This window comes from Acinonyx jubatus, chromosome D3, assembly GCF_027475565.1.
Source record: "Acinonyx jubatus isolate Ajub_Pintada_27869175 chromosome D3, VMU_Ajub_asm_v1.0, whole genome shotgun sequence".
NCBI classification, from domain to species: Eukaryota; Metazoa; Chordata; class Mammalia; order Carnivora; family Felidae; genus Acinonyx; species Acinonyx jubatus.
Genome location: NC_069392.1, coordinates 82,278,352 through 82,422,530, shown reverse-complemented (window position 1 = coordinate 82,422,530; position 144,179 = coordinate 82,278,352). Strand labels below are relative to the sequence as shown.

The following is a 144,179-nucleotide window of genomic DNA, read 5'->3' as shown; positions in this document are numbered from 1 at the left end:
GATCTCAAGTGAACAGCCTAACATTACATCTCGAGGAACTAGAAAATGAAGAACAAATTATGCCTTGATTTAGTAGAAGGAAGCAAATAATAAAGATTTGTATAGAAATAAGTGAGAGAATAGGAAGCAATAGAAAAGGTTAACAATGCTAAGATACTAGTATACTAACACTAATGCTTTCTTTGAAAGATAAACAAAATTGACAAGCCTTTAGCTTAACTTATCAAGAAAAAGGAGAGAGCTTGAGGCACCAGTTTAGCTCAGTCAGGTAAGCATCCAGACTCTTGATCTCAGCTCAGGTCATGATCTTGCAATTGGTGAGATTGAGCCCCTCATTGGGCTCTATGCTGACAGCATGGAGCCTTCTTGGGATTCTCTGTCTCTCCTTTTCTATCCTTCTCTCTAAATAAATAAATAAATAAATAAATAAATAAAATATTTTTAGAAAAAAGAAGGCTCAAATAAATAAAAGCAGATATGAATGAAATCACAATCGATCCCACAGAAACACAAAGGGTTGTAAGAGAGGCTACTGTCAACAATGATATACCAACAACTTGGTCAACCTAGAAAAAGCAGATATATTTCTAAAAATATACAACTTACCTCATGAAGAAAAGTAAAATCTGAATAGACCAATAATAAGTGAGAAGATTGAATTAGTTATCAAAAACCTCCCAATAAGGAAAAGCCTGAGACCAGATGGTTTCACTGGTGAATTCCACCAAAATTTAAAGAATTAACACCAGTCCTTCTCAAGCTCTCCCAAAAAAAGCCAAAGCAAAGCAAACCAAACAAACAAACAAACAAACAAACAAACAAAAAACAGAGAAAGAGGCAACACTCCCAAACTCATTTTACCAGACCAGAATAACCCTGGTACCACAGTCAGATACGGATACTGTAAGAAAACTATAGGCCAATATTATTAATATAGATGCAAAAATTCTCAACAAAGTACTGGCAAACCAAATTCAGCAGCATATTAAAAGGTTCACACACCATGATTGATTGGATTCACCCTTGGGAGACAAGGATGGTCAAATATGCAAAAATCAATAAATTGATACACTACCTTAATAGAATGAATAAAAATCATATGATTACCTCAATAGATGCAAAAAAGCATTTGACAAAATTCAATTTCTTTCATGATAAATGAAAACTCTGAACAAATTAGGTGTAGAAGGAATGTACATCAACTAATCAAGTCTGTAAATGATGAGCCCACAGCCAAGATCAAACTTAGTGGTGAACAATAGAGAGCTTTACTTCCAAGTCCGGGAACAAGACAAGGTTGCTCTTTGTCACCGCTCCTTATTCATCATAGTAGTAGTCAGAAGCAATCAGGCGAAAATAAGTGAAAGGAAGGAGTAAAATTGTCTCTGTTGCAGGTGACATGACCTTACATATAGAAAACCTTAAAGACTCCAGCAAAAACTGTTGGAAATAATCAATGAATTCAGTAAAGTTGCAGGATACAAAATCAACATACAGAAATCCATTGCATTTCTGTACACTATAAAATTTCTGAAAAAGAAATAAAGAAAACAATTCCCTCCCAATAGCATTGGGAATTATAAAATACTTAGGAATAAATTTAACCAAAGAGGTGAAAGATCTGTACACCAAAAACTATAAAACCCTTATGAAAGAAATTGAAGGAGACATACATGAATGGTAAGATTTATCACGTTCATGGTTACTGTTTAATACCGTTAAAATGTCCATGCTACCCAATGTCAGTTATATCTCAATAAATCTGGGGAAAAAATAAAAGCATAAAGTGTAAATTATTAAAAAATGAAAAAGGCAATGAAAGCTTGGAGAAAATAAATATATGACAGAGCATTAGGATAAATCTAGTGAGAATGATCTGATTACTTTGAAATCCTGTCATTATCCTGGGTATCAATGCTTGAGTTCACTTCTGGTAAAAGTCAAGTAAGCCCAGGTTTTATAAACCCATTCACAGATAGTAACTATAAAGCCCAGAAAAAACTAAAAAACTAAATGGTAAGTAAACAAACACACAACTGCTGAAAGACACTAGAAAATGATCCAAAGTTAGCAGACCCTTGATTTCCTCATTGGACGAAGAGAATGGCCCCGTGAGTTGATTGTTCCTACCACTTCTAAACTGAGGGCAGGCCTTGCCTGCACCTCACGTGGCAGATACAAGGCCAAGAGAACACTTCACTGGAAAGCAAACAAGGAAACTGGCAAAAGGGAGTGTAAGAGATTGGGCCACAAATTCTATGCATTAACTCTGCCTAGCTATCTGGTCAACCCTAAACACAAATCTTAAGGACAGAGTCCTAGCAGTATACACAAAGATACAATAGCTGAATAAAGCTGACCTGCTCCTCAAAAGTCTGACTTTTCAATATGAGAACAACTAAATTAATCACCTCCTAAAAACTAAACAAAATAGAAAGTCTCATTGGGGTAACATAACGGGATCCAGGTTCCCACAAAATAGTTTTCCCAGAATGCAGGGCACAATCTAAAATTGCATAATACATGAAGAAATAGGGAGATGGAACCTATATTCAGTATTAAAGACAATTATTTGAGAATGACTATGAGAAGATCCAGGTTTTGGAATTATGAGAGCAGGATTTTAAAGCAGCTATTATAATCATGCTTCGTGACATAAGGAAAAATTATTCTGCAATATCTAAAAAGTAGAAAATTTCAATCAATACATAAAAACAAAAAAGCAGTATTTGAAATTTAAAAAGATCAAACAAAATTGTTTGATGTCATTAAAGCAGAAGAGAGACAGCAAAAGACTGTGAACCTGAAGACAGATATCTAGAAATGACTGGAAAACTAGACAGTGTTAGTGATATTTGGGCGCAATGACATACACTCATTTGGAATCCCAGAGGAAAAGAAAAGATGAATGAGACCAGAAAGATATTAGAAAAATAGTAACTGAAATTTTCTCAAGTTTACTGTAAGTTAAATTTTTATTCAATGACTTTAGCAAACCTCAATCAAGCAGGTTAAGTAGGAAGAAAACTGTGACTAGACCCACCATAGTCAAAACACTGTAAATCCAAAATAAAGAGAAGATGTAAAAGCAGTGAAAGGAGAATGGCACTACATATAAATGGAACAATATTTCAAAGGATTCATGGTTTCAAAAATAATGGATTTTAGAGGATATTGAAGCAAGATCTTTACAGTGGTGAATGAAACACACACACACACATACACACACACCACCCCCCAAAAACCCAAGCTGTCAACCCAGAATTCTATATACCACTTCTAGCCTGAGGGTTGTTTCAGGAGAAAGAAAACAGTTGTCTCAAGAAAAAAGAGACAAAGATACTGTGTTATCAACAAAACCTGAGAAAATATTTATCAACTTATTTGAGCTAAAGAAATTCTAAACGATGCACTTTAGATTGAAAATCAATGAAACAGATGGAAACATATATTTAAGAAGGTATGAGAACCATCAAAAATGTTATTGCCTTTTGCCCCATCTACTGCAAGAATGAAGACCAGTCTCGGCAACCAGACTGTCATTTCAGAAAATGTCAACATCACTCTGCAGGACTCACTGTTACTGTGAAAGGCCCCAAAGGAACTTCGGAGGGACTTCATCACATCAATGTAGAACTCAGTTTCCTTGGAAAGAAAAGAAAGAGGGGTACTTGGATGGCTCAGTCAGTTAAGCCTCCAGCTCTTGATCTCAGCTTGGGTCTTGATCTCAGGGCTGTGAGTTCAAGCCCCACATTGGGCTCCATGCTGAGTGTGGAGTCTACTGAAAAAAAAAAAAAAAAAAAAAAGGGCTCCAAGTTGACAAATGGTGGGAAATAGGAAGGAACTGGCTACTGTTTCCACTATTTGTAGTCATGTACAGAACATGGTCAAGGGCGTTAATCTGGGCTTTTGTTACAAGATGAGGTCCGTGTATGCTGACTTCCCCATCAACGTTGTTATTAAGGAGAATGGTGGTCTTGTTGAAATCTGAAATTTCTTGGGTGAAAAATACACCGGAAGGGTTTGAATGAGGCCAGATGTTGCTTGTTCAGTATCTCAAGCCCAGAACACATTGAACTTGTCTCAAACTTAGCTGCTTTGATCCAGCAAGCCACAACAGTTACCAACAAGGATATCAGAAAATTTGAGGATGGTACGTATGCTTCTGAAAAAGGACCAGTTCGACGGGCTAATGAATAAGATCTAAGTCGTCCTGCTCCAGAAACAGCAAGATGTCAGATGATTTTTCAGACTTATTTGTGATATTTTAAAGATGCGATAAAAGCTGTATTGTACTGGGGCTTTCTTAAAACAAAATATAAAGAAACTGCTATTGCATTTGCCTTCTTGACCTACTGGAATTCGTAATAAAACAAAAATTTTATATACTTAACTGTGTAAAAGCAAAAGATGATAATAATTTCATAGGAAAACCCACCAAAACAAGAGAAAAGGAAAAATGCAAAATGAGAATATAAATCAATATCATTGATAAAGACTAATACCCCACTAATAGGGAACTCCTAAAAGGGTGAGAAAAATGCACAAAAAACCCCCCATAACAATGGATAAACACATAGATAATTTACCAAAAACATGGAAGTAATTTGACAATATGGAAATATGTACAAATCACTCTCAATCAAAAGTTGCACACAAAAACTAGCATATGTATCAGAATGACAAAAATTAAGAACTCTAATAACACTCTCTGCTAGCAGGAGTATAGCAAAATATGAAGTCCTACAATCTAGTAGGACTGCCTCTTGTAAAATCCTTACTGAGGAGAATTTCAAAATTTCTAACCAAACTAGACATACGTTAACCTTTTGATCCAGGAAACCAAACTTCAGGAATTTACCCTTGAGATAAATCTCATGTAGAAAATACCCGTGTGTTTTTTGGGACATCTCGGTGGCTCAGTCGGTTAAACGTCAGACTCTTGATTTGGGCTCCGGTCATGATCTCACGGTTCCTGAGTTCGAGGCCCGTTTTGGTCTCTGTGCCCCCATGCTCGCGCGCTGTCTCTCTCTCTCTCTCTCAACAATAAATAAATTAACATTAAAAGAAATAATTTTCTTTTAGAAATCTCTTTTTCTGAAACTTCACTTTCTCATCTCTGCTTCTACTTACTTTTCCTTATTTTCATACAGTTGTTAATAGGTGATGTGCAGTTTGGAACTCCGGTAAAAGGCACGCATGAGGATTTTACTGGCCTCCATTACAGTGCGTTTGTGTCAGATACGTGTGTGGTTGTCAAGGCCTGGGGCTTCCCAGTTCTTCCCGGGTGTCCAATGAAGCTCTCTGCTTGAGGGTATGTTTGTTTCCCATTTTTATCATCCTGAGACAAGGTTAATCCTGGGTCCCTAGGGGTGGCAGAAAAGACTTCTCCATCGGGTTGGCCGTAAAGTGGTTTGGAGAATGTGTGAACGTTCCCTAAGCAGAAAGGAGAGGGAGTGTCACTTTGAGCCAGGCCGTCTATAAGGAAGGTGTCCCTCAGGCAGTCTGAGGCTGGTTTCGTGTTCACCCCCAGGCCTCCGTGTCCTCTGTTCAGTTCTTTCCCAGCCCTCCCAGCACTTGGGGTGACTAGGCCGGCCGCCCGGGTTCCAGGTGATTTATCTGGGCATGGAGCTTGGGCACCCAGAGGTCACACGTCTCAGACAGGGTCCCCACCACAAAGTGCTGTCCTTAAGGGGGGCACAGCAGAGGTGGCAGGGGCAGGAAGAAGGTGAGCAGAGGAGCCCTGTGGACCTCTCTGAATTTGCTGGCCATCTCTTGGACGTGGAGGTTAACTTAAGGCAATGGAACCATCATATCCTAATAAAGCCAATAATATGGATACAAAAACTAGGTGTGATAATACTATCCACATTTGAAAAATGGGGAAATGGAGGCATGGGAGAAGATTACTTAATTACTTCATTACACCCCAAATTTCTTTAAAGCTCCATAAAATAAGTAAATGTTTTATATATATATATATATATATATATATGTGTGTGTGTGTGTGTGTGTGTGTGTGTGTGTGTGTACGTATATATTCCATAATAAAGCAGATGTCTTAATAGTGATATTATGCATTATTGTTAACATTCACATAGTCATGAGTCATTCCCCTAAAAACAATCAGTTAATGTTAAGAAGCCAAGAAATGTAGTGTGTACATTATGACCTCCTGGGCCGTCCCTTTCTCTTCCAACTCACACTCAGGTGGCTTCAAACCTCCGCGGGTATATTCAGTATTATTTGTTATGTGTGCAGACAGAGAGGGGAAAAGGGAAAAGGTGGAGCACCCGAGAGAAAACTGAACTCCAGTGTGGTGAAGGCCAACTGACCTTCAGTCAAGTCCAGGGGGGAGGTGTGGAAGAGGATTGGGCACAAAGCTGTCACTCTGTCTGTCCTGCTGGAGAGCAGCGTGTCATCTGTGGACCATCACGTTTGCACAGACAGGCAACGGTCTGTGCCCCAAACATGCTGCCCGGCTCTCTCCTCTTTCACCTGCGATCGCATAGCCCTTCTGGACTGGAGGAAGGCCCGGTGAGCGTGTGGGACGCAGCTAGGGCCCCAGGTCATTAGGTTTAGGATCTGGACTAATTGAGAGCTGTTTGTGATGGGAAGAAATCCCCTTTACAGGTGACAAAGGCAAAAATAAAAATATAGTTTGAAATTTTTCTTTGAGCCCGGAAGGCCATGTTAACCCGATTTTGCAAACTGCATGTCTCTGTGTTGGAATTTTCAGGACCTTACGCTGCTTATCGAAATGTACATGTAAGTCCAACTCAATTCTGTAGTAGCAGTTGTTGTTGTTGTTGTTGTTGTTTTCAAGGTTTCCTTTTTATCTGAAATTACACTGCTGAGTTTTCCGAAGTACCAGACTCCCGTTAGATTTCTACAGTTTTGTCTGGGTTCCTACACAGCATACCAGATGGTCAACACCATTTTTTTTCCTCTTAATTTTGTTTCTAATGCTTTAGTTATCACTCCCAGCTTGCTGCCGTCTATAAATCTTAAAGCCATGCCCTTATCTGTCTTCCTTCTGGTCATTAATTAAATTTTTAACAAGACAGGACTCAACGCCAACATACTGTGGGTCTTCGCTGAAAATGACTCCACTCTGTACTTTGGTGTTTATTAACATTCCTTGGGCTTCGAGCTACAATACAACTTGATTTTTTTCTGTGAAAAACTATGAATCTTGCCATGGCTTCTTTTCCTTATCTTTAAAACCGAAGGGATTGTACACTAGTAATTTTCCAGCCGTCTGTGGTTTGGGACAGTTTGCTTTTTAATTGCAAACCATCAGTGGTCTGTGCTTTTGTAAAATACAGTAAAATATGAAATATGAAAACTAAAGTTGCTAGAAAAGGACTTCTAAAAGAGAAACAAAACAATTTTACTATTAGGGCCAACAGACATAAAATCACATTCTGATAATCATATCAAACACACAACAGGAAAAAAAAAAGGATTGCCAAAACTATGCATATTATCCATTGAAGGTATGAGTGAAGGTAATTAGTATTGGAAAGATGATTACAGTTATAACTTTTTGTTGCTCGCCCACCTTGACCAAAGACTCTGAGTCAACTTACAATCCCTATTCGAAACTCCCATGAGCACATTTTAAGTCAGTTTCATGTATATCGATAATATTCTTCATGTTACAGAAGAACTTGCATTTTCTTTGTCAACCCATCTAATTTGGATTGAATAAATGACAATGCCTTGCCTAGAGGTTAATGTCTATCTTAACCTCTGTGTCTTGATTCCATAACACTCATAGTGGAAAATCTGGTCTTAGAGAGGTACCCAGACAAGACTGAAAGAAAAGAAAATAATTTGAAGTAAATTCAAAAACCTTCCAGGATTCATTTTCATCTAACATAAAGTGATTTTTTAGTTTAAAAATTTGTCTTCGGTTCTTCATCAGTAGTGAGTTCCAAATATTAATCTTGTAGACTTAAAATTATACTTGGATGAAAGGAACGGATTTCAAGCTTTCCTGGTGTGGATGGTTGTTGGGAAAATAAAATTCAAAATATTAAATTTGTGTTGGGTGATAATTTTTCACAAGTGGGCAGAATCAAGATTTATTGAAGTAAGTGTGCGTGTGTGTGCATGTGTGGAAATATTAAGGTGATTTTAAAATTGCAAGCATTCTGGGAACAAGCAACACTGTATTTTGGGCCCTGATAAATTGACAATATTGAACAGGGTATTCAAAAGTAAAATGGCATTCCTTACCATATTAACAAATTTGAAAATATGAATACATATTTGCAAGGATTGTCATTGTATTTATATACAGACATTTAAGCCAAATCTCTGACAAACACATCATTAATTTTCTCAGGGTGTTGATTTAGACATCACACTAGGACAAACTACTACACATCTGCTATTAAAAAGTATTCATGTTTCTTGCTTCTGTTGACAGTGCTTGGCAGAGGTTGTTAAATCATAATGTTTATTTAAACATTTTTTTAAAGATGTGCTCAAATTGCTTTTATTGTCATGTAGTTTATTCATAACAACATCCCGTGCAGAAAACCAGAGGCTACATGAGCTGTACAAATTACCCATCTATAAATTGTTGCCACTTGAATTTAAATATTTTAATAGGTCATGAGAAATGGGTCTTATGATAATGGAAAGCATAATAAAATTAAACCCCAATAATTGAAAATTTCTGCTCATGAATGACTTTTGTTTTTGTCAATGTGCATTAAGCATCCAAGCAGAACTGCATACTTCCTTTTCTATGCTTTCATAGAATTTTGATCATACATGTATGTATAAGGTCATTATTGCTGCTGTAACATATGACCATAAACTTGGTGTCCTACAAAACCCCACAAACTTATGATCCTTCAATTATAGAGAGGTTTGAAATGAGTCCCACTGGGCTAAAATAAAGGTGTTAGTAGGCCTCTATTTCTTCCTAGAGGGTCTAGGGGAGAATCTGTTTCCTTGTATTTTTAGAGACCACCCATATTCTTTGGTTCATATCCCCATTAACGCATCTTCAAAGCCGTCAGCGTTGAGTTATGGCTTTCTCATACTGCCATCTCTTTAATTCTCTCATCTCTGTTGGCCTTTTCCACTTTAAAAAAAAATGTTTATTTATTTTTGAAAGAGAGAACATGAGCAGGGGAGGTGTGGAGAGAGAGGGGGACAGAGGATCCAAAGTGGGCCCTGTGCTGACAGCAGAGAGCCCTGTGAGGGTCTTGAACTCACAGACTGCAAGATGGTGACCTGAACAGAAGTCAGATGCTCAACCGACTGAGCTACCCAGGTGCCCCTAGCCTTTTTCACTTTTAAGTATCCTAGTGATTACACTGGGCCCACCCACGTAATCCAGAATAATCCTCCCACTTCAAAGGCAGATCATTAGCAATAGTTCTCATTAGTTCTCCCTTGCTGTGTAGTTTAGCATATTTACAGGTTCTGTAGTTATGCATGGACATCTTAGGTGCGCAGTATCCTGCCTATCACTGTGCATTTCATCTTGCATGCTACACATTACATGATTATTTTTGTTGCTGATTAATTATTAGGTTCTTGATAGTAGGGACTCCTCCATCATTTTGTTCTGACAGCACAACTTGTGGCTTAATAAATGTTTTGAATGTTTCTTATTGTGTGTTTTTAATCTGCATACAAGCACCGGACTGGTAAATTTTGAGGAGGGAAACACATTGTACTTCTACTTCCCTGCTTAAATTCTGATTCTGCTGACAACGAGAGAGAGAGAGACAGAGAGAGAGAGACAGAGAGAGAGAGACAGAGAGAGAGAGATCATGAGAGCAGAAAAAGAAATTGAAATGGAAACTTTATTAGTGAGAACAGCTAGATTGGAGGGGTGTGGCTACAAATGGACTCCCTTATAGTTATAACCAGATATATGCAGATGTCCCTCCCATTCAGTCCCAGGTGGTGCTGGAAATCTCACATGGGAATCTGCCCTTATATTATTCTTGGCATGAAGGCCAAGGATATGGATAGAGTATTTTGAAAGCCAAGAAATGGATAGAGTATTTACTCTTGGAGGCAGTAGAGTGTGGACTAAGCCCAGTTCCCCCTCAGATTCATCACTGGGTAACCTCACCTCCATGGGGAGAAGAGTAGAGCACACGTGATCAGTGCCCCTCCGCACGGAAGCCATCACTATGGGTTGGAAACGTTTCCCTCTGCCGCCCAATGAACCGGTCATTAGACACACAAGTCAGTCAATTTATTAAAAATATTGAAACAGGTTATGAATAAAGACAAACCAGCATTTATGTTTGAATATAAATATGAATTCTTAGAAATCTATTAAAGTCAGTTACAAAACTTGACCATATTATATAGTATTTTAACTATTTTGAACTCTTTCGGAAATGGGGCATATACTAGTACATTGATTTATAATAAGGCATTTTCCAAATAATCTGCTCCACTCCTCGTTCAACAAGCATTTAGTTTCAAACTATTTATTTTGATAAAAGCTGCCTTACATATAAATATAAATATATATAAATATATATATATATTTTTATAAATATATATATGAGAGAAAGAGAGAATAACTAAATAGGACATTGGTCTAAACTATGCAAAATAATGAGAGGAACAATTAAAAATAATTATCTGAATATGTGTATATATATTCTTGTTTTCCTTTATACCAGAATCTATAAATTGCAAAATATGTTGTAAATAAAACATGGCATCTATGTATAAGGTGTGTGTTAGGAAAGATTTCTCGCCTGGAATGACACAGTTTGGGATGGGAATGTGCTAACCTTTGCCGTGCATGTCTCAGGAACTTAGCAAAGGTAAAGAGGTAAATTGAGATAAAGAATAAATGAATATAGGGCACCTGGGTGGCTCAGTTGGTTAAGCGTCTGACTCTTGGTTTCAGCTCAGGTCATAATCTTGCTGCTTCATGGTTTCGAGCCCTGCATTGGGCTCCGCGCTGGCTGTGCGGAGCCTGTTTGGGATTCTCTCTCTCTCCATTTCTCTCTGTCCCTCCCCCACTTGTACTGTCCCTGTCTCTCTCAAAATAAATAAATACACTTAAAAAAAAAAGAATAAATTAATATCTACAGTGGGATAAGCGGGGAGTCATTTCCATCTGGTTGGAGCGCAATTTTCTGAGTTCAAATCCAGCCTCTGCAATGCATGGCTTCGGGCCAGTTACTTAATATCTCTGTACCTCAGTTTTCTCAAGCTGTAAAAGGATTATAATGGCAAGAATCTTCCATGAACTTACCTCAACTCAAATGCCAGTTGAGTTGAATATGTGAAGCTCTTAGAACAGCATCTATCATGCTTTAAACTATTATATATGTTCATAGTAAAAGAGATAGAAGCTCAAAGATTTATTCCATGTTACAAAATTGGAAAAATACAGGACTTGAGCCTAGTATTCATTCTTTACTCTGTGTCTAAAATGCCAGAATTATCTTCAAGATAGATATAGAAATAGATTAGATATAGATATAGATATAGATAGATATATTCCTAGGATTTGAGAATTCCACTTTTTTTATTTATTTATTTGGGGGAGAGGGCAAGGGGGGTAGGACAGACAGAGGGGGACAGAGGATCCAAAGCAGACTGTGCACTGACAAGCTGACAGCAGGGAACCCCGATGTGGGGCTTGAACTCATCAACCATGAGACCATGACCTGAGCCAAAGTCGGATACTCAACCGACTGAGCCACCCAGGCACCCCAAGCATTCCACTTTTAAAGCTCCGTATTTGGGCTTGCATGAGCATGCTCCTATACTGAAGTGTTTTTATGGCATCCAGTTTCTTGGGTTATCTATTTTTTTAAAGAACAAAACCACAATTTAACTACCAAAGACATACAACATCTATGATCTCAGTGATGTCCCAGAATTTCAGGTGATTTCCTCAGGATTTCCACAGGATTCTAATGAATTTGTTTCTGTTTTGGGGTTGTGATATGTCACCTCTCCTGCCTTCTCGTGATAACAGTTGCTGATCTTATCTGCGTGTCTGCAGCTTGATACTTTTTCTGGTTGATTCATCCTACACTCGGACAGAATCTTCCCTCAATTTTCTAGTATATCATTAATGAAAGATCATAATATAATGTAATATTTTCTTCACTTTTTGGGCCTACTTCCAGAGAATTTTAGCATGGTTCAGGTATTAACTAAAAACTTGAAAAAAATTGAATTAGAGATTCTTTTTTTGGCCCCTAGCTGCTATCTCCTTACAGAAAACTTCTTTCTATTTCCTCTCCTCGGGTGTCACAGAACTCAAAATTCTAGTCTCTTCTGAATGTCAAACAGGGGGCAACGTCAGCTAACTTCAGAACTGCCACTTTACATCAAGGTCCACAGAGAAAAAACTTCTAACATCATTTTATATTAATTAATTAAATTAGATATTGGGGCCATGAATATAATCATGATACAAACAGTATCCCCTAGGAAGCAAATATTGAAAGTTATATTATTTTTACTGTTTATGGATTTTTGTAGCTATTGACCATTGATCTATCTAGTTTCTGAATAATATAAAACAGTCAGATCTTCCTAGTGTGATAGGAACACAGATAAAAAGAAACTAATATTGGGGTCCCTGGGTGGCTCAGTCAGTTAAGTGCCCAGCTCTTGATTTTGGCTCAGGTCATGATCTCAAGGTTTGTGAGTTCAAGCCCTGAGTCAGACTCCACACTGACAGCAGAGAGCCTGCATGGGATTTTAACTCTTTCTTTCTCTCTGTCCCCCTCCCCATGCTCATGCTTGCTCTCTCTCTCTCTCTCTCTCAAACTAAATAAGTAAACTTAAAAAAAAAAGAAACTAATATTTGTCAAACTTAGTTTTTCAGCAGTGTGATTTTCCTTCTGAGAAACTTTTATGTACAGAAAAAAACTACCTGAAGTTATTTGAGATATAGATTACCATTCTGTCATTAAAGTGACATCATAAATATGTTTTAATTTTGCTTTAAATTCAACTCAAAACCTCATTCTCTTCATTTCATTTATAATGTAGTAATTATATTCCCTCAAGTACTTTAAATTATATTCTCAGACATAATATATGTAACAATTGCAAGGAATTGTGTGTGGATATAATAGTACCTAGGTGTAGCCAGAAAAAAATTCTTACAGATATTTCATGTAGTCTAAGCAGTTTTTCATGCCTCAGTTCTATTTCTGGCTCTGGATCACAGAGTTAAAGTTGACGCTCGTGGCACAATTATGCGCATGGTGTTTTGTATACATTGGATGATTAAGCTCTGTACATTCAGTAAGGCATATATTTTTATTCCATTTTCAAAAACTAGGAAAGTGTCCCCTCAAATCTAAGCAACTTATACCTCGTCATAAAGCCAATGGATGGGAGGCAGGAATAGAAGCCTGGGTTGATCTGGTGCAAAGCCACAGTCCTCTCCAGGACCACATGGGGATCTGTTCTTTAATAGACACCATTGAAATATTGATTGAGATGCTTTAGCCAAGGCCCAGATTTTCAGGAAGAAAAAGAATCCATTGTCTGGTGGGAACTACATGGATACCGTGGTAGTTATAATGTGATGATGGCGCTCAGTGCAGAAATGCTATGGTTCAGCAGAGGAATCCAAGGAATTCCCATCAGCGTGGGTAATATTTAAGCGGCACCGTGTAGAGGAAAGATCTGGATCTTAGGAGTCGGGCGTTTCTAAAATGTAATAGTTGGTCTATTTATTTGTAAAATGACTTGGGAGAGTTACTTAACTATTTTGAGCCATAGCTTCCTCATCTCTGAAATGAGAATATTAATACCTACTACGCAGTTTTATTGTAAGCATGATTGACACAAAGACACGTTAAATAATGTGGGTGTGTGTTCTCATGTTATAATCTATTTTAATGGAGTCTAAAATTATCTATTTAATGGAGTCTGAAAATTATCTTTTTCAACGTGTGAGTTTTTTTTTCCTTTCTATGCAGTTCAATAAAACAATTGCTACTTTATCTATTTTTATTTTTTTTTTCAACGTTTATTTATTTTTGGGACAGAGAGAGACAGAGCATGAACAGGGGAGGGGCAGAGAGAGAGGGAGACACAGAATCGGAAACAGGGTCCAGGCTCTGAGCCATCAGCCCAGAGCCTGACGCGGGGCTCGAACTCACGGACCACGAGGTCGTGACCTGGCTGAAGTCGGAAGCTTAACCCACTGCGCCATCCAGGCGCCCCTACTTTATCTGTTTTTAAACATGACTTTGCCAGTTCTAGTCCTCTCAGAAAAAAGTGACAGGTTCCCTGTACACACATTTGGGGGAAATTATGAAGCAAGGCCAGTCTAAGTCACTTAGAAAGTAAAAACACAAAATATGTTAAATTAAGCTTAATATTATTAATTTCAAGTACAGAATTCTTACGTCTTTTCAAGACTTCGTTTTATTCAAGGACCAAGTCACTTTTGAACATCCAATATACGCGTTCTCTCTTTCTCTTCCATGAACATTTTTCTTATTGGTTTCCTCATTTCTGCATGTCTAAAAATTTAGTGTAGCTCGTATTCAAGTTCTTGATCAAATGCACATTTAGGTACCACAACACATTCATATTTTGTTTTTTAATGTGTGTTGATTTTTTTCCCCCTCTTCAAGGCAAGGGTTTCAAAGCATGGTGATTTTCCTCTAGAATAATGATGGTTGTGGAGCAAGACAGTTTTGAGTGCCACGCAGAAAGTAACTTCTTTCATGCCAGCTGTATTCGTGTAAACATGCTTTAGAGAAGCTTTTGGTCCACTTTTCCCGCCTAATTCACTCATTGGTCGTGGTTTCCTTTGTCTTCCACACTTCTTTTTATCTATAAAGGAGTACCGTCTGGTAACACACAACAGTAAAATCAAACCCTGCGGAGCACACCCAGAAAACACTCCCTCATACTCCCTCCTCCCAGCCAACATCTGCTTTCCCCTGCTGTTTGGAGTGACATTTTGAAGGGAAAAGTGGAAACCATAGTAGCGATTTGAACTAGGTTAAGCAATTTTGATGCCCGATGAAGGCATCTGTAATGAGGGTTTCAAATCACCAGTATAATCAGTGTTTGCTTATGTTAAAATTCTACATCGTAGGCACTGAATTTATATAGTTCTTGAAAATCATTTTTTTTTGTTTGTTTGTTTTTCACTAGCTCAGTGCCTCTTGTTTACTGGTAGTAACGAGTTAAATTTTGGCTGGCCAAGGTTTGTACTGCGTTACATTTCTGAAGAAGTCGAGTCTTCTGAGCTATTGGAATATATTTGTTTTTTCTGAATAAAAATACTCTTTGGCATGGGTAGTCACATACGTCATCAAGTACCTAGTAGTACATAACCACAAGTGCAAGTGCTGACCTTTTTACAATGAAATAAATACATTGTCATTCTCTTTATTGAACTCTTGTCAGATAACTCTCTTAAAGTTTAACTATTGCTTCTCTGGGTCCTGTAAGGGTTAAATTGTAGTGTAGGGCTAATGCTTAGCTTGAAAAATAACAGCTTTGTGTTGACACTGAAGGTTAAGAGATAACAGCCTTGCTTTGCTCTGGTAAACTACGCCTCATACCCTTGTAAATTAGGCTTCACCAATTAAGGAAACAAAAGTTCAAAGAAAAGAGCGTCAGAGGCAGGGTCAAGGAGATCCACTGGTTGCAACTTAGAGGCAGAAAGTCTAAAGTAAACACCTCATTAGGCAACTGTTTCTAACTCATCTGGAACCTGTTTCTTTGTTCTGTTCCCAGGTGATGATAAAACGATGTGATCGGTTATAAAAACTCTGTACCCCGGCTGTTCGGGGCTGCACTCTTGTCAAGAGTGTTGGTCCCGATCGGTCGGCCTTGCCTCTCATTGTAATAAACTTTGTTGTGACTGTCACTGGTGCCCATAGCATTCTGTTTCAGGAGTCGTGTGGATGCAACAGTTCATCCTTAATTTTTCCACCTTTGGGGTTGAGGGAATCAAATAAAAATCAAACATCATAGAAACAATTCGTGAAGGATGAAAGATTAGATTTTTTTGTAATGGTATATTTTTGAGAATCTAGGACGATTAAAAATCTAGAGCTGGAGGGATGCATATCTGTATATCTGTATCTACTCTAGAGACGTTGAACTTATTTGTAATAGTTTGGGGCTAGTAATATACTATATATATATACACACACACATACACACACACACACACACACACACACATATATATATATATATATATATACACATAATATATTATATATGTATAATTAGTTGGTGGCTAGATATTCACCAATCCTCTTTTCTTTCTCTGATCAGAACACATCTCCCAACATTCCCAACTTCCATGAGAATAAAGTGTGAGCAACGTGACATGTGACTGGGTTTGGACTATGAATTGTGCGGAGAAATAATGACCCGACCCCTAACAAGTGTTATCCTCACGTTTTCTCTCTCTCTTATCCTTGTAACTATGAGTGAAGAACTTCAAAATGGCAGAGCTACAGAATGGACAAAAAACTATGGAGCTGCACACTTGGTATCATCTGCGGCATGAGACGGAAAAAAACACTGATCTGGGGGAGTGCTTGTTACAACAGCCAGTGTGACTTACTCTGTTTAGTATAATAGGCACGTTCTTAGGTTCGGTCTCTCCTAATGTCGAGATAACTGGGTAATTGTTGTTCAATGATTATTATCAGCAAAATGACAGAGAAGATATATCTGCTGATGTGATGAAAATTGACCCCACTCCTTATGACATAATTAATGGCTTTCTAAGGGACTCCTCAGGAGGTTACAACTTAACAAGTAGGCAGGGAACCCTCTTAAATAACTCGGTAACAGTCACGATTAGACAGATTCTTTTTGAATTATAGAAGGAGGTAAAAATCTCTCCCTACAAACACTAGACCCAATATTCCAGAGTTTCAGGTGATTGCAGATAGATTTAACAACACAGTCGTGACATAATCAAAAAGTAAATATGATTAAAATGCTGTTCATCAAATAAAAAGTCAGGCTATCATTAGAGGTTGTCCAAGCCTAAAAGAAGTTGAGTCCCTCCGTGGCAACTAAGTCTTTCAGAGGTAGTTCAATCCTGATAAAGGATGAATTTTTCCATGGCACACATTTTCGACCTTTAAGTCATACTTGGGATTTCCAAGTTGCTTGTTTCTTCATTTTTTCTTCTTGAATTTTGTTAAGAGGATGAGTGTTCCGTCCCCTCTTTTACCACTTGGAGGTTTTCTAATTATCCCCCAAGTCCTAAAGTAACTACACTCTTCTGCGTGAAGCACTCCTGCTTCCTCTAAGCAGCGCTGTGTGCTCTCTTCACTGTGTCATTAAAGCAAATTGTAAGTGCCTTCCCAGCACTTAATACTTGCTGATATGATTTACACCTGCCTTTCAGCCGAAGGTGTCTCCATTTATCCCTGGAACATGGGATATAGAAAGAGGTAAATTTATTTGTTCTATTTATTTGCAGCCCAGTTAGGGGTTTGCTTTTTCCTAGTCCCATGATGGCACAGGATTGCATTTAAGCCAAGTGTATAGAAAGAAAAACTCTCTCTATATATACATTCTTTATATATATATATATATATATATATATATATATAAAGAAAGGTTATCCATATAGAAGATATATATACATATATATACATATATAGTTTTATATAGGTAAAAGAAAAACTATATATATAGTTATATATAGAATATATATATACATATATGGAGAAAAGCTATCCATGTAATAGAAAAACTACACATATATATAGTTTTATATAGGTAAAAGAAAAACCACATATATAGTTATATAGAATATACTATATACATTCTTTATATATATAAAGAAAAGCTATCCATGTAAAAGTATAAAATTACATATATATATATATGTAATCTTTAAACGAAAATTCATATTCTCCCCACCTAAAATTTAAAACTGAAACTTTTGTTATATCCTTTTCTGATTTTTAAGATAAACTTTTACAAAGTACATATCTTTCTTAGACTTTTCACCGGTTTCATTTTCTGACCGACTCTTCTCCAACTTCTGAGAGGCAATTATTACCGTGAATTGATATATCCCTTTTTTGTTCTTTTTTAAGGCAACATTATGTTTCTGATATTCTTTAGGTTCTGGACCCAATTTTCAAGGTGTGTGGAGGAGACTGCCTTCACAAAACCAAGCAGCTCCATTCAACTCAATAATGATACTATTTACTTGAAGGGCTAGTTCCACAAGACTGCTTTCCACTTCTGTCCTCAATCATAAGCCCAGGTTGTTACCTATAGTGATGACAGATTAGCTATAAATCAGAAGTTCCTAAAACAGCCCCCCACTTGGGTTAGATTAATTTTCTAGAGTGGCTCACAGAACTCAGAACACCCACTTACTGGTCAGATTATGGATTTATTATGAAGGGTATTAGAGGATACATATCAACAACCAAATGAAGAGATACATAGTATGAGGTCCTGAATAAAGGAGTTTGTGTCTTCGTAAAGTTTAGGACCTGGCACGGTGGCGTGTGGGAGCATGTTTCCCCAATATTGAAGTTCTCTAAACCCCTCCTTTTGGGTTTTTATGGAGGCTCTACTGCCTGGACATAATGGAGAACACATAGGCCATTGGTGATGGATTCAACCTCCAGGCCTCCTCCCCTTCCCAAAAGGTCCAACCTTCTAGTCACTGCTGATTCCTCTACCCCTTCCACAAGTCCTCTCATTTAACACAAACTCAGTTGTGAAGGAAAGGGGCTTGCTGTGAATAACAAGATACCCATTCCAGCTTTAAAGCTCTGAAGTGTCTTTAGCAAATAAGGACAAGAGACTATTAGGTCAAAATATGTTCCCATTGCTGCTGTGGCCCAGGAAATTCCAAGAGTTTAAGAGCTCTTAGCCAGTCACCCGAGATGAAGACCACATATATGAATCACAACATCAAAGATGTTTATTTATATTGATACCTGAAGACGTAGTTTATTACTAGAGCTCTGTGTATCCGTATTTACCAACTGTATGGTTTTACTTGTCTATACCGTGATTTACCGATACATTTCCATGTTGTTGAGCATGTTAAATATTTCCAGTGTTTTTGTTTGTTTTTGAGGGTCAGTTTCACAATGAAGATACCACAAGGAAACGTGTGTTTATTTATGCATGTGTTTTTTTAAGGTATATACCAGAAATGAAAATGCTAGTTAATGGAATATACTTTAAAAATGCGATATGTGTTTTATATCGAAACGTGTGTAAAATTAATATGTATTATATATTTTAAACCACAAAATAGCAAATATGTGCAGCCACTGCCAGGAATAAAATGTAGAAGATTGCCATATGTTGGAGACCTCATTAACCACCACTCTAAAACACACACATATTGACCTTTAAAGATATAACCATTGGGGTGCCCAGGTGGCTCAGCCGACTTCAGCTCAGGTCATGATCTTGTGGCCTGTGAGTTCGAGCCCCACGTCAGGCTCTGTGCTGGCAGCTCAGAGCCTGGAGCCTGTTTCAGATTCTGTGTCTCCCTCTCTCTGACCCTCCCCCGTTCATGCTCTCTCTCTGTCTCAAAAATAAATAAACGTTAAAAAAAAATAAAGATATAACCATTATCTTCATTTGTGTTAATGTTTTCTTTTATTTTCCTTCATTATTTTATTTTCCTTTATCTCATTTTATTTTTCTGCATTTCTCATACATGCATGTGTGCTTATTTATTTTTTTAAAGATTATTTATTTATATTGAGAGATACAGAGATGGCACAAGTTGGGGAGGGGCAGAGAAAGAGGGAGACAGAGAATCTCAAGCAGGCTCTGCACTGTCAGTGCGGAGCCCGACGAGGGTCTCAAACTCAAGTCGTGAGATCATGACCTGAGCCTAAGCCAAGATGTCAGATGTTAAACTGAGGCACCCGGCCACCATGATTAATTAACGAGGACTATATCACTTGCTATTTCATTAGATTACTTTGAGGACCACATGACCATTACCATGCACTTAAAATTAGGTTCCACATATATAAGCCTCATACAAGTAGTATTTGTGACTTTGTTGTGGTTGTTGATCTTATTATTACTATTATTTAGCACGTCTCCCTGTGCACTGTGTAGAGTTACTCTAGGCATATATATAGGCATAGAATATCCGGACTGTAGGACATTCAAACGCATTCAACTTTACCATCTAATACAAAACTGCTTACCCAAAGTACTTGTGCTAAGTGCAAGTGTGTATTAAAAAAAAAACAAAAAAACACGTCTTGTTCTGTTTCCTCATAATACTTGATATTGCCAGACTTTTTCGTATTGGCCACACTGAAAGGTATTAAAGTACCTTTCTCTATGTGTTTAATTTGGACTTGCCTGATGAGATGTTCATGGGTGGTTTGTTTTTTCTCTTTTGTGAAGAACCTCTTTAAGACTTTGGACAATTTTGTTGCCGTATTGTAGCGTGGAAATGCCTTATGTATTGTGTATATAAATTTTGTGCCAGTTCGTGTATATAAATCTTGTGTCAGTTTAAGGGTTGCAAGTAACTTATCTGAGTTTTTGTCTAGCGTTGTCCTACTCTTTATGGTGATATTTCATAAATACAAAATTTTAAATTTCGGTACATTTGAATTGTCGTTCTTGTTTGTACTTTCTGTGTTTTGTATAAAAAATACTAACCTATCGTATTTCAATATCTTAGAAACCGATACAAACAGAAGGGGGGGAATCAGAAGAGAAAATTAATGATATAATACAATAACTAATATATTTTAATAGCCATAATCACACATAATTTAAATGCATAAACGTTTGAATTATTATTTTATTGGATTTTCTTATAGGAGAGTACACTATTCCAATGGATCACAGTAACTGCCACACAGAGATACATTGTTCTAGCATATTTTCATCCTAATATTGCAAACAAAGGTAAGAAATGGGAAATTCTGGTGGTGAGGGAAGTGTTGCCGATAAGAAAAATGTCTGTTTTTACAAAGCAATTTTTTTTTAACATTTATTTATTTTTGAGACAGAGAGAGACAGAGCATGAACAGGGGAGGGGCAGAGAGAGAGGGAGACACAGAATCTGAAACAGGCTCCAGGCTCTGAGCTGTCAGCACAGACCCCGACGCAGGACTCGAACTCACAGACTGTGAGATCATGACCTGAGCTGAAGTCGGACACTTAACCAACCAAGCCACCCAGGCGCCCCTTTTACAAAGCAATTTTTGTTAAGGTTTCAACAGTTTTTCTAATGCATCTTATTTAGTAGACAGTTCGGGTCAACAAAACCTGTCAGCTAATTAAAAATAAACTCAACTCAACTGGCCATGTAAGTGTGGAGTTATTTCTGGGCTCTCTTTCCTCTTCCATAGATCCTTGTGCAACCTGGATATCAAGACATAACTGTTGTGCGTGCTCTCTTATGAGAGCTTTGGGAGTTAACTTTCACCTGGAGTTTTATAAATCCTCAATGTTAAGAGATTTGACCTATATCTGATTTCCTCTTTGGATTTTCAGCCAAGGCTGGATGCCTAAAATGACAAAATACTACAAGGAAAGAGTCTTGTTATTTGCTGGCAGTTGCCCAGAAGATAATACAGGAAGTAAGACTCAAAAGTACATTCTGTGAGGAGTCACTGAAGTGATCATTTTTCACATGCTTCTAAATGACCTTAAAGACATGATGTAGGCTCAGAAGAAAGGAAAAAAAGAAAAATACTCATGTGCATCCAGGGAGTAACTTGCCGAGTGGTGCATTCTTTTGGGAACACGGCAGGAAAAAAAAATGGATTCAATCTGTGGAACTCTAAGAGAACTAGAGGTCAGTTAGTACAAGCATTTCCTTTTAGTCTCCTGTTATCAAATATTATAAAAAGCTCAAAATGCATTTTACTAACACAAATATATTCTTATATGTTACAGACACATTCCATGTAGCATACAATTAATATTCAGGCTTGTATACTGTATTACGTTTTTAACTTACATGACAGGGTCAATTTTTCCCCTCCAACTTCGGAATTTATGTCAAGCCTTACTCTGAATTATTAGCAGCTTTGAAATTGTATATTTCTTTTGGTTTCATTTTTCACAGAGTTCCAGTATAAATTTGATTATATTAGGAAACCTCCTTCTACTTACTGGGAATTGCTAACTTCGTACTGCTTCACGATGTCTGCCTTGAACTTTAAGTGCAAATAACCTGATATAATGTCACTTCTGTCACTCTGTTTAAGGCATGTCTCATAAGGGTCTCATGATCCAGGGTTTTGTTGGACCCCATCAGAGTTAGAGTTTCTTCTTTGTTTCTTTGCTTGTTGTTTGATTAGAAGGTTTATGGTTTTTGCAACCATTATCATAGCTGGAACTTTTGTCACAGTTCTGTCCCCTACCATTTCTTTTTTTTTATGTTTCCTTTGTTTTTGTCTTTGGATGTGGACACTTTCTTTCCATTACTCCTTTCCCCCCAATGTTTGGAGGGTGTATATTCTGCTTTAAATTCTACTGTGGTTATCTTTTACTTTTTCAAAGTGATTCTTTTTTATTTGTTTAGCAACTCTCTGATTCAAAAGTGAGGTTATAGTTCCAGCCATCTGTGATAAATAGTAGAGCGGGTATGTAACTTCTGCAAATTTCTTCAAAAGCAACATTCTTCTCATCTCTCCGTCCTGTAATTATAATTTCAAATATGAAATCCCTATTATTGTTTTTGAATTATTTGAATAGTGTGTGTTTTTACAGAAAGAAAAAATTGAAACGTTATCACCTTTAGAAATCCTATTTTCCTGGAGATATTTTCAATTAAACCTATTTTAATTGATTTCAAAGGTCACCATACATCCATTTGATAAGAACACATTTTTCAGTATTTTATAAAGGATGATGAGCACTTTGATGGTGTATTTTGTGATTATTTTAAATCCTTAAAATCATAAAACCTGTCATTCACTTTCACATAAGAATGATTTATTGGCTGCTTAAAATTTTTCTTAGGTCATATTTTTTATGCAAACTCAAGAGTTTTCTTAATTTAATATGAACCAACTGATTTCTTGTGTGCTAACTTCTTACCCAACATCTATTGACTTCTTTTTCCCGAAATTTATTGAGACAGTTTTGTATTCAAAATTATTTGCGTTTCCCATATATTGGCCTGGGTTTCTGCAGGAAACAAGTATCCCTTACCCAAGGAATAACTGGAGAAATAAAGGAACTGTTTACAAAGGTTTTAGGGAAACTGATGAGAGAAGCCAAAGGGGACAAGAAGAGATAGTGATTGCCACAAATGTCCGTGAGACCTAAAGCTGTAGGAGAAAGCCACCTGACATGAGCTGTGGCCTTTGCAGGCAGGATTCAGCACTGCCAGACTGGGGCACACCCAGGAGAGTCAGGGAAATGAGTGCTCCAAAGAGTCTCAGTCTCCTGTGGTTCTTGCCATTACCTAATCTGACACATGCCAAGAAACAAGGGAGCTTGTCAATATGGTCATTGTGGTCACAGAGGTCAGCAGTCAATGGTCAGGTGATATAGCCCTAATGAATGAAGGAGAAATCTAAGGAGAAAATCAGGGGGAAGAAAAATGTGTAATTATTTTCCTTTCTTGATAAATGGTACCAATGCTCCTTGTTCCAAACTCTTTCCCCTTCCCTCTTCTTCCTGTTTCGAGAGCAGTTGGGAACCAAGGTTCCTGGCAGGAACAACCAGCCCCAGGTTGACTACATTTGAAATTTTTATATGACAAAATACAAACTGGAACTTTATATTTAGTATTTCCGTCTATTCTTCATCTCCAATGTATGATGATTCTCCTAACTCAATGTTTTCAATCTTGGCAATGGCTTTTCTCATTTCCACTGCTGTGTGACTTTAAATTTTTACTCTGGATAATCAGTTATTAACCAAACCTTTTTTTTGTACTCTCTATTTTAAACTGTCTTGGCTATGGATTAAGTTAATCTTTCTGAAACGCCATTTCCACCATAATATCCCCCTGACAAAAATCTCAGTAATTATCCTTGTCCTGTAGCATTAATTACAATGCGCTCTAAGGACTTACGTTACTTGATTCTGACCTACCTGGTAGATCTTATCTCTTCACAGTCCCTGTGGGCATTTGATATTCTGACCCAGACATTTTAATACCAAGCACATTTCGACATATTCAGTTTGCTGTTGCTATTATCATGAAGAGATAATTTGGTTTTGCCAGAGAATAAATAACTATATTTATATTCCTTTCTATCCCTTTAAGTTACCAGGAGCAAAAGACACATTGTCACTGTCCTCAAATACACCCTGAACCTTATACACTATCCTACCCCCTTTAGGGATGCACCGGATAAACAGTTAGTTACCATTGACATGGCTCTTTTCACTGTTAAAGTGCTGAAATAAATCGATGCCTATGGTTAAAAACAATAGCATTAACCTGTAGTAAGCAGAAAAATTAATGAAATAAACTCTCAGATGAACACAAATTTTATGGTAACAGATGTGAATCCTATAGGAGCCCCATCAAAGTTCTCTGTCATAGCTACATCACATTGTGAGCTCTGCTCTACAGCACAAGAGATTTTGGGGGGGCACTATGGGCAGTGTCATTTGGTGCTCATTCTTTATGAACATTGCTTTAGGGGAACTCTCAGTGTAGTGCTATTCACAAAAAAGTTCACCGTTCCCACTTCCAAATTGTTGAAATTTTATTTTTTTCTGATACAATGAGGTACTTCTTATATAAATACAACTTCTGCATCATTGTGAATGTATAAATTCAAGAATTCTAATAAAGGATTAAAAACTAAAACACAGAAGGGGAATGCCTGGGTGACTCCCGGTCAAGCCTCTAACTCTTGGTTTTAGTTCAGGTCATGATCTCGTGGTTTCATGAGTTCAAGCCCCACATCAGGCTCGGTGCTGACAGTGTAGAGTCTGCTAGGGATTCTCTCTCTCCTTCTCTGCCCATCCCCCTTGCATGCTGTCTCTGTCTCTCTCAAAAATAAATAAATAAATTTTAAAAATTAAAAAAAAAGAAAAAAGTAATTTCTAAAAAAACCCCAAAAACACAGAGTAAAAAGATATTGAAGTTTGGATAAGATTATTAGCATTTCTTTAAAGCATCATAAAAATTAATCTTTTGAATCTATGGAAGAACAGAAACTGTATTTATTTTTATTTAATTCCTGTGCTCACAAAAGAATAACCAAAATAATATGTGAAACCATATTGTTAGTACTGGAGAGAAATGTTCCAACATGAAATATTCATGTAAAACCCTTATTACATTCTTATCGATTGTGTTGATATAATGAGAGAAGAAAGTTTCTAGTATTAGCCAACATTTTAGGGAAAAAATGGATCTTTTAGTTTGGCATGAATTCCTATACCATGATCAATTATGGATGATTCAGTAAAAGATGTAAATCAAAAAAATTACAGAAAACCCTACCATGAAAAATTTGTACAGTTTTTGATGACACATCAAGTAAATATCAGAGATTATTAAATAATAAATCTAAAGAGCTGAGAATTGAACTGACAAATTTGAAGATTATTTATATCTCAAATAGAGTTATGTAATGAAGAGATGCCAAAACAGTTTAAAAACATTCTCTTACCTTATATTTTAATAGAAAATGAGAAATCAGAGTAATAAACTAGGCAGAAATATTTGCATATATATTATAAATACATATATATGGTTAAGAGTTTAATATCTAATATCATATATAAAATGTTATATATAAACAACTGTCACTCAAAAAAAGTCAGTTATATATTGTATTTAAAAAAGTTATGTTTCAGTTATTCAAAATCAGTTTGACCCAATAAGTGATTGGTTATATATATAACTAATTTAAAAAAACGGAAGTTGTGAAAATGGGGTCATAAGATATGCTTGGAGAAAAACAAAAGCAAAACAGTTTTGACCAAAAAAGCTATTAGATTAGCTCATGATATGTCAATATTAGATTGGCTAATTTGTTTTGAGAGAGTATGCGTGCTTTCTCTCTCTCAAAATGAATAAATAAACATTTAAAAAATTATGACAATTATTCACAAAAGACTCTCACAAATGTGATTTTTGTGACTTAGTAAATGATAGAGATATTAAATACTCAAGTATATTTACACACAGTATACACATTGTGTGTTTTTGCTTTTATTTCAACCAAATCAAGGGGCAGACTCCGCTCTTAAAAATATAATAAAATACAATAATTTACATAATAAGTAATTCCATAATAATGTAGGTATCTTATATGTGTATAAGATATATTTTATTATAGAATATGTAATAATTCTATAATGAAAATATAATATCACAGATGGTGAGGAAATTGTCCTATGCATTAAGACTTTATGTTTTCTAATCATTATAAATGCAATGAGAAAGTCTTTGGAAAAATTTCATGTGCCGTCCTACACCAGCCTATACCTCAGGACCATATTTTTCTAGCGACAGCCATGTCATTCAAAAGATTGCATTCACAATTTTTAAAAAAGTTACTAAATGACTTAAGAGTTAATGATAGACAATTTGCCTTATAACTTACCACTTAGTAAGAAGCTTAATGGTACATGTGGTATATTTTAAAAATCTTTTTGTAAGATATATATATATATATAATATATATATTATGCATGTATAATACATAAAATGTATATAGTATTTATATAAATATATATTATTTATTTATTTATAAATACATTATATATATGTATAGTATTCATTTACAGACCTATGAGATATCTATTGAATATTACCAAAAATATGAACTACAGATGAGTTAGGAAAAGGTCACCTATGGGATGCAGATGACAGGCTAAGCAGTGTGAGGAGATTTGGTGATATCTGTCAGGTAATCAGACGCAATCATGACTTACCTGCTTATTCTAACTGATTATCTAAAAAAGAAATGCTCCTTCTCTGAGCATGTGAATGTTTTGAATAACCCATATTTTCTGATCTGTTGCTTTGCTGTAATCTGCTATGCTAATGCTCTCTTAATTAATAATTCATGTGGTAGATTAGTAATGGAATTTAGGTGAAAGAGGAATGAAAAACTTCATAACTGAGCCTTTTGTCATCATAAAAGTAACATCCTCATAAAAGCAAAAAGATTAAAATGTCTTTTGTGGGAAGCAAAAGTCTAGTATAATGTGAGAAGCCAGTGTGAAGTAAGGATCGGAATATCTTTTTCATACATTATTGTGCATTAAACCCCTGAATGATTTCATTTTGGCAGGGTCTGTTTGAGCCAACTGTGTCCAAATAGCAGCATAAACAGGCCTGGGGCAAAAGTCTGGGCTCTGCCCTAGGCGGCGCATTGACCCAGTCTAAGCTAAGGGTCCCTGTGCCCTGGTCTGAACACCTCTCCCTTTGTTGCCCAGTATGTCCGGTCCAGTTTGTGCATTTTCCTTATTGTCCTACCTTAACCACTTACTTAATCAGCCTCTGAGGAAATAATACCACTTATACTCTATACCATTGATACTTGCATTTAATTCTGTAATACATTTGATATTTTAAGCTGATCTATATGTTTATGTTAGAAGGTAAACTGAGGCATATAAAATGTTTGAATAGCTTCTTAGCAAGCATTGGATCAGGCTGCACCAAAAGGAAAATGATGAGGGCTTCCAGAGGCTGGAAGTAGGGGAGAGGTTTCCAGAGGCTGGAGGTAGGGGAGAGGAAAACAAGGGCGTTACCTGATTGGCTGGAGCTTAAGCATTTGCCTCATTTTGGAAAAACTAGTTGGCTGTTTGTGACCAGTTATGCTTAATTTTTACTTTCTTTTCCCTAGAGCATTGACTCTGGCTTAGGTTCTGGTTTGCTTACGGAGTCTACAGAGGCACTGGAGCCGTGCCAGGCTAATGGCTTCCTTGTTTTATTACTTTAACTTATATATTGTATCTTCCCAAATACATTCCAAAATCCTTGAAGGTCCTAAAATAAATAGATAGATAGATAGATAGATAGATAAACAAATCCTTGAGGGTCTTTAAAGTGTCCATAGCTCTTAACAATTCAGGTCATTCCAATTTTTAATTTAGCATTTTTTTTTAGTGTTTATTTACTTATTTTGAGAGAGAGAGAGAGAGAGAGAGAGAGAGAGAGAGAGAGAGAATCCCAAGCAGTCTCCACGCTATCCATGCAGAGCCTGTGGGACTTGATCTCACAGGTCATGAGCCAAGACCAAGAGTTGAATGCTTAACTGACTGAGCACCCCTTAATTAGTATTTTTGTGTTTACTGAATTGAATAATCTTTGAGGAACAATTTATTTGTAGCTTATTTTTACAAAGCAATACACATCCATAGAGATAATAAATGATTCACACACACACACATATAAAGTATAATCGATTCTGTACTTGTAATTCATGCATGCACAATGCACTTATATTTGTATTTTTCATATTATAGAATGTTGATCCCACTTAAAATGAGTCATAATATACTACATCATATGCTATAGATACGTTGATGTGCTTGATTACAGGGAGGGACCTTAGACAGTCCTGGGGTTGTAACAAAATAACAATATTTGCATTGGATTACTTTCCTGAAGATGAAACATATGCACTTCTGCAAAGTATTTGGACAAGGATTGTAAACCTGTATCCATTTTTTTTAGTGCAAGTATAGTAACTGTTGATCTCATTTGTATGACTTTCTGTGCTGCTTTTAAAAGAAGTCTTTTCAGGGCACCCGATGGCTCAGTCGGTTAAGAATCCAACTCCTGGTTTCTGCTCAGGTCATGATCTCATGGTTTGTGAGTTCCAGAGGTGAGTTTGAGCCCCATGTGGGGCTAGCACCGACAGTGGAGAGCTTACTTGGGATCTCTCTCTCTCCCTGTCTCTCTGTCCAGAACCTCCTCCCCTTGCATGCTCTCTCTCTCTCTCTCTCTCTCAAAATAAATTTATTTTTTTCAAAATAAATAAATTAAAAACAATGAAAATAAAAATAAAAGAGGTCTTCTATTTCTTCTACTCTCTCTTCTTTCCCTCCTCTATGTCTGTCTCGAAGGATTCTGTTGTGCAAAGGAGAAAGTAATACATGAGCAGATATTAGATTGCAGAGCAAACTCAATTAGAAAAGTTTGACATTCAAACATTGTGTATAAGATTAGGATGACAGCATAAGGAACCTGGTGGCCAAAAATACTTGAACTTATAAATAATTCAACAAATATAGGTATCTATATCTACTTATACAAAGTGCTACCTGATATCATTTGAACAGGTGGTAATGAGTAAGGGGTAATGAAAGGTTGGAAGATGACTCTTTAAAACATACTTGAGGACATTATTTCTTTTGTGGGAAAAATTCCAAAGACATTACGTATTAAAACATTAGATTCTGTTAAAGTGGAAATAAATGGAATTCATTGCCCATTCTACACATATGTAGAGAACACCTACTATGTGTGAGAAGTTGTAAGTGCTTGGAATATATTAGTAATCAGACAAAGATTTCTGCCTTCATTTCAGAGGATTGGGAAATTAGCAATAGATCAAGTAAGCAAATTGTGTTGTATGTTAGTAGGTGATAAAAAAACAAGGTCAGAGCGTTTGAAAATAAAGGTATGGGATTTGCTTTAAGTTTAAATAAAGAGTGACCTGCCAAGGTCATTCAGTGACAGCACCAATGGTTTCCACATACATTAATATCACCCATAAGAAAAGAAGAAAATGAGGTAAAAGTTTTTTTATCTCCACTGCATTCAATATTCATGAATAAGGAAAACTTAATTTCAAATTTAAATCTCTCTAAACTAAGCTGAGTACTACATGGCATTACGTCAAGAGTGAATTCTGTCATAAAGAAGATTTAAGTTAGGATGAACCTTAAAGACATCATCATTTTCTAAGTGAACCCAGCAAATGCCAGACTGACATTCAGGGGAGGTTTAAACTCCTCTCTTTCACTAATATTTTCATATTACCTAATCACACAAGGCCAAACAATCCCTCTCATGAGTTGTAGACATGTAGAAGAATTAAGAGTAATATTATCTCAGCTGAAAGAGATCTTTAAAAGGACTAATCCAGACCTAGAAGATGAAATCGGTTGTCAGCTATCACTTCTCAGGCTCACACTCTCTGAACAATACTTGCCCAGAAAGAACTGAGTGAGGAGAAAAGAGATGCTCCCTTCTCCTCCTTCTTGTGTTTCCTCTGTCCATTTCCTTCTTTGTTTTGACTCAGTCTCATTTCTCCCTCTTTGTCTGCCCATCTCATCCTCATTCTTTGCTCCCCAAATATTCTCTCTTCTAATACTTTTCAAATTTAGCATTTTATATTTGCCACCTCTTTGCTTTACTTCATCCTCAAAAATTAAAGATGTAAAAGAATGAGAGAAAAGAGGAAACCAGACATAATTTAATGTTCATGTTCTAGAATGGGGCAAGGCCATGGATTTCAGATGTTCAACATATTAATTTTAAAAACAAAATAAAGGAAGGAGGGAGGGAGGAAGAGAGGGAGATGGAGACAGAGAAGGCAGAAAGAAAAAAAAAGAGACAAAGAAGAAAGAGAAAGAAAGAAAGAAAGAAAGAAAGAAAGAAAGAAAGAAAGAAAAGAGGCTGTGTGTAGACTAATATTGATAGTTTGTCATAAAACAAGAATCATCATTAATAATATGCATTCAATGTTATTTGTAAGAAGGAAGGAGAAAAAGAAAGATGAGGTGGAGGAAGAAACCAGTCTGCTGAAATACCAGAGTAATTTTACCTTAAGAAAAAGACAGTGACAACATTAAGGATATTGAGTGATCAATAAGAATTTTGAAGTTCAATCGGAAATTCATCAGGATTAGAACTAAAGATGTCTGAATGACCTAGCTTGAAAGATTTTACTGTTTTCTCACATTGGTATGCAAATCTAGTGGGCAATTACCAGAAGTAGCTATGGAGTTTCACAAAGCGGTAGAATATATCTGAAAGGCTTTCAAAATCTTTTTGCCAACTGAATCAAAGAGCTTTAATCATTTTGCTTAACTACAATACGGAACAAATCATTAGGTCAAATGAAATGACTCTCCCACCATTTGCGTTTAATTGTGTGGCATAGGCCAAGTAAACCGGACTTACTGAAGTCTTGTTTTTAGTGTTTTGTTTTGTTTTGTTTTGTTTTTAATAAAAAATGTTAGTAGTTGCATTAGCCATCAATGAATTTAATATATTATTAAACTTATTCCAAATTATCCAAGTATTTTGTGTCTTGGCAATCATGTTCAGAATCTCCATCAAGGAATCATGTTCACCAGAGGATACAAGTTGAAATAATATCTCCCTGTTTATTTTGTACCATTTATCATCAGCAGTTTAGTGTAGAACCTTATAGATTACAGGTGATATATCTCATTTTTAATTGTCTAATTTCAAAATACAAGTATTTTAATATCCCTTAGGCTTTGGAGCTTATACTAAGTTTCCTACATAAAGCTTTTGATCATCTCCAAAATTTTTTTTCTGATTTTCTTTTATTGTGTCAATAATAAGAACTAATATGTGTTAAGTTCATCAGGTATCCACTGGCCTCAAGAAAGTTGAAATGGTTGCACTTAGCAGTCCGATTAAGGACAGAAATTTGTACTTCTATTTTGTAGAGAAACTATTATGTATTTTTTTAACTTTATGTATTTTGTTTAAACATATTTTATTATTTTACTATTTTAATTTCAGAAGGGAATGTGTTAAGAAGTCTATAAAAACATTATGAATCCAAGAGTGGCGAAACCATGGTGACCTGATCATTTGAACCAAGGAGAAGAAAGACAAATTATTGTGTCTGGAGCCTCCCACAATCAAGAAGAGAAGCACACGATTTGATAGGTTTCTCTGAGTTCTGGAGATGTCATGTTTCACATTTATTTTGATGTGTACCCTGATCTACATGGCGGGTAAGGTGAAAGGCAGTCAGTTTTCAGTGGAAGAAGATCCAGAAGTAGTCCAAGCAGGTTTGCATGACAGCTTGGACCATATGGTGGACTCCATGTTATTAACGTTATCAATGATGGGCCTGGAAAGAATCAGAGATTTTGGGCCCTGTGACATACTCTAAATTTTAAAATATATTTCTGAGTGTCATTAAAGGATAACAAAAATTGCAAACATATCAAAGATACTTAAAGGCATTTTCCATAGTAGAGAAAGAGACACAATTTCTCTTACATTTCTTTAACCTTTATTTTATAGATAATCATGATGCATTCAATGGTTTCTGAGCCCTTATATCCAATCTGCTCATATTTCCATGAAGCTCTACAGTGAATGTCACAATTCAATTTTTAACACACATTGATGGTCATGAATGTATAATTGATACCATTGAAATGGTGACCGTTCTGTTCCTCCTAAGCTCTTTCTCGTTATAAAACATGTAAAAGGACGTTATAGTTTATTGGCAATCATATCCCACTTTAAAAGTTTAACACTGTCAAGAGGAAATTTCATGTAAAACTAGTAACAATGAAATCCTTCCTCAAGGATAGCTAAATTTTCTTTCATTATAATTGTCTTTTTTCCACACATAAAAATAATGATCAGCAAACTATACCAGGAAAAAAAAAAGTTTAGAATACTTTAAAATAGTATCTGCTATTTAAGTATTTAAACTATCAAATTTTATAGGAAGTAATTATGCAATTTTCTTTTCCCAGTGACATTCTGACTCTGTAAAACTAAAACTTACTGGTTTTTACTCGTGATGACTTCATTTTTTTTCCCCACAAAAACAAATCCTTAAAGTCTAATGCAAAGCCAGAGGCAAGGTTTCAATTGGTAAATTGGGAGCCCACCTGGGTATTACAAAAAGAAAATGAAAAATCCATTTTAGGGCCCATGATTGGCTTTGAAGAGTCCTGTGTTAACCAAGCAGGTTCCAGGGCAAAGCCAGTTGCTCTGATGATTAAAAAGATCCCATAGGTAATTGGAAGTCAAGGGACGTCCATTTACCAAAAATACAGTCTCTGATATGCAGCATTTCTATAAGCCCTCCAGAATCAGATCAGGTCCAAAGAGCACTGGATCTATGAGTCTTAATTTCCTCAAAACTTTTAGAGAAACAAGTTCTTTCTTCTCATCCTCAGAGATGGTTCTAGATGTAAAAGGTTTCAGTTTTGTACTCGTTCCATACTCTCTTTTCCTTTTAAATGTTTGATGTCCCATGTCATTACTATGGACGCAATTGATATCCTTAGAATCTTTTCCACCAATTGTTATTCATTTCACCAAAAAAGGTTTTATCCCTTCGGTTTCCTTGTGAGGGTGGTGGAGTGTTTCTTGCTACTAGCTCCCCGAAGCACATTTTCTTAACCCTGAGTTGGCACTGAAGAACTTCATCTCCCACGTAGGTAATCCAGAAGCCCTAAAAGCCACGCAGTTAACTTTAGGAGCTGTAATATATATGGTTTCTTAATGTCATCATGACAGCCGCTGCTACAGTCCAAGAATCAGTGTGTTCCCTTTGTGTAAAGCAAGAATGTTTCTTCGTGTGTTAACTGAAAAAGGAAAAAAAATCATTATTTGTAAAGTTAGTGAAACATAACTTTATATTATGTTTACTATTGGTGTCTACCAATTGCTTGGGAAAGTGAAATTAGTGTAGTGATTTTCTCTAATACTTTCCTTAGGAAGGAAATTTTAAGTGCATAGCAAATAAGGATGTGACATAGAGGAGAATAATTTCCCAAATGGTCTTTGGCCAGAGCCCTATGTGGTGTTTGTATGCATCCTCCCAATGGCTTGTGTTAGTAGTTCATCTCTATGCACGGACTACTTCTGAAAGCTCTCCAAACAAGGTTCAGAAGTGTAGTAGGTCCCATTTCCAATTCTTGTTGGATGTCTGGTCATTTTAGTTGAGAAATAGGTATCCAAGGAGTTATTTCTCATTATTTAACTACTATATTTGAGAGAAGAGCCTTTGATGAGGTCTTTTCCAGCAAGTTTGAAGGTAATCTCTTTTTAGTCCCTTCACTAGGATATTAGTTCATCTGCTCTTAGGTCATAGGAGGGGCTGGGTAGGTGGCTTCTGAGGAAAGGCAACCTATACCTGTGAATAGTAAGACTAATTATTTTTGATTATCCCTCTACAGTAATTAACTAGATAAACACGTAAGTTGATGGGATCCAATGTGAGTGGCAATATTTCTATTGCAGGGGACTGCTTCTAACTGATTCACAAAGAGACAATCTATGAATACCTGAGAGGCAAGACCACAGGGCCATGTGCTCTAAGGGTAGTACTCCAAGCCATGGAAATTCAACGGTGTCCGATTCACTCATTTTAGTGTAAATGTTTATTTTTTCCACTTTTGCAGAGTATTTAGAGTGATTGGACAATACAGTTTTTGAGGAAGCGACATATCTTTGTATACCTCATGGGCAGTTGTCCCAATAAAATATATTCCACAGAAAATGGTCCACCCAACCCAGATAATAAAGCTATCATTAGGATATTGCCATAACCTCAGAGAAAAGGAATTATATAAAATAAACAGTAAGTAAATACTGTGAAATATAACTTTTCTAGAAGAGCAGAGCACAGGAATTCATGACTTTACTGTGACTGATATAATTCAGGAAAGAGTAAGGGTGAGACTGTATTGGAACCATGCCCTAAAGGATCCTTTGAACCTCTTAAAAGAGATTTTATATAATTTTGTTCTTAAATAAACGTTTAAGCTAAAATTAGCAAATCAATCAGACACCATTGAATTTCTTTCTTTAGGTCTTGACTTACTGAGTTACTGCTCTAAGAGCATGATTAAAACCTCCTCACTTTCATACAAAAGTAAAGGTTTACCTTAATCTAAGAAGAATAAGCCTGGATTCTTATGGGTTTTTGTTCCAATTATTCTATCAATGCCCCATTAGTTTTTTCTCCTTAGGGATTCTGGGATCTTGAGTAAGTTTTTGTTCTTTTTTTTTTTGTCTCATGCATCATACAAGTTTTCTAATTCCTAGATCAGCTATAATCTCATTATATGCAGATAAATTAGAGGAAGTTCTAATATATTTTATCTGGCAGTTCTATTTGCAGAGTAAATCCTGAATCTTAATTTTTTACAGGTTATATCAAAAAGAAGAAAGAAATATTCTTTTTATAATAGTCCTCAAATTAAAGATCCAAATTAGAAATTGGAAAGAATTTAGGATTGTTAGAAACTTCCATTACTTGAGTGGTTCTAGTCAAACCAGAGAAAATCAAGTTAGTTTCTACAGGTTAATTCCGCACCCCCCCCCCCCCCGCTTTCTACACACAAAAATTTGTCACTTGCTGTTTTTCTATATTTTCTAGTACAAACAGACGTTTTACTTTAAAACAAATTTACCCATTTTTCTTTTTTTATATGTATTACAATTTGTCTTCATTCTTAGTTTTTTCAAACAATCATAACCTTTTCTCTAAAAATACACTGTTCTATGAAACTCATTAATTGTGGGCAGCATGAACTCTAAATTTATGAGTATATTGCCACCTATATATTTTAGACAATGCCATTTGGAAGTTAAGAAAAATGATGAGTTCCTTGAGTACAAACTTTTTCCTCAGAGACATAAGGGAATAGCTTTTTGTGGTTCTTCTAGTGTTTCCTACCAATATCATAAACTGTGTCTTCTAATAGCCCCTTGCTTGCAACAAACTTACGTGTATCCTCATCTGTTGGCTCTTAATTATGAATGGACAGAGGAAATTTGGTCTTAACATTTTTTCAGGAGCTGGTTGCTTTCGCCAGAGTTGTTTACTTTTTAATAAGGATCTCTAAAATGTTTGTTCTTTTCCAAAATGTGCATTTCGTATTTCAATTTACATTTTTTGGACACAATTTATTTTTTCACACTTGAGTCCATTTGTGAAAAGAGAGTACACGTTTCCTTTTATTTAAGCTGTTGAATCTGCCTGAGCTTTGAGTCTCCCAGAAGTCAATTTTTTAATCTTTATTTAGTTTATTTTTGAATCATTGATTAGTATTTGCAAAACAAACAAACAAACAAAAAACACTACTTAAATTGCATCATACAGTGACTTTTTGCCCTTTATAGGGAATAATTTTACACAATTAAATTACTTAAATCTTATTTCTACCATTTTTCCTAAGTCTTTTTACTAGACCAGTTGCTACACATTTGTAATGCAAATTATACAGATCCGATAAAATCCTGAGTTCTGCAACACAATTCTTTATTTCATCTTGTAGTTTAGGAAAAATTTGTAATTATAGTCCTTAATTTGACTCCATGCCCTGATTTCCAGCTGCCATTTTATATGAGGGGATAATGTTTGGTTTGTGAGACAAACGCTGAAGAAAGCAGAGGAGAAAAAAAGAAGACTCCTTGGTTAATGACTTCACAGCGTTCCCTGCAAGGCCAGCCTTTAACCAATTACCAATTACCAACGACTCCCTTTACATGAAAGAATCAACGTGATTTCTGAATTCGCTCTAATTTGGGCCCATTCACTAGCCATTGGATCTGAATTCCAACTAATACAAAACTTTATGGTAAACATAGAAAACATAAAGTAAATATATGCAAGAATGGCAGGTTAATAAATGGCAGGTCAAGGGGTTTAAAATAAAACAAAGCAGCTCCAACAACAAAACGGAAATACTTTGGGCAGTATGCATGAAAAAGAAGAGAAAAATTGTTCTGGTTGTTTCATGTCCAGTGGTGGAATTGCACGAGGGAGTGAGGAAAGATCCGCCCTAACAAAATACATAGAAAGAGTCTGAATTTGGAAATATTTCAGTGTTGCTCCTCTCTCTGTGGGCGACAGCGTTGTTCCAGAGTATAAATAGAAGCGAAGACATACAGTCTCTTCTTTCCTTAATGAAGTAAGAACCTCTTCTTTTTTTAAAGGAAGTGTTTTTTTTTCTTTTTTCTTCTTTTTAAGATTATGAATGGAATATATCTGAATATTTTTGAAAATCTTTGTTCAGTGTTATAGTGTGGTTGACAACTTAGGAGAACTTCACAAACTTTGCTCTGTGATGTATGGCACAACAGCGACTGATGAAAATCACAGTCGTCTCTGCTTTTCTTCCTGCTCCTTGTCCCTCATTCCTATTACTAAGATGCTTATTTTCGTTCTGTGATTTCCTCCTTTTGGGCTCCTCACTGCTTAGCTGTAAATCACAGATTTGGAGAAATTGATCTCTGTGAACTCGACTAGTTCTGACATATTATAATTTTATGCTCTGTATCTCTCATTGTGAGAAAATATGATAATATTATCAGAAGTGATAATTAGGGAAAAAAAACTTTAAAATGTATAAGGTATCATGGGAATTGAAACCCCTCCTCCTATGCATTCCGAATTTAGGACAAGTTGCGTAAAGATACTTTTTCAGAGGGAGCAAGTTCTTTTTTAGACGTGTTGCCATCAATCTAATTTAAACAGATTTGTGGGGTTTTTTAAACGTTTTACTTTTTTATTTTTCTTTATTATTATTTATTTTTTAGAAAGACAGAGAGAATGTGAGCAGGGGAGGGGCAGAGAGAGAGGGAGAATTTCAAGCAGGCTCTGCACTGTCAGCACAGAGCCCGATGTGGGGCTCAAACCCGTGAAACTGAGAGCATGACCTGAGCCAAAATCAAGAGTCAGATGCTTAACCAACTGAGCCACGTAGGCACTCCTTAAATAGATTTGTTTTAAGTAAAATCACTTGGCATGCTTTTTAAATAATCTATGTATACTATTATATAAAATATTTTTAACTATTAAATATAGGCTATATGGTATTGTGTAATATGTTGTATATATATGACATATATACACTGTGCATTATGTATAATTTAGTATATATCTATATATTTAGTATATATTTAGTAATAATTTATTCATTCATTAACTAATATAAATTAAACACTTCCTGAACCCTAGACACTGTTGTATACATATTAGCAAGTTCTGTGGAAAAGAACATTTTATGACATCTAGATAATTTCATAATAGTTCTTGCAAAGCTTTCTGGAATTTTCTCTAGCTGGAAAGGCATTGAAAGCCTCCAGTCTATGTTCTCACTTCCTTGTACTTTCTGGACAGGTAACTGTACTTCTCTGTGCCCAGACATATAAATCTCTGTGACCTCTTATCCACTTTCTGAGACAATTCCTCCCCTCCTGTTCAGGTGAAGAACACATCTCCTATTCTATAAGCAAATAATTTAGTCTGTTAAGAATAATCTTAAATGGTCCCACCCACATCTCTTGATAACCTTAGGTGAAGAGTCTTAGTGGTCTGTTCAGTTACTTTTACTTTAATCATCATGGCCACATCATGGCCACATATACAGCCCTTTCATTAAGTCAATCTTATACCATGAGACAAAAGGGCAAAGTCTTGACACATCCTGGTTACATATTTAGTATTTTTAAGGAAATTCATTTTACCAAAAATTAAAATCTTTACCCTGTTTAAATTTGTTTTTGAAAGTGTTTCTTCTTAGTCCTATTTCCTGAACAAAATACACAGATGAAAAAGGAATGATGTCTGGGTTGGAGTGTGTGTGTGTGTGTGTGTGTGTGTGTGTGCGCGCGTGTGCACATTTGTGTGAAAGTTGTTATGTTTTTGTTTTCTTTACATTTTTCTACACACAGACTTTACCATTCTCCTGAGATATACACACTTTTTCAGGGAGTTTCCGCAATTCTTGGCTTTTGAGATCTTAGGAAAGAAGAAAAAGAATACTTTAAAAGTGGCTTATTTATTTATTAGATAGCTTTTTGATACCCATCTAAGTTCTATGATCACATTTTTTTTGCTACATTATAAAGTTTCATAATTTATTCATTTCAAAGTTCTAGGATTTAAGTAGTATTTTTGTCAAAGTAGGAAGAATTATGAGAGTGCATATCCATTAACAGTGGAACTCTTTCTAGAACATCCATCTATCATTTGCATAGATTTCTACATAACTTCCTAACCTTGTTTTTTTTTTTAATAGTAGGCTACCAAACTGCTAAAACTCACCAAAGTGACATACATAAAATTTTAATGAATTCTACATTTATACTGCTATAATGTCTTTTTATTTCACAAAGTCGACTTCAAGATACTACTTTCTAAGGGGAACCCATTAAGCTTTGGACTGAACTTGTGGTTTTCTGCACTATTATAGATTGGTATTCATAAGTACTTAGGCTTTACTAGTCTCCAGGAACTAAGAAGTTCAATTAAAATTAATGAGCAGATTGCACTGGATGACTGCAATTTTCAAGGTTCTCCTCACTAGGACTTCCAGGAATCCAATCTGAGCCTTAGAATTGAAGTGCATGATTCCCTCCTGCCGCCAGTCTACTGTTAATTCCCCATCCCAGACTCTTCCTCGATTCTACAGTTCTGAACAAAATATATAACATATAAGTTCAGATCCCTGAAAATCGTGATGCCTACCAAGGCTTTCGATGCTAAGACTGACCAGAGTGATGGTAAATTGAGCAGGAGAATAATTGTCCTTCTTTTGTGTCTTCCTACTGAAAGGGTACTTGGTGTCATTCATTTTAGTGAGTCACTGCTTTCAGATTTGCCTTCCCCTGTTCTTCCCAAGACACGTACACCCTTTTGAGGTGATACTGCTGGACAAGTTCAAACAGCAGTAGCTAGGTTGTCAAAATATCAGCCTGGCCTGTGTTTCACAAGTTTTACTGCTGTATCTTGCTTCATTTTGGCCAATTTCTTGCTTTGTAATAGAATTTTTTTAAAACCTGGCTTCTGTCACTCTGTTCCTCTGTTTTCCCAAGTGTTTCCCAGTGACAGCTCTGGCCTTACATGGCTCATTTTGTTCATTTGTCTGTTCCTCTGGGGAATGTGTGTGGTATGTGTGTGTTTACTTATTACAATTTTTGTAGGGCCAGAAGAATTAAAGCCAATGTCATAGCCAAGAGGTCATAAGTGACCTCTTTTGTGTATGCAAGTATGTATTTACATACTATTATAAAAATATATGTGTGAGAGAAAGACAATAAGATGATTTTAGGTGCCAGTTTGCATATCCGTGTGTGTGTGTGTGTGTGGGTGTGTGTGTGTGTGTGTATTTCTGTGTGTGTGTGTACATATGTCTGTTCTGTGTGTGTGCGTATGCCTGTGTATGTTCTGTTATTCTATTCAGAGAAAACAGGTTTCTGTAAATGAAATCAATAATAATTAAATATAGTAGTTTCACAAATTAGCTGCTTTTAGTATCTTTTTATTAAAACATTATTTTTGGTTTACTTATGTTTGGATTGAATTTCAAGAGAAATTTAGAGTTCACATAATATGGTTATAGTGTTTGGATCTCAGTTCCTAATTATAGCTCCCAAAAGTAAAAGTATCTTCCTTACTTTGGAAAAAAACCTCATTATTATTCTCGTGAAAATTAGGCACAAATTTTCATTTTTTAATGTAAACTCTACCCCAGATGTGGGGCTCCAACTCACGACTCCGAGATCAAGAGTCTCATGTACTACTCACTGAACCAACCAGGCACCACAAGTTTTAACTTAAAAAAAAATCTCTTCCAACAGCAGATCCTTAAATAAATGTTGGAGCGCCTGGGTGGCTCAAAGTGTCCAGCTTGAGCTCAGGTCATGATCTCGCGGTTTGTGAGTTCTAGCCCCAGGTTGGGCTCTGTGCTGACAGCTCAGAGCCTGGAGCCTGCTTCACATTCTGTGTCTCTCCCTCTCTCTGCCCCTCCCCTGTTCTTTCTCTGTCTCTCAATAATAAATAAATGTTTAAAAAAATTTAAATGTTAAGGATATTGTGTGTATTCTAGTTTAAAGCCACGGAAACCAAAATAAATGAAAGGAAATAAAGTATTTTTTATTACTATTTCTTCTTCTCCTTACTCCACTCCCCACCCCCTTTCTTCTTCTCCTTCTTCTCCTTCTCCCCCTCCCCCTCCTCCTCCTTCTTCTTCCTTTTCTTCTTCTTCTTCTTCTTCTTCTTCTTCTTCTTCTTTCTTCTTTTCATTCTCCTTCTTCCTTTTCTTCTTCTTCTTTTGTAGAAACAGTATTTCCATTAAAAACATTTATTTCTACCAACAAATACCTCATTAGATTTTGAGTCTCTGTGTTAAGATTAGTTACTTACCAATTTGAATGCAAAAAAATAGTAAAAGATTTTGATTGAGTTTGATTCTTCGTGGTGAATCACATGGGTAGAGACTCTCAGTTTATAGCCTAAAAATTTCACTCTGGAACAGCTAAGAATCCTCACACAAAAGAACAAAAAAACCTCCCCATATCAATTTGGAAGACCTGTTATCTGGTAATCAGAGGTTATTCACAGCTTTGAGAGCACATCAAATTTATCTCCTGACACCAATTCATAGTCAGGTGAAGTGTCCTTGAATACAGTCCTGCTTCTAGCACCGATTCCAGCAGGCGCACTTTAAAGGCAAAAGAAACTTTCTCCGTAGATTTTTTATTTCATTGCCTTTTGGTACTGAAATTTCCTTTTATCTATCCCTGGAAAGCATACCCGCAGTATTTAGATGTAAAACATATATCATATTCCCTGAATGATTAAAAAAAAACTTATGAGGAGTAGAGAAATAACATGAATATACAACTTCTTTGCTATCCTGTACTCAAAATATTGTATGATCTCATTGTAATTAGTATCTAGAATCTCTAAACTTAAGATATTCATGCAAAACAAATCAGATAAAGCATATTATATTTCCAGCTTCATTGAGATATGACACATAACACTGTATAGATTTAAGGTGTACAACATGTTAATTTGATACTTAGATATTGCAATATACTTACCACCTTAGCATTAACTAACATTGTCTTCACCTTACATCACTATTATTCCTTTTTTTGTGGTAAGAATAGTTAAGATTTTCTCTCTTTGAAACTTTCAAGCACAGAATACACTGTTCTTATCTATAATCCCAACGCTGCGCATTAGATTCCCGAGAAGTTTTTCATCTTCTAACTGGAAGTTTATACTCTTTGACCAACATCTCCCCATTTTCACCTCCCAGCAGTGCTTGGCAACCACTTTTCTACTCTTTGTTTTTATGAGTTAGACTTCAGTTTTTTTAAAGTTTTCATGTATATGTGATATTACACAGTATTTGTCTTTCTCTGACTGACCTAATTCACTTAGCATAATTCCCTAAATTCTGTTTATATTGTTGCAAATGGTAGAATTGTGTTCTTTCTCATGACTTAATACCATTCCACTGTGTGTGTGTATGTATGTATGTGTGTGTGTGTGTGTGTACATTAAAATAGTACAAATACAGTTCTAAGAATTGGAAGTAACATTTAATATATTATTGGGGTGCCTGAGTGGCTCAGTTGGTTAAGCATCTGAGTTTGGATTTCCGCTCAGGTCATGATCTCATGGTTTGTGAATTCGAGCCTCACGTCAGGCTCTATGCTCACAGTATGGAGCCTGCTTGGGATTCCCTCTCTCTCTCTCTCTCTCTCTCTGTCCTTCCCTTGCTCATGCACTCTCTCTCTCTCTCTCTCAAAATAAATAAATAAACACTTAAATAGTACAAATACACGTCTAAGAATTGGAAGCAACATTTAATATATTACCAGTTATCGCTGCTTGAAATGATTAAAATGTACTTTTAGATCTCTCCATCACCCTAGAGCTATTTTTCTGTTTAATATATGGAATTTCATTGAAGAGAGCTGGGAGAGGGGCTTTATTCTCTGGTTAAAAAATTGTTCAATTTTATGACTCTCTTTTTAATGTAGTAAGAGGCAATTTCAGGAAAAAAAATTAAACAACTCTGACAGAGTGGAAGAGACTTCCAAATTAGTGGAAATATTTCAAAATCTCTGGAGCTGTGAATTTGAAAAAGGCAGAGAGCCATTTGCATAATAAACTTTATGTGTGTTGATTTATTTAAAAAAATGCAAATACATAGAAAACAATGTTTGATGTTCAAAAGTAATCAACCTAAGGTGGGGAAAGATAAAGCCAGTGATGGCTGACTTTATCGTCATCTTTTCTTCCACTGGGTTAAATACACGAAGCTCATGATCTAAGGATAATTGAGTCTATGGGAACACAGGTTTCCCACACAGTCATCTTCTTTTGACTTCTCTGGAAATTTGATCACAGATTGACTTAAACTTGTTTATGATGCCTTTGGACAGTCTGATTGTTCCTTTAGTATAGCTCAAATCTTGTTCCCCTTAGTTCTTCCTAATATTGACCGAATCGGACACCAGAATCCATACAGTGAAGACAAATATATATGTAATTTTTGGTGTTGAGGGCTTTGAGTCGTTGGTGTTCTTTTTTGAAGGGCATATTGTAAAGTGAAAGCTCTTCCTTAGCTCTCCCTAATCAGAAAAATACATATATGTCCGCCATGTATCTGTGCTGGAGGATGAGCATATCAGACTCCAAGTCAGCTACTTCTGAATCACTTTTCCACAGTAGCATAGGCATGATTAAGAATGAGCCTGCCTTCATTCCCTGTACCGTACACGAAAGGATGCGACTTTATGAAGATCATTCTTTGAATTATTGAGCTGTAAATTCCAAGAGTAATTGGCAGTTGAAAATAACTCCCCACTCTCACAAATCCATTGATCCATCTTTGGTCATAATGAGGGTGGCATTCAGACAAGGGCCTTTGATAAGGAAATGGAGTGATACAGGGGAGTAATATGTTTAATCAGAGAAAAAAATTAAATTAACCAACTTCAAAATTAGATTAATATACTAATGGTAAGTTTTACTTATACACAAGTGTCAGAACATGCTCTTATGCTATGGGGCATATGATGAAACTTCTTAGATAACAAGAGGTTATCTCTAATATCTCTAAGACTAATAACAAGGTCTTATAGTAGAGAAACCGTCGGGGGTTCATTTCCTTATTATTTTCACTGAGATAGTTTGAAAAATATATAAAGAAGGAAAAAAATACGATGTTGCTGACCTTCATCAAGTCATTCAATATTTTTTATTTAATAAAATTTTTCAAGAATGTCCTATTTTATACTTTACTGGTATTGCATTATGGTACCCCTCTGAAGCATTTCAAAGCGCATATTCTCTTCTATGGTTTTGTTCTTTTTACTCACTGGCTTTAAAAGACTGATTTCATATTATGAAACTCACCCAAGACTTGAAAATCCTTAAAGAAGACTCTATGCATGCATTGTATACTTCTTTGAAGTTGAATTTTGCCTTTGAAGACTTTTGCATCTTTGAACATAGCCCTTGCTAATATATTTGTAATCAAAAGAGATTGAAAGTGTTGGTTGTCTTTCATCACTGGAGACTTTGCACTAAAAATCAGTTTTATTGAGACTATACACAATTTATAGCTTAAATTTTTCATTAGTAGCCTGGATTCTTTTTTAAAAAGTATCCCCCCCCCCCACCGCCACACACACACCATGGAGAATGCAAGTTTATATATTGCATTCTCCTCCACTTTCCAAGTATTAATCCATCACTCATTTTTAAATTAACTTGTTTAGGGGTGCCTGGATGGCTCAGACATCCGATTTCGGCTCAGGCCATGATCTCACTGTTGGTGAGTTCAAGCCATGCATTGGGCTCGGGCTCAGGCTCTGTGTGGACAGCTCGGAGCCTGGAGCCTGCTTCGGATTCTATGTCTCCCTCTCTCTCTGCCCCTGTTCCGCTCACACTCTGTCTCTCAATATCTTTAAAATAAATAAACATTAAAAAATAAAGTCACTTGTTTAAAATATTAATAGGACCACTTAGTGTCAGGGTTTTAAATTAAAATAAGGGAGACAGATATAAGTGGTAGTGTCAGCTAACAAAGCCAAAGAAACAGAAACTCACAACACAGTGCCTAAGGTTTACTGGACTGCAACACAGTGCATGATGCTATATGAATGGAGAAGAGGGGCATACTTTCAAGACTGGAGAAGTTTGGAGAAATGAATCCTGGGAGATCATTCTCCGTGGGCGTGTTAAGTTTCTGTACTCTTGCAAAGACTGCCTTTGTTCCGGATTACCATTTCAAGGACACTTGTAAAGCAAACATCCTTGGAAATTTGAAGTGGTGACTCCTTCTGGAGTAAAGGGCAGGCTGTTTGATGTCCAATATCATAAAGATACTACTTTTCTCCAGGTTAAAAGCCAGGCATGCTTACTACTGATTATGTAAAATTTGGGTACGCTAAACTCAGGGATCCTGTCCTGTAGCACAACCCACTAGGTGAGGCATCATCTAGTTCTATTTGTTTCATTTTATTGCAAGTGATCTTCTGCTGTGGGTATTATACTGTCTTTCATCTCTAATCCTGTGATCTCATGTCCTCTGCCAGCATCCATGGGCCTGAGGCAGTCTAACATGTTACTTTTCAAGCAGGACAACACATGTAACCCTTCACAGCTTTTGTCAATGGGCCAGAGATGATTGAATCCCGATATTCTTTCTTTTTTTTTCTGATATTCTTGAATTTGGATGTCAATAATGCTTGCTGAATCCCATCTACTATCATTAGCATTGATTATACACTTCAAATAGAAATAAATTGAATATGCATAAATTTCTCTTTTTTTCTCACCTGAAATTCATGACTTAATTTAACATATTTACAAAGGGAGTATGATTAAACATTGAGATTTAATCCTTAAGATTTAAAACACCACTATTTTAAAAAGTTTTTTTTTAAATCACATTGGGATTCATGTAACAAAATGTTAAAGCATTGAGTCTCGCTAAGCAGCAGGAAATTATGTTAATTTTCAATCGCATATTGGCTAACACCTGAGTTTTTCTTTAATAAATACTTTTTTTTCACATTGCTTTTAATTTTGGTAGAAATATTAATCATATTGTTTTTCTAGAATTTATATTATCAGTGTAACGATTCAAGACCCCAAACTAATTCATTTGCATGTTGCCATCCTGAAGGAATTAATTATCTATTGTTCTTTAGAAATTGTTCCTTATGCCCAATCTAGAATAATTCCATTATTCCTGGCCTTTCTGTTATCTACCGGTCAGGTTTCTCTTTTCAGTAAGATAACTCTATTTTTATTCCACTAAATACTAGCTGCCCCCCTCCCCCCCCACACTTTTTTTTCTTTAAGTTGACTACATTGATTTTAAATTGCTTTTAACCAAAAATTCATGAGTGACAAATTGGGAATTTCATAAAGTTGTTTGTGTTATCTTACTATGATAAATAGTAAAAGAAGAATAAATTAGAAACTGAACATGAATTTCAATTATGATAGGAAAGATATAGTTAAAGCTCAATACAAATTATTTAGAAGCTAAGAACAAATAGTTTTGCTCTCAATGTTATTAAAGTTCATCCCCTCTAGGGTACACAACACTGTTGAGCCCAATTAGTGTCATGTTTCTAAGATGAGGAATTTAGGAGGAAATAAGTCAGTGAGAATTTATATACCTGTTTCCATCATAAAACTACTTGAAGATATAACAGCAAGGTTCATAGGTGCTTCCAAAAATAGAATTGGGTTAGGGGAGGGGGATGATATCATATGTGGATGGAACTCTTATGACATAGAGTGACGTTTGCTGCTATAAACACACTGCTTGTTGGTATGAGACTGACAACCAACTAAACTATTTATCTTTTCCATTTTGAATGACCACCAAAGCCTTGGTCCTGAAGATGCCATGAGTGTTTTATCAAGTACTTAAAGGATAACACCTGAGACTGGAATGAAGGGAATCAATTAAATGTTTGGGTACTTGGTGCCACTGATTCCTTCCTTGTGCTTTTTTTTATAAGACATTTTTTTTTCTTTTTAAAATCTTGGGAACAAAAATGTTCACTTCAATTACTATATAGATTGGTTGAGGAAAAATATATACACACCTACATATATTTCTTCCCTGATGATACTGTCTCCAGCCAAATCAGAGATAAGTGGCACACCTGGGACACACGTCCTGTATCTTCAGATGCCCTGTGGGATAGCTCTTAAACCTATTTATATTAGTTACACGTTGACCTTTCCAATGGCTCTGGGGACTGTGTGGTGGCATGTGATTGTACTTGTATAGAAACAAATATTCCAGAAATTGTATGAAATTCTTAAAGTTTTATATGTCCTAGTATAATGTTATCATCCTAATTCCAGTTATTTTACAATGTTAAGTATCACAGAAATAACCCAAGTTCTTTGTCAATTCCATTATAATGAACTCTCATCGAATCTTTAATGATAGACTTTTTTAAAAAAGCCTTTTTGTCATTTATGGATAGTGATCTTTTTCTCAATTTTATTTTATGTTTTTGCAAAAAATATTCCCGCAAAAGTGTTCCTTCAATAAAATTTACGGAAAAGACACTGGAAAATACAATCTTTCAAGATCATAAAAAAAGTGGGTAAGAATCTCTAGAACTAATGGGAAAAACTTGTGTCAAGCAGAACAAGAATTAAATATGGGATTGGATGAACTGAAGAGTAAGATAGAAGTTTTGCAACTTCTTGTTTGAAACATCGCTGATCTTTAACATTTTGTTTCCCCAGATGTCAGGAAACCATTTCTCTTAAGCTATGTATGACTTACAACAATTTAGTAAGTGTACCTGTGTAAACAAAGAGGAAACATTTGCTGTTTCTCCCTACCTGATCTCTCCACAATTCAGAGACTCTTGAGTATTCTTTTTTGCCAAAATAGTTATTTACATAGGTTCATTGAGAATCTATTCTCCATGTAACAGGACACAGTTGGAAACTGATTATATGACCAAGACTTTGCCTGGAATATTATATTTGAGAGACATGCATAGACTCACATATAACCAGGCAGTTTTAAAAAACTAAGGTTGACTTTATGGAGACAATAAAGTCCCTTGGAAAAAATCGACCTGGTACATTGCTTACAAAGTTCTAGCAAACGAGTCTTTAAAAAAAGATTATATGGCCAATCACTGTTCTTGTTGTATTTACATAAATAATCAGGACAAATTTAATTCAAAACAAATTAGTTTTACTGTGATTACCTTTGGGAAAAGATGAGGAAAGCCATAGAGAGAAATATTGTATGTACACATTTGTAAATACTAGATTCTAATCCTGTTAATTGCTCTTGAGGTTTTGTAATATGCCTGTGAACTGAAGTTGATCTTGAGTCCTTCAAGTTCCCTCAAGTGTTTGGTTACCATCTCCAAACTAATGTTTCCAATTTTCTGCCACTCTTCTGATTTGAAATCACTAAGAACAAAGACTACCCTTACATCTTAAAAAAAGATGATATCAGGTTTTCTCACTACCCAGATGGCAGCCCAACGTGAGGGACTAGAACCTCAAATACATATTTTACAGCAGAAGGTGGCCTCACCTGGCATCTGGTCCTCTGCAAACACCGGAGACCTTCAAATCAAATGGACGAGGATGAGAAGTAGCTGACATCAGTGTTGACTGCTTCCTCCACGACACTGAATCAAGACTATACTTCAAACTTGAGACCATTCCTTAGTCTATTTCTTTTCATTACACTGCCATTGACCGGAAAGATATCACCATGATCTGTATGTCCGGACCATCATGAAGAGGGACAACCTTTTAGAGTACTGGATTTTTCCTCAAAAATGCTGATCTGTCCATCATGCTAGAGACCCCCTTATTCCATCTCCCTGTCTCTGTCAACAGCTCTAAACCTGGGGAGATTTGCATCCAGGCTCTGTACAAAGAAAGGAACATAGGCAAAGGTAACCAGCATAGAACTTCTTGTGTGGTTTAGACACCCTTACATTTTACTGGCCTCCATGGTTGTCATCTTTCCAGCCCTGAGTCACAGATTCAAACAGGAAGTACCAGGAGGCATTCACGATTCAAAAGTAGTTTCCTTTGGTAGATCACTGCTCCCCTGGTGAGGAGTAAATGTAAATGAGGCCATGATCGGGAGCCTCTCCTTAACTTTTGAAAGCATTACGGAAACTGCTGACCAAACAATAGATGTTCAACAAAAATGCTTAGACTCTCTGGCCAAGGCTGTTCTTGGTAATAAAACAACCCATAATTGTCTTTCAGCCAAGCAAGAAGCTCTCTGTGCTGTAGCCAATAGAACCTGCTGGCCCCGGATTAACACTTGTGGGGAAGTTGAAAGTCAGTTACCTGAGAACTCTGAGCAAACCACTTGGATTCAAAAGGTAACTCCTTTCACGGGGTTTTTCTTCGACTTATTTAATTGAGACTGATTTGGGTCTTGGCACTATGACTCCAAAGTACCCTCTAAACACTGAGAAGTATCCTGCTTATAATAATCGTGTTAGTCTCCCTGGCATGCTGTGTTCTCTCAAAAGCTTTAAATGCATGTCTGCAGCTGCTAACAACCAAGCAAATGATCTCCCCAAGACTGTCATCTCGCAAAAGGAGCAAAGAAAATGACCAATTTAAAATCGTGATCCTAAAGCCTTGGCCTGTGAAGATTACAAAGATGAAGCAAAACTCATTATGATCCGTGAGTACCACACAGAGGGTCAACAGATACCGTGACAACTCCAGAGAGGTAGCTGTTAATGTCTTACCCTTTGATCACCTCTCCCACTTAGGCTGAGAGTCTGATCAAAAGGAAGAGATTGTTTAAAATTTAAGAAAAAAAAAGGTCTAAAATGGAGTCATTTGTGCTAAGCCCCACATCAGCAAACCAAGACCTAATACCTAGCCTAATTGTTGTTCCGACCTCTCCCAGGAATGCAATCTTAAAATAGTAAATCTGAAAGTGCCTAGTCAGCACTAGTAAGGGAATCCACCTAATAGACCCTTCCCCAAAGAAAGATGAGGTCATTTGCTCTTTGCTTTCCCTGCCCAGTTCTGCCTGTAAAAGTCTCTCATTTTATTCAGCTCTTCAGAGCTCCTTTCTATTTGCTAATGGGAGGCTGCCCGATTCATGAATCATTGAATAAAGCCAAGTTGATCTTTAAATTTACTCAGTTGACTTTTGATTTTTTTCACAATACCCTCTACTATCTATTTTGAAACTGCTTTTGGTGCCTTTGTAAAGGAACACTCTAAAGGCTAAGGTTCGTTAGGGGTAGTCTCATAATAGAAAATGATCAGATTTTCTCCAGGCAAGCAGCTCTTTTAATAAATATTCAATTTATTATGAGTACAAGCCCTGTTCCTTTTTCTTCATGAAAAGCTCCTGGTGAGATACTCTGCCAATCCCCCCCTTTTTTGGGGGGCTGTGTTTTCCTCTTCTTCCAGGTCTCAGTTTAAATATCACCCTGGGAGATTAGAGCCCCTCCCTGCTATGCTTTATCACAGTACTGTGCTATTTCCTTTGTGGTAGGGTTTACAGTTACTAATTATTTTCATAATCATAAATTAATGTCCTCACTTCCACTCCCGACCAACACACATACTTTGTCAGTCTCCCCAGACCCTAGGGAGGTGTCTGGAAACTGTCAGGGGTTCAACACATATTTACTGAATACTTACCTGAAGGAAATACTTTCACAATATTCTCAAAAATTTTAATGCCAATTACTTTGTAAAGCAATTTAGTCATGTGATTTGTTTGTCAATCTAGCTGTTCCTATAATTACTTTTTTCAATATGAGAGTTCTGATTTTTTATAAATGATGCCCTATTTTTTATTTTTTTGGCATTTCTGTTGAGCACCCGCCGTCAGGAGATGCTTCTTTTATCTGGTGGTCATACGAGTTATAAGCAGATGTTGTGGGTGGGAAGTGTGGGCCATAATATAACCTCTTTCTAGAGGATTTTCAATCTGTGCTTCAATGAATCAACAAGGCATTATATCACATCTAAATCTAATTATGCATTTTAGTTAACTGGATATAATGTGTGAACATTTATAGAGATTTACTAAGTCATTGCTGTTGATTTCAGCAAAGATTTAATTGAACGTATGATTAAGATAATACTTATAAATTAAATTAAATGCATGAAAAAAGACATTCTTATTTTTTTCTAAGCACTTAGAGATAAATTCCCACAGTAAAACTCAACATCTTTTGGGGAAGAAATTCTTATTATTTTATCATGAACAATAATATGGCGAATATGTGCCCAAATGTGGGGAGTCCACTGAAATTCTTCAGAACAGACATTTATGCCATCCATTTTTGTAACTGATCCACAACTCACCCAGTAAACTTTACATAGTAGGGATCTGAAAACAACAACAACATCAGTGAATAAATACCAATCAAGAGAGTTGATTTCCTTCTTAGTTTATGCATATTGTATTAGGCAAGTGATTGTTGTATCTGCCTAATTCAATAAGGAGTTTAAGATGCTATGTTTAAACAGAGAGAGAATAAGACCAACTGTGAAGTTATTTTTTTTCTTCTTCTTTTAATCATCACACAAGACTTAGAACAATAAAAGCAGTAGAGGTTGGTTTTTCAATCCACAGCGTGGTAATTCAGTGAACACCAAAATTGAAACCTGACATTGTTGACTTGTAAGATTACTGGTAGTCAGCTAGAGGGGAAAAAACAATATGTAACATGTTTCCCTACCTGACTTATGTTTCTAGTTCCTGTAAAATGTCAAATTGAAAGTGATGAGAAGCAAGCTTCCTACTTCAAAATGTAGCAAGAAAAGGCTCAGCCATGTGACCTACAAAGACTTTGCAGAGAACATCATTTCTACTGACAGCAGAACAGACTTTTGTTTTGTGTTGTTTTCATAAATGCAAATCCAAATAAACCTATTGAATTTTTTTATTGCATTTATTTTCACAAAGTCAAGCTTGCTGTTAATATCTTTTTGGGATATAGCTGTTATTCTGTATTAACATATATATGAGATATTTGCCTAGATAGAGGAACCCATCTACTACTGATTTAATAGACTGTAAGGAAACAGTTCAACTACTTCGACAAATAATTTTTTTCAAGGTGGTTTAGAACACATTCTTCCTAAACATATTTTTTTTTACTTATTACTCCAGAAAAAAGAGAGAAGAGTCACCTGCTATGTGTTAAGCTTTGCATAAATCTGTGGTAAAATATAATGTAACATGATGAAGTCCCTGACATTAAGAAGCTGTTTGTTTAAGGAGAAATGTTATCACAAGACAGAGTAATAAATTCTTAAACAGGGGCGATGTGAGCACTGAGGAAGGGCATTAACTTCCTCTGTGGAAGGGAAAAGCTTCCCACAGCAGGTGCTGCCAGATTCACAGAGTGACCTTGAGCTTTGCCAGCAGAGTACCCACCTAAACTTCCCCTGTGAGCTTAGACCTCCTTTTCGTTATTTTATGATTATTGAATGTGTATTAATTGGCTGTATTTGGAAACCAAATCATCTTTGCTCTGGACTAGCAAAGAATTTGAAGGCCTCTGTCATACAATGATTTGAGGGATTGGCTTTTGGTTTTATTTAAATATACATATATGTATTAAATATATATTTATTAAATATATTGAAAGGTACTTTATTGGGTTGGAGAGCATATATATGTGTTTTTCCTTCTTCAAATAAATTAGACCTTTTTGACTTTACTTTTATTGAGTTGGAGAATACACACACACACACACACACACAATATATATATATATACACATATATATACACATATATACGTATATATATACACATATATATACATATATATACGTATATATATGTATATATATACACATATATATACATATATATACATATATATATACATATATATACATATATATGTATATATAGTTTGATATATATAGTTTGTATGCATAAATATATTATTTATAGATCACAAAATCTAATTTTACATTTAACTTATGGAATAGGGAAATATAACCATAGAATGCATCAATTCTAAACCTATTTTAGTTTTTTAAATATTCTTTTCAGTTTATTTATTTGAGAGAGTGAGAGAGAGAGAGAGAGAGAGCAAGCTTGGGAGAGGCAGGGACCGAATCCCAAGACGGCTCTGCTCTATCAAGCAAGGAGCCAGGCACAGGGCTCAAACTGATGAACCGTGAGATCATGACCTGAGCCAAAATCAAGAGTTGGAGGCTTCACCAACAGAGCCCCCCCGGCGCCCCCCTTATCCTACTTTTAGATGTAGAAGCAACAACTGGCATACTGGCATCCCTCCCCCCTTGTGACACCTACAGAACCCTAGTAAACTGAATGTGAGTCACCTCCCTTCTAACAGGATCAGGTAGGATGATGATGTCATTCTGGACCTTATGTATTTCACCTTCAGGAGCCCCTTGAATCTGCACACATAGCAAAAGACACATCTCATCACGTTTCCCTCTAGGACCTTGGAGTTTGCTCCTTATCCATATCCTAAACTTGATCTTTCACCTTGAGTTTTGGGGAGCTCACATTAGCACATTAATCTGAGGCATCTGTTGTCTCATTAGCATGATATCTCTTAAATTCAAGCCTGGATTCAATTTAAGAGCTGAGGGAATTTCCCAGGGTGGTCAAATTGATAGCAAGAATTTATCTAGATTTTTTGGGTTTAGTTTCTCAGTTCCAGTGGCTCCCTTTTATCACCATAGTAAACACAGTCCACGGCACTGAAAGCCTAAATACTAGTCAATGGCTAGGCACTGATGGTTTTACATTGACATTTGTGTGACTCTGGGAAATTTTCCTCGGATGGTCAAAGTCTCCTTATAGCCCCAGGATTCATTTCAAAAACAGAAAACCAGTCTGAGACATTTTGCCGTAACTGGAGAAGAGATGGAAGGTTAGTGTCGTGTATTGCAGAAGGGGCTGGGCCATAAGGTGGCCTCATTTGCTGCCATCCTTCCCTAAGAAACGTCAAGCCTCTCTGTCATTCCTCTGTGGACTCAGCCAAAATTCTAATAAGGCACTGGTTTGCCACCCACAGAGGGTACAAGTTTCCATCCATTCTCCAAAGTCAGCTATTTAACATTTTGTTTGTTTCTGAAAGGAGTTGGCAGCTTTCTGCCTCCCAGGAAAACCCTCGTTCCTGCTGTTTAAACAGGTAGACCAGGGTTCCTGGGGGCTCCGTTGGTTAAGTGTCTGACTCTTGACTTCTGTTCAGGCCATGATCTCACAATTCCCGAGATCCAGTCCCACCTTGGGCTCCACACTGGTCGCTGGTCTTGGAAGCCGCTTATGAGTCTCTCTCTCCCTCTGCCACTCTCCCCCATTCACTCTCTCATTCTCTCCCCCCAAAATAAAATAAAATAGGAGGCCAGGTGACCTGTGCACACGGTGGGGTGTATTACAGAGAGGGGATCCTGAATCTTTGGTAACAGGCATTAAACCTGACTGCTTTTTGTTCCAGAAAGAGACATTATATTTATGATACTGGTCAGTAAGCATGCCTACCCTTTGCTTCAGAAGATAACTACTTGTGTCTTTCATGACTGTCTCATTCCTATTAGTTCGGTATGGCATCGAGCGATGACTTTTTCTCGTTAATAATGATATCGTGCATCCCAATATTCTCCATTTAAAGTAAACTGTCATACCTTACATTCTCTATAGAGGCTGGAGTTTTAGTTGGCCATGTTTTTTACCACTGGCCCTCATCTCTTGAAGTAACAAATTATAAGTTGATCTGGTTTCAGAATATTCGCCTAACATGGCGGTAACTATTGGCAAGTACTATTAGATCTCCTTCTTCTCATAAAAGGAGAAATAAGGAGAAAGTTTGAATCCATGAATAGTTAAAAAAGAAGAAGAAGAAAATACAAAAGAGTATGCAGGTGAAGCTGCTTAAAAATGTAAAGTTGAACAGACATCAAAATGGCCACACTAACTTCATGGAAGGCAGAGATCTTAAAGTAACCTTTTTCCTTTCTTGGGCAAAGTTCCCCTCCCGCCTTCCTTAGAGTCTTTTGTGTCAGGAACCGGTACCATCTTAAAGACATGACAAAGGAGGCTGGCAGCGAGTATAAAATTCCTGTCAAAGCTGGCTGGATCCTGTGTTTCCTCAGTGAGACACCCAAGTCCCTTCTTCCCTAGAGGCTTGCAGTTTTTGAAGGCTTCTGCCAACTGGAGCCTCCTTTGTCTGACAAAGCAACAAAGCTATTGTTCCTCTTTATCCCAAATTCTGTCTCCAGGTTACACTGTTATATCTAGACTCCCAAACACAGAGGTGTGTTTTCAACATACATACGCTAAAGAACATATACGCCAAACAAATTTGTAAGTGCTGTGTGTGTGTGTGTGTGTGTGTGTGTTAGAGGGAACGAGAGGAAGGGAGGGAATAAGGGAAGGGGAAGAAAGAAGAAGAGAGGAGAGGCAAAGAGAGAAAATCTGCTGATACACGGGTGATACACAAAGATAATTCCAGAACAGTTAAGCCTTTGGTTCCTGATTTCCATAGATATTAGATTCTGTGAAGCTAGGTCTTTGGTGTTAGCTCATATTCCCTAACATTTTCTTTTCCTTAAATAATAAAATCTTTAAATGACCTTCTATTATATGGGTTTAATTAATAAATTACTATTTCATACAGGAAAAAAAGAACCTCACATTGATAGATATCCTAGAATTACTTTGTTTTGCGTAATACTCTAGTTAAAATTGTTACTGCTGGCATTGAATGGGAATTGGGTGAATCTGTTCACATCACATACTTTATACAGCATACATGGACAAAAATCTCAGTTAAACACTATTTTTTCCAAAGTCCCTTGTGCTCGCTTAGCCATCAAGGATTTTTTTTTTTTCGTTTCCTGTTTTGTTTCCAATGTGGAGCGTTTTTTGTATATTCCTAGCTCTGTCCTAGATTTTCCACTTAAATACTTCATGTTCTTATTTTTGATATTTAGGGCCACTCAGTTCGTACTCAGTTACTATCTTAATACTTGTTTAGTAGAACTCATTATGGGTACTCAGCCAGAGAAACGTGTTCCTAGATTTTTTTCAGAAGGCAGTTGTGTGGCCATTAGTATTTTATCAGGCTTGTAGCATCATACACATCCAGAGCATATTGTCACAGTATGTCTTTCAACACCATACAGTTTTCTTTCAAATAGGAATTTTTAGTATGAAGTTTTCTTTATTACATTATTCATAAAGATACGTTTAATTTGAACTTTTAGTGAGATCATATAGTTTGTATGTCAACGAATATAGCTTATATTTTATAAACCATATAGGTGATATGTTAGTTTATAGCTTATAGTTAATGTTTAAAAACAGTTTACATTTTATAGGGTTTATATTTTAATCCAAATTAAAATTGCCTATAGGTTATATTTAAAAAATCATTATATTTTAACATGTATTTTAATGAAAAATAAAATTGGAATATTTGAAGGGAGTATTTCAAAAGATAAACTCATTGTACTGAGCAGAATAAAAAAATATTGCCTCATCTGTTCTCTACATTTACAAGATAAAAATGAATACAGCTGAATAGCAGACCTTGGAAAATATATTGATGCTGAGACTATTTTACAAAGATGTATTTGAACTATGAGAGGAAACTGGAGCAGGTGGGATCGCTCCCGGGAAGAAGTGTATGTTACCATGTTACAAAATAAGTGTATAGGAAAAAAAAATGAATACAAAAGAAACGTATTCATTTAAATATTGTATAATCTACTTATGCCTTTCAATGGACTTAACAAATCAACACCAGATATGAAGAAGATAGGAAAACAATCCCTTTGATTTGGGTGTGTGGACAGAAAGGAAGAGAAAGGAATATCATTACTGTCTTACCCCAATCTTTCTCCCTACATTGTACTGTAGAAAAATCTTACCATCTAGGCAAGCATACCTTCTTGGACAGAGCTTGACAGTTTGGGGGCATAATTTATTACTTGCCTGATTCTACTGAAGAGTACAGTTTGCTAAAAACAAACAAAACCAAAAATACTGGTCCTGCAAATTACTTACAGTAGCTGCCAGTTTCTTGAGTCAAGGCTAACCGCTGTGTTACTTTTGGTCTTCGGAGAAGTGGAAGCTAAGGAAGGAATAAATATAAGAGAGTTTTTTAGGGGGACTCTTGTGAAAGGTAAATTGTGGGAGGCAGAAAGTCAAAGAAGCCTCTTACCACCTGTCCCTGGACAGAGAGAGGGCAGGAAAAATTGGTTAGAAAGCTTCAGACCACAGCACGGTTCCTAGAAAGTTTTTGGCAGGTCTTTGGGGAGTACGTGAACAAGGGTTGGCTGTTGGCAGAGTCCCATGTTGGGATGGGGTGGGCCAGCTCTAGCATTCTTGCTGTCATCCATCAATGGCTGGGAAGGGCCCAGGTTTCAGCTTTTAGCTGAAGGCTCTGGATCAATTATACTCTCAGAAGCAGGCTCCCTTGAAAGAGATACGAGTGAATCACCTCCGTGGCCATCACAACTCACATCAAGATCTTTCTCTGCCCTGTCCTGTTTATTTTATTGGAACTAAGTCTCCCTTATGTGATGTTCTGGCTTCCTCTGCTTCTTGATTTCTAAGACGTCCCTTTCTTGTCTCTATCTACAGTGATACATTATAAAGTTGATTAGTCCTTAATCAACTTCAGTATGAACTACTGTATGAACACAGCAAACATTTTGGGATTTTATAGACTTTACAGAAAGTACTTTTTAATGGTCTTGAAGAAGATTTTCTTCTCACAGCAATGCATAAGGGACCATCTGCCTGCCTGCCATATCTATTCCCTATTTCCCCCTTTTATCCTTTCCCTTCAGGTTGGGGCCATACATTCTCCTACCTTGATTACTTAGAAAAGCATCTCCTCTCATTGGCACAAATCACAAAAGACTGAGTGATGTTCAAATTCAACCCAAAGCCATTATTGAATTATGCATCCCAGCAAACTTTTTTTTTTTTCCTTAGAGGCCCTCTGTCACAATTGCTCATATAATATACTATCATGCTCAACCAGAGACTTGTAACTTTAGAATTTTAATCACACTAATAATTTTCACTCTGTAAATTTTGTTCAATAGCATGGCTAATTTGAATTCTTATTCAGAATTTAGGCAGTTTTGGGTCCTAGATGCACATGAAAGCCGAGATAAGCACACTTTTTGTTGCTCATTTCAGCCTTGAAATAATTATTTTACTAATTAAATTTTTATTTCCAACTGTAAGTCGTGTTACTCTGTTCCAAATCGCACACATTCTACTCCCTGATGTGGAATATCTGCTGCTCCGTTGCTGCCTGAAACGTACAACACAGGAAATAATAAGAACAAAATTAAACAGTCCTGTTGGAGCATCATGGAGGACAGCAGTTCACTCCAGCCATTGGAGATTTGTAAAAACGAAGTATCATTAGTTGCTTGGCAACCATCTTGATATTGAATTTCTGCATGTTATTCACATTGCAGTTGTCGTTTTCTCCGGAAGATCTTTCATGGATGGAGGTTTAAATTCCATACGTTTTAGTTCAAGTGAATGAGGAAAGTCATGAAGAGAAGCAAAGCTCCTCACCTTTTCCTGTTTTTCTTCTACAGAAACTCAGGGCCATTTAGCTCCTTACCCTGGAAAGCTGAAGCCAGCAGTCAGCAGTTTACGGTTGGAATGGGAATATCACCAGCATGGCACTGTTGACGTGACTTCTCATTCTGGTGCACCGCGGTGAGTGTGAGGGCAGAACTGTGCCAGACAGAGAAAGAGATGGTCCCATGTTCCTTTATTGTTCCTGTTTCCTAGAGCCAAAGGTTCTTACTTTTAAGAGGGAAAAAGGAGAAAAATGTTGGATGATGGAAGAGACTTCTTCAGTCTAGAAAGAAATACAAACCTACTACACTGTCCTTGTACTATCTCAAAAGTAATAAAATAAGGAAGACAAAATATTTTGGAACATTTTATTCAACAATATACTTAACCTGGGGCGCGTGGGTGCCTCAGTCGGTTAAATGTCCAACTGTGACACAGGTCATGATCTTGCTTCATGAGTTGGAGCCCCACATCGGGCTCTGTGCTGACAGCTCAGAGCCTGGAGCATGCCTTGGATTCTATGTCTCCTTCTCTCTTTGCCCCTCCCCCACTCAGGCTCTGTCTCTCTCTCTCTCTGTCTCAAAAATAAAACATTAATAGAAATTGTTTTTAATAATATACTTAACCAGTTAAAGGTTACAGTTAGCAGTATTTTAAAAATCCTTCACGTATTCTAAAATGGTAACTATTATACAAGGGTCAATTTCTATATTCATGTTGATAACTTCCTCAAAACTCTGTTATTGTAACAGCAACTTTTCCTCCTATGGTGTCATTATTAATTCCTCTTGTGAGCAATCTTACCATTTGCTTAAAAAGAAAACTAAATATGATGAATAATTCTCTCAAAATTGAGGCCTACAAACGCAGACTTGTTCTTATAGTTAATATACATCAATGCCTTCAGTATTTACTGGAGATTCACAGGTTTAAAATGGAAAATCGTTTTTAAAAACTTACTAAACATGATTGTGGCAAGTGAATTTCAGACACTGTATTATTGTCTACCTGTGACAATAAAAGACCTGGTGCCACCGTGGTTGAACCATATTTTTGTCATTTAGCTGATATTTGAATGTCTTCATACTGGAAGTAATCTTTTTCTAGATATAATTCCCCACTGGCTATGGTGTAAGGGCCAGAAAAACCATAGCCTGAAGATGTTTATTTCGAGGAGATGTGGATTTATTATGATGCATCTGACTGGATAGACTGAAATTTATAAATGTCTACTTCACAGACTATTCTTTAGAAAATGAAACAGAAAATCTTTGTATATTATCCACTTGAAGAAAATGACATTTTCTAAAATCTGAGCTCACATCTTGTAAATACATTGTAAGTATACCCGTAAGACAGAGTGGAAATGTCCATGCCGGGCACTGGAGTACTGGGTTTGAGTGAGGAGGTAGATTTCAGGCAGCAAAGGAGGCATGAAATCGTGTGGGAAGTGTGATGCTCAGGACTTGAGGTGCTATGTTTGGGCGAGAATTACATATCTCTGGATGGTATTTTCAGGCAAGAAGTAGCCTTCTAACTATCACGTGGTTCAATCATCCACTTGAGAGGTGAGGAAGTAGACACAGTCCAGAATTAAGTAGTGAGTCCAAGGCCATTATAATTAGTTATTGACAAAAAAGGAATACAATCAGATTCCGTGGCTCCCACTGTAGGGCACAATTCTGAAAACGAATGTCTTTGTGCATGTGGAAAATCCATCTATGTCCCATTTTCCTGCACAGTTATGATCAAAAATGGTTTAATTCTTGTCAATGCAACAGTATTCAGTGAATGACAAAATATATTATTTAGACTTCAAAAAGGGTGGACATTCTCAACATTTAGGAACTTGAAGCTAGTTTTAGAGTTACCACGTTGGAGTCTGGATGGCAGAGCAGAGGCACAAGAGGAGGTAGAGTTTGCTATAAAGGAAACAAATGAGACCGTAGGAAAGAAGAAGGAATAGCACACCTTCCTGAAATTCCAGAATAGCAATGCCATCGAATTTATGATAGATACCAGTGTAAGAGAGAGGGAAAGCATCCACATGGGGTGAACTTGATGGAGGAAATAAAGAAAGACTTAAACTGAGTGCTTTTGCCAGACTATGTAACAGAATATTTAAAAAGTAATAATGGAAGCAATTACATACTGCTTTTAAGAAAACTATATAATAACTACAAAATGATAAAAGCGTTATTTCCACTAAGAACGAATGGCGTGTGTACATGTAGAAAATGCAATAAATCAGGATAACGCTGAAATACTGAAGATAAATCATTGTTATTATCAGATGATATAACTGTTTACTGGAAGATGAGAAATAATATAAAACTGTTAGAACTAGAGAGAGTTTAGCAATCTGTTATAAACAAGTACATAAATAAACAACCGAAACTCTCCCGGCTCTTTAAAACTCAATAGGAAAACAAAACAAAACAAAACATTTTGTTCATACTAGAAACAGATATAAAAATCCCTAAAATAAACTTTATGGAGGCTTGAGGAAATGGGGAAAATATTTTATTGGATGATAAAATTTAATATAAAGGTACATAGGTTAGTCTCAAAATGATACATGTAGCAGTAAAGCAATTATAAGACAATTTTGAAAAATTTTAGGTAAAAATGATGCCACCACACCTACTAGAATGGCCACAAACCAACAACACCAAATTCACAAAGATTTGGAGCAATAGGAATCGTCATTTCTTGGTAGTGGGAATGCAACATGGTACAGCCACTTTGGAAGACAGCTTGTGGTTTCTTGCCAACTAAATACGCTCTTATCATACGATCGTCAATCACACTTCTTGGTATTTATGCAAAAGACTTGTAAACTTATATCCACACAAAAATCTGTACACAGATGTTTATAGCAGTTTTATTCCTAGTCACCAAAACTCGGAAGCAACCAAGATGTCCTTCAGTAGGTGACGGATAACTGGTGTTACATACAGACATAGAATACCATTCAGTTCTGAAAAGAAACAGGCTATCAAAGCCATGAAAAGATATAGAGGAAATTTAAATACATATTAATAGGTCAAAGATGCCAATAGCTGCCATACAATGATAAGGGAAGCATCATTAACTATAATTTATATTATGAAATATATTAATGAGGTGTGAGGAAAAGAATCAGTTCACCAGCATTATGTAAATTACTATGTCTTTTTTATAAAGTAAGATATCATGAAATAGTAAACATTGTTCTGTTTGGGTAGAAATTTTACCTGTGGAGTTTTCTATCATTCTGTTACTTGATCTGCGATTTTTCCCCCTTGATTCCAACATGTACTGCTTTTCTATCAGAAATTATGCATTTATAATTTAAAGGTAGTTTTATTTGACTTCTGTATAGAGAAACTTGAAGAGAAGCTTTAGGTACTCATAAGAGATCTAATATTAACCAAAAAGAAATATTCACGATCCAAACATGCATCTGGGTGTTCCAGGTGAGAAAACTTCAAAATTTTTTTTTAAAAGTTGAATCAAGGGAGTTTGCCAAAGCAATAATATCAACAGGAAAAAAATTCACCATTACTTCCGGTTTTAATGAGCACATCTCATCCATAAAATAGGTATATTAGGTATAACAGAATTATAAGGGACATAATATGCACAGTGAATATTATGTTACATAAGTAAGCTAATAGTTGAAGAGAACTAATGGTTTGTATCTGAGCAATATCATAGATTTAGGTAAATACCATGTTAGAATATGGCCAAGAAACCAATACATAGGTGGGAATTAAAGATACCATAAAGTGTTATTCAAGGGTACTTGGATTAGAAACAAACAAACAGCAGTGGAGTTCATGAAAATTGAGTTCTTGACACTCAAAGATAGACTTGCGACTTCATTTTATCACTGATGTTAATTAAGTGCCGATTACTCTGCTCATTCCCATTAAGCACAGGTTTCCTCAGTTACTGATTTATACCACCTGCAGCCTCAATCAAGCACTCCTCTGGCAGCTTGTTTTCTTTTTTAAATAAAATCAGTTGTTTTTATACTAGAAATTGTTATTTACTATAGGGCCGGGAATAGAGTAAGACAAGTAATGTAGTCACCTTGGGCACAAAACTTTAGGGGTACCAAAAAACTGAGTACTCAACATAAAGGATATTTTAATTCAATTTTTTAAATGCTTCTTTATTTATTTTCAGAGAGAGAGAGAGAAAGCAGGGGAGGGGCGGGGGGGGAGAGAGAGAGAGAGAGAGAGAGAGAGAGAGAGAGAGAGAATCCCAAGCAGGCTCTGCACTGTCAGCGTAAAGCCTGACACGGGGCCTGACCCCATGAACCATGAGATCATACCTGAGCCAAAATCAAGAGTCGGACGCTTAACTGATTGAGCCAGCCAGGCACCCCTAATTCAGTTTTTTTAAAAGATAAATCAATGCAAATTTCTATAATGAACAAAATATCAACGCTTTAAATAAACTATCAGCCACGTACATATAGTTCTGGATTTCTTCCCAGTTCCTTAAGGGAAACTGCTTTCATTCCTGTGGCTAAGGAAACATTGCCAAGAGAGGCACCCACTTATTTAGAAGAGCATGTAGCAGAGAGTATGCGGGAACTTTAAAGTGCAAGCATATCTCCCCCGTGTGTGTACTTGGCCGTCTCTAAGGGGATTTCTGTCAGCATCACAGTTGCACAGATCTGTGTTCTATTTTTATTGAATAATCAGGCCAATGGCAGGCTTCACCATGTCCCCACCTACATGTTCTCTAGCAAACTGATAAGTATATCAAGAAAGAGAGGTCAAAGTCTACGGACACATTTTGCCTGTTTGCATACTCATGGATTAATATTATGTCTAACAGGTTACAACAGCTTAGAAAAAATTAACAATGATCTCCTTGAAACATCAAACCTCATGTGGTAACTCACGGGGAAAGTACCCTGAGCTTTATTATTAAAACTGACATGACTCTAATTTTCAATCTAATTTTTACCCAATATCTAATTAATTGAAATCAATCTAATGAAATATTTAGACATGGGTACGGTTTTTAATATATGCATCAAAATGATGCTATCAGTGGTAATTCTTAAATTACTTTCATGCTCTATTATTTAAAATTAGTGATAATTCACTTTTTGTCTTCTCTGGATGCCCAACTTGTCTAGGAGAGAGTTAAAATATTTAGTGTAACAGATTCCAATGATTGAGCTCTTAAAGTATGAGAAAATACTCTGAAGACTAAGTTAAATCTCTCTTTACATTATCTGTATTTTTTTTAAATTTTCTATTTCATGGGTGCTTCCATTATTTTGAGAAATATTTACGTGTTAAGAAAAACCTTTTGTTAAATAAGATAAATTTTAATCTTTCTCTCAATTTTTTCAATAGTCTCCAGAATCTCCAGAATCTCACTTTCAGGTTTCTGTCACTAATCGGATATAAAACAACAGTTAATTCTACCAAAAATTATTGATGGAGTAGTTGAAGATATGTTAAGTGACCTAATGGACACAGAAGAATGATATGCCTTTAAATTATTACATGATACTCAGTGGCTTTTTTCTTGGTAGAATCCCAAAGGTATTCTAAGACTTTTGAGAGGAAAACCTGTCATGAACGAAACAGGTGGGCAAATTGTATAACTTCATAATTCATGTGAAACCTAATTTTGTTAAACAAAAGTGCTATGACAAATGGTTCAGTTCAACCTGTGAGGAAATGCCAGGTAGAGCCTGTCTTGCTCTATCCTCTTAAATCATGTTTTCATCTTACAAAGGTAATAGAACTGGACCTTGGTTATTTATATTTCCTACTTGTTCCTGCTTTTATATAAATCTCTATCTTGTTCTGTCTCTTGTTTGTGATTCTTCCCATAAACTGAAGGTGATACTTTTGAAATATTTCTTTCATTTCCTGGGAACTCGAGCATGAGTTCTCTTCTGGGATTCCCCAGTTTGGACAACTTCAGTGTGTGTGAACAACTCGGGTTCACACTTTGGCGCAACAGTAGAAAGTCACTGAAGTAGTTATATTTGAAATCGCCTCAGTCAATGGGAGGTACAGGTCTTTTTGGTTTTGGGGTGATCCTTGCCTGTACCTATGGAACTGTATAGTTATACGTATTCTTTTTTTTATTTATTAAAAAAAAATTTAATGCTTTGCTTTTTTTTTTTTTGAGAGAGAGACACAGACAGAATGCGAGTGGGTTAGGGACAGAGAGAGAGGCAGGCACAGAATCGGAAGCAGGCTCCAGACTCTAAGCTGTCAGCACAGAGCCCGACGCAGGGCTCGAACTCATGGACAGTGAGATCATGACCTGAGCCGAAGTCGGACGCTCAACCGACTGAGCCACCCAGGGGCCCGTAGTTATACGTGTTCTTTAAATGGCAGTGAAAGTGTGGGAAATGTTAACTAATATTCAGTTCAAAAATCTTTACACCTCTGAAACACTAGAATCTAGGAGGGATACTCCTTCAGAAAGTTATCCTTGAGGTTTTCTTCATTGGTTTAGAAGTTGTGGAACTTTGGTAACTGTGTTGCTGGTACTAGGACTGGGAATGTTATGCCATTGTCTTCTTTCTCAGTGAAGCTGCTCTCTATAGTGTCTAAAGAAGTCTGGACACATGATGTTCCTCATGAAGTTGTAAACTTCAAGTCTATCAATCCCACTGAGTTCTGTCAGAAGACAAGTTTTCCTTCTCAGATAGTTTCTCTGTCACACAGTGGAGACAAGAGATGGTGTCGAGGAAAATGACAACAGTTTTGGTGTCTTGGATGATGAGAAGATTGTCCAGTGGTTCCAATACTCCGGAGTGGACATGCTAGGTCAACTGGTCCGCAGTGCCCCACAGTGAAGGCAGCCTCTTTTGGGACTTTAAATTCTCCATTTTTTAGCAGAGCCACCAAGGGAAGGAGACTGTTGCAGGCTGGATGTGCCAGCAGGGCCCCACAGCGATGGAGCTCAGGTCCCAGGCTTGCCTGCTCTCGATGGAGGCCTTGGGGCACACCATCGCAAGCTGGAGCAGCACATTCAGCATGCCTGAGCCATGGCCACCTGGGTTTGCAGACCCATTCTAGTGACAGTGTTCCCACAGTGTGGAGAAAGGGGGTCAAGACATCGAGCTCTGAGCTGTTCATTAGCTGACCAACCCGGGCAGGATCCTGTACCAAATACTTGGCCAAAGGACTCATTGTAGCCATTGGTGAGGAAGGACAGGGACCATCAGGTGTCCAAGAGAATGTTGCTGTCATAGTTGTAAAGGAGACGGAAGAGGACGGGCCACATTTGCTTTAGTGCATTTTCAAAAGGGTTTATGTTCTTACTTTGACACAAGGTGGACAAAACCTGTGTAATTTTCCACAGAAACATGACTGATGTGGTTGGTGAAACCAGGGTCAGCAAATGAGGGATGGCATTGCTTGAGATGATGTCTCTGAACTCTGGGTGGTTTCCTACTGTGTAACCAAGAACCCACCCTGTGTGTTCACACACAGTCCTGTGGAAGGAAGACAGGTGCTCAATCAAAGATGAGACAGATAGCGTCCTTCCACAATGGCTCAGTTCTTCTCTGAAGTCCTTAAAGCAATGTTGGTCAGAATCCAGATTACCTCTGCCTGGGAGCAGGGGTAAAGGGATGACTTCAGGAACTCGACCAGCCTAGGAAAGAGCTCTCCTTCAACAGTCTGTTTTAGAGGAGTTTCCTTTTCCTGGGACAGCATTTTCTTAGCTTCCTGAGTGGACTGGAAATGTAAGTCTGGATCTGAGGCATACACACCATTGATTACTTCATGCGGGATGAGGCTGACTGGCTTGGATGGCTCTTCAGAAGCTGGGTCAGGGGAGAGATTGTTGATGTTCCATTTCTTTAGAGCCTGTTCACCTTTCTCAGCCATCTTCAGGCTAACAGCCATTGGCTATTGCCATCTGATAGATGCATCTTTTCTCCAGTACTTTAATTTTCTTGGCCTCTCTTCTGGAGCTTCTTTTTTAAATTTTTTATAGCTTATTTATTTTGAGAGCGAGAGAGAGAGGGCATGAGCAGGGGAGGAAGAGAGAGAGAGAGAGAGAGAGAGAGAGAGAATCCCAAGCAGGTTCTGCATTGTCAGCATGGAGCCCGATGACTTGAACTCACAAACTGCGAGATCATGACCGAGCCTAAACCAAAATTCGATGCTTAACCAACTGAACCACCCATGTGCCTCTCTCCTGGAGCATTTAAACTCAGCGTATTGATAGGAAGAAGTAACCCCCTGGCAGGAAGCCACTGGGATTGATGAAATAGAAAGAAAGCAATATTCAAAGCCCCAAACCCAAGTTCCAATTTGTGACTGAATAGAAGGTAGAATTTAATATCATCCACAGTGTTATTTAACTTTCCTAGTTGTCAGTTCTTTCACTGATAGATTAGTGGTATTACCTGACTCTCCCAAAGTTTAAGGCTATTTTGCAAGAAGGAAATTATTGATGCATTAAAAAACTTTAAAAATTCATAATTCCTATTAATATTCCTCAGGGAATGCAAGGCATTTTCATTGTTATGGCAGAAAAAAATTCTTTGAACTAAGTATACTAAGGGTGAATCACTCTAGTTAAAAAAGTATACTTTTTTAGTGATATTTTTGAGTGTCTCAGAAGTCTGTCAAGGGCTGTACTTGGGGACTCAGTATTTACACTTGCACTTATGTATACACATTCTCTCGTCTCCCATAAAATATTGATTAAGCATTTATATTCATTGAGTAAAGTAATACATAATTCTAACACATAGTATTGATTTTCAAAAAGATCATAATTTACACATGAGATTGTATGGTCAGTCATTATGCAGCCAATGACATTTTTCTAAATTTAGTGCAACAAATATATTAATGATTGCTCAGCTACTCCAGTTAGTAATCTCTCCTCCCTGTTTTCTCCGAGAACATCTGTGTCTCATAATTCTAGAAGAGCTACGATTTTATGCTCTACTTGGTATTTGAGCATTTGATCAATACTAAGGATATTTCAGAGCATATGGGAAAAGCCAAACGGTAAAAAACATGCACAGAAAAGTCTTCTCAGCAGAAAAGTGGACAGTGAAGATAAAAAGCCAGAGGAGAATGAACAATGGCAGAAAGTTATTTAGTTTCATGTTGGGTTAAAGCTTGTTCAAAAGAGAATGGACTATACGTAGATAATCAACAAAGTGGAATCTCCATAGACACAGAAAAGTGAGGGATGGATTCCTGTGCATCAGGAAAGGGAAGGAAACTGGTAGGTAAAAATGCCCATGTAAAGAATTGTTGACAGGAAAGAGAAGTCACCGTTGAGGTGATTTGCAGTGAGGTGGAGAATATCTGAAAAGAGCACACGTGTTTTAAATCCACCCAAAGGGAGAACGGGAGAGAGGCTGGCTAGAAAACATGGCAGGACTGGCAAAGCCCTAAAGGTTAACCTGAAATTGCAGCTTCTGTATGTATACAGGGACTATGCTGTCTGGTTTGTGGTTTTTCTTCAATAAAACTCAGTGTCTACGAAGCTATTGCCTAGAGGTATTCACGCAAGGGCCGTGCACACGGACATTAGGTCATGAGATTTGGTGTAGGCCATTCATTTAACCTTGGGAAGAAAGAATGGGATGTTCTGAGAGCCCCTGCTGGGAGGGCTCGAGGTGGCTGTGAAAGGTCTCTACCAGGACTGTCCTTTATGGAAAAGCAGGCTACCCTTGAAGACAACGGTACCAGAGGCAGAGGAATCTGGAGAAGAGTGTAGAAGAAAAATTACTAAGCCTAAGCACTGCAGAGTTCAGGAATGTGCTATCACGTGAATGAACTATTTTTTTTTTCTATTGTGCGTAAGGGGCATTTTTAATCACGTGTATGTGTTCAAAGAAAGGATTAAACAGTTACCTTGAAAAAAATAACACAAGCCCTAATCGTATTATTTATTAACTTTGCAAATATAGCTACTAAAGAGTTAATTAAGAAGAAAAAAGAAAACCTCACCAAGGTTACAAAGCAAGCAGTTATAATAGTAAACAGGAAATTAGTCTATTATCACTCTTTATTAACTGTAGGCTTTTGTGCTGAACAGAAATTAAAAGTTTTTAAAATTATTTTTAGAGCAATTTTATCACTGGAAGTCTTTTGTTTTGTTGACATTTAACTTATCCTTTCAAACCATAAAAATATTTACAAACCCAAAGTTAAAGACATATTATGTAGTCAGAATTGTCCTTTTCCAATGTCACTCAGTTTTCACAATGAGCTGTGGAAGGAGATCTTGCTTTGTCTCAAAGGGATTTTTCTGACATTAAAAAAAACTGGCATTTTTTATCAGTTTCAGTGTTGTTTTTCCATAACAGCTGTTTCAAGAAACATCAACTGAGTTCACATGAAGTATTTTGCCTTCTAGATTCCAAAACCACTAGGAGGCTCTTTCTCTATCAGGGTCCTTGACTGTGAAAATATGAACTGGGGCCAGTCCTCTAAGAAAATGAATGGTGCCCTAAGAATCAGAGCCAATATCCTCATCCTGGTTCTATTATTGAGAAACAAACAAACAAACAAAGAAACAAACAAACAACTACATCCAAGCCAGATAAAAGCATAACATTCCAAAGGCTAACAGTATTTTACCATACACACATAGCATACACAGCCTTACATAGCAATAGAAACACTATCCCCAGGTTCCTGGATTCTGATGGGGCCTGCCTTTGGGCATATGTTACCCCCTCCATTTGTCTTGAAATCCTGATCCTTGATGATGTTCTTTTGCCAAGAAGTCTGCTTTTGAATCAACTCAAGCCGACCAGAAGAACAGTTTTCCAAAGTCCATAAAGTACAAAGGAAGCATGTATTTACACAAGGAATGAGATTCAAAGATTCTAGTACGTCAATTGGAGTGAATTGCCCACCTCACTGAGGCACCCTGTCAATAATCAGTACAGTATAACATACCGAATTATAATCTAGATTCCCATAATCTGAGCACGGCCTTCACAGATACAAAATATTTTTTATCTGGTCAGAAACCCAAAAGCAAAACAAGTTAGGAAACTTGGTTCCAAGAATTCCAGAGCAAACATGCTTTCCAATTACAGAACTACAGTTTCTTTCTTTCTTTTTTCTTTAAAAATATAGTTGACATATTATATTAGTTTCAGGTGTACAACATAGGGTTTCGACAATTTTATACATTACAAAATGCTCACCACGGTAAGTGTAGTTACCATCTGTTACCAGACAAAGCCATTACATTATTGTTGACTCTATGCTATACTTTTCATCCTCCCGACTTATTTATCCTATAAAAATACGACTTCTTAAGCTCTTCTTGATTACTCTTAAAGTGCGAATAAATCTAACAAGTGTTTAAAACGCTTCAGAAAATATAGCCACTCTTTTAATACCAGCAAAAACGCAAATAAAATATCTATTTTTATACAAAGGAAATAATGGCCCCAAGGTTCTCATATTGGTTGGATTTTTGTGATGTTGTCAGTTAAATGTATTAAGATGTCAGGGTAATTATAGGCCATCTAGGAGTGAGTCAATTCACTGCAATTTTATTTAGTCTTCACATTTTAAAACTCTTGAATTAAAATGCAAAATGTCTATTTTATATATGTCATCAATCAGGGAAATAAATACATAATGGACTAATTGACCTCTAATAATTTACCTTTTCTGATTACCTGATCCTCAAGATTCGGAGTGTTTGTTCTTCCAGAAGTGCATCTCCTGCTGGGACAGTAATTTACCACATTATACTCTAATTTATATAATGTCAAAAAGATTAGCTGCTACCAAATCTGTAACAATAACGCAGCAGAATTTTCGAAGCATCTCGTGGCAATGACTATTTTGGCAGAAATTTCCTACCAGTTGTGGAAGGAGAAGGCATTTGACTTTCATGGTGTTATTCTTGGTTTTCAAGGAAGATTTGCATTATTGATAAAGACACACAGAAACACATGTACACACACACTGAGCAAAATCAGTTGGAGAATGGTTGCTTCATTAGAAAACACTAAAGCCGTTTACTTTTTATTATGTTGTTATTGCCACTACAATTTGAGACAATCTGAGTGAACCAAACCTTAGGCAGCATTAAGAGCCCACCTTACAGATATTAGTAACACCCACTTAAAAATGGGAAGGACACCTAACTGAAGGCTTGTGCAACATTATCTGCAGAGCTAAGAAGGGGTGTGTTTAAAGTGTTTAATTCCCTCAAAGTGACCTGTTTGGAATTATCTTTCTGGAGAAGTGAGCAGTGGGTTGCCTTTTAAGTGTAAGTCGTGTAAATTGCACCAAACTTGACCGCAGCTGGTTTTCAAGAATTGGAGAAATCTGCTCTGCTTACGTGCCCCTTGTCAGTTAGTCTCTGCTTAAAATAGGGTGCTGTCAGTATTGTTTCCAGAGGGAGGGGATTTTTTTTCAGGGTTTGAAATACATATAGCACATTTACATATATAGGAGTCTACATCTAGACTTTATTTTGTTTAAAAAACATTTGTTTATTTATTGAGATAGAGAGGGAGGGGGGGAGCGCCTAAGTGAGGGAGGGCCAGAGAGAAGGAGAGACAGAATCCCAAGAAGGTTCTGCACCATCAGCATGGAGCCTAGTGCAGGGCTTGAGTTCACCAACCACGAGATCATGACCTGAGCTGAGATCAAGAGTCGGATGTCCAACTGACTGAGCCACCCAGGCTCCCCTATACTATACTTTAATAAGTATTTTGACTGCCATTTCATTATACAGAAACCATAGACTTTCACATTTTCTCTAGTCTACATTCCCTGGGAGAGCTTGAGGTCTCTGCATTTCAGAGTTCAAAGGCACTGAGGGCCTGGTGAATTCAATTCTAATGGTTTAGATCTTATTTCTACACACAAAGAGATGAGATTTAATGTATATATTTGCTTCCATGGCATTAAGTATTACAAGACCATTGAGATTGCAAAAATCAAAATGAGAGTCTTATAAGAATGATTTTTGTCTAATCTTTCATATTTGAGGTCTTGAATCTTCTAAATATGCTACTAGTTCTCTGCCAATTTTCTTGCCAATACTACTTGCCTCTGGATTGCTCCACAAAGTTCTACTCATATTATTGACGTTCAATTATTACAGATGTATCCAGGAACTCTGGTCAGAAACTGTGCAAGGGAATGTGAAATAAAATGTTGAGCCAAACAGCCACCGTCCTTGCCCTCATGGAATAAACACTTCCTGTCCGTCATCCCAATTGTTTATGCTTGTCTTTCTTTTACTACATAGGTAGGCTAGTGAGTTTCTTCTTTTTTTAAAGATATACTATGTTCATATATCATATGAGTCAATATTTTTAAGATGCCAATTATCCATAAATTAATCTGTGGTTTACACACAATCTACATCAAATTCCAGGTGGATTTTTTTTGCTAATAATTACAAGCTCTACCTAAGCTCCAAAAGGCTTAAAGAGTTCTAGACTCAACAAATGTATGGGACACCTGATTTTCTCTCTCTTTCTCTCTCTCTCCCTCCATATATATATATATATATATATATATATATATATATGTATATATATATATACATATTTTGAATGAAATTTTTAATATTTAAATCCAGGTTAGTTAACATATAGTGTAATAATGATTTCAGGAATAGACTTTAGTGATTCATCACTTACATATAACCCCCAGTGCTCATCCCAACAAGTGACCTCCTTAATGCCCATCACCCATGTAGCCCATCCCTCTACCCAACATCCCACCAGCAACCCTCAATTTGTTCTCCGTACTGAAGAGTCTTTTATGGTTTGTCTCCCTCTCTGTTTTTATCTTATTTTTGCTTCCCTTCCCCTAAGTTCATCTGTCTTGTTTCTTAAATTCCACATATGAGTGAAATCATATGATATTTGTCTTTCTTTGTCCGACTTACTTCACTTAGCATAACACACTCTAGTTTCATCCATGTTGTTGCAAAGGGTAAGATTTCATTCTTTTTGATCATCTAGTAATATTCCATTGTGTATGTATATGTATGTATATATACATATGTATATATACATATGGAATGATTTTCTTCTTTCCTGAATCTTTCATAAAGATTCACATAATGATTTCCTTCTTCCCTGAATCTTCCATAAGGATTCTTGAGAATTGAAATAGCCAAGAGTTTAGTATGAATCTTTTTTGAAGATGGATCTAAAAAACTACCTACTTGTTGAACCATTCCCCCCTTCCACATCTCAGACCTTTTCTCTGCATCTGGAAATCATATCATTTTGGCAGCCCAGCTTCCTTGTCTCCATGTACTTCAACAGGTTTGGCGTATGGCTTGGCTCCAAAATGGACAAAGGTTTGAGGACTTTACCAGGTCCTGTCCTAACAATCATGTAAATCAACTGACTTATATTTGCATCATTGTTATTAATGAAATAATGACAAATACACATTAATACACAGTAAGTTAATATATCTGTTGTGATCCTGTGAGTTTGCTTCTGTACCAACCAGAACACATCTTCTAAGACTGTGAGAGCAAATGCCCAGTGCTGTGTTACTGCAGATCTCTTACACTCACTGGAGAAGAGCTACATCAAAGATCATACAGCAGCTAGAAGTAAATGCCAAGAGAAGAGACAGGGAACTAGGCTTAGGATTCTCATTTACCATTCTAGCAACCAAGATGAAAGAGGAAAATGGGAGGAAGCAGGAAAATGGAAGTATTGCAGCAACATTAAGAAAGTTAGTTATGCACACATCTTATTTTGTTCATAAGAATCGACTTTTCTTTCTCAGGCCTAGAGAGACACAAAAGACAATTACACTTTTTTGTTTTGCATTTGGCTTCAGTAAACATCTTTCTAGAAGACCATCTCTGTTAACGTCTTCTGCACTGATGGATAAAACATTGCAAAAAGTGTGAATCACTTAAACTCAAGCTTGGCTAACTTTTATACTTACATTTTTTAATGGTACATGTGCTTCTGAAATAATATGCATCAAGGTGGCATGTTTCTTGTAACAATGGAAAAATCTATGGAGACGGGAAGAAAGATGGGGTAAAGAGATTAGATGTATACTTTTTTTAATTAACTATAAAAATCATAGTAAAATAATGACATCGAGAAATACGAAAATTGCTACAAATATGTTCTGAACACATTTCTTTGAAGGAATTGTTCTTAATACCCTAATACCAGATGATATTTGGAGTTTTTTTCTTAATAATTCTATGTCAATTACTTCTAGTACACACACATTTCAGAGGCTTCACATAGAAAGTTTCTTTACCTGTTACCCAGACTCACCCAGTAAGCAGAACTGACTCTTGAGGTTTTTTTCTCCATCTTTGTTGAGTTATAGTTGACAAATAAAAATTCTATATATTTAAGATGTATGATTTGATGTGTGTATATATATATATGTATGTGTATATATATATGTATGTGTATATATATATATATATATATATATATATGCAGCACTGTGAAATCTTTGTCACAATTGAGTTAACTAACATATTCATTATCACACATAATTAATATTTTAGCACATTTACAATATACAATATAGGATTAACTAGAGTCATATTGTCATAGTTTAGATCTCTAGAAATTATTTATCCTGCATAACTGAAATATTGTAACTTTTGATGAACATCTCCCATTTCCCTCTTCCCCCAGCCTCTGGCAAACCCCTTCTACTTTCTACTATTATGAATTTGACTACTTTACAGTCCACACTTAAGTGAGATAACGCACAGTATGTGTCTTTCTTTGTCTGGCTCATTTCACTTAACATAATATCCACTAGTTTCAACTATGCTGTTGCAAATGGTAAAATGTCTTTCTTTTTATGGATGAATAATATTCCATAATAATATATAATAGATCTCTCTCTCTCTCTCTCTCTATATATATATATAGAGAGAGAGAGAGAGAGAGAGAGAGAGAGATGTATCTCACGTTTCCTTCATCCATTCATCTGTCAGTGGATACTTAGGTTGTGTCCACGTTTTGTCTATTGTTAATAATGCTGTAATAAACATGGGGATGCATATATCTCTTCCAGATACTAATTTCACTGTCTTTGGATATATACCCAGAAGCGAAATGGCTGGATCTTATGGTAATTCAATTTTAAACTTTTAAGGGAACCTCCGTATGGTTTTCCATAATGGCTATATCAATTTACATTACCACCAACAGTGCACCAACACTTAGCTTTTAACTTTTTGATAATAGTCATTTTAACAGGTGTGAGATGATAGCTCATTGTGGTTTTGATTTGCATTTCCCTGCTGATTAGTAATGTTGAGCACCTTTTCATGTACCAGATGGCCATTTGTGTGTCATCTTTTGAGAAATGTCTATTCAAGTCCTTTGTACATTTTTTAAATTGGTGTTATTAGTTTTTAGCTATTGAGCTGTGTAGGTTCCTTATATATTTTGGATATTAACCCTTATAAGATGTACAACAGGCAAAGATTTCCTACTGTTCCATAGGTTACCTTTCACCCTGCTGGTTGTGTTCTTGCTGTGCAGAACCCCTTTTAATGGGATGCCATCCCATCTATCAATTTTGTTTTGTTGCCTGTACTTTTCAGTTGCATCCTCGCCAGACCAATGTCAAGAAGCTTTTGTCTTGTTTTCTTCTATAGATCTATGGTTTCAGCCTTATATTTAAGTCTTTAATTCATTTAGAACTAATTTTTGTATAGTGTGTGAGATTAAACCCATAAGTGTTTCTCCCATGGTGATAGATTCACCTTTACTCTTCACTTTCTTTTGTCTTCATTTCCTTTTTTCCTCTCTTAAAGGCATCCATATAAGAATAAGTAAATGACTTTTTTGTTGAAATTTTTAGAGAAATGTTAGTTAACAATCATAGTTACTTGACACATAGTTATGAACACTTGGATATTACTTTATCACTCCTGTCCAGTACTGTCCAAGATACTTACATCTTGGGGACAACGGTGGAGCTCTGATCAAACTTGGGGAATGACCTCAGGTTACAACTTATTTATTCCTCTTTTTTTTTTTTTGTAAGAATTGTTTTCCTAGTGACCCTGTGCAATCTCAGGTTTTCCTTCATTATCTAGTATAACCTGTATAACCATCTAGTTTATAATTATGACTAATTGCTATTTCCTGAGATTTTAAAGTTTATATATATATATATATATTTTTTTTTTTTTTAAATAGGCTCAAGACAGTTTGACCTTAATAATCACAGTATAGGTGGAATGAAATATCTACAGATTTGTTGGAAATATTTTTGGTCATTGGATAAGAGGGGTATAGCCCATAAGATATCATAAATATTCTTGTATCTTTCATGTTTTTCAAAAATAGTGGTGCAAGGCTTCCTGCTGTGAATGAGGTGGTAAGAATTAAGATAGGCACTTCAGAAAAATAATAAGGTTTAGAATAATGTACTAAAAGCTGACCATAGATGAGTAAAATTGGTAAGGAAGAAGAAGTATAAGACAAAGAGTAAATAACACTCAAATAAAGAGAGGAGATGGATAAATGTTCATAGAAATTCTTTACATGCTAGTCACAAATAATATTCATATAGGAATATTTACATAAAAATATGTATTTGTTCTGTACTTTTAAAAATTGGGTTATTTATAAAAGTTAACCATATATTAATAAAATATGTGAATTAGATATATATGATATATATGCATATACCTTTATATACTTTTATATACTATAAAGTATATTTATATAGTATATATTATATAGTATATTTTGCATATATAGTATATATTACATTAGAGTATATAACATTTAACAAATTATATTAAATTTTCAAGTAAAAGTGAATATAATAAAGTGCATTAATATTTAGAAAGCAATTCCAAATACTTAAAAATTATTCAATTCTCACAGTTGTTCTTTTACGGACACATATTCAGCTTGATGTAAGGATTATGTTTCTGGCACAAAATAAAAATACCCATCAGGTGCTAAAATACAGGATTCATGAGGTATTGCACAAATGAAGAAATCTTCAAAATCTTCAAAATGAGCTGCACATTACTAGTAAATGGTATTTTGGGGATGACTGAAACATAAAAGAGGGCCTGACCTCATAAACGTCCCAGTGCCTTGGAATATTCCGATTCTTTAATTATCAGAATAAAACACTCTCTTTTCGTGGCCCCTTGGCTTTGCATCAATGTGTAAGTGTTAAAATCACTAATTCCATTATATGCCAGATGGTACTCAGGGGATCATTTCCTAATTAACCTGACTCTTCCATGACATTCATTCATTTTTGGTTTTACTGACATTTTATCAGCTAAAACACACTTTATATTTAAATAGCTTATCAGCTGCCTTTTAGGCAAACTGGTACATCTGGGATAATCTTTCTAACTTATAACGACGGACCAATACATTTTTTGTAGTTTCATTTCGACCCACATAATTGCGGCAATGGGAAGATGAACATTCTACATGTCTCAAGGTTTTATAGTCTCAAATCTAGAGGACTTAGGTCACTAGTTCTGAATATTTTATATTTAAAACAAATTAAAATCACCGAGTGTTGAAATTACAACTTTTATAATCACAAGTATAGTTTAATTCCAGAGAAATCTAACAGTGAATAAGGGATAGGAATCTGTCAAAAAGAAATCAACTCCTTCCTAGAAGACATTATGGTACATGTGATCATAGCCTTCACGTACTGTATGGCCGGATCAAGTTACAAAGACTCCTTAAATCTTAAGGTTTTTAGTCTTGTGTCTTGTTTGGTTTGTGTTTTGTTTTGTTTTGCCTCAGCAAAAGCAAAGAGTATAATCATAGTACTTAGTACCTCATTCCACTGCTGAGAGTATTACTGAACATAATGCAGTTAAAACATTTAGTACAGTGTTGGATACAACAGCAATTACTTAATAAACATTACCTGTTAAATGTTCCAATAAAACAATATAGAATCTTGCCTTTGGTCTAGTTCTAAAGATAGGATTGTCCTCAAGTAGTGGTATGAAGCTAGGTCACCCCTAAGGTGGCTTATTTGGAAATCGGCCATCAGAACCTCCCCAGTGTGTGCCATACTCTGACAGAGATGACCTTGAAAGATTGCGAGAGCAGAAATGAGTGTTTCTTCATCACTAGGAGGAAGATTTGCCACCAGGCGCCTACCAGCTCTGAAGCTAGCTCCCACCTCCCTGAATATTTTCTTAGAACCACACAAGACCTCTTTGACCGTACGAAGGAATTTTTGGCGTTGTGCTCTGTAATACCTACTGTCTGAAAGTATAGCTCCCCATGAGGAACATCAGGAGAATGATGTGTGGACATTGCACGCGAATGTTTACTAAGGGGGAAGAGAAGGGATTTTGAAGTCACATCTGAAGCTCCCATTAAAGACTTAGGTACCTATTTAGGGATTGTGGACTCCGTGGGCCTAACTACAGAATTTTAGAAAAAAAAATATTAGAGATTTATACCCATGTAGGATATCTGTTTCAAGCAAATCTCACACTGTATTTCCTTAAAAATATCATGCTTACAGGGGCGCCTGAGTGGCGCAGTCGGTTAAGCGTCCGACTTCAGCCAGGTCACGATCTTGCGGTCCGTGAGTTCGAGCCCCGCGTCAGGCTCTGGGCTGATGGCTCAGAGCCTGGAGCCCGTTTCCGATTCTGTGTCTCCCTCTCTCTCTGCCCCTCCCCCGTTCATGCTCTGTCTCTCTCTGTCCCAAAAATAAATAAACGTTGAAAAAAAATTTTTTTTAAAAATATCATGCTTACAGAGTGCCATTTATAATGAAGAAGTGTATATTCGACTGGGAGTTTGAAATCAGTTATTAAAGGTTATAATTAACAATCTACAAAGAACTAACTCTCCTTTCTGCACTGTGAGAACAGACAGATGATGTATTAGAAATTCCCAGGCTTATAGATAGAAAGTAATTATTCACCTGAACTCATTTATTTCAGAGTGATGCCATTTCTCTAAATATAGCTCAGTTTCACATCTGCACGTCGACATTGTAATTTAGCAGCCATCAAAGTATTATAAATGCAAGGGTTTTTTCATTTGATTTAAAAATGATTTTAGGTTATTTTTAGGAAATGTAGACAAAGGAAAAGTGAGCCATGTACGAACCATGGAACATTCATAGGGATGTTACAGAAGCTCTGTTGAACTTTGACTAAAATGTTAGCTCATTCACTGCCAAATATTCATCAATCGATTAAATTAGTTATTACTCAGTGAGAAATACAAAATAGATATTTTTTTGTAAAAAAGAAATGTTCTAGTTTATGAATGAAATTCAACATGCTTCTATGAGTATGAGCTATTATGCTAGCACTGTCCATATGAATATGAACGAGACATAGACCCATCACCATGGTACGGTGTAGAGGGTAGAGACTTCAAAGTCAGAAAAAAAAAATTGATTAGTTACTCTATTCTGTGGTCTAGAGGTTTAATCTATTTATGCTGAATTTCTCAGTCTGTAAAACACAGAAAATTATTGTAATACACTGCAATAATAGTCCAGGTGCCCAAGATATTATGAGCCCCCTTAGTAATATGAGAGAAAGAAGAATTCGAACCTGAGCCACAGGCCCACGCGTATTGAGAATCCAGTCGGCACAATATATATGGCCCCGGAAGGCAAATCCTTTGCGAACCAATGCCTTTCATTTACACGATGCCATTCATCCATACAGCTTGCTCACCTTCCCACTCCGTCTGTGTCCCTCATGTGTGCAGGTGCACATGCGCCACTTTTTCTGACGTTTCAGAACAGCGTATCTCCAACATCACTCACGCATGCATGCATCAATGTATAACGCGTACATCTCTTCTCAGTCTTGTCACCATGGCTCTGTCTTCTTTTGCACTAAACTTACCATCAGACCATAAAGGCAGAAATTCTAGCAAAAGCCTTGGCACTTGCTAACCTCTTGATCGAAGGTGGAAAGGGGACAGCTGAAAAGAAGCAGGCTGAGTCACGATATGTTTCAGAGTTCAGATTTCAGGCCTTGCCGACAGATTGGCTTTAAGGAGTAAAGAAAAGAGAAAGTTTAGGAAGACTCTGGTTTTGGTTTCAGAACTGTGTGGATGGTGGCGTCATTTAACTGAGCTGGGAAGAGTAGGAGATAACAGGTCTGGACGACAGGGTAGAATTATGAATTGTAGTTTACACAGACTAAGTTCCACATGCCTCCTGGATACCAAACTGAGAGAACATATTTGGCAACAAGATTTACGGAAGAAGCCAACATTCTTTAGGATTCAGCCTGAAGAACGTTCCTAATGAAATATTAGTTTGAGGAAAGAAAGATATCCTGCCATTTGCAGGGGATGAACCTGGAAGGTATTATGCTAAGTGAAAGAAGACAGAGAAAGATGAATACTGCGTGGTATCACTTAGAGGTGAAATGAAAGAAAAATAAAAGCCAAACTTATAGAAACAAGGCTAAAGGGTGGCTTCCAGGGGCTGGCTAATGTGAGAAATGGGGAGACATTTGTAAAGGGTTCCAAACTTTCAGTTATAAGATGAATAAAATCTCAGGATCTCTTGTTGGGTGACTATAGTTAATACTGTATTGTATAACTGAAATTTTAAGACAGTAGATTTTAAGCCTCCTTGCCCCTTCCAAAAGGTAAATGTGTGAGCTGATGGATGTGTTAATTAGCTTGATTGTGGATCACAGTGTATACTTTAAACACATTACAATTTTACTTGTCACTTATACCTCAGTAAAGCTGAAAACAATTATGTCACAAATAATAAGTGCACCTCACATATTTTTTGTTTTGTTTAGATTTGCACCTTTGTGAAACATTCTTAACCTTAGTTATTATGAACATAATATTTGTGATCTTAGATGAATTCTTTTTTTTTCTCTACTGTCTTTGAAAAATCTGCTCAGCAAAATACATGGCTGTTGTTTACTTAAAAACAAGTTACTCAAGATTCATTAATAGTTTGTGCTAAAGATATGATGTTCTTTTAAAATTATTGTATTAGCCAGGGGCACCTGGGTGGCTCAGTCAGTTAAGTGTCTGACTTCAGCCCGGGTCATGATCTCATGGTTTGTGGGTTCAAGCCCCGCATTGGGCTCTGTGCTGACAGCTCAGAGCCTGGAGCCTGCTTCGGATTCTGTGTCTCCCTCTCTCTCTGCCCCTCTCCTCTTCATGCTTTGTCTCTCTCTGTCTCTCAAAAAAAAAAAAACGTTGAAAAAATTTTTAAATAAAATTATTGTATTAGCCAGAAAATAAAAATAATAATAATAAATAATAAAATAATAATTAAGCATTATTAGAAACTCAGTCCTAAAACAATGCAATTGAACTTAACTATAGAGTCCATTATTTAGCAATCTTGTTTTGGACATGAATATTCCATTCAGACTTAATGGAATATTTTCCAGTCTGTACACACTGATGTAGGTAATTGTTTTCTCCATTAGAAACGACACAATATTCAAGCATTGTTGTTCCTGAGTATCATTCTTCCTGATGTGAGTTTTAATTTAATAGTATATCATTTATTAAACAAAATCGATGGTAATGTGAAATATATAGATTTCCTTCAGTCTTACCATTTGGTTTCGTTAATGACGACAATAAGAAAGACTATAAACTAATGGGGGTGGGATAACCAGAAGAGGGTATATGAGGACAAGAATCCTAAAATCTGTGCCTGCAGGGGATTGTTTCCCAACATTTTCTCAATTGATTGACCATTAGATCAGCACACTTTTAAGTGTAGACACTGATACACAAGAGGTACTTTGGGGGAGGGAATGTTTCATGTTGCATTATGATAAATCACAAAATGTGCTTGGTACAATCAGGAAAATCAAAAGTGTGGGATGATTAAGTGGCAGACCCAAGAGTTGCTACTGATGGAAATATGTTAAAGCAAGTGTGTCAAAGCCATGAGAAAGCTTAATGGTTAAAACTACAGGCTTTTGAACCAGATGGCCTGGGTTTGGATCTTTGCTAGTAAGGTGATCTTGGACAACTTAATTAATGTCTCAGTTTACTAATCTCTAAAACAGGGATAATAATTGTACCAATTTTGTAAAGTTGTTAAGAAGGTTAAAATGTTTCAATATATGTTTGAAAAAGTAAGAACTATGTTTAGTAAGTGCTATCATGTTTCAAGTAATCCTATCATTAACCAGAAAGTCCCTTCAGTCCATCTACTTAAAAAGCTCTCTGTATTTCTTTAATCTGAATTTTCTCAGACAGTGTCTGTGTGATGAATTCTACTTATTTTGTTGCCTCGATGAGTTTTGTTAATGAGAAGGATGATTTATTCCAGTATACTACTAGTGTGCTGAATAATTATAGTGATGGTGGGTATCATAATTATTCTTGATTTTAATGGAATTTTTTCCAACCTTTCATCATTAAGTATTTTGTTTACAGCAATTTCTGGTAGATAATTTTCAGCAAGTCAAGAAAATATCTTTCCATTTATAGAAAATTAAGAGTTCTTTCCTTGTTTAATCAGAAATGAATACTCAATTTTAACAATATCCTATTAGTGGGTCCAGTTCTGAGTCTCTTAAATGAAGATGGCATCCTATTTTTATATGGCTGATTTGCATATTCCAGACACTATTTACTTCTAACGTAGATACACTTTATACTTTCCTCTTCTTCTTCACCACACAATTTCAGACTTATTAAGCCATACTCCCTGAATTGCAGTCCCAATTGTCAACCCAGCTGGAATGGTTCTGACATTGTTTTGTTTATTTGTGTGGTAGGACCAAAAATAGCCAGGGAGATTCAAGGCAATCTCTCTGTAAGCACAGTGACAGAATTTCCTTTAGAATTATGCATTCAAAGTTTTTATCCAACCTAAGTTGTTGAAATTGTGAATCGGGTAATTCTGCTCCTGTCCCACTTTGTCTTCTCCACGCTGCACATCAGAGCTTAACCTCCTTCTTACTGACAACACCTGCCACATCTCCTCAACTTGTCTTAAGGGACTGCATAGTTTTTAAAAAAGCAGAGGGGCACATGGATGGCTCAGTTCGTTGAGTGTCTGACTCTTGGTTTCCGCTCAAGTCGTGGTCCCAGGGTTGTGGGATCGAGCCCCACTGAGCGTGGAGTCTGCTTGGGATTCTCTTTCCCTCTTTCGCTCCCCACCCCCCTCACGTGTTCTCTCTAAGATAAAATCAAATAAAGCTCAAAGAAATAATGAAAAACAATTCTCAATTTTACTTTTTACATCCTATCTTTATTGCATTGTGATCCTGGTAGCACCACTACCCAATCTACTTATTCAGTCGAAACCTTGAAAGTCAAAACTGAACCCCTTTTACCTCAAATCCTTGCACACCTTTATCTCCGCTGTAGCACATCAAGAACCATGGTGATATAACTCCAAAATTTGTTCTGAACCTGATCACCTACTTCTCCCTACACTATGGCTTCCCCCATACCCTCTGATACCTTCTCCCCCACCTCCACCTGGACTCCTGCGATGGACCCACGCTGCCCTCTCTGGTGCCTTTCCATCCAGTCTACAGAGCAACGAGGTCCTCAACTTGAACTATGAATCAGCCGATGTCTCTAGTCTGCTTAAGACTTTTCTGATGGTGTGCCCAGCCCAGCACAGGCTGGTCTCTACGTAAGTTTTCACCTTCATCTCTTACCTCTTTCATTCATTTTGATCACAGTTCTCATTTATAACAAATCAGAGTCTTTGCTGTATGCCTGTCACCACTTAAACATTTATTATATTTTATTTTCTGTTTCTTGCTGCCATTACTTGTAGTGATTCTGTTTGACACTCCCCACACACATCCCCCTTATGTATTATATACTCTGCACTGGTTTGACTTTTTTCTTTTTTTTACTTGACACTTTATTTTTGAAATCTGCTCATATTTATATTGGAGTATTGAATTGGTTACTTTTTAAACTCTATAATATTTTATCATTTGTATATGGCAAATATTCTATGAAATATTCTCCTTGATCAGGTCATATTCTTTCCTGAATCAGGCCCTTTATGGTTGCCTTGTCTCTTCCTGGAATCTAGCCTGTTCAGAGAGAGTAATCTTAAGAGAAATATAGTCAAGGCAGTGAGCTCTACCATTAATTCCAATCAGAAAAACTGTCAGAGAATCATCCTAAAAAGGTTAAAAATATAGTCCTAATGCAAGTACTTAATGAACCATGCCAAAATTTCACCTTAGATATTACATTAGATATTTCACATTAGATACTGCATTTTAGTGGTTTCTACTATGCATATATATATATATATATATATGTATATATATGTATATTTCAAAACCAAGAAAATCGTCTTCACCCAGTCTTGCTTACAGAAACTTTAATGTGGGTAAATTATTCTCTCTTGCATTTCCCCAAATCTGCTAAAGCTTCTGTTGTGCCAGAAAGTGACTTTTCTTACTTTGAATGCTTCAAGCCCCAGAAGAGATACTATATCAGTTTCCTCAAAGGGCCTCATAGGCACTGGTCCCACAAAGGATTTACAATAATATGCATCATCAGCTTTTCAAAAGAGGTGTATTTTCAAATAGAATCCTTTGTTGTATAATTGATTTGTCTGGCTATAACCTGGCCAAAAAGGGACAGATTCTTACTGAATGCATGGAAATTACTACATTACTTTGAAAAACAAAGTCACTTAGTAGAAGTATTTTTGTGGAGTCAGTGAGAACAAGATATAAATCAAGCAATGCTTCACTTCAGTTTATACAAGCAGAGTCTACTGAAGTTATAAAAAGGTCAGGAAGAATGTAAACGATGTCTTTGTATGCCTTTCAGAATATATACAGTAGCACAATAACAATAATATTCAAAAACAGATAACCAAAATTATATTCTCCCTCTCTTACTATTATTACTGTCCATGTGATTATTTTTCAGTAAGATCTTGGATTCACAATCAGCTTTCATTAGGTCTTCTATTTTGAAATTGAAAACGAATCATGGAAATCCTCACTCAACCCCCTAAAGTCTTCTGACCATGTACTGAAATGATGTCAGTTCACACTGAAAAGCTTGCATCTGTGAGCCCATTCCTTGTGGTATGATAATGACAAGTATTTTGTTACAGTCCTTTATGCTGGTCTCTGAGATTGTCCTTTCTCATTTGGGAGAAAACAGATGTCATGTGTTGATGAAAAGTTAGATGTGCTAGTTAACTTATTAGAGTAACTAACAATATCTGAATGGAATATAGTAAAATTTCTGTATAGACAGGATAGAACCGAAGATGATGAAATAAATAAAGACTAGAAAACATGCTTGAGGAATTTTGCTGTGAATGAGGGTAAAAGATCTGAAGGTAACATTGGGAAGGTGAGGGTTAAAGAAAGGGGTTTGGATGCTCTGATGCTTTTTTTCTCCTTGGTTGCAGCAAGTTTAATAACAGGTGGGAAAGAACTACTTGAAAGGCTTAAACTATATAAGAGATAAGGGATATACTTTGGGTAAGGTCTATGAAAGAGAGAGAGATACAAGTTTCTGAGCAAAGGGATTAGTCTTTGATAGGAAGAAAAACTCCATTACTTTATCAGGTGAAAAGGAAAATAGGTTTCTATATTTGGTATCATAAAGTGAGAGCACTCCTGTCTGGGTCATCCATTTTACTCTATGCAATGAGAAATGAGGTCATTTTCTGTGAAAAATAGATGAGAAGGTTTAGAACTTTGAGGAGAGTAGGTAAGGCTCAAAATCATCGGTGTAGACATTTGGTGAATGAACTAAAAAGCACATATTAGAGAAATAGAGGCTAGTGTGGGAACTCATGTGAGCTTCAGACCTATGAAATTTCAAACGCAGATAGAATATTAACATATGCCTTTCATAAATAAAATGTAAGCTATAAAAACAATTCTCAGTATATTTAAATACATTACTATCATTTAGAGTAAGGTCATTGACCAAATGGAATTCAATTAGAAATAAATAACAAAATGGTATGTAGAAAGTAACCAAATACTTAGATATTAAGTAATACAACATTATATAACACATGAATAAAAGGGGGATTCACTCAGTAATTTATAACTATTTTATTCAAGTGGGAATAAAAACATAATACACCCAAATCCATAGGATGCATCCAAAGCAGTGGTTGAGGACAATTGGCTTATCTGATACTTAAATAAGAAAGTAAGAATTCTCAAAATTTGTTATCTAAATTTTGACTTTAAGATGCTAGGTCAACAAGAAAAAAATACACCCAAAGTATAAAGTAGAAAATAGTAAATAAAAGGGTAGAAATCAATAAAATAGAAAAGACGAAAAATAGACCAAATAAACTCAAAAGTTGTTTCTAAGGAAAGATCAATAAATATGATAAATAACCTGATGGAGGAATTTGTTTTTATCTAGGATAATGTTGATATCAGGAAAGAGAAGAGAAAATCAGTAAACATTTTATAATTATTAAAGTTATAATAAAATAAAATTATGAACAGCCTTATGACAATAAATGCAACAACTTAGAGGGCAAAAGAAAATTAAAAGTCAGAAATTTTAAACTGACACAAGAAGAAATAGAAACTTTGTATATCTTTACATCTTTGTTTTTTAAGTTTATTACTTAGTTTGAGAGACAGAGAGCATGTGAGCAGGAGAGTGAAGAAACAGAGGGAGACAGAGCAAAGCCCAAGCAGCTTCTGCACTATCAGCACGGAGTCTGACTCAGGGCTCGAACTCACAAACCGAACCGTGAGATCATGACCTGAGCTGAAATCAAGAGTCAGATGCTTTACTGACTGAGCCACCCAGGGGCCCCTGTATATCTTTATATCTTAAAGACATTGCATTTCTATTAAAAACCTTTTCACTGAGAAAATTACAGGGCACAATAACTTCACTAGTGAATTATATAAAACATTTTTAAAATATACAATATGAAGCTTACATAAATGAATCAAAAATAAGAAATTGAATCTTTAAGAAACTTATTTCCAAATAAGATCACATTAGGAGGTACTGTAGATTGGGGCTTTGATATATCTTTTAGAAGGGCACAATTATTCAACCCATGACAGGAAGCTCCACTGTTAGCATGCTATAGAAAACCATTAAAATTTGAAAGATAAAATACAATGTTCCATCTTTTTAAAAGAATGCAGAGTGCTCAGACAAACTCTAACTGGAGATATAAAATGAAATATAAGCCAGCTGCTCTGGGAAGTCTCGATTGATCTTTCCTGGGCATATTCAAGTACTTGCGGTCAGTTGACAGAGTGTCTGGGACAGCATAATCTAAGGTGGCCTCACTCTCCTGTGTGGTACCTGGTCACTGTCCAACATGCTGGCCACCCTGGCTCCTTCCAATAGCAGTAAGCTTCCAAGAGAAAGCAAGACCCAAAGGGCATTGTTTTAAGCCTCTTCTTGAATCACATCTGCTGTTATTTCAATGGCCAAAGCAAGTGAACACAATGGAGGCCAGAATCAACCCAAAGGAGTAAATAAAGAGGTGAAAACAAATAAGGGGCTTGAGGCAGACACACCCTGCGGTGAAACCCAATGGATCCCACCCTGGGCAAGCCACCATTTGAAGACGTGTGGCTTCTAACCAATAGAACCTGGAAAGGGTGATAGAATGCCACTTCCTTGATACTTCACCACAGATGACAAGTTTGATGGGATATCGCTGCCATGACTGACTGTCTGTCTTCTCTGACCAGAAAGGAACATCTTCCTGCTATTCTGGAAGAATCAGACAGCCGTGTTGCGAACTACCTATGAAGAAGGCCACAGAGCAGGGGACAGTAGATGACTTCGGGACCTGAAGCTGGCATCAAACTAAGAGGGCTAAGACTCCCAGACGTACAACTGGAAGGAAATGGAACATTTCTAACAACCTGAGTGAGCCTAGAAACACATCCTTCTCTATGTAGAGACTCCAGATGGGCACACAGCCTTGCTAACACCTTGACTGCAGTCTTGTGAGAGCAGAGCAGGGTGCGGGGCAGGAGAAGGGGTGGGGAGGGTGCATAGGTAAAACATGCCTAGATTTCTAACAGAAACCTCGAGCTAATAAACTGTGTTGCTTTATGTCACTAAATGTATGGTGACTTGCTTCCCAACAGTAGGAAACTAATACAAGATTAGTAAAAACGTCTACCACAGTCAGTTATCAGCGCGAGTCCCTATCCTTCCCTGCACCTGTATTCCCTACGGTAGACTTCACCGTCTCTTTCTCACTGGGGTCATCAAAACATCAACTCACCTTACAGCCTCTCCAGGGAGGGCTGTTTTCTCTCCCGCACACTCATTATGTTCCTCACACAGAGGCCAGGGCAAAGCTACAATTCATTACTCCTCTCCTGCACATGTAGCTGGAAACACACACACACACACACACACACAAATCTTACTAATTGCAATCATAATTAATTCATGAACGTCAACAGCCAGAGGGCTCTGAAAGAAGCCCGGCGATGCTACGTTTCTATCGTCCATTCACGGCTCTGCTCTCTCTGGTTAACTATTTTACACCTTCTCTGTTTTTCAGACGTCCAAAACCCTTGCCCCCATCTTCCCTCTCTACTGATGACCTTGTGATCTATATCATTGAGAAAACAGAGCAAGTGAAAGTTCTCTTAAGAGAATCTGTGCATACACACCCTACTTCAGAGACACCAGTAACCCACAGTGTCTCTGTGTGATTCAGAATCTCCCTTTAAAAAAAGTTTTTCTGGTTTTTGTTGTTAAATTAGGCATATTGTTCGTTGTGAACCAGAGCAATCACAGTAAACACAAAGTCTTTACGTTTACATTTTTTGAATTAATTTCTTAATTAAAAACAGAAATCTAAAAATTCCATCAGCATTTTGATCTTAATGTTTGATTTGGAAATTCCAAGTCGTTAGGGTCGTTGTTAATTTTTTTACAAAATGTACTTATGGATGTTGAATTGTCTATATGTTCTTAGAAAAAAGTAATATAAGAGACCGTGGCTCAGGAACAGCAAACTAAAATTATTTTTCTTTTCTATAATTTCAGCTTATGCTAGACCTACTAGTTACTTTTTATTGTTTGCAGCAACTTTTTCATGCTACAGTAGAGGGACATTTGCAAAGATATCAAGAGCGGTGTGAGTATTTGATATCTCAGAGGCCTGGTCTGAAACCTTTTTGGTGGAAAATTCATTAGCAGTTGCTTAGCAACCGAGGTATTTGGATGTACTATGAATCACTTGACATGTTTTCAGTGGAAAATATTGCCACAGGGAGTAAAAAATTGAGATTTGGGATTTAACTCTGAAATTTGGAAAAGCATTAATTGTTCCTTACTAGTAAAATATTGTATTTAAAAGACATTTGGAAGGAAGAAATTTAAGATTGAGTCGTATTGGATACACACACACACACACACAACCAAAGAAAAAAATTGTCAAGTAAAAAGAAAAACACATATTTCCTTATGAACCCTTGTTTAGAGAAAATAGTATCTTAAGATTCACAATATAATAGGGAAGAGTTACAGATTCACAGAAAATCAATGGCCACTTAAGGGGTGGAATCTCTGTAGATAATTACAAAGAAAGAAACCTTATTGACAGGAAATATCAGATCTTGATCGATCTATGTATCTATGTATCTATCTCACTTAGAACAAAAGTAATCACCATGGAAGATGAGTTTGAGGAGAATAGGAATATAGAATTAAAACCCCCTACTTGGAAAAAATGCTGAAAAATACAGAGGTTCTTAAAAATTTATTTGATTCCCTTACATAGCTGTGCTAATGAAACGTAGATACTATTCTAAAGCATGTTTTGTCCTTAACTTCTAACTTGCCACAGTATTTGCAGAGTCAGAAGACAGAAGACAAGCAAGTTCAAATTGCCTGCCAGGAGAAAAAATAAGCATCCACTTCCAGCAGGGCTCTCACTTGATCTCCTACTGGAGGCTTGTGCAGAGTGTAGGGGAAACCCGGATAACCTGAACAAAAGAAGAAAAGAACAGAGGTGCTGTGATTTAACAAAAATCATCTTCAGAAAGAGAAAGTCCATCTAAGCGTGAAAATATCAGAAATAGTTGTGGTAGATCCAATCACCAACAAGAAAGTGTTTAAGAGTACAGAGAATCAAAGAGGCAGCCATGCACAGGCATCAGTTGTCAGACAGTAAAGGCTAAATGGAAATATGAAAAAAGAGAGAAAAAGCAAGGAAGAAGGTACAACGTCCTTGCCATCTTTCATGAAATGGCTCTGATCAAGAAAATTAAGTATTGCTGCAGCACTAGAAGAGAATATTCTCAAATGAGGAAATCATGTACTACCGATTCCTATCCACAGCATGCAATCACAGAAATACAGACACATGAAGTCTTTACTTAGCCAAAGCTCCTATTCGAATAAAACGGAAAATGAAAATCAAAGCACTTGAGACAGTAAAATTACCTTTTCCCTGCCACCAAAAAAGAAAAAAAAGTAGAGAAGAAAAGTGTAACAAAACACAACAATTTGATTAAATATCTTAAATAAACAGTTGGAGGTGTGAAAGAAACCTGGAACCAAAATTTCCAAATTGAAAATAGAAATGCAAAACAAAGGAGAAAAATTAAAGGAGATTAAATTATTTAAGGAACTATGAGGCAGAAAAGATCAACATAATTAAAAAATTGAAGATAATGTACAAGGTGCCCAAAAGAGAGTAGAATTAACTGCATATTTAATAAGGGATAATGAAGAAAGCCAGGAAGGGAAACCAGAAAGCAAGGATGTAAAAATGAAGAAAATAAAGAATTAAAATATTTGAGAGGAAAGTAGTTAAAATGGAAGGCAAATAAAAGGATACTCTAAATGGAATATTCAAAGGAATTGAAATAATTTAGCTATTAATATTGATAATTATACTTAATTAAATTTTCAGAGATAAAGGACATCTGAATCTACATTCTGAGAGGATTACTGGACACCATTCCTCGGACCATCCTGTTTTTTCAAAGATATGTATATAGCATACAGTTTGGAAGCTAGATATGGTGTCTGTTTACAAAGCAAGTCAGATATGCTTACTGCTCATTATACAATATTTTCTCAGCTTCCTCTCCCGTAAAAGAGCCCACTGCAATGTGCAGGTGCCATCTGGCCTCTGTCTGTCTCACCCCGTAGGAGCTGGTGCTGTGGGAACCAGTGTCAAAATTTTGATACTCTGTGTACTGCTATTCCTGTGAATAAGGAATTGCCCTTCTTATGTGACCAGGAATCTTGTCTTGTGCTAGCATCCAAGGAACTGGCAGGCTAATTCATTAGCACGCAGACAAATAGCATGATAGCCCAGAACATTTAGGGTTTTTGATATAATAATGGTAAAACAATTAGACTTTAAATAGGACGGGTGTTATTTCTATACCTTAAAAGATGAAACGAATTCCAGATATGCAAAGTTGATTTAATTTAGGAAACCTAACATAAATTATCATATTAATAAACCTAAGAATCCACAGATTCTTAATCCGAAGTATCCACAGAATCCACTTAATCCTAAGAATCCACATGAAGAATGTCCTAACACCAGCATTTTTCTTCATGGAAATACAGTAGATTTATATCCTCCAAGATGAGAGGCCTCTTACACTACAATTGAATATGTAAGGGGGAGGGTTATTAGGTGATGGAATTTGGAAAGATTAATCAATTAGTAAATAAATGAAATCACCTCCTTTTGTGGATATGTTTGTTTGGAATATATTGAGCTGGCAGGATATAAATTAATGTATAAAAACTGACAGTCTTCATATACATAAATAGTAACCAATTAGAGAATATAATGATAAAAAAACCCCATTTCCAACAGCAACAAGGAATGTTAATATTGAGGAATAAATTTGAGGGGAAATGTTCACAAACCCACAGGAAGAAAGTATTAAAACACTACTGACAGATGGAAAGTAGCAATGAAAAATTAGAATGACATAACTTGTTCTTCAACAGGGTGGCTCTACATGCTAAGCAGATTAATTTTCCCAAGCTTATTTAGAAATTTCTTATAATCTCAATAATTTATACCAACCAGGTTTACTAGGTAGCAGGAGACAGTGAGAGAGGAATGTGAATCCCAGTCTGCTCTTGTGAGTCTGAACTCACATAGGTCCTGGTTTGTCTTTTTCCCACTTCAGAACTTTCTCAGAACCTTCTCTTTTTCACTGCCTGCCCAGATGACCTCATTCCCCATCACCCGATGCAGAAGTAACCATCTAAGAAATACTGTTTTATCAGTTCCCACAATTGCATAAATTCTAGTGATTTCATAAAACCCTTTTTATTTATCACATCATGATTCTGTTTCTCTGATCACACCCTGACTGATACAGCCATAGTTGTAGAACCTCGAAACTATTCTTAATCATGAAATGACCAGGTCAAAATTGCTCTCAATATTTATAAGGTATGCTGATTACTGCAGGAAGTGTTTGAGAAATCCACAAGAGTCTTCTTCTCCTTGTGAATTTCTAATTTTCAAGTATATGCATTTTATGGTGCAAGTGGTGATATTTTTTTCCATATGACTTAATTTCATTCATATATCAAATGTAACTTTTGTCTAAGTTTCATGTGTTTATACTTTTCATTGAACCTGATATTTTCCAGTCTTTCTTAAGTAACAATTTCTGAAATAATAAAAAATTACTTATTTCATCATTACTTAACAATTACAGATTCTAGGACAAGAGTTCTTAGAAATAAAGCTGAGCAGAAAGATAGTGCCAGAGTAGGAGGGGCCTAGGCTTGTCTAGTCCCACAAAAACAAGTAGATAATTATCAAATCTCTTTAAATACCCAAGAAATCAACCTGAAGACTTTCAGAACAAACTCCACAACTAAAGGGAGAGAAGAGGCCACATCAAAGAAGGCAGGAAGTGAAGAGCCATGGTTCAGGAGAGAAATGTGTCATGGGTGCAACAAAGGGGTTGGAGTTGTGGTTATGGAGAAGGGCAAGAGACAGAGGAATACACAGGGGAATGCACAAAGCCATTGGCTTGGTAAATGAGAGGGGATTTTTTTTTTGTGAGTCCCTGCAACCGGTGGGGGTTTAAAGCCTGGAGTTTTAAAGTTCACAGAGTTGGCCGGAATTGAGCCCTGAGGGCACTGCACTAGTCCTGGAAAGAAAGCTTGCAAGCAACCCTGGGGGGCAGACAACCTGTAAACAGCAATCAGAGAGCACCTGGAGCACACAATGGGGAAATTATTTGGTCTTTTTGAAGTGTGTCCCTGAGAGAAACTTCTCCAGGAACAAAGGAGCTGGCCACCACCATTTCCCTCCCCTGCCCCTCAGCATAAATACAAAGACACCTGTGGGAAGCAGCACAATGTGGACACTGGTTGCCTAACTTGCTTAAACTAAGTCTCAGTCCCCTGCAATCAGGTGAATCTGCCCTTCTTGGTCATGCTTGCCTCAGTCCCAGTGCACAAGAACCCTCCCCCAGAAGACCAGCAAAAACCCCAGCCCAGACCATGTCTCCCAAACAGAGTTTTTCAGGGCCTCAGTTCTAGTGGAAGTGGTGACAGATCTCATTTCACAAGCAGACCAGAGCACACCTAGTTAAAATTCACCACATTCAGGCTAGGGACCAAACACTGCCCACAGCAGGCAAGGAGAGCTTCTGCAGATTACTGGCCTGAAGGATAGAGCAACCAGAACACAATAATAGAGCACATGCAGACACACCAGAAACACTCTCTGAAGCAGTAGGCATTGGGCACTGCACGACCTCTTCTTCATAAGGATACCAATTTCAAGAGCAGGAGACATAACTGGCTTTTCTAACACAGAGAAGGAAGAGACTTAGACAAAATTCAAAAACAGAGGAACATATCCCAAATGGAAGAACAAGATAGTCCATGGCCAGAGACCTAAACAAAACAGACATAAGTAACGTGCCTGCTGGAGAATGTAAAGAAATGATCATAAGGATACTCACTGGGTTTAAGAAAAGAGTAGAAGACATCACTGAGATCCTTGCCACAGAGATGAAAGAGTTAAAAAATAATCAGAGATGAACATTATGATAAGTGAGATTGGAAACTTGCTTGATGCAATCACCAGTAAACTGGAAGAAGCAGAGGAATAAATTAGTGACATAGAAGAGAAACTAATGGAAAGTAATAAAACTGAAGAAAACAGAGAAAAAATAATTATGTAAAATGAGAATACACTTAGGGAACTCAGTAACTCCATCAAAAGTAACAACATTTAAATTTTTTTTTCAACGTTTATTTATTTTTGGGACAGAGAGAGACAGAGCATGAACGGGGGAGGGGCAGAGAGAGAGGGAGACACAGAATCGGAAACGGGCTCCAGGCTCTGAGCCATCAGCCCAGAGCCTGACGCGGGGCTCCAACTCCCGGACCGCGAGATCTTGACCTGGCTGAAGTCGGACGCTTAACCGACTGCGCCACCCAGGTGCCCCAAAAGTAACAACATTTATACTATAGAAGTTCCAGAAGAAGAAGAGAGAGAAAAGGGAGCAGAAAATTTATTTGAAGAAATAATAGCTGAACACTTCCCTAATCTGGGGAAGGAAACAGACATTCATATCCAGGAGGCACAGAGAACCCCCATCAAAATCAACAACAACAGGCCAACAATAAAACATATTGAATAAAAGTTGCAAAGTATAGTGATAAAGAAAAAAATAGTAAAAGCAGCAAGACGAAAGGAGTCCTTAATTTACAAAGGAAAATCCATAAAGCTAGCTAGAAATTTTTCAGCAGAAACTTGGCAAGTCAGAAGGGAATAGCAAGGATATATTCGAAGTGCTGCATGGGAAAAATCTGCAGCCAGGAATACTCTATCCAACAAAAGCTATCATTCAGAATAGAAGGAGAGATAAAGAGTTTCCCAGACAAAAAATAAAGGGATTTGTGATCACCAAACTAGTCTTGCAAGAAATATTAAAGGGGACTTTTTGAGTGGAAAGGAGAGACCAAAAGTGAGTAAAAAGGCAGAAACAAAAAGCTATAAAAATAAATATTTGCATCAAAAAGCTCACACACACACAAAGGATATAATATAGTAATTGTGGGGAGGAGAGGAGAAAGGAATGGGTTCAAACTTGATTGAACATCAATTTAATGTAGATTGCTACTTACAGGAGAGGTTATATACGAACCTAGTGGTAACCATAATCAAAAACCACTAATAAACATGCAAAGGATAAAGAGAAAGGAAAACAAAAATACCGTGAAAGAAAATCAGCAAACCATGAAAAAGGGGAAGACAAGAAAGGATCAGAGAAAATGTCCAGAAACAACCACAATACATGTAATAAAATGGCAATAAATACATGTCTATCAACAATTACTTTGAGTGTAAATGGACTAAATGTCCCAATGAAAAGACACAGGGTGTCAGAATGGATTAAAAGAAAAAAAGACCCATCTATACACTGCCAACAAGAGACTCATTTCACACCTAAAAACACCTGCAGATTGAAAGTGAAGGGATGGAGAAACATTTATCATGCAAATGGATGTCAAAAGAAAGCTGGGGTAGCCATACTTGTATTGGACAAAATAGACTTCAAAACAAAGACTGTAACAAGAGATAAAGATGGGGAAATACAAGAAGATATAACAATTGTAAACATTCATGCACCCAACATTGAGACACCCAAATATATAAAACAAATAATAAACATAAAGGAACTAGTCAATAATAATACAATATTAGGGGACTTTAACACCTCAATCACATCAAGGGACAGATCATCTAAACAGAAAATAAGCAAGGAAACAATGGCATTGAATGGTACATTGGGCCAGATAGACTTAACAGATATATCAGAACATTCCATCCCAAAACAGCAGAATACACATTCTTTTCAAGTTCACCTGGGATATTCTGCAGAATAGGCCACATATTAGATCATAAATCAGGCTTCAACAAATATGAAAAAATTGAAATCATGCCATGCACCTTCTCTGACCATGATGCTAGAAAACTAGAAATTACCTACAAGAAAAACATCTGGAAAGACCACAAATATATGGAGGTTAAATAACATGCTTCTAAACAATAAATGGGTCAACCAGAAAATAAAGAAGTAAAACAAACAAACAAACAAACATGAAAACAAATGAAAATCAAAACACAAGAGTCCAAAACATTTGGGATGCAGCAAAAGCAGTTCTAAGAGGGAAGTATATAGCAAGACAGACTTACATCAAGAAACATGAAAAATCTCAAGCACACAACCTAAACTTACACCTAAAGGTGCTAAAAGAAGAACAATAAATGAAGCCTAAGCCAGCAGAAGGAAGGAAATAATAAAGATTAGAATATAAGTAAATAATATAGAAACAAATAAAGAGTAATTGAACAGATCAATGAAACCACTAATTGGTTCTTTGAAAAAATTAATAAAATTGATAAACCTCTAACCAGACTTATCAAAAAGAAAAGAGAAAAGACCAAAATAAATAAAATTACAAATGAGAGAGGAGACATAACAACCAACACCACAGAAATACAACAATTATAAGAAAGTATTATGAAAAAAAATGCCAACAAATTGGACAACCAAAAAGAAATGAATAAGTTCCTAGAAACATATAAACTACCAAAACTGAAACAAGGAAAGAAGTAGAAAACTGAGAAAGACCAATAACCAACAAATAAATTGAATTAGTAATCAAAAAACCTCCTAACAGACAAAAGCCCAGGGTCAGATGTCTTCCCAGGCAAATTCTACCAAACATTTAAAGAATAGTGTGTACCTATTCTTCTCAAACTATTCAAAAAATAGAAAAGAAGAAAAACTTCCAAATGAATTCTATGAGGCCAGCATCACCCTGCTACCAAAATCAGATAAAGACAACACCAAAAAGGAGAACTATAGGACAATATTTCTGATGAACACAGATGCAAAAATTCTCAGTAACATACTATTAAACCATCATTCACCACAATCAAGTGGGATTTATTCCTGAGTTGCAAGGGTAGTTCAATATTCACAAATCAATCAATGTGATACATCGCATCAATAAAAGAAAGGATAAGAAACATATTATCGTTTCAATAGATGCAGAAAAGGCATTTGACCAAGAAAAACATCCATTCATGATAAAAACAAAAACAAAAACAAAAAACCTACAGCTAATATTATCCTAAATGGGGAAAAACTGAGATCTTTTCTTCTATGGTCAGGAACAAGACAGGGATGTCCACTCTGCCACTGTTATTCAACATAGTACTGGAAATCCTAGTCTCAGCAATCTGACAGCAAGTAGAAACACAAGCATCCAAATTGGCAAGGAAGAAGTCAAACTTTCACTATTTTTAGATGACATGATACTATATGTGAAAAACCCAAAAGTACCTACCAAAAACTGCTAGAACTGATAAATTAATTCAGTAAATTGTTAAGAGACAAAATCAATATACAGAAATCTGTTGCATTTCTGTACATTAATAATGAAACAGCAGAACAAGAAATTAAGGAATCTAGCCTGTTGAAAATTGCACCCAAACAATAAGATACCTAGGAATAAACCTTACCAAAGAAATGAAGAAGACCCACACTAAAAGACTGATGAAAGAAACTGAAGAGGACACAAAGAAATGGAAAGACATTCCATGCTCATGGACTGGAAGAACAAATCCTGTTAAAATGTTTATTCTACACAAGGCAATCTACACATTTAATGCAAACTCTATAAAAATATCAACAGCGTTTTTCACCGAGCTAGAACGAACAATCCTAAAATTGGTATGGAACCAAGTCAAAGCAGCCCTGAAAAAGAAAAGCAAAGCTGGGGGATCACAATTCCCAGACTTCAAGTTATATTACAAAGCTGTTGTGATCAACACAGTATGCCACTGGCACAAAAACAGACACATTGGCCAATGGAACAAAATAGAAAACCCAGAAATAAACTCACAACTGTAATTTCAACTAATCTTTGACAAAGCAGGAAAGAATATCCAGTTGGAAAAAGAAAGTCTCTTCAACAAAAGGTGTTAGGAAAACTGGACAGCAGCATGAAGATAAATACAACTAGACCACGTTCTTACAACATACACAAAAATAAATTCAGTATGGATTAAAGACTCAAATGTAAGACCTGAAACCACAAAAATCCTTGAAGAGAACACAGGCAGTAACTACTTTGACATCAGCCATAGCAACTTCTTTCTAGATATGTCTCCTGAGGTAAGGGAAACAAAATCAAAAATAAACTATTGAGACTACATCACAATGAAAAGTTTCTGCACATCCAAGGAAACAATCAACAAAACTAAAAGGCAGCCTACAGAATGGGTGAAGATATTTGCAAATGACATATCTGATAAAGGGTTAGTACCCAAAATAAAGAACTTATACCAAAAAAAAAAACAAAACAAAACAAAACAAAGAATACCCAAAAAACAAATAATCTGATTAAAATGGGCAGAAGACACGAACAGCCCTTTTTCCAAAACAGACATATGGTTTGCCAACAGACACATGAAAAGATTCTCAACATCATTCATCATCAGGGAAATGCAAATCAAAACTACAGTATCCTCTCATACCTGTCTGAGTGGCTAAAATCAACAACCAGAGTAACAAGAGGTGCTAGTGAGGACTTGGAGAAAGGGGAACCCTCCTGCACTGTTGGAGGGAACACAAACCAGTGCAGCCATTCTGGAAAACAGTATGAAAGTTCCTCAAAAAGTTAGAAATAGAACTACCCTAAGATCCAGCAATCGCACTACTAGGTATCCAAAGAATACAAAAATACTAATTCAAAGGGATACATATCCTGATGTTTATAGCAGCATTACCCACAATAGCCAAATTTTGGAAACAGCCCAAGTGTCCATCGACTGATGAATTGATAAAGTATATGTGATGTATATGTATCACATATGTATTGTGATATTACAATGTAATATACTTAGAGGTAAAAAAAAGAACGAAATCTTACCATTTGCAACAACATGGATGGAGCTAGAGAGTATTATGTTAAACGAAATAAGTCAGGGAAAGAAATATGCTAGGAATCCACTTATATGTGGAATTAAAAAAAAAAGAACAAGCAAAAGGAAAAAAAGAGAAAGAGAGAGAGAGAGAGAGAGAGAGAGAGAGAGAGAGAGAGAGAGAAAGGCAAATAAAGAAACAGGCTTGTAACTCTAGAGAACAAACTGATGTTTACCAGAAAGGGTTGGTGTAGAGATGGGTTAAATGGGTGATAGGATTAAAGAGTGCACTTTTGATTTGTATGGAAGTGTTGAAGCACTATATTGTAGACCTGAATCTAATATTACACTGTCTGTTAACTAAAGGGAATTTAAATAAAATCTTTTAAAACCAAAAAAAAAAAAAAAAAAAGAATTCTTAGAAATACATAACACTTGTTTTTTTTTTATGATTTTTTTTTCTTTCCGAGGGCTAATCTTTCCTCAATATTTTACAGTAGGTCATCTAATGTTTTATTCTTCATATTTTCATTAACTAATAATAACCATGTAGCTATAAATTATAAATAACGGTTATTATAAATAACCATGTAGCTATAAATTATAAATTCCGGTTATAAATACTGGAATTCAAATAATCCTTCAATTGATGTATAATTATTAGTGCGTGATCTAACTATTAGTGAAAGAGAATAACAAGATTTCCTGCATACCAAATGCTCCTCTGACTTATCTAGGTATCTCACCTCACGTCATCCACACATCTCCTCAAGTGGACATTGTTATCAGTGCTGTTCTGATTGAACTGAAGCTTGGAGAGATTAGTAAATTGCCCAAGATGAAACAGCCGGTGTGTTGTAGGTTTGACATTTGGCCCAAGGTCTATCTGACTCTAAAAGGTTATGCTCTTAACCTCTTCAACAAAAAGCCTTCCGGAAAATAGACTCCAATCCTAACACCGGTATACAATTCCTTTGAGTCTTTAAGTAGTTTCAGTAACGTCTCTCTCCTGGCCAACACCAATTGTTAGAAAACACTTTCAGAAAACTTATGCTTTGCTATAACTTCTTCCTGAGTTTCCTCTGACTGCCCTCTGAAGCATCACAGAACATCCGCTCTGCCTACGCACATATGAGCATCCCAAAGGCTGTGGGTGAGTTCCACTGCACTTTCTCTTTTGGAAACAATTATCCTCACTTTTTCAGATGCTCCTTTCTATTCTCTAATCTCTATGATCCTTGCCATCAAAACCATAGCTTGCCATTGCACCTCCTTCTCGAAGTGAATTGAACAAGTCTTCCAACGAACTTGTCATAAAAGTGAAAATGAACAGAAACAACAATAATTTAATGTTTACCCGTTGCCCTTTAGGATGGCAATTGCCACTGTTTACCACTGAATCAGCCTTGCTTATGGACATTACTGTCACTACTCCGTGTGACTATTGGTGAGGCATGGTGTTCCCCAATGCCCAGCTGAGAACATGAATCATAGTAAACACATATTCATTAGCATTCGGTTCATGACTACACATTAAGTGAAAATAATTTTCGAAGAAAACTTTTACAAAGAGCTGTATCCAATAGAGTTTATTTCCTATAGTTTGGAAATCTCTCTTGTATGTCCCTTGTGTCTGGCCTGGAATTATTACTCAGCTTTAAAGCAGTGCTCTCTTCAGTAAAGTATGATATTGTCTTTCAATTGGCTCAGGATATTACCTCAGGCACCGTCACCCTTCCTCCATTTCAACCATTTTTAAAATATTTTTTAAAGTTTATTTATTTATTTTGAGAGAGAGGGGGAGAGAGGGACAAAGAGAGAATCCCAAGCAGTCTTTGCACTGTCAGTGAGGAGCCAGACACGGGGCTCGAACCCACGCACTGTGAGATCATGGCCTGAGTGGAAATCAAGAGTTGGATGCCTAACGGACTGAGCCACCCAGGTGTGCCCTCCATGTCAACCATTTTAACTCTAGTGTGTTGCGTGTGGTTTCGACACAATTTTTCGCAAGGGATTTTCAGTATTAACTTTCTTTTTTCCTCATAACTCTAGAAATTGTACCTGATAAATGCAGCAAAGCTTAGGAGTCCTACGAACCCAGCATCTGCATTTATCCCGGATATCTGGCCAGTTGAGCTCAGTCATATGTGCGTGATTCCTATCGTCTATAAGACTGAGTCTAACATGTTACATTGTCAGGCTTCAGTGTTCTGCATGCCTCTTTCCATGCTTCCATGCTTTCCATGGTTCTCCAGGATTCACAACTTCCTGGAAGCAGTATCCTTCTCCACTTTATTTAACAGACTTGTATTATCACCTTATTCCTGAAAGAATATGGATCAGGGGAAAGAGAGTCACTCTTAGAAAGTTATCATAGTTTTTTTGTAAGAACCTCAGAACCTTCTTAGCTTAGAAATTTCCTTTCAGAGACAGACTCAGGCAGAATCATGTAATTGCTGTCATCAGAAACCTGATGCTTTTGTACTTCCCTCAATCCTGTGTCACATATTCACTGTACTCTCTTGGCTGCGCAAGAACCCCTACAAAAGTCTTATGCCTGGCACGTAGTTAATGTTTTAAATTCCAGACACCCTCTTAAAAATGTGTTTCTCTTCTATTCGGTTTTCTCATGACACTGTTATCCCTGAAAAAATTTAGCTTTGCATATAGCTAATATATTGCTTTAAAATAAAATGCTTGAAATAATTATTTTACTAAAGTCATATCATGATATTATATTAATTTAACTGATTGAAAAGTGACGTTGAAAGTGTAGGTCTCACAGGGAAAAAGTGGGGTCACCCTGGATGCCAGGGTCTTGCCACATTCCTCATGGTATTCTCTACGGCTGTTGAACATCACCTTTAGACCTACATGATCTGGGATGCTGTTATCCCAAATGAGTATTGATCCCAATAGTTTAATAGTCCATAATTACTCTTTCCTACATATACTCCATGTGTCCATACACTCATGTGTCCTCTTATTTTAAAATAAAATCAATCACTTACTTGAGTGTATTATATGTCTATGTGTGTGTGTGTGTGTGTGTGTGTGTGCATACATATATTAATTTAAATATCTCTTCTATATGCCTTTCATCTTGTACAGGAGAATTTGAGGATTAAAGACTCTGCCGCCAAGTTATATCCATCCATGTGAGGAGCAGTGGTCAGATTTTATAATGATGTTCTTTGCCTCTAATTGCTTGTTGTTCCATACACTAATCACCCTCTGCCCGAGGACATTTTTCATGAACTCCCTTGGTGTACTCTCTTTTCTTAGCTTTAGCTTCAGTTCATGGCCTCTTATTTTTCAGTCCATTACCTCCTCAAATAATTTGTGGCTTACCGTTTTATATGTCCTTCAAAATTTTATTCAACTCAAATAACATTTTTCTCATTTTATAGTCATTTGCTTTAAGGTTCTCTTATTTTCTCTGTGTAGTTCTTATCTATAGGTAAGGCATTAACTTTCATATTTTATTCACCCTCATGACTTATATGTTTAAGAGCCTATATAACACCACGATTATGTACTGGTTCTCTGTCTGACATGCATTCAATAGGGATGTGAACAAGAATTAAATACTGCCAATGAACGAATCTAAGTGATTTCCAGTGTAGAAAGCTATGAACCATCTATTATATTTTTGTTTTGTTTTAGGAGGTTGGAAACTAGGTTTGTGATAAAGACAAACAACCTCTAGGAAGGTAGTTAGGTGGGGGAAAGTCTGACGAGAATATTTTGTCACGGTAAGGGATTTAGTTTTGTTTTGTTGATAATGTAGGCAGGATCTACTTTACTCATATAATCACAGCTGCATATCAGGGTTAGGGTTTCTTTTCCTGTTAGATCTTGGCAAAACATATAGAAAGTAACTACTAGACAAGTTCAGGAAGTCATACGATAAAATGTACTCAATTAATCATCCAATGACCCAAATTATGTCTTAAGGTTAAGACAAGGAACTGGGTGTTGACATATAGGTAGTAAATACACCAGAGAAACTGCACATTTTCACCACTTAGCTTAAACAGTTTTCACTTATTTTCGTCAACAGGCAACATGGCAATTGTGAGCAAGCAAGCTAGTGAGGAGAGTGGAAGATCCAGGCTACCTTCAAGGGATTGACTAAGATCAGCCAATCTCTCACACTCACTCAGCCACCATTCATTCTTGGCTAGCTTGCTCAATGGTCTCCACTTAAAGATGTCTTAAGGGACTGGATTCCACAGGATCACCCTGTAGTGGCCTGCAAAGAAGCTCAGCACATTCCAGAAAGATGCCCAGAGTTAATACTTGATGTTATCTGGCAGGCCAGACCTTTCTACTAATTGAAGCAACTTAGTATTCTTGGTGTGCTTCAATGTTGATTGGTTCACAGTTGCGTCAACCTTAATCTGATGATACATTCACACGCACATGTGTATGTATGTATGTGTGTATGCAGGTATGGTGTTCATTTCACATCATTCTTTATCAATATATTCTAGAGTTTTTCAGTACTGTCCAAACTTATTGCCTACTAGTTTATAGTGGTATTTTACTCTATCCGACAATGTGGTCATATGCTTAAGGGAAAAATAAAGGTTTATAGCTACACCCGAAGAAAACATGTTTATAAGCAAAGAAACATTTTGCAGTGGGAAAACTTGCTGCGTTCAAGTTCACGTTAAAATTCACCCCTATTCAAATCCACATAATTCACTTCACAATCATAATATATATATTATTTGTTGGATTTTGGTAATAAGATTTTTAAAGGGTCAATTCTAAAAATGATAAATTAACCAAGCATTTTAGCATTGCCATTTCAAAACATGTTTCTCCTGTTATCTAGTGAATTAAAATATCTTTATAAAAATATTTCTTTTGAAACCCAAAGCTCTCCCACCACAAACAAAGGTCTAACTCTAACACTTAGGCATTTTTTTTTCCCCTGGAAGAGAAAAAATTTTAGATCAAAACAAAAATTCTCAAAATGATTGGTATCCAAATGATTTGCATCTGAGGCCAGCAAGAGCTACTGGTGGCTTACAGGGGAGGAAGTTAAGGGAAAGAAAAGGTTACAAAGCACTATTAAGGGACTTTCAGTAAAACTGAATGGAAAGCGGTATCAAATTTCACAGTAAACCCTTCTGAAATTAGGAAATTTCTTATGGAAGTTGCAACATTCTTCTCAATAAAATACCGTAATTACACTCTGCTTTCCCGTCCCCCATCTTGTCATTATCCTCTCAGTTTAGATACTTTTCATGGTGAGCAGGTATCTCCGTTTTACATTTACAGAAAGAAAAATCAAAGGAAATTGCAATTGCCTCATAGCCAAAAATAAAATATAAATAAAAAAAACACCCTTTTTTGGGAAGTGCCATAAAATGTTATTAGTAAGGATCATAAATAAAGTTTAATTTTCAGCTGCCTAAAACCATTATGAAAGGTTGGCTCATTATAAAAGAATGATTCCCTAAGTCAGAAAATAATTAGGTACGGAAAAAAAATGAGAAGGTATGTATTTCTGGAGGTCATGTCCTACCCAAAATAGCCCAAAATAAAATTGCCCCTTATGTGGAATTGAGAATTATGTTTCCAAAGGACGTCTACTATATAAAAGAACTATAACTGAATTTTCTTTGTGAAGTTGAAGTAAAATAGAAATGCCTCTATGGTAATCCGTAGTTTGAAAGATGACTAAATGGAGGCAGAACAAAGGCTGAGCCAAAATAAAATGAAAATCTCTGGTTAGGCTAATCACCATGCCTTCTCAAAACACTTTTGTTGTAGAATCATAAAGTTTAGAAACTGTTTTGATCTAATAGAAACTCCTGATCATTTTTGTAATGGTGAAAACTGCCTGAGAGCAGAAGTGGCCTTTTTCATGTCAAATCAACTTTGGCACTAATAAACTGCACTAAAAGTAGCTTTAAGAAGCTTCCTCTAGACGTGTCACATGCCATTAACCTGAGCAGGTCAAAATAGAAAGCCCTCCATGTGGAGAGAGGAGCATAATCCTCCTAAAGGCGAGGCAATCTGGCACGTTCTGTCTTGTTCCTTCTTGATTCCCTTCGATTTGCCACACCTAACTTCCACTGCCTTCTGATGATGCACAGAAAAGGTAATGTTTTTCAGAACTTTTGAACTTAAAAATATCTTTATTCTATTCTGACATATCAGTAGTGATTCGGGTATATAATGTGAAAGTGGATAATTTTTTATCAGAATATGAGAGAATTGTTCCTATAGTCCCATGCTTCCACTGGCATTATTGACTATAACCAAATGGTGTCATTTGCAATTATTTATGATGGCCTGTATAGTCATTTAGCTTTTAAGATTTACTCTTCACTTCAGGTCTGTTGCAAGTTTAAGCTAATGTATTTTCTTATGGGTCCTTTTTCAATTCTTGTTTAGGGTATGGGCTTGACCAGTTCATTGGAGAATCCCAAATACCAATTACTGATAGGTCTTTTCTCTCAGGCTGCTGATTTTTCATAGACAGAATGTTCCAATCTTCTATCAGGGTTTTTGGAGCTATAGGAGGCATTGAGAGTGGAGAGGCTCATCGTTCAATGTGTTGACTTTAACTTTACATCCTTGATGTCTGTTTTTAGTATTTCATCTCTATCTGGTCTTTTGCTGTGAATTTTGAGTCTCATGGCTTTCTTCTCTCTGCAAAATAATCCTGCAATCTTTCAAGCAGGGTTAAAATAGCTATGGTTGCATGACTCTTGTTCACTGTGTGTGTACGTGGAGAGGGGGAGAAGTTCTGGTGGTTTTATATGTATTTTTATTCATTTCTTATACAGACTTTCAACCAGTCCTTTGAGTTAAGCCCCATCATATTCCACAAGGTCAAAAGTTTTTATTTCGTCTGACTTCTAAATATGTGACGGTATGCAAGTAAAATCCACATTATACATTATAATTAGTATTGGAGTAGTGAAACATCAGGAATAAATAATTTAAACATGAGGATTTGGAGAAATTCAAAAGCTACCTCTTGTTCTTTAGTAGTAGATGGAGGTAAGATACAGTCCAGTAGAAGAGATAACATCCAGGATATCAATAAATAAAAATGGGATAATCTATGGGGGAAAAAGTATTGAGGAAATTTCAAAGATAACCACAAGGGATAATCTTCCAGTGGCTGAGAAAAGTTGTACCAGTATTGAAGAGAAAACTGTACCAACACTGTCTTCACTTATGGGAAGAATTCTACTAGTAATAGAAAATCACTGTTCATTGTCAAGAATTGAGTTTTCTCCATTTCTTTTTGTCCTCTTTGATTCCTTTTGTCTGTGTTTTATAATTCTCAAAGTGTAGGTCTTTTACCTCTTTGGTTAGGATGATTTCATTCATATCTGGAATTTAATAAATAAAACAAATGAGCAAATGGGAGAAAAAAAAAGAGACAGAGAGAATAATAAACAAAGAAACAGACTCTTAGCTCTAGAGAACAAACTGATGGTTACCAGAGGGGTGGAGGGTGAGGGGTGGGTTAAAGAGTTGACGGGGATTAAGGAGTACACTTGTGATGATGTATGGAAATGTAGAGTCACTATATTGTAAACCTGAAACTAACATTACATTGTATGTTACGTAATCTAAATAAGGAAAAAAAAATTGAAGTTTCACATTGTAAATGATAGCTACAGAAAAAAAGGTACCGAAACCAAAAAAAAAAAAAAAAAAAAAAAAACCAAGCAAAACACAAAGAAATAGTTTCTGTCCAGTAAACACTGAAACAGAATTTTCAAAACATATGAAAAAGTTTTGGGGTTCCTGGGTGGCTCAGTTGGTTGAGCATCTGACTTTGGCTCAGGTCATGATCTCACGGTTCATGAGTTCGAATCCCATGTCGGGCTCTGTGCTGACAGCTCAGAGCCCGGAGCCTGCCCTTATCTCTCTGGTCCTTCCCCCACTCATGCTCTGTCTCTGTCTTTTTCTCTCCCTCTCTCTCAAAAATAGATAAATATTTAAAAATTTTTAAAAAAATATGAAAAGTTTTATTGAAGACTTATTCTTCAAATTTCTTTTCAGATATTTCTGCTGTCAGTTACCCTCATGTTAACTGATTTGGTCACATCATAACCATTATTCACTTTGAACATTGATATGTAATGTTCTGTCTTTCAGTGAAAAAGAACTTTTGTTATATCATAGGTATGTTTGATTCACAGACAGGAAATACGTTGGATAGCAAACTGATTTTAGAAATAGAATTCCTAACAGCAAAACTTTTATTTGTGTCAGTTATGTTCAATGTGAAGACGAGGAATTCTTTGCCACTCTTTTCTGATCTGATGTAGGAGCTTTGTCCTGTGGTTTACTTCACATTCAGCAGTATATTTCGCCTTCAGCTCCCCCTAAAACCATACTGTGTGAGTTTTCAGGGGTTTTCACGCTGTCTTCGGTTTCACATAGCTATGAGTAAGCTTCCTGTAACAAATTCTTATTCATAAGAATGGAAAGGAAAAAAAAATACATTGCAAATCATCTTCAGAAGACTCATCATTCCTTTTCCAACTTTCATGTTCTGCTCCAAGTACTTCCAAATATCCCCATCTCCTGAATTCTCGGTCTCGAAATGTATTGTCTGCTTCCTCTAAGTGGTGTCATATAAATTATATGAAATTGCCCTACTGCAGGATGGAAGAAACATTTTATCCCTCGGGAGAATAAAACCCTGACCACACTTTCATAAACACGGTGAAAGGTTTACTCTTCGAACAACTTGTTTCTGGTGATTTCTGTGCCACGGGAACCCCAACTACCACTCCAGTTTTCAGGTATAAAATATTTTTGCACTCCACAGATGCCATACATCACTCAGGTCATGGGCTGTGCATTCTTCTACAAGGATTCGGAAACTCTCCAATTAACATGGTAAACGAGAATTGCATTGTGACCTAAATGAGTCAGGGTGGAATATTTCATCATTTTCCAAGCCGAGTGAGCTCGCCAGCTTTCAGACGGTTTCTATGACTCACGCTTTGGACAGACACACAGAGGTGGGGCTCTGCATCAGAGAGTAAGCCTGAGTGCCCAGTCAGGTCTCAATATCCAGAACTGGCTGTGGGCTTTCCGTTCCGAGATACCGTTTGTGAAGTTAAAGAGAGATTCTGTCTCTGTCTCTTGTGTGTCTCTTTCTCTCTGCCCCTCCCCCTCTCATGCTTTCTCTCTCAAAAATAGATATTTAAAAATGTAAAAAAAAAATGATACTTAGCAAACTGATGAACAAGAACAAGAGAGTAAGCAAGTGCTTGTGTGTAACCCAAGGGTAACAATGGATAACAGCAGCAATGGCAGAATGATACATTTTTATGAAATCCACAAAACGCTTCTTCAACACATTTTAAATTGTTTTTAACGTTTATTTATTATTGAGAGACAGAGAGACACAGAGCATGAGGAGGGGAGGGGTAGAGAGAGGGGAGACACAGAATCTGAAGCAGGCTCCAGGCTCCGAGCTGTTGGCACAGAGCCCGACGTGGGCTCGAACCCACAAACCGTGAGATCATGACCCGAGCCGAAGTCGGTCGCCCAACCGAGTCACCCAGGCACCCCTTCAACACATTTTAATGTAATGACGTAAGTCAAATATTATTTCTAAAGCATCATTCCTGGATTTATTACAGCAAAACAAACTAGATATAGAAGAAATGACAATTCCCATACTAAATACTTGTTGCTACTGGGCATGAAGAAGAGGTCTTAGGGGAACAGGACTGTATTCAGAGAAAACAATGTGTTAATAATGTTAGACTCTTTAGATTGTCTTTGAGCACAAACTCGCTACAGAGGAAAAAATCATACAGAATTTTAAAAAAAAATTATAATGTCTATTTATTTTTGAGACAGTGACAGAGCATGAGCAGGAGAGGAGCAGAGAGAGAGAGACACAGAATCCCAACCAGGCTCCAGGCTCCAGGCTGTCAGCACAGAGCCCCATGCGGGGCTGGAACTCATGAACCATGAGATCATGACCTGAGCCGAAGTCGGACGCTTAACTGACTGAGCCACTCAGGCGCCCCCAGATTTTTTTATTTGAGTCCAGAGTAGGTGAATTTGTATTGACTGTAGTCTGACAGATGTCTGAGGAACAAAATTCCTGATTAGATCCGGTTGGTATAAGGAAATGAAAACACAGTTGGATCAAATAGATTTTTCCCTGTAACATACTACACAGACTTTATTTCGCTTAAAAAACATGTTACGGAGAGTTTACAGAATGCTTGAGCTCTATCTCTACTAATTTAGGAACCCTCTTTCGTAAACAAGAGAACCTTCTACAAGATCAGGCTAAATCGATACAGATGGACCTTCCTGCAAAAACCCTACTTGAAGTTTAAAGATCATTTGCAGCCTTGGAAGGATAGGAAACTATTCAGAAGGAAAAATGCAGTCCCGTCGAAGCGGTTTGTTCAGCTAAGGGAAAAGCTTGATTAGGTTTCTACAAAGTATAATTAACACAGATAGCAGTGAATGAGACGTAGTGAAAAATATCTCACAAGCAGCAGGATATTCTAATAGCCGTTATTCAGTATGCTCTCAATAACAAAATAGCCCTCCAGAAACTCATCTCATTTCTAAGTATTATTAAACATATATCCAGAAAGATTTTAAATACTTTTTATATCACATAAATACTGATTTTTGAAAATCTTAATTTCTGTTAGCATTTTCAACGATCTAATGAGTAGTAGTCATTAAAGCTGGATGCTTTGCAATTAATATAACTTTTATAAGCCTTTGGTTAAACTATCTCCATTTAGAAGAGAATGGGATAATTACACTACCCTTCTACATAAGTCTGAGAAGAATCCATACAAGATGTAAATAACATCATCCAAAAAGATTTCTTCAGCACGATTACCTGGAGTTTAGAATCCCTCCTAAGCAAAATTAATATTGTATCTATATAAAATATAACATTAAATATATATAAATATAAATATTAAAATATTATATAAAAGTTAATATTATATAAAACCTATACTATATCATGTATTTCTAAGACTTTTGATTAGTAAGAGTATAAAAAATAGAGTATGAGTTAATTCATTGTTTTGCTACTTAGTAAAATAGTAAGTCTAACTCAAAACTGTATTCAGTGTATAAAATTCAATATACAAAGGGAAAAAAATTGGTTTTCAATTAAATGATTTCCTGAGCTGTCTCCTACAATTTCACTCCCTAAATTAACTCTGACCCAAAATTCAAAATGCAGTTAATTAAATGTCATATATGTTTAAATCCACAAACCACAAAGTTATCATGATACCTTATATCTAAAACTTTCATACATTGAGACTACTTATTAAAATATAGTAACGGTTCCCCAAATATAATGAATTTGATATTCCCTATATTTAACCTCAAAAATATCTCAGTGTATATTCACATGTATGTATACGGATAGAGGACAGATAGATATGATAGGTAGATAGATGATAGATAGATGATAGATAGATAGATAGATAGGTGTCATTTTAATAGAGGAATAATAAGTAGAAAATAATTGAAAATCAAAGACTTGCTAATATTTTGAAAATTAGAACTCTAGGTAAAGAAGCAGCAGGTTCTATGTTATTCAATAAAGTAATGTAGGACTGTTCTTTCAACAAAATATAGAAGGGAATGTATAACATCCACCAGAAGACTAATATAATTCACTGAATGATTAAAAAAAAGTATGGTGTAATTCAGTTTAATTCACGAAAGAAAATAATTTCCTTCTGATTTTTAATACTGAAATCGATGTGTAAAGTTTGATTAACCTTATTTAAACATTATTCTTTTCTTTTTTTAAAACTATTTATTTATTTTGGGGCACCTGGGTGGCTCAGTCGGTTGAGCGTCCGACTTCAGCTCAGGTCATGATCTCACGGTCTGTGGGTTCGAGCCCCGCATCAGGCTCTGTGCTGTCAGACACAAATCTGTCTCAAAAATACATAAATGTTAAAAAAAATTAAAAATAAACTATTTATTTATTTTGAGAGAGAGAAAGAGTGTGAGCGGGGGTGGGGGGGCAGAGAGAGGGAGAGAGAAAACTCCAAGCAGGCTCCACACTGTCAGCACAGAGCCTGATGCGGGGCTCTAACCCACAAACTGTTGAGATCATGCCTGAGCCGAAATCAAGAAGTGGATGCTCAGCTGACTGAGTCAGCAGGTGCCCCTAAACATTGTTCTTTTAAAAGTTATTATTTTTATAAAATCTTTCTTTTTTTAACTTTTAACATTCTCTACATTCCTTAACTTATTAAAATACGTGGTTTTTTCATTCCTGTTTGTAGTTTTAGGTTTTCATAGGATTTTAAAAGTGTTTTATTTTTTAAATGTTTACTTATTTATTTTGAAGGGGTGGGAGAGGAAGGAGCAGAGAGAGGGAGGAAGATAATCCCAAGCAGGCTCCACACAGAGCAAAGCCGAACGCAGAGATGGATCTTCTGAACCGTGAGATTATGACCTGAGCTGAAATCAAGAGTTGGTCGCTTAGCCCACTAAACCACCCAAATGCCCCAGGCTTTCATAGGATTTTAAAAAGTTAATTACAATTTAAACAAATGCCCATACATTTTTTTTATAGCTGTACTTTCAGAAAAACTAATTACTTGTGTTGGAAAATATAGACTGAACAAATTACTACCTAATACAAAAGATATAGTGTCATCAATGTTAAATATTTTACATTAATCAGGAATTGTGATAGCTTATACCTTTAGTCTCCACATATTAGAATAATAATGTAAGGGGATATCATGTTCCACTCCTCTTTTGTATCTATTTGAGGTAGTACCTGTGCATGTGGCTAAAAGAAAAATAAAAATGTAATGAAATTACATGATAGATGTAGAATTTTGAAAAATATTTGACAAGATTACACTCCAGAATATCTTTGCCTGTATTCATCTGTCTATCGTCTTCTTCCTCCTCCTTCTCATCATCTATCATTCCATCCAGGTAAGTGTATTTATCACACAAACACAAAATATGGGTGTGTTTATCAAGGATTACTTTGGAAGCTGGGGCACCTGCGTGGCTCAGTCGGTTAAGCATCTGACTTCGGCTCAGGTCATGATCTCATGGTTCATGGGTTTGAGCCCTGTGTTGGGCTCTGTGCTGACAGCTCAGAGCCTGGAGCCTGCTTCAGATTCTGTGTCTCCCTCTCTCTGCCCCTTCCTTGTTTGTGCTTTGTCTCTCCTTCTCTCAAAAATAAACACTAACAACAAAAACAGCAACAATTTTTTTTTAAATAATTACACCAGAAGCAAAGCAGAACATATATATTTCCCTTCAGTAACCCTTATACTTTATTATCTGAATCACATCCTACTCACTAAATTTCCTGAGCAGAAGTCTTTGAAAGAAAAGCAATTCATAAGAACATAAATTTGGGCTTTGTATCTGTAAAGTGAGTAGTTGAGTTCATAACTTAAGAGATAGAAATTAAGAGTTAGTAGAGGGACTGGAATCCTGTAGAATGTAGAATGTATAACTGTACAATGAAGAATTTCTTTAAGATTCTATAAATCACATCAAAATGAAGATAAACCATTTAAGATAGTGACTGTTATGTGTAGTACAAACAGAGAAACTTGAACTGCATTAGCATAGAGCAATTCATGGATTTTATTATATCAAAAGAGGAAAATGAATAAAATGATAAATTATAGAGGAGTTTAAACCACTTCATGAATAACAAGTTACATAGTGAGTAAATTATAGAAATTAGGGTGTTTTAAGTGTGTGTACTCGTTATGTTCGAAGTTGATACAAACACACAACAGCATCACTAATTGTAGTAGTTCAAATTCTATCTTGTTATGAACTATCTCAGCTATGGTTCATAAAAACATTAAAATTAGGACATGAAGAGTTACACTTGTTCACATGCTAACTGTTAAATTATTTCCAAGGACCAGTAGAAAAAAATGAAAAAAAAAAAAAAGATTAAGTTTGCCAAATAAATAAATAATAATAATAATAAAGTTTCTTTTATTATTCTATTATTTACTGTTATTTCTAGATAGAAATACAAAAATGATTATAGTTAAGCACTAATAAATATTTGTGTATGTTTAATATGATGGAATACGATGTGAAAAATAGTTATATTAACATATGTATTATTTGTGGGTTAATACACTTCCATTGATAAACCATAATGGAAAAATAACTTGATAGTTATGCATGTATTGGTTGGTTTAATTTTCTTGTGTTACCCTTTTCTATGTATCTTTTAATCTTTACAATTTTAGGTTTATTTTATAGTTATGTAAAAGTAACTTAAATATAGTTACATTAGTACTCTGGGGGACTAATTTTGGAACTGCTTCAAGAAAATAAATTACAATAATGTGACCATATTAAAGAAATTTAATGAGTATTTTTATATCACATTAATTAAATTTAAGTCATAAAATATTGATTTATCATTGCAATTTTTTAGAATCATCATTTTAGCTGGTATCATCAAGTAAATAACTGTTGAACAGTGTTATAATTGTTTAAGTTGATACTAATTTAAAAAAAAATCAGGGGCACCTGGGTGGCTCAGTTGGTTAGACTTCAGCTCAGGTCATGATCTCTCGGTCTGTGAGTTCGAGCCCTGTGTCAGGTTCTGGGCTGACAGCTCAGAGTCTGGAACCTGCTTCAGATCCTGTGTCTCCCTTTCTCTCTGCCCCACCCCTACTCATGCTCTGTCTCTCTTCGTCTTTCAAAATTGAATAAATGTTAATTTTTTTTTTAAATCATAAAAGAGTCATCTAAGTCACAGGGTGTAAGAATTATGTGACTGCTGTTTATCTACACAGAGTGGAAAAATACTGGTCCAAGCTTTATTCTAAGTCATTATTTCATTTGATTTTCTTATTTCCAGTAACTAAACTTCAATACCTATTTTTTGCATAGGTTTTAGTCGGTTTAGTTAAAATGTAGAATATTTTTAGTACATGAAATATTTTTGATGTATGGAATATTAAATTTTCTTCTCTCTATACATTGTTGAAAAATAAATGTGTTATAATTTTGAATTATTATATGCTTACATTGATTCCTGGGGACAAAACTCACTACTGTAATGATTGCTTCAATAATCAAATCTGTTGTTGAATAATATTTCGGACACCAGCATACAAACAAATATTAAAAAAAAACAAAGATACTTCTATAAAAATTGTGTTTTACTGGCCCGTTCCTTGGTCATCATGTATTCTTTGAAATAATGTAGGGTTTTAACCGCACACAAAAATGGACCTACCTTCACTAAAAGGAGAATGCAGTCATTTTGACAATTGTATTTTCTTAAATCAGAGTGGGGTTAAAGCAATGACCTTCAAACTTTGGTATCCATCAGAGTTTACAAGGAGAGGTCTAACCATCTGCATTTTTCTACCAACAAAAATAAAACCCAGCAGACTGTGTGGTCATACCACTGTAGGGAGAAGTGGAAAAATGATATGATGGGGAGGAATTAGCTAAGAAAGCCAGTCAGAACCAATATGGCATGTGGCTGAAATGGTACCATGGCCAGACTCAGTGGATACAGAGCTGCCGAACTGTTGTGTTGGAAAGGCACAAGCAGGAGCTCATTGTATGGGTGCTGGGCTGAGTCTTTAGGGATATTTAATACTTCAGACTGTGGAAATCTAGAAGTTACAGGGGCCAGAATGCATTCTGGTTCTTTCAGTGTAGGAATTTTTATTAACAAAAAGTAAAGTATTCTGTAATCAAGTTTTAGGGTGTATTTTGTGGAGAATATATAATAAATCATGTCTTATACAATTTCGATAACTATAAAAGGATGATGGGGCTTTCAGTAAAATATAAAAACGGAAACACAAAGCGGGTAGAAAATTCTAACACATTTCCATTAGTTTGGTGTGTTTAAACATATTCTTTCAATGTTTAAGAATAAATTGTTATAACTAATAAATAAATGGATGAAAAATTCAATAAATATGAAATTACTATGATTGACATGAAAATTATAGTAATCGGTGTACCAGTGTTTTTTATTTAACAAAAAAGAAAAAGTTCTTTAAGAAAAATCACATTTCATGCTGTCCTTGTAAATTCTTTTAATATTCCTTGAAGCTAACTTTAGGTACACAATGAGCAAATATATTTACAACAAAAGCCCATTTTCAAGTACCTTACTATAAAGATGGATGGGGTTTCTGTTTATAAATATTTCATAAAAGTAAAAACCATATCAAACTATACTAATTCTTTATTCTACACTGTGCATCATACAAAATGGACAATTGATAGTAGTTATTGATGAATTGACTTATTTGTCTTGGCCTTGTTCCTATTTTATAAATGAAAAAAGAAAGCTGAGTATTTAAAACAGAGACGTTTAATATAAAACATAAATAAATGCTACTTATTCTCCTAGAAGAAAATTAAATCAAGATATATTGCTTTTAGAAGTAAGGACTTCTGTAACATCAGAAGTTGTCTTGTTGGGGCACCTGGGTGGCTCAATTGGTTAAGCGTTGGACTCAATTTGGCTCAGGTCATGATCTCGTGGTTTTTTGAGTTTGAGCCCCACCTCAAACTCTGTGCTGGCAGTGTGGAGTCTGTTGGTATCCTCTCTCTCTCCCTCTCTCTCTGCTCCTCCCCTGCTCTTTCTCTCTCAAAATAAATAAACTTAAAAAAAAAAAAAGCCATCTTGCTGTGTTTCTTTCCAGTACTTTTCCTATAGTTTTTATTGTGTTAATCCTACATCACATATATATTTACTTCATTTCATAAGCACTTTCCTACAACACTAACGTTTCCCATAAACATTATAATGTCCACATAATAATTCTCGTGGTGGGTATGGCCTGGTCTGCAGCCCATTAATTGCTGTGGTTGTTTTGATTTAGATCCAAATGTCTTTAATCCATTCTCTTACAGAGAATTTAATCCCTTTTCTTTCCAAAGCTCTTCTCCTATGTAAAGATATAATCAACATATTTAGATCACTTGTCACATGCTTTCATAGGCTATAGTGTTGCAAATGGAATTCCTGGCCACCACTTCTGAAGTTCGTGATATACACTGCCAAGTTTCTTTCCACAAGGTGTCAATCTATGATCTTCCTTTAAGAATGTACTGCAATCCCTAAGGGCAGGAATTCCTCTCAGCGTGTTCCCAAGATCTACTATATAGAAGGAACTCAATAAGCATGTATGTCATTTATGAAAGAAGAAATGAAGTAATGCAATCTGTAATGCAATATTATCTCATCCTGAAATTACCAAATATGAAACGTGCATTCTCTGTTATCATAGATGAAAACATACTGTGTGTTTTAATTTTATCTCATACATAGAGCTCTGGCCATTGGGGATTGCTTGACAAGTGATGTGAGCCTGTCCTTGCAGACAAGTGTGAGTTGAGGAGCCTCTAGCACCTGGGGTACCCAGGTGTTTCTCATTCCAGGACGACTCTGTCTCCCATTGGAGAACCGAGATTTCACGAGATAGACCTTCCTCTGGAGAAAGTGATTGGCCAGTGCCTGGGCCTGATTCAGCCATTCACTGAGCCACCCCTGATGCTCAGAGTTTTCCAGCTCAGCCTCTGCTCCCCTGTTTACCATTAGGATCTGCACTCACTCTTCATATACCCTAAGCCTCTGATGGGCTCTAACTGTACCCCATTTACCTTCCTGGGAAACCCCACACAACACCCACCCAGACCAGGCCCTGGTCCTGGCCCACAGGCATCTCCTGTGGTGTTCAAAAGAGAAGAACATTTCCTGATGTGGGGGCTTAGGTGGATGGGCCAGCTCTCTCATCCGAGGGTGCCAGCAGTTGAGCTAGGACAGAAAGAGAGAATAGTGCCCTAGGGCTGTTCTGCAGGGAAAGGCTCCAAGACCTGGCAACATAGTCTCCTGGGAAAGTTCTAGATACCTCACAGATGCTGGAAGGAAAACTGGCCCCCTTGGATTTGCAATGAAACGTAGCACTCAGATTACTGCAGCCTTAGACCTTGACAGATGTCAGATCGGGGCCCCAGAGCTCTGTGCCAAAAGTCCATATCCACTACCTAGGGGCCCCTGGAAGGCTGTAGCTTTACAGCTGGTTCATGCGTATTTCATCCCATTCTGGCTTCAGCAGGTCCCACCCCTTCAGAGCCTTGGGCCAGAATCCCTTCCCTGGCACCTGGCTAGGCCCTGAGGCAAGGCGCCAAGAGCCTGTGAATCTAAGTGACTGTAAGCGACTCTAAGTTCAGGGAGCTCCAGGGCATAATCATACATTATAATTTTTCACAATGTAAATTTTGATATATAATTAGGAAGCCATCAAAGGCATTGAAGGATCAGTATTGAATATAGAACATAAAAATCTGAAAGTAAAAATTCTAGTAGAAAAGAAAGCAGTTTTGTGTGACACCTTCATGTTTTAGGGACTCTCTGTGTTCTAACAATAGATCACAACAATGATTATGATTTTGATGAATGCTGGGGCACCTGGGTGGCTCAGTCGGTTGAGCCTCCGACTTCGGCTCAGGTCATGATCTTGCGGTTTGTGAGTTCGGGCCCGGTGTAGGGCTCTGTGCTGACAGCTCTGAGCCTGGAGCCTGCTTTGGATCCTGTGTCTCCCTCTCTCTCTGCCCCTTCCCCACTTCTGCTCTGTCTCTCTCTACCTATCAAAAATAAATAAATGTAAAAAAAAATTAAAAAAAAGATTTTGATGACTGTTGAAGAACTACCTCACTAATGACAGTATGAAAGATTGTAGAAAAGAAAAACTTTTAATGTTGAGCACAGGCTAAACATATTCTAATATTTTATTTGTTCTTTACTACTTTTATTTTATAACAATACACAATAACAATAGAGATATTAAGAAGAAAGGTATTGCTGACGTTCATATGAAAAAAAAATGCCCTGGGATATTACATTTCTGACGTATTCTAGTTTCATCTTTTCCATGGACATCCATCTTATTTAACTGTTTAAAAATGATATTATAAAACTAGTGTTAAAATAACTATTGGGTTATATAAGAATAATTGCCATAAACATATCCCTTCGTGTATTTATTTAGGAATGCATTATTTGATCACTAACCTCCAACCATAAACCAAGGTTCTGAATCACTTGCTGAGATTGCACCCTTATGAACAATAAAATAGGGGAAACTGTAGATTTTTTTAAGATATCCATACATTTAGGCAATTAGGAAAAGAAAAAAAGTGTTCATGAATATCGTGAAGTGAAATTTTAGAAGACAATAGATGCTCTTACTGGAAGAACCTAATGCAGATGAAAGTGAGGGCAGGTCCCATTGAGTGAAATGTGTGATAAGACATGGAATTGAGTAGAAATGAGATAAAGAATGTAAAAAAATGATTTTTAAGGAGAAACTGCACGTTTAAAAATTTGGATGAAGATGAGAAAGTTCGGTTTATTTAAGACACCAAAGGGAGGTCAAGGTAGCAGATAAAACATTGGTAAGATCAGGTCACGTTCTATTGCACAAAGAAAGGAAGAGAATAAAAATAATCCTGTAGATTTGATCGTGAAATGAGAGTATTTTTGTCTTTTGAAATTATTTATAAAAAACACACAATAAATATATATAATATGAATGTACCTAGGATAGAAATATGTAGAAATAATATACACATATGATAAAATTAAAATATGAAATATATATATCTTTCAAAGTTAGAACGTTGCCTCCATGTTAAGTTATTTAATTTACTCAATGTATTTGAAGACTACAGAGAGTTTATTTAATATGTGTATATCGTTCAAAAATACTACTTTTTCATATGTTTCAGGAGAATCTGGTGTGACTATCAGGGGAGACTCAGCTTCTCCTTGACAAATCCCAAATTAATTACTAGTTTTTTAATTCTATTTTTAAAGTAAGAAAAGAAAGCTTCAGAAGTCCAGGTTGCAGATATGAGCCAGAGGGAATGTTCCATAGAGCCCGTATTTTTCTACCCTTGATAATATCAGTAACAATTAGGTAATGTTAGGTACAAAAATAAACAATTGAGTAAAATGACCATCTTTTTTACTGATTGGACATCTCTTGGAACTATATAAAAGGCCTGAGAATTCCTTCTCTTCTCTCAGCTACCTCCCTCCCAACTGTTGAATAGTAACAAAAATGATTTGCCAGTTTCCAGCCTTTTGGGCAAAGCCTGGTCACCACTACTCTTCCTCTCATGGATTAGCTTCTGTCTTTTATTTCTAGGAAGATTAATATTTTTAGAGGCACCGTGGTGGCTCAGTCTGTTAAGCATCTGACTTTGGTTCAGGTCATGATCTCAAGGTTTGTGAGTTTGAGCCCTGCGTCGGGCTCTGTGCTGACAGTACAGAGCCTGCCTCTGATCTTGTGTCCCCTTCTCTCTCTGCCCCTCCCTGGCTTAAGCATGCTCTGTCTCTCAAAAACTTAAATAAATAAACATTTTAAAAAAGATTAATATTTTCCAACCTTTTCCTTCTTATTTGGGGCACTGAGAGGATGCCTTTATTAAGTAGGTATTACAAAAAAGGAAGCATACAAAAATTCTCAGGAAAGAGCATTCCAGGTTTTACTTTTTTTTATTATTAGGATGAAAAATTTCTTAAGAAATTAGGGTATCATTGGTCGTGGTGCACCCTGTTTTCTTGTGACAATATGCCCATTCCATCTGTTCACACATGATGAAATTATTGACCTGTGGAAATGGCCAAGGGTAAACATGACATTGAACATAGTTTTCTCTCTCACTGTTTTTGCTTACAGACACTGAGGCCCTGCTTTGATAATATATCAACTTCACTTTGCCTTGGTCTTCTTAGCTATGTGTTACTTCACCAATATTTTTAAAGAGTCAATAATAATGCTTTTCCATTCAGGCTTCTGTAGCCCACATGTGTGAATGAAAACATAGAGAATATGTAAGTTATTTAAAATGTTGATGACATTTCCACTAGGCAACTTGCATTCTGTATTTTTGTCGTTACCAGATGAGATTACGTTTATGAGCACACACACACAAAAGTTTTATTTTAAGCACGCACAGATTTGACTTGAAGTGAATCCATTTCATAATTAAGTTTGACAGAGATAGCATTAAAAAGTAGAGTAGAGTAGAGTAGAGTATAAAGCAGATATCCAGAAACTTAGAAGGAAAAATATGTGCCGATTTTGTTAAAAGAAAGAGAGAAAGAAAGAAAGAAAGAAAGAAAGAAAGAAAGAAAGAAAGAAAGAAAGGGAAAGGAAGGAAGGAAGGAAGGAAGGAAGGAAGGAAGGAAGGAAGGAAGGAAGGAAGGAAGAAAACGGGAGAAATCCATGGAGGCAAATTGCTGATTAAATTTCTCTTCTATAATATACAATTTTCTTTACACAAAAATAAGAAACAAAGACCTGAAACACTGGGGCAATGTGATCTGTGATCAGCATGAAAAGAAAGTTAAGACTTAGAAGGAAAGAAAGCTGTTAGAGAAGCTACAAGTAGAGAATCAGACTGGAATCTGAGAAACCAAATGAGAATTTTATAAGAAAAGTGAAAGAAACTGACAAATACCTGACAAAAAACCATAAAGAATATTTAAATAAATAGAGTTAGCATTAGGTAAAGAATAGAAGCCTCATTATCTCATGTTAGATAGTAAAAATCTGGTAAAAAAAAATTGCTCTTCCTCATATAACTTAGGTATCATTCAGAGGTTTTTGAGTTCCTGCAAATACTATCAAGATGATAATGTCTTTCTCGAAAATGATGAACCATCATTTCTTAAGACCACTGATAGGGGCACCTGTGTGGCTCAGTTGGTTGAAAGCCCAAACGGCTCTCGCGGTTTTTGAGTTCAAGCCCCGTGTAGGGCTCTGTACTCACAGCTCAGAGCCTGGATCCTGCTTCACATTCTGTGTCTCCCTCTCCCTCTGCCCCTCCCCTACTCATGTTCTGTCTCTCTCTCTCTCACTCTCAAAAATAAACATTAAAAAAAAACCTAAAAAAAAATCACTGATATAATTTAGACGTATAGTTATAAAAACTTTATATAAATATTCATTTATTTATAGTTATGATAGGAATAGAAATATGTTTTTTTAATTTTTTTTAACATTTATTCAGTTTTAATAGATGGAGAGACAGAGCATGAATGGGGGAGGGCAGAGAGAGGGGAAGACATAGAATCTGAAGCAGGCTCCAGGCGTTGAGCTGTCAGCACAGAGCCAGATGTGGGGCATGAACTCATGAACTGTGAGATCATGACCTGAGCTGAAGTCAGATGCTTAACTGACTGAGCTACCCAGGCACCGCCAAAATACAAATATATTTTCAAAGGGGAAAATATAATTATATAGATGTATATATATCATTAAATTAGTTTAAAGAAGTATATTTTTAGACACAATGCAAATTAGTAACAAAAAGTATGTCTTAATAACTCTCGTCTTCAAGATAGAGTTTTTTCCCAAGTGAGTCTTACCTGGACCCCTCTATTTGTAATTTATGCCTCTTGCAATCTGACAGATGATATGTTTGAGTGTACTTCTTACCCCGCATGGTCTTAATGTTTTTACTATAAAGATGGCTCTCTGAAAAGAGATGTCAACACTGCTAAATTGAAAGCCATTTCATTTGTTTTAATTTATATGAAACTGAATTATATTTTTGGCTTCCACTTAGTGGAAGGTCATTAGAGTGTAATTGTCCCATCAGCGATAGTCAGAAAATGTAGGCATGAAGCCATAAACGATAAATTGATTTCACTGATCCTTTGGGGTTTGTTTTAATGCCTTTTGTCTGTTAGCTTTCCAACGATGTTGGATATCGTAGACAAGATGAAAAGCAGTGATGATTGGTCATATTCATAGTAAATTTGTTTTTTTTCAGCTGGTTCCCAGATGAATATTTAATATTAACATGGTGAACAGCGTTTCATGCCTACTAATATGAAGGTGACATTCCTGTTTTTGTTTTTGTTTTTATTTTTCTTTCTCTCCAGAGTCATTACTGCCTAGAGATGGTTGTGGTAATAGTTTAGGAAATGGAATTAGAGGATGCTTAATAAAATGGTGTTTTGCTGATATCCCTGAATATTGTTTTCTTTTTCTAGCTGATTTCTCACAATGAAAATACTAAATTCTATTGTAACAGTATGAGGATTTTGGGAATCTGAGCTGCTCTGTAGAACACTGCACCAAGTTTGATCTCAGATGAACCCTGATACTTGTCACGCATACTATGTTCAGAATCCCCTCCAAAAAGAGTGGCCATCAGGGATTATTTTCACATAGGATGCTGTCCTCTGAATCATGTGACCTGGATGCTTGGGTCAAAGTAGACTGGAATTGGTCCTTAAAAAAAAGGGCAGTCGTCATTAGCCTAAATCGGTGATATGAAGTCTTGCCAAAGAACATGCCCTATTTTGATTGTGACTCATTAGACCAGTCTGATCTTCTTCAAGGAGTTTGGACACAAAACACACAGACACACAAATATAGGATATAAAGAAAACCCATAGGGGGCACTTGGGTGCCTCAGTCCATTAAGCGACCGAATTTGGCTCAGGTCATGATCTGTTCATGGGTTTGAGCCCCACGTTGGGCTCTGCACTGTCAGCACAGACAAACCTGTCTGTGAGAAGCTGTGAGCACAAAATGTCCTGAAGTAGGGAAAGCAAAGTAAGAAGTCACTGGAAGTGTTATCAGATGTAAGCAGAGAAGAGAAACAGAAAAGCCACATGACAAAAGTAGCTAAGTGAGTAATCCAGGGCTGCTATTCGGCTGACACACACTGGTATGGCCACTCTCTCTTTTAAGCATTGAAATACGTTGAAAATAATTGGCAAATAGCTGCTTCTCAAAGGTTCCTATGCATCCATTCCTGGCCACCAGCTACCTTGGCCACTCTCCTATATCCAGAAACTAAAGTGCAAGGAACCTTTATTCTGATGGATTGAGGATTGTGCCTTACTGATGATTAAATATTTCAATTTTTACTCCTGCACATTAAGGTGCTATGAAGGCTTGCCCCTGAGGAAATAACAGGGTCCTGATCCATATTCTGTAAGACCTCGCAGGTCTGTAGGAGGCTTGATTACAAGGTTGTGTCGAGTGCTTATTCACTTCTCTGACGCGTTATCACAAAAAGTGTCTGTATTTGAAGAAATTTCTATTCTTTCCAATCAGATCAGGTGAGTCTGACCATAATACATTTACCCAAAATATAAAGTTGACTTCCAAAAACAAAAACAAAACCTGTTTAAGGAGACTCAAGGTATATGGCATTACCATTCTTATGCTCTGAGTTGTACTCAAAGCATAAATGTCAATAAACCTTCCCACACTTCCAAGAGCTAGATATACATGTGAATTACTTATAGTTTCATTAGTAGTTTTGGTTAATCACATTCTAGAGCACAGTGTTCTTAAACAGATAAATCATAAGAGAAATTGAAGTACTTCCATCATTTTCTGGTTACTTATATCAGCCATATTACATATAATGGAAATTATTCCATAAAACATAAATACAAATATTGCATATATATATATCTTTTCACATGCATATATAAAGTGTGTGTGTGTGTGTGTGCATGTGTCTTTATGCAATCTGTGATACAATAGAGACTCCTAGATCACAGGAATCCAAAGTCTCTTCTCTTTCCCGGATACACAGTTAGACTTCACTTTCTAGTTTCCCCTGAGGTTAGCAGTGACCATGTGACTGAGTAGTTGTCTGTCACAGCAGAAGTGTTATATGCTACTTCCCTGAACGGCCCACAGAAACTCCCTCAGGGTTCCTTTGTCTTTCTGGCTGGCTGGACTGAAGACAACTTCCAGAGTAAACTTGGAAGCCAGGAGTGGAAATAGAGCACACGGCCTAGGGATGCCCTGTTGCTCTGTTTACTGCATAGCACTGCTGTCTGAGAAAAAAAATTATTATATTTTAGATATTATGTAGTTTTGGGTCTACTTGCTATAGCAATTACTATATCCTAACTTGTTCATGGTATTAAATAATAACCCTTAGAAGAGAAGTTTAGCTGGTAAGAGATTTAGAACGTGTTATCCATAAAATAAAAAGAATAAATTCAGTATCCTATTGAGTTTATGTATAAAAAGAATAATGTTTAAATCTTGATGATACCGCTAGGTTTCCGGCCAAGTGCTACCAAAAGCTATGACGGAAGTTACATGACAGCAAACATCCTATTTTATTTTGGTTCGATAATGTACATCTTGCACTCAGAATGGTTCTTGACATATGGCAGTTTGTCCATAAATATTTATTAAATAAATAAGCAAGAATCACGATTTATGAAGATGATCTGTTAATTTTCTAAAATGTTTTTTCTTGAAATTGAGCTCTCAACTTTATCTGATGATTTCCCAACATGGCAAAACTTAAAATTAGGTAATTTGAGGACAGTATTTAAAAATGAGGTATGAGGGGTTGTCTGGGTGTCTCAGTCATTTAAACGTCCAACTCTTGATTTTGGCTCAGGTCATGATTTCATGTTTTGTGGGTTCGAGCTCCACATTGGGCTCTGTGCTGATAGTGCAGACCATGCTTGGGATACTCTCTCCCTCTCTGCCCCTCCCCAGTCATGCATATTTGTGTGTGTGTGTGTGTGTGTGTGTGTGTGCGTGCGCGTGCGTGCATACACATGCACACACACATTCTCTCTCTCTCTCTCTCTCTCTCTCAAAATAAATGACTAAACCTAAAAAAATAAGGTGTGAGCACAGTGACCAAAGTGCAAACAATTCACAATGAATAAATAGCACAGTGCCCTGTAACTAGTAAAAGAAACTTACAGTCATCTTCAGAAACTGCAATCTTCAGGCTAAAGATTTAGCTATCTCCCAACAACCCTACAGAAATGATTCAAAGAAATAAGTACTTCAACCACACTCCCCACACGCCCTCCAATTCCCACTTGTGGTGACCAGTGGCTGACCCAAGTAGCCACTTCTGGACAAATATTCTTAAATCTGGTAGGTAATAAATAGATATGAGGAAGGGGCAACATAATGTGTGGGCTTGTTTAAGTTTATCTATTTATTTTGAGAGAGAGAGAAGCAGAGAGAGGGGGGGGAGAGAAAGAGAGAATCCCAAGCAAGCTCTGCACTATATCAGTGCAGAGCCAGACGTGGGGCTCAGTCTCAGGAACCATGAGATCATGACCTGAGCTGAAATCAAGAGGCAGACTCTCAACCAACTGAGCCACCCAGGTGCCCCTAATAGGTAGTATTTAATCACTCCTGCCTTGACGTGTAGTTTAAATTCTAAAGCATGAGATAAAGATGAAGAAATTAAAGTGATAGGATACAAAGTAACTTCTGATAAAGTCATACAGAAAAACAAAAACTAGATGTGCCCACAATTTGCTTTCCTCTCCTGGGATTAGCATGTGTGAAAGCCTAGCCTCAAGAGAAATTGGATCTTGAAACTCTCCCTTAAATATCCTGAGCCCCGAAAGTGAGGGTAGAGGAAAACAGCCACTTAAACTTTCTCAAGAAGGAAGGATTGCGTCTGAACACTAAAATAGTGGAAGTGTAGGAAAATACAGCCTGCTCAGGCATGCAGACTGGAAAATGTGAATAAGAAAGTTTCAAGCCACTTACGCTCGTGCTCAGCATTTTCTCCAACAATTCCTCCTTGTCTGTTTCCAGACCTCTTCCTCTTCATTAGCTCTCTCCAATCAGCATGGCGGACGCACACTTGTCTCCTCCATTCCAAAAGTAAATTTCTTTCCTATGGATCCCCTTCCTCTCAACTAAAGCTTTTACTGGCCAAGTTTTACAAAGCAATTTTCTTTACGCTCTGGCTCCATTTTCCGACCTCCTGCAACTCCACTTTTCAATTTGTGGGCATTTAGCTTCCACTGTTCCATTCATCAATCTATGTTTGCTAATATTAAAAAAGGGATCACAGGTCCAAAATGGAGACACTGGTGCCAAGCCCATGTCAACAAACCAAGACTTAGTTGTAACCTAAGGCAGTTTCAGCCTCTCCCAGGAGTGTAACCTTTACCTGGTCAGTCTGGAGTTACTTGGTCAACATCAATGAGGTAATCCACTGGATAGACCCCATCTGTCCCCCATAGGAAGGTGACCTTGTTGGCAACCCATTCTTTCCTTGTCTCTCTCACCTTTCTGCCTAGAAAACCCTTCCATTTGGTACAGCTTCTTGGAGAGCCTTTTTATTTGCGGGATGTCAATTCATGAATTATTGTATAAAACCAATTTGCTATTTAAATTTACTCAGTTGAAAATTTTGTAACACTAAGATCACATGAAAGTTCCTATTTCCAATGGCATTTTTCAGGTCTCTCTCTCCCTCTCTCTCTCTCTCCTCTCTTTGTCTCTCTCTTAATTTAGCCTCTCTGATGTATCAACGGACTCAACCACACCCTCTTGGAAAAATTCCTTTTCTGTGACATTTCACCCTTTTCCTCCTTCTGACATTCAAGCTCTATATCTCAGTACTTGTGGCATCTCCTCTTCTACTGGGCCATTAATCATTTGTGTTACTCAAGTTTGATCCTGAGTCTTTCATTTTTTTTTTAATCTTAAAACTACACTCCAACCACAGACCATTTTATCCTCTCTCTATGGCTTCACATATATTTTTATCTTTAGATCTGTATACTCAGGTATTTATTTGACATTTCCACTTTTAAGATCTAAATTGATATTAAAGCCATGTTCATAAGTTCTCCATAATCTAAGTTAACTCCATAATCTCAACAAGTGCCCTCCTCAATGCCCATCACCCACTTTCCCTCTCCCCCACCCCTATCAACCCTCAGTTTGTTCTCTGTATTTAAGAGTCTCTTATGGTTTGCCTCCCTCCTCTCTGTTTGTAACTTTTTTTTCCCCTTCCCTTCCCCCATGGTCTTCTGTGGATGGAACAGGAGGGTATTATGCTAAATGAAATAAGTCAGAGAAAGACAGATGCCATATGTTTTCACTCATTGGTGGGTCTTGAGAAACTTAAACAAATGTTCTAAGAAAAAAAAAAGGAAAAAGGGAGGTAGGGTGTCTCTCCCATTATTTTAACAGGGAAAATCATTTTTATTTTATTTTTAATTTTTATGTGACCTTGCAGTTGGTGGTGGTGGAGGAAACATTATTAGGTTTGGCTTATGCTTTATTTTTATTTTTGTTTATATTTCTAAAGATTTTTTTTAAGTTTTCATTTATTTAAGGAATCTTTATACCCAAAGAGGGGCTCAAACTCACAACCCTGAGATCAAGAGTCACATGCCCTACTAACGTAGCCAGCCAGGCGCTCCCCTGTTTTTTCTTTTTTTAAAAGATTTTTATTGGGTTTGGTATATATTTTAGAGGTCAAAATGACTGAATTTGCTGATGGATTTTGATGTTGACATGACAGTTAAGAAATAAGGCAAGATAATTGAACTAAGTAATCGGTGAGTTGTAGCGTTATTCATTACAACATGAGCACAGGGAAAAGGGAACCTGGATTACTCCCTGTTATTTGTTAGGTTTCAGTGAATTATTTGATGTTGAAATGCAGCTGAATTGGGGGCAATCGGGGATTCAGAGCAGAGGTGATGGCCCCAGGCATAGCATCTAGAGTCATTGTAATGTAGATGATTTCTATAGATGGGGTGCTGAAGATCATCCAGAGAGTACAAGTATTTACCGGAAGGAATCTGATGAAAGATTAGGTCCCAAGGAGCTCAAACATTTAGAAGACTAAGCACAGAGAATGAGAAAAGGGAAATTAGGAGACAATGAGGGAAACATGGAGTCTTTGGAGGCAATTAAAGAAAGACGTTCAGGGAGAAAGGAACTGGTATGTGTCAAACCCTTCCAAGTCTTTGATTCTATCCTCACTTTACAGCACTCTTTCTGTGACCCCCTGGTGTTCAAACACACCTCACAGGCACCCTATCCCTTATCTTCTAGAACCTTTGAGTCCCCTGATTTTTCTTCCTCAATACAATCTGGATTCCATCTCCTTTTCACCTGATTTTTCAGGGCTCATTTTAAATCTCTCTCCTTCAGAAAGACCCCCCCCACAACTCCTCCTAATCATTTAGATCTTTCTGGTAGGTAAGCTCATTGTGCCTCGTAGCTCTCTGTCATAGCACTTAACCACCTTTCAACTAGAAAACTTGTGTAGATTTTTTCATACCTCTTGCCTCCAATAGATTATAAGCTTTAAAAATTCAGCAACCAGATGGTCTCGCTTACTTCTATTTTCCCACCACTTGGCACAAGGAAGCATATTTGTCGTATAAATGAGACAATAAATGAAACAAATGGCAAACTATTTTGGCTTTTACCGGACTGTTTAATGCAACCACAGGAAATAATCTTTCCAACTTGCTCCCATGCAAACGAAATGTACATTTATTTAATCAGGACTTTAAAAGTCAGTAGAGGTTGTGGAAATAAATAAAGGAAACTTCACTTAAAAGGCGATAGGGGGAGCTCTCGCCCACCTAGCCTTCACAGCAGCCTGCATTACCAGCCAGAAAAAGGAAGATAAGAACTATCTTGACAAGGGAGGACATTTTTTCACAAAAGAATTTTATCTCTTGCTTCTAGGAAAAAGAAGGAAGATCTCTCCCTGCCACAACAATGCACTAAGGGCAGTTTGCAGCCAGTGAGAAACCACCGCAACCTTGAACTCTTCTTCTTCTCCAATGAACTTTTGTTTAAAACATCCCTCCCGTATTTCCTTCTAAAACCTAATAAAAACTGACCTTCCCTTTGTCTCTTTAGATTTGCCTGTGGTTCATTATAGCTTACTTGTCCTGAACTGCAATTCCTCTGCTACTCCCTAAAGTAAACTCTGGTAAAATAACTGGCTATTTTACTTCTAAGGTTGACAACGTTAAGATAATAATAAAGCCACTCATTCAATTTTTTTAAAGGTGTTTTTACTTAAAAGAGTCATTCTGCAAATGCATCACATCAATATGCCAGTAAGAACAAATACCATGTGACAATTAAATTGATTTCTGCATCTCATCGATTAAAGTGAACATTGCCTTCACACGCCAGTGAGTTCTCATATCGTAAACAGTAATTAAGATATTAATCACAGAGATTCTCAGATGGTTGTTTCAGTGGAGAGATTTTCTTTCTTTCTTTCTTTCTTTCTTTCTTTCTTTCTTTCTTTCTTTCTTTTCTTCCTTCTTTCTTCCTCCTTTCTTCCTCCCTCCCTCTCTCTCCCCCTCCTTTCTTCCCTCCCTCCTTTCTTCCCTCCCTCTCTTATTCCTTCCCTCCCTCCCTCCCTTTCCTCCTTCCTTCCTTCCTTCCTCCTGTCCTTCTTTCCTTCCTTTCTTCCTTCCTTCCTTCCTTCCTTCCTTCCTTCCTTCCTTCTTTTTTATCAATCTCCCCTTATTACATTACTAGTGATCCTACCCATTATGATCTGGAGATTAAACACACCGTATAATCATTTCCATAAAGCCTGTTAACTAGGAAGTTTCTCTATTTTTATTTAGGTAATTTACTTGCATAGCACTGACTTGCAGTGTAAGCCGTAATAGTTCTACTGAAACGAAATGAATTTTTTTGTAGGATATTGTCATTGCACATAGTAATGTGATTGCTTCTTTAATTAAAATGATTTCTTATTTGCCAAGGAAAGACAAACAACAGTAACACAAAAAAAGAAAACCAAAGCAAATTTAGACCTTGATAGCTTTACTTCAGATAGTATTGCTTTCGAATGCAAGAGGCTTGTGGATATTATCCCATCAGAGATTCTCCGAGAAGCGACTAATTCCACTAAACAATGTGTTGCAAGCACCACTATGTGTAACATGCAAAACACATGTTCTTGCAAAGCAAACTGGGCATCAGTACATATGAATATGAATTTTAGCTGCTAAAATGAAGATAGTCCACTTGCCCCGGGTGGCTAAGAAGTTCTATACTTTAAATATAAAGAACATATATTGTGGGGGAAAAAAACAGCTATTTTTACAAAATCATTCCAGTCAATGAATAATGAAAGAAGTGCTCAGGCAAGTATGCGCTGTGAGGTTAAAGCACTTTTGTGTCGTCGCTGTTGGTGTCCATTTCTTCAGTTTCATTTGCATCTGGATAAGCAATATCTAACTCTATTAATTTATTATTAAATTTGAAAAAAAAACACTTTTGTCTAGACCACTTAAAAGTGTAATATAAAATTGTCTGGCCCGTTGCATTGCACTCCATTGAGTAATAATCTGCATGTTGAATTAAATGATCTCCAGAAGTCTTTAAAAACACATTTTTTTCACATCCTAAGACTTGCAAAGCTATGACTCTGTGTTCATGGGTGAAAGAGAGCTGATGATCATCTCGGACTGAGTGTGGACTCAGCATATGTTTGGTGGGCACATCTTGCTGTCCTCTGAGGTACCTCCAAACCTGAGACACTTCAAGTGGGAAATACTGGAGTAATAAATTAAAGATTAGGAGAAAATACTGGAGTATTTTCCCCAGGGGAAATACCGAAGTAATAAATTAAAGATTAGGAGAAAACAGACACAAAATTAAAATAATTTTCTAAAGACTTTGCATCAAATTAAAAGTAGAAAAATATTTCAGTAACAAAAATAACGATACTCTTCTATTATTAAACATCCTATTTCCCCCAAATTAATATTTTTCCACTTGTGGTTAATAATTTCTTGTTCTTCTCCTACTGTCTGTTTTCTGGGTTCATGGTCTCAAATAACAGTTGGCAAGTTAGACGTCAGTGAGAACACTGGGGGCAAATTTGATTTCAAAATAAAGACAAAAAAAAAATCTCTTCAACCACACACATCGCTGAGACCTTTCAGTTTACAGTGATGTAAAATCAAGCTATGTCTTTCCCAAGGGAAAAAATCAATAATAGAACTCTTACTTTTCCTTTGATTAATAGATGTATAGAATTAATATGCTCTTAGCAATTTGCTCTGTCTGGTTGCTCTGTGTGTGCGCGTGTGCGTGCGTGTGTGTGTCAAATAATAAAATATCAAGGAGCCCTTGGGTGGCTCAGTTGGTTGAGTGTCTGACATCAGCTCAGGTCATGATCTCCCCGTTTGTGAATTCGAACCCCACATCTGCTGCCCAAAGCCGACTTAGGAACCTCTGTTCCCCTCTCTCTGCCCCTCCCCTGCTTGAGCTTTCTCAAAACTAAACATTTAAAAAAATAATAATTAAATACTAAAAAATCCATAAACATAAAGGTATATTTGCCCAAGAATTATAATGTGAACACTCTTGTAATTGTCATTTAGATTTAAAATAAAAAAATTGGTAACAATTTGGAATTCTTCCTCCAATATGGAACTCTTCCAATAACAATCTCCCTGTACACTGGAATTAGCTATTATTTTCTAGAACTGCACTGTGCAATAGGTTCCACTAACCACAGGTGTATGCGTTTAAACTTAATATGAACTAAAATAAATTAAAAAGTTAGTTTTTCAGTCACAATAGCCACATTCCAAGTGCTCTCATGTACCTTGTGGCTTTTGTATTGGACGGCAAAGAGAATATTTCCATCATCAAAGGAAGTTCTGTTGGACTGTTCTGGTCTAGAAACAAAATACTTCTAGGACATAGTAAACCTAAAAAATTAAATTTCATTGTAGCAGGATTCTTGTGCAGAATTGTGACACCGAAGCTTTTCTTTCCAGGCAGCAACTTTATTCGTGACAGCAAAGGGTCAGTTGGGTTCATATCTAAAAAGCTGAGCCCCAGAGCTGCATGGTGTAGCCTTTTATACATTTTCTACTTCTTTGTTTCCCATATATGGGTAACATATACACATACAGTCTGATCGGGTGGTCTCATGTTACAGGGTCATGAGGGATGTCACATATGCACATGGCCAGGTTGCCTTCCCTTGTCTTGAGGTCTTTTCTTACCACATCCCTTAGGGAGGGGACTCTACTACGTCATTCCTATAGACCTCATGAAACAAAAAAACAAACAAAGGCCAGATATTATTAAAATTAGAAAAGAGAGACTTCATTTCACATGAAAAATTTTGTTTCGCCATATTGGAAGTTCACGTTGACTGCCATTATGCAGGTTCTAAGAAGCCTCAATAATGACATTAGGGTCTCTCGGCCTGTCTATCATCATTTCTTTCCTATATTATTACAATATTTTCTAGCTCAATGTTCTGCTTGCCCACATGTCCTACTACAATATCTCCTACAAAGCAAGAGAGTGACATTTCTAAAGCAGATCACTCCCGGACTCTGTGCCCTCCACCAGCCTCTTTTTCATTCTGAGTGAGAATCAAAGAGCCTACAGTGGCTTGTGGGTCCCGCCTGCTTCTCCCCATTCACTCTCTGTGGTTGTCTCAGTCTCTCTACTGCTCCTTCAACACAGGTGGCCCGTTCCCTCCTTGACATAGCACAGGCTGCTTTTCCTCTCCGTGGTACTCCTCCTGTGGATAATAGTGTGCTTCAGTGCCTTCTCTCTTCTAAATATTGTCTCACATGTCATCTTGTATGTGGGACTTAGACATGAAACTAATGTTTATTAAAATTTGTATCTTCACATAAAAATGCAATTGAGCCTGGGTGGCTCAATTGGTTCAACATTCAACTTTTGGTTTTGGCTCAGGTCATGATCTCACGGTTCATGGGATGGAGCCCTGCATGGGACCGTGGACTGACAGTGTAGAGCCTGCTTGGGATTCTTTCTCTCTTTCTCTCTTTGTCTTTCCCCTGTTCACATGTGTGAGCTCTCTCTCTCTCTCTCTCAAAATAAATAAATAAACTTAAAAAATATTTGGCACTAAGATGGCATTGAGTAAATGTTTATTGGATGATTTTTTGAACATAAAGTCATCATAAGCCTAAATATGTTCATGAATTGTCCAGTGTAAGAAAAGTATACATGTGCACTAAGAAGAGAGGATTCTTGAGGATAAACTTAAAGAATATAATCTGTCAGTAGAATGTTAGAAAAATTACAATGGCCAAATAGTAATTAATAATAACACATCATATTCAGTTGAACCAGATGCTCATGATGGTGTAAACAGTATGATCACTTCCTTTAGTGTGACCATGAAAGTCACAAAAATATCAGACAAATAATTTTTGAGAATGGCATTGCAATAAGTATACTGCAATTACACGAGCAAATCATTTCTTTCTAACTCCTTCTAAGCTTTGTATTGCCACCATTCAAAAAAGAAATGATTATTTTCCAATTCTGATTTCTGTGTTTGAACTTTAGATAAACAATTTTCAGAAAGGACCAGTTAGCTAGGTTTTCTTGAAATTTAGTACAGACATTTGTTTGCCTTTACTCAATTGTGACTGTAAAAATAAATATGATACCTTACAGAAGGGACATTTCAGAAATGCTGAAAAGCATTCCATCTGATACCACATACAACTGAAATTCAAAACCAGAGAAGAGAAAAAGAACCATGACTATCTCCTTCACATAGTTTTAATTATTTTGTATTACTGTTTCATATACGCTTCCCCTAACCCAGAAGTCTGTATGAAAGATCATAAGATTTGGAGATATGCTCAAAGAAAGCAAAGAGCTATTTGGTGCCTCTCATGATGACCTGGTAGAGCATAAGTGCCCATCCATTTTGGGCTATCCGTCTATTTGAGTAAAATGATATGAGTGGGAAATGCTCTACTGTGTGTATATCCAGTTTTGCATCTCCTTGTTAAAGCTCATGGAACACTCAATCCAGAACAACCACACACGTATTTCTATGCTGAGAAATACAGCACACTCCATTTACAACATATCCCATTTGAAAATATATACGTACATATCCTTTCTGAGAAGTAAATATGTTTTTTCCCTCTAGCAACCAGAGACGTTTTATCACTATAATTTGCCCTTCCCTTAACTCCCTGGAAGAGTCTATGCTTAGGTTCATTCTCAGAGTAGGAGTTATTACCGAAGATAAATTTTATCTGAATGACCCATTTGTATGGCAAGAAAGACATTTAATTAACATCTCCTTTTCTTCTCATTGCCCTGTGGACTCCCTTCCTCCCTTTTGGAACCCCAGAGTCCTACCCTATTACTTAGCTCAATATGGCATATACTTCGTTTTACCTTTCTGTCCTTGAACCTCTCATTATATGGGATTCCTGTATGCACAAAATTAAATTTGTTTTTCTCCTGTTACTCTGTCTCACGTCAATTTAATTATACATAAAAAGAACCCGTGAAGGATAGAATAAAAAGTTTCCTCCCCAACAATCCCCACACTCTAATGGAACTTTCAGTATTTAAATGGCGTTTGGACTTTATTATAGCTTTCTAAGTCTGATTCTAGTGTAGCTTGTACTGTAGTTAGTCACATCATTTTTTTTAACTTCACACAAACTCAATAGGCATCTGAAACATTCCAGCTTGCTATTAATAGCCTGCTGGACATATTTATATATCAAGGACTCATATTAATTTAGAGTGGGTACCAGGAAATCAATGTTAATGTATCTTGTGGTGACTATTCAACTTTTAGGAGTAAATAAAGTGAACACAGTTAAATATGAATTGATATATGTCCTATAATACTAATTAAATTTACTAAAATCATTAAGAGAGAAGTTAAAAGTAGACTTATCTCAGAGTGAGCTCAGATAACTCTTCAAGGCTATTGTTAGCCTGATTGTCATTTCCAGACAGGTTACTGCTACCATAGCAAATGACATTTGGGGAATGGGTTAGTGAAATCAGTTAAGCCCATAGAATATACTATACATAGCTAATAGATGTACCATTTCTGCTTAAAGTTTAATTGGATCTGTCAATGCCCTGCATTCAGAGACTGCCAAGTACACATCTGTAGTTGAAGAAGTTGAATGTATAACTCATTGCAATGAAGGAGATCACAGTTATAGGGAACTACAGACATCACAACAAGAGGCTGTTATCAAGCACTAATTACAGGATTTAATCTCATGCCAGGTAATTTTGGGGAGACATCAAGAAGTTAGGGTTTTTCATAATATCAGATGCTATCAGGAATTGGGGACAAATCTATCTTTCCGTATCTTATAAATCTTGTCTATATGGTGGTAGAGATGAAGAAAAACCAAAGCTGCGATTGGTTAAGAAGTAGAAGTCATTTTGTTAGCCAGGATAAAGGGATGTTTAATGTTCATATTATGGTTCGTACACTCTTCATGTTTGTAAATTTGTTAAAACATGATTGCAGAGTGAAACTCTTTTGTCTTGATCCAGCTAGGCCACAGACAGAGATTCTCTGATATAATATTGGTTGTGTTCAAGAGAAGAATACCAAGACCTGGCTGTGAGGGCCAGCACAGCTCACGGATGCCAGTGGCTGCTGAGGGGAGCAGGTGTAAAGTGTGCCTCTTTGGCACAAGGATTATTTTTTGCTGAAGGCCATCAGAACCCCACAGATTCAGGAAAAGCTCTTTACTTCCATCTCACTGCCTAAATTTACATTGGATATGGGGCCTGTACCAGAAAGTGATCTATTCCTAGAGATTCTTTTTTACTGAAGAAACTTATCTACCAGGGTAATCTTTGTTTTCCAAATATCTCCTCACCCTTCCTGTGAAATGCCTCCCTTCTCTTCATATCCCCGGATCCCTACCCCTTTCTGAAGGTCTGAATGGTATATGTCTCAAATACCTGGCTGCCCCTTTGGTCTTATATTTTTATGGCGATCCCATATGTATGAAATTTGGATTTTGTAGGTGAGATATCAATGACACTCAATTATTTAAAGTTAAGAAAACAAAATAAAGTTCATTAATGAGTTCCATGGCATATAGTTATACAGTGATGGAAACATTTATTATTTTATGTGTAATATACTAATCTACCATAATAAATCATCGTTCAAATAAAATGCTAAATTTTTTCAATCTTAAATATTTTCAATCTAGATATCTCATGATGACACAATCATCAAGACCTATGATATTTATGTTTTCTCTAAAAAGTCTTTCTACCATGATTTCCTACAAATATTCCATTAAACAATCTTCCAATTTATTTATTTGTTTTTTGTTTGTTTGTTTGTTGTGATTTGCACTCTTTTAACTGCTGGAATTGATTTTTGGAGTATTGCCTTTAAATATGAATTACGCCACTCTAATATATTGTGGTAATTATATAATAAAGATAATTATGGAGTAATGATAGCAGTAAAATTTTATTAAGTCATATCATGTTGTAATGACTAAGCATTTGCAATTTATTATAAATGTCTTATTTTTCTATTAGCTCATATCTGGCACAAGGCAGTGACCCTTTACTAAATTTGTTTGTTTCTTTGTTTATCACATACACCAGGTCACTTAAATGAGTTTGTGATACACTTGAATTAATTAGAAAATGTTTCATCTTTACAATATTTAGCTTTTCTGTTTCAAATAATAAGTAAGCTTCTTCATTTACTATTTGTCTTGTATTTAGAAAATCTAGTGAACTTTATTGTAATAATTGCCCAGTTAAGTCCCTTCAGATTTCTTGAGTATATAATCAAAATGTTTCCAAATAACAAGATACTTATTTTTCCCCAAAAGATTCTTTTATGATTTTATGTATTGTATTAGTCAGAATCATAACAGCTTTGCAAATATGATATAAACTAATATCTTAAGATCTTTGTTAGACTGTTTCTAGAATATTTTCACTATATCTTTAACATTTAAGAATAGAATATTACTATTTATGGGCATACAAACAAAACTATATTATGAAATCTCCTCAACACTCTAGAACAAACTCAATCCCTTCCTTGAATTTATCTTTATTTCTAAAATTATATCAAATAAATTTTGCAAATAGTACAACATAGTAGAAACAAAACAGAATTTCAAACCAAATATGGATGTTGTGGTAATTTTTATGTTATTACTCTCAAAAAATTCTTATATTTAATTAACGGTAAATATATGATTTTATGGCAAACTAAATGTTTTACCTATATTTTTCTTAAATAGAAGTTAATAGTCCTTAGTTATGTTCATAAAGCGTATCATCATTGTGGGATTATCATTATATGGTTAGTAGACAAACAGCTTGAATCAAACAAAATAGAAAGAAGCAATTAATATATAATAAAAGTCATTGGGGTGTTAAAAATTTGGTTTAATGAAAAGTTGGCCCAACATATTGCTATTATCAAATTGAAAAACCAAAGCAAATACCTAATACCATTTCTTTCCCTCACTAAATGCAATTCCCTGGTTACTTTATTTCAGGTTGAGAATATACACTATAGTAACATACATTTTATTTTCAATTATTATTGTTTGATTATGAAGAGCAGGCTGAATTCTAAATTAACTAGGGAATTTGACTTAAATTAACATAAGACTATTAAGCAAACTATCAGTCTGATGCTAAATATGATTTTACATATCTGTTAGTCTGCTTTTTAAAAATATTCTGAACATTTTTATGAATGACAACTTGTTCATTTATTTTTTTTAAATACTAGCATATTTCAGAGATAATTTAAGTGGCAAAGTAGAGGTGGATTAATCAGACTTGGTCTCAGGCACAGACAGAACAAAAAGATCAAAATCTAAGCTTCCAATTTCATATTGAATTACTACGTTGCACACCTGGAACTAATATAATAGTGTATGTTAATTTTACTTCGATTTTAAAACAAAACTAAACAAAACTTCCAGTCAAGAAATAAGTTGAGGATCAATATCTAGTTTCTAAAATGGAGTAAAAAAAGTAAAATATAGGGGCTCCTGGGTGGCTCAGTTGGTTAAACATCTGACTTTGGATCTTGACTCAGGTCATGATCTCAGGGTTCTTGGGTTCCAGCCCAGCATCGGGCTCTGTACTGAGAGCATAGAGTCTGCTTGGGAGTCTCCCTCTCTCTCCCTCTCTCTGCCCCTCCCCACACACTGTTTCTCTTTCTCAAAATAAATAAATAAACTTTACAAAAAGTAAAAACTTAGAGTAAGACATGAAACAGATTAAGTGCATGAAAAATTTAGCCCTAGCAAAAGCAAAATAACAATAACAACAATAATAATTTGTCTATTAAAATTTGGTCTACAAATTTTGTTTTTGTTCACTAAACTCTGGAAGAGTCAGTCAGTTGCCTTTTTTAGAAATATCAAGTGGGTATATTTTCAGTTGTGTGTAAATTTCCTAAACTCATAATACAGAAGAGAATTTTCAAATGTCCCATAATTAGTATTATCATATGAAAGTCTATTTCAATAAATTTGGATGAGCAAACCATAACATTAGGCAGAACGTTAATATAAAAACATGCTCTCAATGTCTTTGTACAGTAGTTATAGATTTGAGGAAATTATTTCCTTTACTATTCAAACATAAACTAAAGCAACAAAAATATTTTGAATACATATTTATAAATGATCTTGATAATCAGAATATTTTCTTCAACAATTCTGTTGATTATTTAATAGAAACATTTCAAAATATATTTACTTTGATAATTAACATTAGAGAGCAAAGAGGGAGTGATGTTTCTGCAGTAATTTGCATGACAAATAACATTTTTCAGGATGCTTACTTTGTTTCACAAATTATGGCATAAATTCAAAAATCTGGTGAAAATTGCCAAATGGCCTTGTTTATAGCTTTATGACAAAACCCCAATTTTCAGTAGTATCTTTTTAATTGTCAAAATAAAATTAAATGGGGAGAAATATCTTGCCAAGTTAAATGAAATCATCACCATTGAACAGCAAGTAGAGAGATATTTATGAAAGTATTGAACTGTCATTTATGCTAAAAAGTTTTTTCTCAGGCCAGCTAGTTTACTTTGCATACGAAAGACCTGAGGTAATACGTCAAGGACTCTCCCATTATTAAGAAGCAAATAATTTTTAGAAATGGAACTTGAATAAAGTTTAAAAAATTCTATTCACTGTGAATTTGTATAGCCATTCTCATTTGGCACTCGTTTTCACCAGGGCTCCAGCACTTAATGTCACGATTTGTACTTCCATCAGCTAGATTTATTATTTTAAAAATTTGAACAGGTTTTTATCAAATATATGTGAGACCAAAAATATATTTGGGCATGTGGCTTTTGAGTCTCAAACTATAAAAATTAATTTAAAAAACAATATTTAGAGCACAATATGTTAAAATAAATGTCAAAACTCCAATCATAATCTTTTTGGCCCACTCTTACAAACCGTTTAAATCATCATTAAGAAGAACAAAGCTGGAGGTATCACAATACCAGATTTCTAGATATAACACAATGCTGTCATAATCGAAACAGTATGGTACCACCACAAAAATAGACACACAGAACAATAGAGCAGGATAGAGATCCCAGAAATAAACCCACAATTATTTGGTCAGTTAATCTGTGAAAAAGGAGGGAGGAATATACAATGGGAAAAAAAAAGCTGTCTCTTCAACAAATAGTGTTGGAAAAACTAGACAGCTATGCGCCCAATAAAGAAACTGGATCATTTTATTACACCATATACAAAAATGAACTCAAAATAGATCAAAGATCTAAATGTGAGACCTGAAGCCATAAAATTCCTAGAAGAAAATACAGGCGGTAATCTCTTTGACATCAGTTGCAAAAATATTTTTCTAGATACGTCTCCTTTAGCAAGAGACACAAAAGCAAATTTAAACTACTGAGACTGTACTGAATAAAAAAGCTTTTACACGGTGAAGGCAACCATCAATAAAACAAAAAGACAGTGCACCAAATGGGAGAAGATATTTGCAAATGATGTATCTGTTAAGGGGTTAGTATCCAAAATATATAATGAACTTAAAGTACTTAGCCCCAAAACCCAAATAATCCAATTAGAAATGGGCAGAGGTGGCTGGCTTGCTCAATTGGTAAAGCATGTGAGTCTTAATCTCGGGATCATCAGCTTGAGCCCCATGTTGGGCCTGGAGCCTACTTAAAAAAAACAAAAAGGGCAGAAGACATGAACAGACATTTTTTCCAAAGAAAAGATACATATAGTCAACAAGCACGTGAAACAGTGGTCAACATCACTAAACCTCAGGGAAGTGCAAATCAAAACCACAATGAGATGTTACCTCACACCTGTTGAAATGGCTAAAATCAAATCACAAGGAACAAGTACAGGTGAGGATGTGGAGAAAAAGGAAGCTTTGTGCACTGATAGGAATGTTAACTCGCACAGCCACCGTGGAAAATAGTATGGAGACTCCTCAAAAAATTAATAGACTTGTTTTCACTACGGAGTCATTACCCAAAGAAAATGAAAACACTAATTTGAAAAGATATATGCACCCCTCTTTTCAGTACAGCCCGGTTTACAATAGCCATGATTTGGAAGCAACCTAAGTGTCCACGGATAGATGAATGGATATAGAATGGATATATATAGTATGGAGTATTACTCAGCCATAAAAAATAAGATAAAATCTTGCCATTTGCAACAACATGGAGGGATCTGTAGGGTATAATGTTAAGTGAAATAAGTCAGTCAGAGAAAGGCAAATACCATGTGATTTCATTCATACGTGGAATTTAAGAAGAGAAAAGAAACAGAAAAAAGAGACAAAGAGAAAAAGAGCCTCATTTAAATATACAGAAAGGGTAAATATATGTGAAAGGGTTAGATGAATGGGGGGATGGGTGAAATAGATAAAGAGGAATGAGTGCTCTTATTATCATGAACACTGAGTTATGTATAGAGTTGTTGAGTCACCATATTATACACCTGAAACTAATATAAAATTGTATGTTACCTATACTAGAGCTAAAAAAAACCTTCAATATATTTACTGTCTTATAAATATTCTCATGAAGCATAATTTATAATTCTCTTTCCACGACATCTCAAAATAGTTTGAAATGCGAATTTGGTAAAGGATAGACACTCTTTATTATTTAATACCGTAAGACTGAATTCACTTTCTTTAGAGGGATCCTGTATGTATGTTACTTGTCTTTTAAAGATTTTTTAACATTTTTATTTTATTTTTTGAGAGACAGAGCCTGAGCAGGGGAGGGGCAGAGAGAGAGGGAGACACAGAATCGAAGGCAGGCTCCAGGCTCTGAGCTGTCAGCACAGAGCCTGATGTAGGGCTTGAGCCCACGAACACTAGATCATGACCTGAACTAACGTCTGACGCTCAACCAACTGAGCCACCCAGGCATCCCTGTACGTTTCTTGTCTTTATTTGTCCTTTATGGTATAAATGTTATAAACCCCTTGACAATTAATTCATGCAAAGTTGCCTTAAATTTTTTTTTTGTTTAAAGTTTATTTTATTTTTGAGAGAGAGAGAGAGAGAGAGACAGAGCGTGAGCAGGGGAGACACAGAATCTGAAGCAGGCTCGTGACTCTAAGCTGTCAGCACAGAGCCCAATGCAGGGTCGGAACTCATGAACCATGAGATCATGACCTGAGCTGAAGTCAGAGATTTAACCGACTGAGCCATCCAAGTGCCCACATATTTGTCTTTTAAAAGGCAGTAATATTATTGAAATATATGGAGTAAATGACATTATTATTTATATGATTCTTCTTGAATTGATATTTTAAGCTTTAATTAAAATAAAAAGTAATATTTAAAATTAAAAAAAAACATGTTTTGCATAATTATTTGTCTTTTTAACTCACATAATAAAAGTGGATCAGGAAAATTCTATGAAAGAAAAGGAAAATTTGCTTTCACGTGATGGCAGTGAAAGATTATTCTCATTATATTATACAAATATTCAGTTTGTTTTCTGCCCAAGCTATTGTAAATAATTACATTTTTACCATTGTTTTAGCAGCTTTAAATTCCTTGCTTTATCAATTCAATGATGGGCACTATATTCAGTAACTACTACATTAATTATACTTAGAAGTGTAAATGATATAACGTTGTCTTAGTTGTCTTTGTGCTAGGGCAAAACACCTTTGACTGGATGGCTTAAAGAAGATATTTATTTCTCACAGTTTTGGAGGATGAGAAGTCCAAGGTCAAGATGCCTGTGGATCCGGAAGCGAAAGTTCAGATAAACATAGTGAAGGGAAATAAAAGAAATCTCAGAATTTAAGTTACTACAAAAATGAGAGAAAAAAAAAAAACCAAACCAAGTCTGGGGACTAGGGGCAAATCCAGCTCAAAAAGTTGTTCAGACAAATAATTTCACGTAAAAACCAGCAACAGGGAAGGATCAAGGCACAATTACATTCTCAAGTATCATCAACAATAACATCATAAATAGAAAAGCATGCCAACAGAAGGACATGTTTACAAAATAACTCAAAACTGCAGCTTACAATTTCAAAACTAGATATAATATGGTAGGGAAATTATAATATGTGAACTAGCATCAAATAAAAAGGAGTGAAATTCAGAAGTGAGAGAGTATACCTCAAGAAAAACCTAGAAATAGAAGAAATAAACCACGTCCAAAATGAAGCCTAAATTAGAAAGAAAATATGAGCTGAAAACGTAACAGATCCTGTCCTTAGAGAAAGAGACAGTGAAAGGAATTGAGAAGAAAACATTCTAAAAATAAAAAGAAATGGCGATACCCATTCTGGCCAACATGGAGTAAGTAAGACCAGATACTCTCCCACTTGAAAAGTTTTAATATGGACAAAATGTGTTGGAAAATAGTTTTCAAGACTTTGGACAAGAGAAAATGGAGAGTGATGCCAGAGCAAGAACCAATGTGTTGTGCATGCTTTTCCTGTTAGGAAAACTCTTTTCTAAAATATTGCCGGCTATAGAATAACCACCCTGGAAAGACAAGAGCCGATTGCTCCATATGAAATAAAGGAACGTGTTTATACCTTAAGACAGAAATTAAGAGTCACAAAAATCTCCCTAATAAAAACTGACAAAACTTTTTATTATAAGCTTGGAAAATAAATCATATGTTGGCAAATATATAATTGGATAATATAATATATATATTGGCAAATAATTATATAAGGATCGACTTGTAGAATTTATCTAGTGGAAGCAAATCATTAGAATAATTACATGTGTTGACTAATTAGGTTTAAAATTTTAAGTCTTAATTGTCTACTCTCTGGTCACATCCAGTTTAGAATAATATAAGAACATAATACTTAATTTTTGAAGGTCTTGAGTTTTTGTTTTTAAATATTTCATGAAATGTGTGATTATTTTGAAGTTTCTATTTCTCTATATTAATTTCATGGGTCAAATGTACTGTCAGTATTTCCGTGAATAATTTAACATCACAAAAATGTTCCAGTAAGTTGAATTTTAATAACAGATGTCTTTTTAAAGCAACTGTCTTGCAAACCTCAGGAAATGCTCCACTGCATATCATTTGGACTTAAAGACGCCACCTCTGAAATGCGGGTGCCAGTTTTAAATAACATCTCTTTGGGGCTCCTGGGTGGCTCAGTGGGTTAAGTGTCCGACTCTAGATTTTGGCCCAGGTCATGCTCTCGCTGTTGGTGGGTTCCAGCCCCACATCGGGCTTTGTGCTGTCAGTGCAGAGCCTGTTTGGGATTTTCTCCCCCCACCCCCCGCCTCTCTCTGACCCTCCCTTGCTCTCTCTCTCCGTCTCTCAAAAAGAAATGAATAAACATTAAGAATATAAATATCATCTCTTTGACTATACTGATTATGTTGCTCTGTGACATAATACTAAATATGATTTCCAAGATCCTTAATTGACTGTCCTTGGACAACAATAAAATCAAGTGAATTTATTAAGTCATTTTTGATTACTTGGGCATTTCTGAGGTTAAGAGGTTAAGGTAGATAGAAAAGTGCAAATACTGATTAATGTACTATACTGCCCATAGACACATTTTATTTTCTTTTTGTCAATCTCCAACTTAATGATAAATTAAAGTAGCAGGTGCTCTTACGATAAAGTGATAAAATGAATACGTGACATGTGAACTAAAATGGAAAATTTAAATAATGTCATTTCACCATGAAATTGATGGCGTATGTGGAAGTACATAAATAAAAAAGTATTTTTACAGGTTTTAAAAATTAAGAATTAGAGCGACAAGAAAACCAATAGATCTGGAAGAAATTTCTCTCTGCAGCTTGGACGCCATGGGTCCCTTCCATCAGCAAAAACTTCACTTCCTGAATCACTCACTTTTTTTAGCTTCCATGCTGATTTTTGCCATTCGATTCATATGTTTAAAAATGATCTTTTCTGAAAAAGTTAGAGTCCTCATAACTATTGTTATTTGATTCTGTTTGTTTTAAACATTGCCACTCTGATGAATTAAAGCTAAAACTTAAATGATTTTTTTGTCTATAGTTACATACGACCTCATAGCCATCTATTTGTGTAATTAAAAAAAACACCTCATTTGAAAGGATATTTTTTTTTAATTTTTTTTTAACGTTTTATTTATTTTTGAGACAGAGAGAGACAGAGCATGAACGGGGGAGGGGCAGGGAGAGAGGGAGGCACAGAATCGGAAGCAGGCTCCAGGCTCTGAGCCATCAGCCCAGAGCCCGACCCGGGGCTCGAACTCAGGGACCACGAGATCGTGACTTGAGCCGAAGTTGGACACCCAACCGACTGAGCCACCCAGGCGCCCCTGAAAGGATATTTTTGACATTACCTTCTCAATTTGAGAGTGAGGGACTCGTTTACTATTTTGACTGGTTTCACGGGTATATATACATGTCAAAATTCTTCACATAGTGTATTTTAAATATATACAGTTTATTGTATGCCAATTATACCTGAGTTAAATTTTTTAAAAGTGCCATATGCTTGCATCAGTTTACAATAACATTAAGCAGATATTAGTATTTTGAAGTCCACACATATTTTATTCCTTTGGGATATCTCTGTAGCACTTGACTGAAAGTTGTAGATTAAATATCAAGCAATTGCAGACAGTAACAATTCATATGTATTTTCTGTCATTATTTTTTTGGTACCATATGCATTTAGGTTTTTGGTTGATTTTTGCTAATGAAAAGATCAGATAAATAAAACCATTTTTATTCTTGGAAATGCTCTTCAGAGTAATATACTATGCTGCTCTGTCTTGTTTTCCCTAGAAACTGTTGAAACGAAACAGTTTCTCATGTAAAGAAAAGAAAATGAAGACATTATTTTACGCCTTAAAGAAGAAATACACGGTCTTTCATGAATATGAGTTTTAATG

General features: G+C 36.3%; 2 pseudogenes; one reads left to right on the top strand and one right to left on the bottom strand.

The window, feature by feature from the left end:
* Nucleotides 1–3,244: 3,244 nt before the first annotated feature.
* On the top strand, nucleotides 3,245–4,924 carry LOC113602363 (60S ribosomal protein L9-like; annotated as a pseudogene).
* A 59,902-nt stretch (nucleotides 4,925–64,826) lies between these two features.
* On the bottom strand, nucleotides 64,827–124,789 carry LOC106985150 (importin subunit alpha-8-like; annotated as a pseudogene).
* Nucleotides 124,790–144,179: the final 19,390 nt, after the last annotated feature.